Genomic DNA, 144,179 nt, shown 5'->3' on the forward strand with positions numbered 1-144,179 from the left:
ATTTCAACGGGACCGCCACCACGGGAGAGCGGAAGGAAAGTAGATATGCAAGCGCTTGGAACACCGAAAAAGAGAAGGCAGTGCGAACGTAGCCATGGCTGATGTGGGTTGCGCAGCAGCAAATATTTGAGGAACCTTTATTGGTATCTACCTGACCAAAGGACCGCCACCCCAAGGACCCGGAGGAAACTAGACACGCACAACACTCGGACGGGACTGCCACTACGGGGAGCGGAAGGAGACACAAGCACTTGGGACGCCGACAATGAGAGGGCGCTGCGAATGTAGACATGGCCAACGCAGGTCAAAGTGTACCATCTGTTCTTATCGGCTTGATATCCGATATGGGTTCTATTTGGATCGAAGATATCAAACTTATTTTTGCGAGTTGGCGGAGTGCTTGAAGCCTGCTTCACCTTTGGCGCAGGTCGGCCCACGGATTTTGCACACAGAGTATATATAACCTCTGCATTACGAGAGGGATGAGCCATTGCATTTTTTGCTTGCTTAACGCGGTACGAGCCAGTGCTGATGATGATAGCTTTTGCTTGCCCACATGAAAATTTCACGGCACCCTAGCCATAAATAGCGTCTCTGTAAAAACGCAGTGCGGGATACAATTATAAAACCTGCAGTGTTCGGCTGTTAGAGACCCGACGACCGAACACGGTAGGTCTTAAGATTGCATCATGCACCGCGTTTCTTAAACTTTATTTTTCATTGAACAGCTTGGCTAACGTTAGCTGGGACACACGGTACAGAGCCTGCACTCTTATACAAAGGTAGCTCTGCTGTTTGGCAGTATATTTTGTTAGAGGTTACAGTGGCAGGCATGAGAATCCCCGATTTATAGCTAAATTTTTCATTTTTATATTTAACACCTCTAATGTTCTATCAAAATTTTCGCCACCTATGATGCTCTGGTCTCTGGTGAATACTTTTAGAACGCTCTTAAATAACCTGCACACTCCGTCAGCGCGAGGTGCAATGCAAGTGCTGGATGCTCTCAATTCAGTACTTGCAACTCTTGGGTAAGCATCATGGCTCATGCGCATCATTATATTCGAAATGAAGCCAGAACGGCTGGGGTTTAGCTTACAAATATACTCCCACGCACTGCAACGTGCTGCTGACGGCCACCGGCTCCTTGGTGGGCGTCAGCAGCACCAAGGAGCCGACTTCAACGTGCATCACCAGCTATGAAGCACCAAGATTAGCTTCAGACAGCAGAATGACGGCAGCCTAACGTATCAACAGAGCACTGGCTTTGACTTGACTGATTTCCAGGCGCTTTGCTGCGTGCACAGAGTGTTTCCTCTATCCCGCTTTCCTCTTTCTGTTCCCCCTTTCCCTTCCCCCAGTGTAGGGTAGCAAACCGGATGCTCGTCTGGTTGACCTCCCTGCGTTTCCTCTCTTTGCTATCTCTCTCCCTCTCTTCCCTACGTAGTTATCCATTCCCCCCACTCAATTTTGCACCAGCTTTCCACGAAAAGAAGTGCGAGCATTATGTCCATAAATACAGTACTCAACAGAACTTGGATTTCTTAGTTACATAAAATCGGCATTTCTTTATTTACATGTCAGTATACATTACCACATGCACGATTCCAGCATACGTAGACAGTTCCAAGGTTCACGTCTTCCCCTCAGCAGGGTGTTCAGCTCGGACATGTGCGTTGAGAGAACCACTGTGCTTGTATTTCCTGGGGCACAGCTTGCACGGGTACGCCGGCTTTGATGAGTGCGTGCACTTGACATGCTCCGCGAGTCTCGCGGCAGTCACAAAGCACTTTTTACACTGCTCGCAGTGGTGCGAGCGATCGCCTATGTGATTTTTCACGTGAACAACAAGCGACGAGCGCCTGGTAAACCGTGCAGGGCACAAGTGGCACAGGTGGGGCGTGTCGCCGGTGTGCGTGTGCACGTGGCGCTTGAGCTGCTCCGGCAGGGCAAAGGACTTGCTGCAGTGCTCGCAAGTGTAGGGCCTCGCGGTGCTATGAGTCATAAGAAGGTGTTTCCGCTTGGTGCTGCAGTCTCTGAAGGTGGCTGGGCACAGTAGGCAAGCATATGGTTTCTCGCCTGTGTGGATGCGTCTGTGGACCTGCATTGGGGACAAAAGAATTTTTTGCATCTTCATCAGCCTTTTTACGTTCACTACAGGACGACAGCCTCTCCTAGACGTCCAACGACCCCTGCGTCCTTGCATCAACTGGCTCTGTTGCTCAGGTTGGAAAAACTCATTTTCACCACACTGCCTACCTTTCCTACCGCACTAGCCAGTATTTGTCTCCCCTTGGCACCAACTGCACTTCAAAAGGGTGATGACAACAAATTTGCAAGCCTGAATTGCGCATTGCGTGTTAATCCATACACGCCACAGCAAGCTGTGTGGAGCAAGCTAGCGAAATTTGAGTGTATTTGGTGCAGCATGTAATTAAGATTTGAATGTTCTTTACATCACACTTGAATTGTACAGCAGTTTGTCAATCCTAATGTGTGACTTTAAGAGTTGCATTGCGCATGGTCGTAGCGCGATTTTGTTCTTGCACATGCACTTAGCCTATCAGCAAAGAGCCTTAGCACAGTGATGGATGTGCACACTCTTGGCATCACATGCATTCGGCAGGATTTGCTTGCTCCCACAGCGTCTATGCAACCCAAGAATTTCTGGTTGTTAACTGCAGCCATGTCAGCCTCAATGTAGCTTCCTATTCCCGAACACCTAAACTGTACGCTATGTATGACGGATGTATGTATGACTCTTTTGTGCTGTACAATTGTGCAGGTGTGGTGTGAGGGTCATCCAAGTCAAATGCTGCATGACCAATTGAGCTTGAATTGAAGGGAATTTCATGCCATCAAATAATGCATGTATGGCTAGCCGGGGCCAGAGCGTAAGCATGAATGATTCGATTTCCGAAATTAAGGAGCAACAAGTTAACAATATTTCACTGTATCAGTGAGCTAGCTATGTTGTGCGCGTGAAAGGAGCACGTTTTCGTGGTTCCTTGAGCTGTTGCAGTGATTTGCCGACTCTCTCATGGCACACCTCTCCTCCACCCTCCAAGATAGTTCACCACATCCACTTAACCAAAAACAAGTTTCTCACTTTTGGAGAAGCCACAGGCAGGAATAACACAGGAACGCCAGATTCCAGTAACTTCATTCCCTTAACTGAAATTTTACTGCGCACAACTGTTAACCACCTCTATAAGGTCATACAATTGCCAACGTGCACTTCTACAGTTATTTCACTACTGCGTGAGACCTCCCCAACTGATCCCAATTCAGCAACAGTTAATATCATTTTGCATGTCCAGTTCACAAATCGTGTAGAGATGATATTTTAAGGCAAACTCAACATACGCTCACGGACTGCCAACAAGACCTCACAGAAACTGCTCGTTAGACAGTCCAACTAGGCTAAACATTCCCAAATGTTCATTAGATAACTCTCTCAAGCAATGATTGTAACTTCTTCACCAATCATTGCTACCATGTTTCTGGCATCTCAAAAGTGTGGTCGCAGAAGGATAAAATATTAGGTGCTTTGGGAGCCCAGGCAATATTGCCCAGCAGATAAAAAAGTGGTACTCATGACAGCTATTCTTACAGCAGGTTATGCATGTCCACAAAGTCACCTATTGCAAACAATGGTTCTAGATCAAAATGCTGTCACATTGTTGAGGCAAGCACTGGAGGAAACAGTAGTACAGCAACAAGTTTGGCAAACACTTGATAAAGGCAAAATTATGGACCAACACTGCATTAAGGAGGCTGTGAAGGCTGGAGCTCTGGCCCTGAACCCCCCTCCCCTCCCCCACCTCTCGCCCCCCAAGAGTAGTGCCATGGGGTCCATTTATCAAGACACCAGAAGAAAGCGCTCCCATGGCCACCATTAGCCTAAACTCCTCCTTTCTTAAAAGAGTACAGCTGACAAAGGTTTTTGTTGTTTTTATTTCTTTATTGGATAGCTTAGACCTTTAATTCCTTGAGAGAGCAACAAATAATTAATTACATTACTTATTGATGAAGATGATCCAAAATGCATGCCTACTGCAGTGCGACTTCTGACGCGATAAAGAGACTATTCAGATCACCAAAACCTGATGTGGCAATGTCCTAGTACCAGACACCACCAGTGCATACACACACAGTATAACCGTGCTGCCAGAAGCAGAGTTCATTCAGCACTAGATGGGACAAGAGAGGAGAACAGGTTTCCCCTGCATTTCCAAGAGAAGTGCACAATTGGACGGGTCAACTTGACAGTTTTCAGTGACGTGGTCATTGTATGGTCTTCAACTACAGCACCAGGATGACTGGCACGCGCGCATAGGTTGTTTGTGATACAGAATGACTACCACCTCTGCTTTCCGTGATATGGATAATCTAGTTTTCCATATCCGAAGCTCCACTGCACTTGGTGCATGCTATGAACAGGTCACAGGAAAGGTGCTGTAATTATCTGTGGAATCCTGAATCGAGTCTTCGTAGTTATAATTACAAAGTCAACAGCTACAAAAAAAAAACAATTATCATCAGTTCAGGACTGGCACAGTGTTCTCTCAGAACTCTAGCAGCTGAGCATGCCCAAACTGCAGCAGCAAACAAGTCAGTGCACGGCGTGCCAGAATCCATAGTCCTTACAACTTCGTAAACCAGTCATAAAGCATTTAGAGTAGACGAAAATGCATGTTAAGATTTTGTTCACTCTGTTACATAAATTTCAGAAGTGTTAGGTAGGGTTCATAATTGTATTGCACTTAGCGTTACACTGACGAACATAAGGAACAAGATTCAGACGTATGCGGCCATATGTTGACGCAGACGTGTGTGGCAGAACATACGTCCGCGTCAACGTACAACGGCATAAGTCTGACTTGTTCCTTACGTTCGTCAGTGTAACACTAAGTGCAATACAATCATGAACGTCCACCAACTAGCCCCATTCATTGCTTTGCTAGGTAGGGCAATCTGCAGTCACCATAGGTTAGCGAGGTCTAGGCTCGCTCCAAATTCCCCGAGTGCCTTTGCAAAATTCCCTGAGTGACGCAGAACTATGTTTTATGTCAAGATGGGCTGAAACAATACCACCCAATGCTGTCACTCTCTGGTAAGCATATGAAAATTTTTTTTTTAAATACGACTTAATCCAATTTGAATACTAAGTAGTAGTGCTTATGTTATTCAAAAAGAGATAGAAGGGAGGGGTTAGTAAAATGCACAGCAAATAAAATGTATTCGAAAAAAATTGCAAATCTAGTCGGACATTCTCAAATACAAAGGAGATGCGTACAGAAGAAATATTTTCGAATATGAGCTATTTCTATCAACTGACAGCAAGCTCAGTGGTATGAGGCCCAAACTTTGTCCCAATTGAGATTCTCTCTCAACAGCTCGTAAGTCAATGTCAACTGTCCTGACATACTCTCAGCTTGTGCACAAAGCCTCAGTGTAGTGCTCCACTGCTTTAAAGAGTTTATTTTGGTTTGGATGAGGGACACCTGCATCTCGGCATCAGCTAACACTTTTTGAGCTCAAGCTCCTTCAAAACGGCGGCAGCATGCTTTCTTTCCATTTCATTCCTCAATACGTAGGTTCTTTCTGTTCTTGTCCTTCTTCCGCCACTCGTTCGCTCCATGGACCATTTGAAGCAGCTTCTTGGTCAGTTGCACAGTCCAGGTCCGATTTTTCGAACTCCCTAGGGGCCGCAAAAACGTTCGAAAAATCGGCCAGTTGGAAAAAGTGTATGTCATTTAATGCTCTTAAGGGCTCAAACCGCTACATGCACATTCGAAAACGCTCTGAAGGCCTGTTGGTACATGTATTAGGCATATCGGTGCTCTTACTGTGGCTGGAAATACCAGGTGCACGCGTGTATAATTAAGGAAGACAGTGTGTCCTGTGTCATAGCCCCTTCCCACGCTTATGCTTCACTGCAGTACTTTTGCATATGCTTCACCACGTAACATTTCTGTACAGAGGCGAAGCTGACTGTCGGGAACCGGCATTATGCAACGCACGTTTTCCTTTCCAAGCTTCTAAGCCAATTGCAAAGACCACAAAGGCAGAGTTGGTGCCATTGCTGACAGCAGCAAATTCAGCAGCGAACGGCAAGAAGCTTAATAGCAAACATCGAAGCAACTAGGTCTAGCGTTGCCGCAGTGGTGGCTACGGCTGCCAACGGATCCACATGCGAGAGCACCGGTTCGAGGCAGCGAGGTAATCAGAATGGCAGCGGTGGTAGCTTTGATTAATGCTGTTTCAGACCTATGGTCACGGCAAAAAGTCTGGAAAATCGGACGGCAAAGGGTTCTTGCATCCGAAATTTCAGACGGTCTGATACATTGACTCTATGGGGCACGAGGTGGTGCCACGAAGCCATCCAAATTATTGGGCATCCGGAAAGTTGGTCGTTGACTGTACACTGGCAACTCCTCCAGCCGACGATAGGATGTCAAAGACGATTCGTTACAATTCCTGTCTGTTACTCGAGCCAGCATTACGATGACTTTCGACTCTTTCAATAAAATTACAGCTAATTTTCCCTGACAGAGGCACAAATTCCCTAAGTTTTCTCTGAGTTTTTCCAGACTACTCAAAATCCCTGAGAATTCCCACTTTCCCGGTTGGTAGACATCCTGAGGAGGGAGAGAGAACAAAATTTGTCAGAACACCTGGGGGTGAATTGCAGCAAATGACTGTGGTCCTTAACTGGGAAAGTGTAAGAGTAGTATTGAAGATTAATATGCAGAAGGCAAAGATAATGTTCAATAACCTGGAAAGGGGGCAAGAATTCATGACTGCCAGTCTGCCTCTAGAGTCTGTGCAGGAGTATGTTTATCTAGGTCAATTATACTCATGGGGTCCCTGACCATAAGAAGGAAATTTAAAGAATAAAAATGGGTTGGAGTGCATAAGCAGACATTAACAAACCGTGACTGGAAGCTTAACACTGTCGTTGAAAAATGTGTACAATGATTGCATTCTACCGGCGATAACATAAGGGGCAGAAACTTGGAGGTTAACAAAAAAGCTCGAGCACAATTTAAAGGGACACCCAAGGTTACTATGAAGTCAAGCTAAGGTGATAAAGCAATACTCTAGAACGTCTAAGGCGTCAATATAATCACGAACAGAGCTTTAGTAACCGAGAAATTGAGGTAAATGCATGACAGGATTTGAGACTCCCCAGCGACATTCCGGTACTAGCCCGATGACGAAGACACTCCTCATCACAATTTACGTCACTATTACTCAACTACTCATATTAAAAAGATAATTTCATTAGATTATAAGAAAGAAGAAAATGCTACTTGTCTACTTCTGTTCGATTCTAAGAAAAAATTACATTTTGACATTACCCTTGAGTAGTGTGGGTGATCGAAAGGTTTCGTTTTCACTCGACTCTGCGCGCTCGAATTTGCGCCGCGCGCGCTTTGGAGTTTCAGTTGTTTTGCTATCGCATCGTGCTGCGGTGGTCCTGCTGGCTCGCGAAACTTGCATTTGGAACAAGCAGCGAGAATGCCACGTCCATGTGATGTCGTGGGATGCGTGACTGGTCCGCGGAACTTGGTCAAGGGCAGTTGCAGCGGCGAATCCAACGTTACTTATCACTGTGTGCCAACGAGTGAACCTCTCCGTTCGAAGTGGTTAAGTGCTGCACCTCTGCCACAGCACACTGGCAGAGCCGGAAAATCATGTAGTGTGCTCGCTGCACTTTCGTCCAGAGGATTACGAGTTCAACGCCGACTTACTGAAGTCGTATGGAGTACCTTTCAAAGCAGGCCATCGTCGTAGTAGTACGCAACGCGAGCTTTCAGCAGCAGGTCACGTTCATCAGTGCTTAAATATCTGAAGTCGAGCCCAGCATCGCAAGCCAATGTGTCGTTATCAGGGTCGTCCATTTCAACGAGCGTCGAAGTTGCCGTCATAAAATAAAAACCAGCTTATCGTTGCACGCTTTCCCTTCCGCTAGCCACCATAGTTCTGCTTTCGCACTGCTGTTGGCTCTGTCTTGGCTCTGTTTCTGGCCGCGCGTTTGCGTTTTCTGCATAAAAGCTGTAGCGCCGCCTGCGGCCGCCGTTTTACTCACCGACCGAGCAACGTCACTATTAGACCATGACATCACCACTCCTCGATCAGAAGGCAGGCGATTTGAACTGCACTAGAGGTACGCAAACGCTTCAGAACGCATTTTCTCTTGAAATAAGGCTCTTCTTTGCACGAAACAAGTGTTTCGAGGTTTCTAAGATGGTATTTCAACAGTCCACGTTGACTTAATATTAACCTTTAGTGTCCCTTTAAGGACTGCACAAAGTGTCAGAACGAACAAATTTAGGCATAATGTTAAACGAGACAGGAAGAGAGCGGTGTGGATCAGACAGCAAACAGCGACAAACTAGAGTTTTAGTATAGCGTAAAATCCTTGCGTTAGCATTAGCGTGCGACGCAACGCTAACGAACAAAGACTGCACTGCGCGGCACAAGGTAGTGCTTTAGAATAGCGGAACGGAGAAAAGCGGTAACGTTAACGCAAACACATACAGCGCCATCTAGATGTAAAAACACAAAGTACTGGAAAGCCAAATCCACACGAAATGTCGAGCTTATCCAATGCCGAATCCGCAAGTGTGTCCCTAAGTCAAGCTTATCGAAAGCCACAGTCGCTGCGTTAATTACGCATGTAGGTGTTTGGTTTGAGCGGTGTTTTGTTGAGAGTCGCGAAACACACCGATTATTCTTGGCATGCCGCGATCGAGTGTTCTGTAGGACCCACATTACTTGTCCTTTTTAAGTTGGGATGACACAGACGCCCTCATGCTTCGGGAACGAAAGCGACCGCGCAGGTTCTACGTGTCCTCAAGATCCACTCAACATCGAAGCTATTCCGGAGAGGACGTTTCGCCGGCAATTTCGCTTCCAGAAAGCGGACTTCCCACTTCTTTCCAATTTTTGCAACGGGCGCCCACCTTGATGTCCATCCGAATGGGTTCAAGGCAAAAACCTCCTTCACGAGGTTCATATCATCGTCATTGGTAAAACGCACACGCATTGTGACCACAGCACTGACCACACTACTGTGTTTTGCCGCGGAAAACGTGACATGCATCTGCTTGACATGCGGCTATACAGCAAGCGAAGGAGCGAAATACACTTGGGGGCCATCTCGAGGCGGATACAGCAAACATGAGCAAACATTAGCAAACCCTTTCGTTAAGCCTACTGCGCCGCTAATTGAGAACGCATATCGTAAACAACGCCCATTTGTCACCTGTGCGCCACTGTCGAAGCGTCATCACATGAATCTAAAGCAATCACGAGCATTAGTGGGGAACGAATGAGCCAAACAGTGCAGGCCGACGACTCAATAGATCCGAAGCGGGCTGCTCTCACTTCGACTGGCGCCGCCATGTTGCCGTACGTAAGCCTCCCCTTCCGTGCTTTAGCGTTCACCGCTAAACCTCGAAAATAGCGTACGTACGTAAGAGCTCCAGCACTGTTTATGTACAGCGCATGCGCAGTGTGGTGCACGCAACGCTAACGCTAACTCTTTGCGTTTGCTGCTTTACGCTATACTAAAACTGTCTACCGTGTAGTTGACATTAGGAGAGGAAAAAAAGGCGCTGGGCAGGCTATGTAATGTGTAGGGCAGAAAAGCAGTCGACCATTAGGATTACAGAATGGGTTCCAGAGAAAGCAAGTGCAGTCGAAGATAGCAGAAAACTAAGTGGGGTGATAAAATTAGGAAATATGCAGGCACAAGTTCGAATCAGCTGGCGCAAGACAGAGGTAATTGGAGATCGCTTAGAGAAGCCTTCATCCTGCAGTGCACATAAAATAGGCTGATGATGATGATGACAAATTTTTCAAGAGAGATATTCAATAAGAAAGCTACGTGGTGGAAAACTGCAGAGTAAACAGCTCATCAGATGCATCTTACAGAACTGTAATATCTGCATTGTAGTAGTTAAGAGAGATATATATGAAGGTTATATATTTTTCAAGGTCTGATCGGTTACGAAATGAAAACCACAGTGAAAATCTGATGACACTGTAAGTACATGTGTTGTGCAGTGTCTCTAGTATGCCCGTCAATCACGTGGTCGCAGTTGTCAATGTGCAGTGAGCATGTAAACATGCCTCAAGCAATAGAGTCTCCTGCTAAGTGTGAAGTGCATGCGGTCGTTCGATTTCTTCATGCTGAGGGGTGCAATGCAGCCAAAATTCATCAATGCATGAGTTACCTGTATGGCACAACTTTTATGAGTGACAGCAAAGTGAGGAAATGGTGCAGGAACTTTGAAGCAAGATGCACAAGCGTTCATGGTGCAGGCATGCAGGGAAGGAAGTGAGTGTCGTCTGATGATCTGGTTCACCGAGTGGATCAGGCAATTTGAGAAAATCATCGGTTCGCAATTTCTGTGTTAAGTGATTCGTTTCCTAAAATTTCACGGTCAGTTCTCTATACCATTGTGAGTGTGAGACTCCAATACCGCAAACTCTGTGCAACGTGGATTCACAAGATGTTGACCGACCATCACAAAACACGGCGAATGGGCGCAGCCTTAATGTTCCTTCAACACTACCATGATGAAAGAGAAGATTTTTTTACTTGTCACAGAGGACGAGACATGGGTCCGTTTCCAACTGAAGAAACAAAAGAGCAATCCAAACAGTTTTCCTGAAATGATTCCCCAAAAGCAAAGAAGTTCAAGCCAACCTTCTCCAGCAGGAAGTGTATGGCTTCTGTGTTCTGGGACAGCAATGGTGTTCTTTTGGTGTAACTCATGCATTGTGGCACGACCATCGCTTCAGCCTCGTACAACACCACTCTTGAACGTCTATGTAAGGCAATTCAGAACAAGCAAAGAGGAATGTTGTCATCAGGTACGGTCCTTCTTCATGACAATGTGTGGCCGCATAGTGCAGCTGCAACAAAGAAGCTCCTGCAGCATTTTCGATGGGGAGGCACACCACCGCATCACAACTCGTCATGCAGATGCCCTTTTTTCATCTGCTGCAGGCAATCTTGATATGGGGTCCCGCCACTTCACGCTGCAACGCTGAAAGCTCAGGCTTTTTTGAGCCGCATGACGTCAACAAGATCGCTTGGCTACCAGCTGACGATGACTACATCAACAACGACCACATCGACCTGCATCCGCTGCTTCCAGCAGTGGACCAGTCTGTCAACTGGCAACCTGGCACAAGCACAGGAATCTGGCACCTATATAAGCCGCTGTACCACTGGAGTCATTTGGGGCACACCACCGCATCGCAACTCGTCATGCAGAGGCCCTTTTTTCATCTGCTGCAGGTTAGTTATCTTCCCCACGCCACGTAGTGTCGCTCTAGCAACCCATTTTTGCTAGCAGTGTCGTGTCCCAAAGACGTCATCGAGTGTTGCCAAAGGATGCTGTGTATTGCTTGCTTCCACTGGCTCAACGCCCACCTTATTTCTCTTCTCATTTTATCTGGTGATGTTGAACTAAACCCAGGCCCAAACGGAAACGATGCTCCGCCGTCTTTGGAAACAATTTACCAAGCCATATCTTGTATTGAATCCACTAAGAGCACTGTACTTGCCAAGCTTGCCTTGATCCGGTCCGCTCAAACGAACATTGAAGACTCGGTGCATTATCTTTCAGCGCGCGTCGATATACTCGAAAAAACTATCGAAACAAACCCAGAAAAAGTAGCTGCATCCAAAACAAACACTGACTTGGCCCAGCTTGTTTCAGACGTTAAAGCACTGATAAACAAGTGTGATGACGCTGAAAACCGCTTGCGACGCACAAACTTATTGTTCCTCGGACTTCAGGACAAACTCGGCGAAAGCTGGGACCAGTCTGAGGCCCACATTACTTCCTTCTGCTCCGAATACCTAGGTATTACAATTGGTAGCCAAGATATTGAACGTGCACACTGACTAGGTCGTTTCCAGTCAGGCAAAAACCATCCAATCATAGTTAAGCTTGCACACTTTAAAGACAAATCAAGAATTCTTGTTGCAGGACAGAAACATAAAGGAACCACATCCTCAGTTTGTGAGGATTACTTAGCTAAAGTTTGGCTAGCCCCAAGAAAGCTTTTTTCTTATGGCCAACAAACTAACGCATCATTTAAGATCTGCTTTGATAAGTTGGTTATCGGCAGAAAACTATTCACCTACAACGCCAAAACAGATTCCGTTGTAGAACTACATTCATAGCGGTTAACGCAAGTCCTGTGCGACACTTCCCTGCTGCAGGTCCAGCTGTCAGAATGCCTGCGCACAGCTAAAGCTAACAAAATTTCTGTCCTACTGACAAATATAAGAAGCTACCTGCCAAAAAAAGAAATAGTTGAGGCCGTCCTAGAAGACCATAGCACTGACATCACCTTATTTACTGAATCTTGGCTAACACCCAATATTCACTAATCAGAATTGCTTCACAGCAAACGGTGCTTTCATATCTATGGGCGAGATCGAATAGGTCGCCGGGGAGGCGGCATTCTTGATCTTGTGAATTCAACTTTTTCATCCGCTTTACTCAAGATAAATAGCCACAGCGAAATAATGTGTCTGAAAATTTGCCTTCCCTCTTGCACCAATATACTAGTTGTATGTTATCGAGCACCTGACACGGACCATTCTTTTATTACGGACCTTCACTCTGTAGTTCAAGTCTTGCAATCCCAATTTCCTCATGCCAATCTAATACTTTGCGGTGATTTTAACTACCCGGACATCGACTGGGAGGCTCTTACTGCGTCATCTCGCCAATCTGAAGATTTCCTTGAAATCGTTCTCACTTCAAACTTTTTCCAAGCAGTAAATAAGCCAACACGAGGGTCAAATATTCTTGACCTCATTCTTGTTTCCAGTCCTGAGCTAATTCAATCCTTTTCATGTCACAGTGGGCTGAGCGATCACAATCTCTTGTTCTTTAACTTGATGACTGAAGTCTCCCCCTGTGAACCGTCCATCAAATACATCCGTGATTACAATAAAGCTGACTTCGCAAGCGTAAACTCCGACCTCGAACACTTTTTCACCACCTTTCATCCGTCCATGGCTACGAGATCCGTGAACGAAAATAGGTGTCTTTTTAAGCACAAAATCTTATCACTCATAGACGTCTACGTCCCACTTATCTGCATCCGCGGGGATGCCACAAGGCCATGGTACTTTAACTCACTGTGTAAGCTATCACGAAAAAAGAAGCGCCTCTTTCGAAATGCCAAGAACTCCGGGTCGCCTGTAAAATGGGAAAAATACTTCGGCATGCTTCGCGAATACACTAGATCACTGCGGTCATCCAGAAGAAAATTCTGCAGTCACGATCTTCTAGAAATATTGAGTGTTAACTCTAAGAAATTTTGGAATTTGCTAATGCCCAACAGGAGCAGTTCCTATAACAAATCCTTAAAGAGACATGACGGCACAGACGTTCTGCTTTACAAGCGATCATACGCAATGAATTCCTACTTTACCTCAGTTTTCACCCACGAGCCAGCTGATAAAAGCATTACTTTACCGAGCCTAAATTTTATTCTCATGTCACCCGTAACCATCACATCTGAGGGAATTTCAAAGCTCATCGATAACCTCAAGCCGTCTACTTCACCCGGACCTGATAACATTCCTGCTAAAATACTTAAAGGCACGAAACATTTCACAAGCCAATTCCTGCAGCTCATCTTCACCCAGTCCCTCAATACCAGTCAAATTCCGGACGAGTGGAAATCAAGCAAGGTTGTGCCAATTTTCAAGAGCGGCGAACATGCTGACCCCTCTAATTATCTTCCCATTTCATTAACATGCATCTCATGCATGCTCTTCAAACATATACTCTACTCCCATATTGCAATTCACCTCGATCACAATTCTTTCTTCTTTCCCAAACAGCATGGTTTCAGGGCAGGCTTCTCTTGCAAAACCCAACTTTTTGAATTCACAACCGATCTTCACCTTAATTTAGATTCTTCATTCCAAACAGACATCATTTACTTAGATTTTTCAGAAGCATTTGACCGCGTTCCTCACCAATGTCTATTGTGTAAATTTGCATGCTTATCACTTGACCCTCTTATCTTATCCTGGATTCGCTGCTTTTTAACTAACCGCTCACAGTTCACTGTCATCGCCACTCATGCGTCCGAAACTACTGAAGTTATCTCTGGAGTTCCCCAGGGTTCTGTCCCTGCTCCGCTTCTGTTCCTAATTTTAATCAACGACCTGCCATCTGGGATTTTGTCATCCGTCCGTCTTTTTGCAGACGATTGTGTCATTTATCGCCGCATCGCCGATAATGCCGACCAGGAATCATTACAAGATGACTTAAACAAAATCTAGAAATGATGTTCTGACTGGCTTATGCAGCTTAATATTTCGAAATGTAAATGCATGCACATCTCACGTAAACATTCCACTACCCTTTTCTCGTACTCGATGAACTCCACGGCACTATCAGTAACAAACTCATACAGGTACCTGGGAGTCGAAATAACTAACAAGTTAACTTGGGTGGACTATATCACGAAACTTTGTGCTGACACTTGGTTTCATCCAAAGACCGCTGGCTATGTCCCCTCCATTTACTTAGCTTTTACTTAGCATTTACTTAGCTAGCATTTACAATACTAGCTAAATTATACTTTAACTTTCCTGCACTACGCGAGAACTTATTACATGCTCCGTTACGCTCATCTCACCATTTCTTTAACTTTCTTAGCATACAGCGTTTGCATACAGCATTTGCATGGTTCTTCCAACGCCTTCAACAAATCCTTGCTCCCCATTGCCATAGAAGAATGGAACAGTCTTCCCAAAGCTGTGGTTTCAGAGCCAAATCCTTCCAAATTTAGGCAGTTACTATCAGACCATTTGAACCCAAAATAGCCACTTTTCCTCACGTTTCCTCTCCCAGCAATCCGAGTTGCTTGTGTCATCGCCTATTTTTTCTTCTCTTCTTTTTTGTCACTTTTTGCTTAGAGTTTTTCACATTTACGTGTACAGTTTTCTTCAAATTTATTGCTACTCAGTTTGAGATATTTTCATTGGTCTGTTTATACCTGATGTTTTCTACACAGTTTATTGTTTATTTTTCTGTTACCTTTGTTTTTTTTTATTTGAGCTGATGTATGGCACTTTCCCATCGCTGTCTCCCCCCCCCCCCCTTATGTAATGTCCCTGAAGGGACCCTTAAGGGAATAATAAATGATGATGATGAAGTGTTTGACCACCCACTGTACAGCCCGGACTTGGTTCCCACTGATTACCACCTCTTTGCTCACATGAAATGCTGGCTAGGAGGGCCGGAGATTGACTCCGATGACAAGCTGCAGATCAGCATATAGAATTGGCTGGAAGTACAGTAGCTGCATTCTATGACGAGGGTATCAGAAGGCTGGTACCACACTACAACAAATGTCTCAATCGGCATGGCGACTATGTAGAGAAGTAGCTGGAAAGTGAATATAAATGTTCCGAATTAAACAGTTTTGATTTTCACTGTGATTATCATTTACAGTTTTGATTTTCACTGTGATTATCATTTTGCAACTGATCGGACCTTTAAAATAAAATAGCCCTTGTAAATGTGAGCTTGACTGTCACACTTGCATCTATATTTTCCTTGAAACACATTTCAGGGCCTGAATCGAAATTTTGTTCTTATGAGCCCCTACAATTTAACATTCTTAAAATCAACCAAACTTCATTCAAGTTGGTTCAGCAAATACAAAATCACAAATTTTTACTTTTCATGTGTATTAGCACTATGCTCAATGTTCAATATCCATCTTAAGTGATGGAAAGGGGGCACTTGCCATGAAAATGGAATGAGAGGCAAATGCCCTGTCACAGAGGTCACACTTGAATGGTCGCTCGCCACTGTGCCGGTGGCGAATGTGAAGCTCCAGAACGTGCTTCGTGGTACATGCATAGGAACAGTCACTGCACTTCCACGGTTTGATCCCCCAGTGCTTGCTCAGGTGGTACTTCAGACCATGCTTTTGAGCATACGTGGCAGGACACAGGTGACAGCAGTGACGCCTGTCACCGGCACCTTCATGGCAGCGCACGTGAATGGCCAGGGTGCTCTCTTCTGGGCACGCAATATTGCAGCGCGGACAGTGGTAGCGCACGTCCGGAGGCTCCTGGGCAGCCACATCATCGCCATCTCTCGAGAAAGGCGATTCTGGAAGATGCTGTGGCACCCTGGCACCCGATGACGTGCCACTGACAGCCCGCCGTGTGCTTCTGCGGCGGCGTCCCGGCTTCGACAGATTCGCAGTGCTTTCGGTGGGCTCGGGGCACCGAGCCTGCAGTGAAACCTCGCCGGCGGGAGAACTACAGCGGGCAAGCTTGAAGAACTGGCCTTCTACATTCGAGGCACGCTCTTCGGTGTCCACTCTGCAGTTGTCAGAATGCTGCATCCCTTCTTCCAGCTTTACTGTAGATGCTGTAGTGCCAAAGTCTTCTCGAGGTTGCTCACCTTGATCAGGAATGTCACGGTTCCATTGAGCTTCACTTTCGCATTTCAAGAGTGGCTCTAAGACTTGGACACTACACTCCTCCTGTTGGTGTAAAGGAACATCATTGATGGGCTCTTTCTTCACTTGTACATCCTGCAGCCACTGCGTTTGGATTGGCATGGCCGAGTCGCACTCATTTTTCTGCACAGCAACCGTGTGCTTCTTGTAATCTTTACCGGGGGAGGGTGAACAAGGCATGTCGTCGTCTTTCTTGACCAAGCCCGACTTGTTGTCAATCCATTTTTGACAGTCTCTTGGCATGTTTGTCAACTGGGCCCTTCTTCCTTCTTGGAAAAAATTGGTGTCCTTCTCTTCTCTATGGCCGCTATGAAGGCATGGTCAGTGCTTAAGTGGGTGGGTGAAGGCACGGTAGCTTCCCTAGGCCAGGCTATGCACTTGTGATTCCGTGCCCTTTCATCTGCTTCCTCATAACAGCTCTTTGGGGATGCACCTGCAGTGGCAGACAACCAGAAGCATAAAATGTAAGCATTAGTATCTAACCTTACTGTGAGAGACGAGAAGAAAGGGGGTTAACCGAGGGGCCCGATTTTTATTAGTCATATCATAAGAAGCCAACGAACACTGACACCAAGGACAACATAGGGGAAATTACTTGTGCTTATTAAATGAAATAAAGAAACGATAAATTTAAAGGAAATTAAAGTGGATGAAAAAACAGCTTGCCGCAGGTGGGAGCCGAACCCACAACCTTCGCATTTCGCGTGCGATGCTCTACCAATTGAGCTACCGCAGTGCCGTTTCCCCATCCACTTTCTTGGGTATTTATGTGTCCTAGTAGAACCCTGGGAGTGTTAGCCAGTGCCACCACTCACAGACCTTGGCGGCGGACGTGGAACGTCCTTCTTGCCGCAGGCGTCACGAGTACGTGATCTTTTTGGGTGAAGGCAACTGGTCAATAAACCCACATATGCTACCTGAAAGCATTAATGTTGCCGGATTCGAGACCCTCGTATGTAATAAACGAGAAGAAAGGGGGTTAACCGAGGGGCCCGATTTTTATTAGTCATATCATAAGAAGCCAACGAACACTGACACCAAGGACAACATAGGGGAAATTACTTGTGCTTAATAAATGAAATAAAGAAACGGTAAATTTAAAGGAAATTAAAGTGGATGAAAAAACAGCTTGCCACAGGTGGGAAACGAACCCACAACCTTTGCATTTCGCGTGCGATGCTCTACCAATTGAGCTACCGCGGCGCCGTTTCCCCATCCACTTTCTTGGGTATTTATGTGTCCTAGTAGAACCCTGGGAGTGTTAGCCAGCGCCACCACTCACAGACCTTGGCGGCGGACGTGGAACGTCCTTCTTGCCGCAGGCATCACGAGTACATGATCTTTTTGGGTGAAGGCATCTGGTCAATAAACCCACATATGCTACCTGAAGGCATCAATGTTGCCGGATTCGATACCCTCGTATGTAATAAACGAGAAGAAAGGGGGTTAACCGAGGGGCCTGATATTTATTAGTCATATCATAAGAAGCCAACGAACACTGGCACCAAGGACAACATAGGGGAAACTACTTGTGCTTAATGAATGAAAGAAACAATAAATTTAAAGGAAATTAAAGTACGGTAAATTAAAGGACGGTAAATTGAAAGGATATTAAAGTGGATGAAAAAACAGCTTGCCACAGGTGGGAACCGAACCCACAACCTTCGGTGGCACTGGCTAACACTCCCAGGGTTCTACTAGGACACATAAATACCCAAGAAAGTGGATGGGGAAATGGCGTCACGGTAGCTCAATTGGTAGAGCATCGCACGCGAAATGCAAATGTTGTGGGTTCGGTTCCCACCTGTGGCAAATTGTTTTTTCATCCACTTTAATATCCTTTCAATTTACCGTTTCTTTATTTCATTTATTAAGCACAAGTAATTTCCCCTATGTTGTCCTTGGTGTCAGTGTTCGTTGGCTTCTTATGATATGACTAATAAAAATCGGGCCCCTCGGTTAACCCCCTTTCTTCTCGTTTATTACATACGAGGGTCTCGAATCCGGCAACACTGATGCCTTCAGGTAGCATATGTGGGTTTATTGACCAGTTGCCTTCACCCAAAAAGAACACGTACTCGTGACGCCTGCGGCAAGAAGGACGTTCCATGTCCGCCGCCAAGGTCTGTGAGTGGTGGCGCTGGCTACACTCCCAGGGTTCTACTAGGACACATAAATACCCAAGAAAGTGGATTGTGAAACGGCGCAATTAGTAGAGCACCGCACGTGAAATGCGAAGCTTGTGGATTCGGTTCCCATCTGCGGCAAGCTGTTTTTTCATCCACTTTAATTTCCTTTAAATTTATCTTTTTTTTATTTCATCTATTAAGCACAAGTAATTTCCCCTATGTTGTCTTTGGTGTCGGTGTTTGTTGGCTTCTTATGATCTTGCTGTGAAAGGGCATCTGTCAGACTGTGGTTGTGTCGCGTATAGGGATTGATGACCAACTGAAAAGTGTCACAACATTGCGGAAAACAAAATAATGGAATCCATAATGATAGAAACCAACAGGACGTTAGCCATAGAAAGAGAATTTTTCAGTTGGCACAAAGTTGCGCAAAGCTTCATGCCAAGACGCACAACAGCAAAACTCTGGCGCCAACATTGGAGCCATCCCTGTAATCACAAATTCATGCAGTTAAGTTGGCTGTCATTAGGTGCCCAATGCTTTTTGTTTAAAAAGAGCTTTCTATGTATTTTATATCCCTTTGCGCACTTTTTAATGTGTCCTACAATTTAAAGAAGGTTCAAGTTTACAAGAGGCAGTGCCTTTGTGGCAACAAGTAGAACAGCGGCACCCAGTGGCATTCCTCACTCTGCGACGTCCTGCATAAGGGCTCTTGTTTAGGTGCGAGTTTGCAAGTCTTCCAGCGCTCTCTGTGGTGTTCAGTGTTCTGTGTGACTATGCAGAGTTGACAAGCAGCACACTAGTAAGTAGATTTTATCTCATTTGCACATCACCAAGTTAACACACTGAGGGGGAAAAATTTTTTTTCTAAGACTCTTTTAGCGAATATGAATGTGACAGACATAATATAGTTTCGTCGAATTCCACTGGGTTCTCTTCCAGCAATAAATAGTGACCTCCTGAGCTGCATTAATAAAAGCATGTGCAGTTCCCTGGACAACAGTCAGACACAGCATTTCATGGTGATCTCGATCGTAGTAACACAGCCAGCAGGACTCCTACTGAGCGAGTGAAACAACCCTTGCAGTGACGATCAAGTGACCTCAGGAACATGTATGGCTATCAGAGCAGCCGGATGACCCTTATTGGCAGAGTTCATTGAGCCTTGGAGTGCACAGAAGACTACTGTTGATATAACTGCAGATTTCTCATTGAGGGTGTAGAGATAAACACTTAAGCAAAGCGCAGATGCCTGCAAGGTAAAGCTCATGTACCCATTGTGCAACTGCTTGCTTACTCTGTTTTGATACAAGTGCGGAGAAGAGATACTGATTCAATTATGTGAGCACTTACTGCAATATACTAGCAGTATGGAGAAAATGATGCGCATAGCACCAAAGGTCACCTGAAACCCCACTATGTGTGATGTTATCATGATCAATTCAGTATGAACACAATGTTAGAAAGTGATCTATGCTGCACATTGCAAAATGGCAGTATTCACTGGCACACAAGAATTTGATGCCAAAACAGCATAATCTCGTTTTGCAACACAATCATTTTCATTGATGATGCAGCTGGCTTTTTGCACTAGGACCCCAGCTACATTTATTTATGTTATCCAGTGACCAGCCTAACAGTAGAAGCTTAGCAAGCGTTGCTGCAATGGACACAAGAGCACAGAGAAACATATTAAACATGCACCCAATGAGCAACAACATAGGTTCAAGAGAAATTGGGCAATGAACCCAACTCCAGCTGACTTATGGCCAAAATATGAATAAATTACTAGCGAAGACAGAGGTGCAAAGAAGAATGGTAGTCATGTAAACAACCGAGCACAAGAATGTTGTATTTCAAGAATGGTGAATAGTGAACCGTGCCCATTATATGCATATAATACAGTGCTCAGGAGGTGTGAAGACCTGACACACCATTTCCACCTTCTCATGCACGAGCAAAAATGCTTCAATGCACATTTACTTTGCAAGACTAAAGCCAAAATTGTAAATTTTATAAAGTGGCAAGAAAGAAAGCAGCTCCAACACAAGATCAATGCACAGTGTGCTCTATGAAAATTCACTTCATCGCATATTTAAGACTACATAAGCTGTTTCAGCGATGGCCATTTTCCTGTATGTTTTACTTGACCATACGGCTTTCCGTCAAAACCTCAACTAAATCAGACATAATAGAGAATTTTAGGTTAGGGGTCGCAAGCCACTTGCGTCCCCTCAACCTAAAATTCTCTATTAAAGGTAACAATTACCAAAGGTGCATCAAAACTAGCTTTTGTGTATACTGCACGAGCTTTCCACTCATGTTCCCTTGAACAGTGGACCAAACTGTATGCAGAAGTTTGAATGAATGAGAACATTTTCATTGAGCAAAAGAAAAGATTCATCTGATAAAATTATTGCAGTAGGGCAATGTGCGCGTCGCTTTCTTAAAGCAAACGCAACTTGTATGATAAAGAGAATGTCAGGATAGGTGAACTACCGATGCATTTTCTCGACAAGATGCAATGCAACTGTAGCATGGAAAGAACTTCTCAGCAAGAAGACCGCAATTTTGTTCACTTTTTTACTGCTAATACCTTAAGGCAAATACACCGAAAAAAAATCAACTGCCAGCATGGTTGTTTAGTGTGCCACAGCAGCAAGTACTTGATCGCAGAAACCAACAGGATACTGTTATACCTCATGTCACGGTTCACATGCAGGTCAGATAAAGTTGAGAGACTTCAAATGACATCGGCACATGGAGAGGAACGAAACAAACCGAAATATTTTGTCACGTCTAGCAAGTCTCCGTGCTGCTGACAGCCGATTGAGTAGGCATACATTTAGGCACATGCCTGATGCAACAGTCCCTGCACGGCGGCTGAATAATAATAATAAAAATATCCAGCGGCCGTGGTTCCTGCTGCACGAACACCACCACTACAAAAACCTTAACCCTTGCTTATTAATTGGCCACCTTTCCGGGCATTCACTTGACGTGGCCCCCTGGCAGAATGCAAGTCACAGTGACACCCGTAATCGATAAAGCCGTCCCAGTGGTTGTTGTGGCCTCAACACAGTTCTATCGTTCTATGACACGCTATCTTACGACCGTAGTCGCGCAGCAGGGCAATGCGCGGGCTTGTGGGGAAAGAAAAATGCGGTAATTACCTGGACTACGCGATCCATGCAAGCTTTTCACCATACCGTACCATAGAATGACCGTACGATATAAACAAACAAAATGCAGCGCGGTTGCCTTACCAAACTACAACTACAGAGTGCTAGAATAGGGGTAGTGGGCTCAGATGGCGGCTACGCATGAGGCCCTTGATGTCGCCTCCGAGAGATGGCGCTACAAACATTTCCAACATCAACGCAAAAGTAAAGGAGTAAATGCATAGGTATGCATGCATATAGAACCATTAAAGGCTAGGTGGCGCGCGCCGCCGCCACCCGATTCAAAGGGTTGAGCCACAATCATCCATCCATTCATCCATCCATCCTGAAACGTTGTGCAGTCCTGCGCCTACGAGATGCGAGTTCTGCGGGTTATTTCACCGCATAGCGTAAGTTGTTGCTATCTGTATTACCGGAAAGGCGTCAATTCGCATTTTGTGCTATATAGTAAAAAAAAAAAAAAGCTTTACGATTGTGACTGCGACGGCTCGGGAGGCGTTATCGATGACCTCGCGAGTACATAAATTTGGGTGCTGGTTCGCCATCAAAGTGGGCAGCTTGCAGTAGTTTGTAGCAGTTACTGTGGCGATAATGTTAGCGCGATGATTCATTTTATCTACATTTAGTACCACTAATCACTGCGTAATCGTACACTGCGGTCCTCTAAGGCTGGCGTCGAGCGTGCGCCGCTCTCTTGCCCAAGCTGACCGCACTTCAATTGGTCAAGTTGCGGACAGTTTTCTTGCGCCATCTTATCGCCGGAAGGAAATATACGGCACATATATTTATGAAAAATTATTTTCTCTAAAATATCAAAGAAGCTTAGTTCTAATTGTACACAATAATTCCAGCAATGATTTCAACGAGCAGGCGACATAAATTGTTCTCTGAGCGCATAAAATTATTGCTTTTATTTTCGAAAGCACTTCCAATTTCGTACATTTTACGAGGAACAGCATTGAAACAAAAACGGTGTGCAATATTGTTGCAGCAGTGAAAAATAAGCAAAATCAGCCCCACCGAAGAATACTCAAAGAACGGCACAGATACCAAAGATATAACAAATCTCACTGTTAGTGTTAGTGTGTTAGTGTGTTAGCTGAACTTAGGAACGGCTTGCCTTCCGGTAACAGCGGTAGCTTAGGACAGGCTAGGAAACATGATGACTCGGTTGAGGTACCAAGGTCTGTGGAGGTCGCAGAAGAGACCATGGCGTACGGGGAGACGCCTGCTCCGAAAAAGAGGGCCCTATCCTCGACCGTGCGGATTCAGGGCAAAGTCGGTTCCGAGCTTAAAGCAATGATGACGACATTGCAAGAAAGTGTAAATCAGATCATTAGTAGACTGGAGCGGATAGAAGAACGGGAAAACATCACGGATCAAAGATTAGGCAAATTTCATCATCATCATCATCATCATCAGCCTAGTTACGCCCACTGCAGGGCAAAGGCCTCTCCCATACTTCTCCAACTACCCCGGTCATGTACTAATTGTGGCCATGTTGTCCCTGCAAACGTCTTAATGTCATCCGCCCACCTAACTTTCTGCCGCCCCCTGCTACGCATCCCTTCCCTTGGAATCCAGTCCGTAACCCTTAGTGACCATCGGTTATCTTCCCTCCTCATTACATGTCCGGCCCATGCCCATTTCTTTTTCTTGATTTCAACTAAGATGTCGTTTACCCGCGTTTGTTGCCTCACCCAATCTGCTCTTTTCTTATCCCTTAATGTCACACCCATCATTCTTCTTTCCATAGCTCGTTGCGTCGTCCTCAATTTCAGCAGAACCCTTTTCGTAAGTCTCCAGGTTTCTGCCCCATATGTGAGTACTGGTAACACACAGCTGTTATACACTTTCCTTTTGAGGGATAGTGGCATCCTGCTGTTCATGATTTGAGAATGCCTGCCAAACGCACCCCAGCCCATTCTTATTCTTCTGGTTATTTCAGTCTCATGATCCGGATCCGTGGTCACTACCTGCCCTAAGTAGATGTAGTCCCTTACCCCTTCCAGTGCTTCGCTACCTATCGTAAACTGCTGTTCTCTTCCGAGCCTGTTAAACATTACTTTAGTTTTCTGCAGATTAATTTTCAGACCCACCCTTCTGCTTTGCCTCTCCAGGTCAGTGAGCATGCATTGCAATTGGTCTCCTGAGTTACTAAGCAAGGCAATATCATCAGCGAATCGCAAGTTGCTAAGGTATTCTCCATCAACTTTTATCCCCAATTCTTCCCACTCCAGGCCTCTGAATACCTCCTGTAAACATGCTGTGAATAGCATTGGAGATATCGTATCTCCCTGTCTGACGCCTTTCTTTATAGGGATTTTGTTGCTTTCTTTGTGGAGGACTACGGTGGCTGTGGAGCCGCTATAGATATCTTCCAGTATCTTTACATATGGCTCATCTACACCCTGATTCCGTAATGCCTCCATGACTGCTGAGGTTTCGACTGAATCAAACGCTTTCTCGTAATCAATGAAAGCTATATATAACGGTTGGTTATATTCTGCACATTTCTCTATCACTTGATTGATAGTGTGAATATGGTCTATTGTTGAGTAGCCTTTACGGAATCCTGCCTGGTCCTTTGGTTGACAGAAGTCTAAGGTGTTCCTGATTCTATTTGCGATTACCTTAGTAAATACTTTGTAGGCAACGGACAGTAAGCTGATCGGTCTATAATTTTTCAAGTCTTTGGCGTCGCCTTTCTTATGGATTAGGATTATGTTAGCGTTCTTCCAAGATTCCGGTACGCTCGAGGTTATGAGGCATTGCGTATACAGGGTGGCCAGTTTCTCTAGAACAATCTGACCACCATCCTTCAACAAATCTGCTGTTACCTGATCCTCCCCAGCTGCCTTCCCCCTTTGCATAGCTCCTAAGGCTTTCTTTACTTCTTCTGGCGTTACCTGTGGGATTTCGAATTCCTCTAGGCTATTCTCTCTTCCACTATCGTCGTGGGTGCCACTGGTACTATATAAATCTCTATAGAACTCCTCAGCCACTTGAACTATCTCATCCATATTAGTAACGATATTGCCGGCTTTGTCTCTTAACGCACACATCTGATTCTTGCCTATTCCTAGTTTCTTCTTCACTGTTTTTAGGCTTCCTCCGTTCCTGAGAGCCTGTTCAATTCTATCCATATTATAGTTCCTGATGTCCGCTGTCTTACGCTTGTTGATTAACTTAGAAAGTTCTGCCAGTTCTATTCTAGCTGTAGGGTTAGAGGCTTTCATACATTGGCGTTTCTTGATCAGATCTTTCGTCTCCTGCGATAGCTTACTGGTTTCCTGTCTAACGGAGTTACCACCGATTTCTATTGCGCACTCCTTAATGCTTCCCATGAGATAGTCGTTCATTGCTTCAACACTAAGGTCCTCTTCCTGAGTTAAAGCCGAATACCTGTACTGTAGCTTGATCCGGAATTCCTCTAGTTTCCCTCTTACCGCTAACTCATTGATTGGCTTCTTGTGTACCAGTTTCTTCCGTTCCCTCCTCAAGTCTAGGCTAATTCGAGTTCTTACCATCCTATGGTCACTGCAGCGTACCTTGCCGAGTACGTCTACATCTTGTATGATGCCAGGGTTCGCGCAGAGTATGAAGTCGATTTCATTTCTAGTCTCACCATTCGGGCTCCTCCACGTCCACTTTCGACTAACCCGCTTGCGGAAAAAGGTGTTCATTATCCGCATATTATTCTGTTCTGCAAACTCTACTAATAATTCTCCTCTGCTATTCCTAGAGCCTATGCCATATTCCCCCACTGACTTGTCTCCAGCCTGCTTCTTGCCTACCCTGGCATTGAAGTCGCCCATCAGTATAGTGTATTTTGTTTTGACCTTACCCATCGCCGATTCCACGTCTTCATAAAAGCTTTCGACTTCCTGGTCATCATGACTCCATGTAGGGGCATAGACTTGTACCACCTTCAATTTGTACCTCTTATTAAGTTTCACAACAAGACCTGCCACCCGCTCGTTAATGCTATAGAATTCCTGTATGTTCCCAGCTATTTCCTTATTAATCAGGAATCCGACTCCTAGTTCTCGTCTCTCCGCTAAGCCCCTGTAACACAGTACATGCCCGCTTTTTAGCACTGTATATGCTTCTTTTGTCCTCCTAACCTAATTTAAATATATCTAAACGAGACGGTGGTCCCTGTTATGGAGCGGGAGTGCACTCGGCCGCTAGCCCAGCAGGGTAAGTCGCCGAGTGAACTTGAGCTCAAAACTAGTTCACCAAATTTCCGTGGTCAAGATGGCTCTATTAAATAGTTCATTTAGTATTTGGCAGTGGAATTGTAGGGGGTTCAATCATAAGAAGGCGTCTCTGCAGCAGTTTGTTAGAACGCATGGTGTGAAACCTCAAGTTATCATGTTACAGGAAACACTGACGTCTAACGTGACCTTACCGGATTTCAAAGCGGAGGTTAAGGATAATGAACAGGGCAGAGGACTAGCTACTCTAATTAATAGGAGGTTGCCGTATATTAGACATGATCTTCACATGGCGGATTGCAAGATTGAATATATTATGGTGGAGGTAATTTTAGGTCGGCAAAGGTCATGTCAGAGGTGCGTTTACCTGCTTAACCTGTACAGTGGCCCCCGGGACACGAAGCAGAGTTTCAAATCTCTCTTGACCAAGGCAACCAATCTGGCTAAGGATGCACCGTTGCTTATTGGAGGGGACTTCAATGCACCATATCATGTGTGGAAGTATGTTTATAGCACTGTTAAGGGGGAGAGACTATGGCAGCAGGCACTAGACTTGAATTTAACTTTGATTACAGACCCTTCGTATCCCACCAGATGTGGCACGTCGACATGTAGAGATTCGACACCTGATCTCACTTTTGTTCGGGGGGTGGTGTATTCGTCCTGGTCCAATTCTAATATAGATTTTGGTAGCGATCATTACATACTTATGATTACTTTGGTAGTGGCTAATAAAAAGAAGCGCACATTCAGGATGGTTGACTGGGATGCATTTAGGAAACGAAGAGCGCAGAGGATCGACAATGAGGGAAATGAGTTGACCTTGGAGCAGAGGACCAGTCAGCTTCAAAGTGACGTTGAGGCGTCCACTAGAGAGGTTCAGACCGATATTGACACGGAACACATGGATAGTCGCTGGGCGCATTTGTTGGAAGCGAAGCAGTCGATGTTAGCGAGATGGAAGGCTCAGAGATTGAATAGAAGGCTCAGAAAGCGTATAGCAGTGGTTAATCAGGAAATTGAAGACCATTGTCGGGTACTGTGCAAGCAGCAATGGGATGAAGTATGCAATTCTATTGATGGTCGCATTAAGAGGGGAGGCGCATGGAGTCTGCTCAGACATTTGCTAGATGAGACAAACACTAAATCTAATCAGAGGACTGTGATAGGTAAGCTGGTCCATCAGGCGTGTCGGGACTCCACGGAGCAGGAGTTGCTGAAGGATTTGTCTGAGAGATACCTTCCGTTGGAGACCTGGCACGATACACCTGACGTGATGTTGGAATATAGTGGGGACAAAAATGCAGCTATGGATGAGGAATTTACTGAAAGTGATATCAGGATGGCGCTGCAGAATCTTAATGGTCGATCGGCATCAGGGCCGGATGGTATTACGAATAAAATGTTACGGAATTTAGACGACGGGTCAGTTGAGTTCCTTACGCGGGAGATCAATTACCGATGGAAGGAAGGCTCTTTCCCGGAAGAGTGGAAACTTGCAACTACTGTTCTGATACCCAAACCGGGGAAGGCCATAGGGTTTGATAATCTCAGACCCATTTCCCTGACATCGTGTTTGGGGAAAGTCGCTGAGCATGTCATTTTAAATAGGCTAAAGCGTTATGTTGAGGGCAATGGGTCTTTCCGCACTCGATGATAGGATTTCGGCCCGGCCTCTCGACTCAGGATGCTCTGATCAGGATTAAGCATCAGCTCCTTGACCGGCGGACTAGGGATACTAAGGCACTAATTGGACTTGACGTGGAAAAAGCTTTCGATAAAATCCGACATTCTTTCATTCTACAGGCGCTATCGGACTTGAACATAGGGCAGCGGCTTTTCCATTTTGTCAAGGCTTTCGTCATGGATAGAAGGACATGTCTCAAGTTTGGGGAGATAAAGTCGGAAGTCTTTAAATTGGGTTGCTGTGGTACTCCGCAGGGATCCGTACTCTCGCCTATGTTATTCAATCTGGCGATGTCGAAGTTGGCTAATACACTGGACACTGTCCAGGATATTGGCTATTCTATCTACGCGGATGACATTACTATATGTAGTGTCGGTGGTAGTGATGGAGAGCTTAAGGCTAGGCTGCAGAAGGTGGTAACGCTTGCGGAGGAGTATCTGGGTCTCATGGGGCTCAAGTGCTCCACTAAAAAGTCGGAGTTGTTGATCTTAAAATCTAAGAAGCTAGGTCGTAGGCCGAAGGGTTGGATACCGGAAGTTGAGCCTTGAATTAGAATTCAAACTAGGGGAGGGTCGGTGATACCCAAAGTTGAAGCAATCAGAGTCCTGGCCGGGTTTTGTACTTGAAGCGAACGGGTCGAACATTAGAACCTTTCAGCGTATTACCAAAAAGACGGAGGAGGCGATAAGACTTATGATAAGGATTTCTAATAGGCATAGGGGTTTAGGAGAAGAAGGTGCGATGCGCTTAGTTCACGCATTTATTATGTGTCATTTCTCGTATGTGGCAGCTATGCTAAATTGGAATAGGGGGGAGAAAAATAAATTGGAAGCACTAATCAGAAAAGCCGTCAAGGCTGCGCTTGGTCTGCCTATGACTACGTCAAACGATATGTTGTTACGACTCGGTTTGCATAATACTTTAGATGAAATTGCCGAGGCTCAGCGTACTGCACAGAGGGAGCGGTTGCTAGGTACACCAGCGGGTAGGTATATTTTAGAGTCAATTAAATAGGCCACAGGCGGTTACCTTAAGGCTTCTGCAGACACGTACGTACCCTAACCCGGTCATCATGAATAAAATTAATCCGGACTGCGGGGTTTCACTCTATTGTAGTAAGTGTGGGGGTTTGCTCGATTTAGAACACATGCTTTGGCGCTGCTTGGCGTTGGCCGGTGATGGTTCTCGAGGTGAACAGTGGTGGCAGCGGATGCTGCACAGTGAAGTGCTGGCGGACCAACTCAGGGCTGTCCAGAGGGCCCGTGTGACGGCAGAGGGGCTCAGCCTCTCTGTACCGACGTGGGAGCGGCCCGCATCAGTCCCAGACTGATCCCTCAGGACCTAAATAAAGTTATTCATACCATACTGTTAGTGCATGCAGGAAATATTTCTTTTCACAACAATAACAATGTTTACAAAATAAAACAAACCATTTTTTTTGTAAGAGCATGCCTAAGAATATGGAGGAAGGCGAAATGAAGAAAAATCTATATACAAAATTCCCATTAAGGTCATAGTGAACCAGACTCCTCAAGAGTTCAAATACGGTGTTGGTTCTTTCTACGACCGGCTTTATTAAAGCCGGTCGTGGTTCTTTCATGTCCTTTTTCATATGGTGCACCACCGCGACATATGGGCTTCATTCACGTTGACATATAATTTGTTTTTCTTTTATTTAGACCTGCCTGCCCCCTCTTCATTCAAAACAAACATAACAATACAATTTTTTTTAATGGAACAAATGTTTGAAACATGTACTACGCAGCTTTCTCATGCAGGTTTACTTATTTTCCGATGCTTAGCTGCTTCCCTTCTGCTTCGTTGCTCCGAGTTGATGCCTCTCCCGAAAAAAAATGGAGCCGCGTAGTTAAATAGAAGCTGATAACTTTTCTTGTAACTTCAGCTGCGCGCTCATTGCATCCAATGTTGCTCATGCACCTTGCCCTCACGAGGGTGTGTATATCCATAACACTGTAGGCATGCAGTTCTTGCTTGTCTTCACGGTGTAAGTTTCTTTCCCACTGATGCCTCCTTTCTTCGTCTTGCGGGACGCTGAAAAGAGACGCCTTCGGCGAGTCTTTCACTCGACTATAGCATGTCCGGCACCCTGGTGCAAAACAGTAATTGCGCCGGCAACTAGGCATAGTTGCTTAGCGCACCGCAGAACGAGCACAAAGGATGTCGGAGGATGTTGCAGAGACAAGTCTACGAACGTTGCACTTCACAAAAACAATCAAAATCAAGTCGATTCGCATCCTCGTGTGCAGGCTGCAGCAAGCGAATGGCAGTGACGAGCGTACGCGCTGGCACGGGTCTTCAGGTCTACAGGTGGAACTAGTGTTCCTGTATATGCTCCCGCATGGAGCAGAGTTGCGCATAGGTCCGCCGTCGTGATCCAGCTCTGCAGCGAAGCCACTCCTCGTGCGCGCAGGAGCCAAATGTCGCGCGGTGTTCCGCCTTTTTCTCTAGTAGTCGCGAGCTACAAGTGCCAATTGTTCGCAGGCGCTTAGCAAAGGGCACTTCTTAATACAGGCTACGCTCGAACGAGTCATTCGTGCAGTCGTAGGGGGTGGGCTTCCAACCAACCGAAACTTTATATGTACCTATGTAAACACGCATATACAAACACACACATGAACGTACAAATAGGGGGTAGGACCGCCTTCCATTCCCCAAAATAATATACTCCCGTGGCTCGAACAGCTCCAAAGTTCGCTCGCAAACGCGCAGTACGTTGCCACAAAACGCGGTGCAATGATTTTCAGCATGCATATGAAGTTGTCTTATCACTGTCAGAAAGCAAGAAATGTTTTAAAGAGTGTTTAAAACTTCACACACGTAAGGTGGACACTTAGCGCATTTTGGCTGCCGAAACCAGCCGATTAATGACCGTCGCCAAGAGAGCTATCGTGCCTGCAGTTATGTCAGTGACCGTTAACAGAGCGTTATTTATCACTAACCATCGTTCACAACAGCTGCACGTTTTCGATACATGCGGTGCAGACACAGATTTAAGCGCATTTCAAATGTTCACATGCGCACATTTTAAGCAAAGCTTGCTTTTACGATTCATTCATACCGCAGACTAATCAGCTATATAGTAGCAGCAAATCTGCAAGTAGAAAAAGATTCAAGATGCAAGAGCTTCTAGATCAAATTTATTTCATACAAGGGAATGCATGAACGGCTGCTGGCAGCAGGCCAAGTGTGCTGGTTCTTAGAACCTTGAGGGCAGAATTCAAAGAAACTGGAAAGGCAACAAGCTATTAAGAGTAGGTTATTTTTATTGCACTAATCACATCAAGATGGCAAACTTGCAGAGTAATTATTCACACAGTGCAGACTGTAATCTGACAACACATTTTTCTTGATCTCTTACCACTCGGAAAAAAGCCAGTAGTTGAAGACACCGTATCAAATCAATGAAATCACTGAAGCAGCTTTTGGCCAAAAAGCCAGGTTGCAAAGCTTTGTGACCTATCGCATCAGAGGCAAGGAAATTTTACGTCATTGAACAGTGCATTCACTCCACTCCCGCCCACAGGAAACAGCATTCACCAAAGCACAACGTAGATTTCTAGCGTGTTTAAATGAACGACAAGTTTTTGTTCCACTGGCCGATACATGATGCTCACAAGCTAGCACACATACAGTTGCGGCTTAGCTTCTATGGCAGCAATCAGTTAACAAAATAAATAAGCCTGTGCACTTCAAGACAATAAATTGACTAGAATCAATTTTACTGTTCTCAAAACTTCACACGGAGAAGGAATATATTACAATTATCACAGCTCGAGAGCTAAATATGCATATGCCAACTTAGCACCCGTTTTATCCTTGTTCCCTTGTGTGCTTTCTGCAACGATGTCCTAGCTCTTCAGAAATTGCGGTTGACGAGAGAGGTACATATTATTCATTTCAATTTTAAACTCTGAAGGGTGCATTCAAACTCAAGAAGCCCAGACTTGTTAGCAACAACACTCTCACTATAGTATCAGTGTGTCTCCAGCTAGTTTGCTTGGCTGAAGCATTTACTCTTATGGCTGACTTCCGTGCGGTTTGTGCAGTGTGGTGCGCCGCACCCTGACATACTGGAATACAAGTGCCAGTACGATGTGTTTCGTATCACTTCACCAAGGTCCTTGACTTCACATCGTCGAATACCGTACCCGCAACCCGCAGCTGCTCCTCTCAACGCACGATCGACGGTCCGCTGATTGCAATGGCGATGGCACTGACGGAAACGACAAATTCGCATGAGTTGGCGATGCGCCCGTAAAGTTGGCTTCGCAGCGGCGCGGATTATTTGACGTCATTTTTCGCGCTCGGCCAATAGCGGTGCGAGCGGCGCCGGAAAAGGTATGCGCAACTCTGCTCCCTGCGGGAGCATATACAGGAACACTAGGTGGAACTAGCTCCAGCGCCCCTAGCGGCCTCCGGCTCCGGCGACATGTGCGGCTTCGCGTGCGTCTATTTGTCGTACAAAAATCCCTCACGTGACCTGATCCTAGGTGCCTAGGGACTGCATCGTTTAGGGATTTTTGAGAAGGCGCGATGCTGGCGCCGAGCGACGCCGTGGCGTGTTCGTCCTCGGCGTGATCGTTCTCTGGACCCCGCGTTGTTCAACATTGCTCATGTGATTGTACGTGCGTTGCTTGTGTGTTGGTTGTAGGTTCTGCGTTACTTGGCGGAAAGCCGCGAGTAGTGGTGGTGCGGCAGTGCGGCTTTCGCCTCGGTGAGCTCTGGCAGTAGAGAATCTGCGTTGTGTGACCCGTGCTTGCTTGACAATTGAAATGTCGAAGTGGCCTAGCGCATCGGCAGCGAAGGTCTGCGAACCGCGATGTGGCGTCGCCGTGTCCGACTTTGCTTAACGGACATCGAGGGATGTGCTGCTCGCTACAAGTCATGTAAATGCGACTGCGTCGACCGCCCTTTGTTCAGTGCTGAATGTGTGTTAGGTGTGCTGTGTTTGAAACGAGTGGTTCAGCCGTGCAGCGGGGGGTGGTGGAGGAGCAGAGTGGCTTGTCTCCATTTGCACGTTCACAGATATGTACTCCCGTTTTGGTCTCATTAGCGGCTGTCGCGGGATTGTGGTGTGCTCCTTGCCTAGTATGAAGTTTACGATGCTAACACGCAGCATGTTCACGTTTTTCCGTGCTATATGTCATTTGCATGACGACCGAGTTGAAAACAAGGCATATGTATCTGTTGTTTTCGTTTGTGTGTTGTAAATTACTACCTGTTGTGGAAGTTCTGGAAGTCTTATTACGCAAGGAGTACGAACGTAAACATATAAACATATTTCTGTGTGTGTGAAATTATGAATTACCCAGAATAGCCTTTACGACTGATAAGTGGGCTACACAGCCTGTGTGAATCAGCTACCTTTTGTTGCGACGCTCTTCCATGTGGTAGACTGATGCATGGTGCGCGTTTATTTCTGTACTGTTGTAAAAAGCATTTGTTTATTTACTCAATACAAATGTACTGCATCTTCGCCGCAGTGCATTTTAGTTACGCGGTAAAGGATACTAAAAGTGGGAGGGGGCCGCTATCAACCAGCATAGTATGTCCACTCAGGCGACCTGAGAGGCGGCGGTTGCGCGAGTGTATAATCATAGGGTATAATTAAAGAACTCTTTTATGTCCAGTGACTGTGGCCCCTTTCCACTTTTAGTATGCTTCAACGCAGTACATTGCTTAGGCTTCACCGCAGAACATAGGTGTATTGCAAAAAAGTTAATCTTAAAAAGCTCAATTATGCAACGTTTCTTTCGTAGCTTGCTACACCGCAATACAGAGGTTGTTTGAATCGCACCGCTGGTACGAGTTGTTGTGGTCGCACCGCTGGTGCGATTGGTTGGGAACTCGGCGCTGACGCCCGTGGTTGCACCTGGGTCGCAAGCCCCAAGGGTAGCGTTGGCCTGGCGGCCTGGGGTACAACTGGAAGCATCCGAAGGTCCCGGCAAAGCAAGAGTCGACTGGTAACAACAAAACAACTTGTTTATTTTAACATCGCAAAGAGTTGGCGGTCAGGTGGACCGAAGTAGAGAGACGGGAGAGCACTTTACTCAACAGAAGAAATCGGAGCCCCTCTTTTGGCGTCCGGGGGCAGCTGCTTTTATACTCTCGCAGTTGAGGGCAAGAAGGAACCCCTCAATAGACGAGCACGTGATTGTACAATGAGATAAGGTGACGCATACTGTCGTAGCGCCGCCGGTCGGGCACAAAGACTGGGAGGAGAAGGTAACTCCTACTCTCGTAGCGCCTTCGGTCGGGCACAATGGCTGGGAGGAGAAGGAGACTTCTACTCTCGTAGCGCCTTCGGTCGGGCACAATGGCTGGGAGGAGAAGGTGACTTCTACTCTCGTAGCGCCTCCGGTCGGGCACAATGGCACATACACTCACACACGCACATGAAGACACGTGGCATCGGAACATGCCTGGACGCGCTTGGCGGGGAGCGTAGCGGCGACGCCGAACGGGCCAAAATGTCTGCCGCTTTGTTGCAGTCGCGCCGGCAAAACCGCGCGTCGTAGGCGAAACGTAACAGACCGCCCCGCCGGGGGAAGGAGATCCCGATGGACAGGGGACTGCATCCGCTGTCCGGAGGGATGCGTCGGGCGTCCCTCGACGTTTCTTGAGCGCAGCGCACAGAGAAGGCCTCGTTCTCTCGTTCAGGTTCGCACGGGACACTGCAAAGTGACTTCGGGAGAGTTCACATTTTTGTTCTCGTTCCCGGCAAGCGTTAGAACTACGCTGAAACTCAACCGCTCAGTCAGCAAGCACAGCACAACCCTCACTAAGCCCTGCCAGGCTCTTTCCCCTTTTTTTTACCACTGCCTAGTTCCTTACAGTAGTCTAGCATCACTCAGAACGCGTCCACAAATTGGAAAATTGCACTAAAAAGCATATCATCACTTTGAAACACTAAATAAAAGCAATATGTTAAAAAAATCCTGCCTCAGGAAGAAAAACATCAGTAACAAACAATTTTGAGGCTGATTCCTACGTTAGGGGCTTCGACTTAAGCCATCGGCGTTACCGTTGAGACTCCCCTTTTTGTAACGCACCTCAAAGGAATATTGTTGCAAAGCGAGGCTCCAGCGCAGGAGGCGGCCATTTTTGGGAGAGATGGTCTGCAGCCATTGGAGAGGGCAGTGATCCGTCTCAATGATAAACCTCGAGCCGGCTAGATAGCATGACAATTTCTGAACGGCCCACACGAGACATGCACACTCTTTCTCGGTGGCGCTATACGCCTGCTCACGACTGGTCAGCTTACGACTAGCATACAGGACGGGGTGTTCTACTTCTCCATTTTCCCGTTGGCACAGTACAACGCCCATGCCTCGCTCACTAGCATCGCACTGAACAATGAACCCTTTTGTATAGTCTGGCGATCGTAGCACAGGCTGGCTTGTTAGGGCACTCTTTAGGGCGCTAAAAGCTCTTTCCTTTGTCTCGTCCCAGACGACTGTTTGAGGCTCTGTCTTTCTTAGAGCATCCGTCAGGGGAGCCGCGATATCAGAGTACCTGGGGATGTACCTCTGATAGTAGCCGGCGACACCTAAGAACGACCGAATATCGGTCTTCGTGCGCGGTTGCGGGAAGTCTCGCACAGCGGCCACCTTTATTTCAGAGGGGCGGCGACGAGCCTGACCAATCACGTGACCGAGGTAGACAACCTCGGCCTGTGCTAACTGGCACTTAGGAGCCTTTACTGTCAAGCCCGCTTCGCGCAGGCGGGTTAGCACTGCCCGCAAGTGTGCCATATGCTCAGACCAGGATGCGGAGAATATCGCTACGTCGTCTAGATACGGTAAAGCGAATTCTTGCTGTCCCCGCAACACTTTATCCATGAGGCTTGAAAAGCAGTATGGCGCGTTCTTCAAACCAAAACTCAACACTTTAGGACGGAATGTTCCCATTGGTGAAATGAACGCCGCATACCTACTAGCCTCTTCTGTAAGTGGAACCTGCCAATAACCCCTGACAAGATCTAGGGTAGAAATAAACTGAGCGCTACTAACTTTCTCAAGGCGCTCCTCGATGTTAGGGATCGGATAACTTTGATCCTTAGTGATGGAATTAAGCCTGCGGTAGTCGACGCAAGGACGAGGTTCCTTGCCCGGTACCTCAACTAAAATCAAAGGGGAGGTATAATCACTCTCACCTGCCTCAATAACACCGAGCTGTAGCATTTTCTTTACCTCAGCCTCCATAATATCGCTCTGGCGGGGTGACACCCGATACGCCTTGGATCGTACTGGCTCTGGGGAGGTAAGTTCTATGTCATGAGTAAGTACAGAAGTCCTACCAGGCCTCTCAGAGAACAGACCTTGAAACTCTTGTAATAGCTGGTGTAGTTCGGTTTTCTGCTCAGGCGACAGCGGTGCTTTACTGATAAGGTCACTAATGACTTGACCGGTGTCTTCCCTGTTCGTCACTGAGCCTAGTCCCGGAAGCTCGACCGGAAGCTCTTCAGGAACGTTTACCATCATGCACACCACTGCTTCCCTTTGTCTATAAGGTTTGAGCAGATTACAGTGGTAAACTTGCTGTGCTTTCCGCTTTCCTGGCAGACTTACCACGTAGTTAACGTCCGACAGTTTCTGAACAATTCGTGCTGGGCCCTCCCACTGCACGTCTAGTTTGTTGTTTAGCGATGTGCGCAATATCATGACCTCATCGCCCACCTCAAAACGACGGGCCCGGGCTGTCCGATCATAATAAACCTTGGCCCTCTGCTGGGCCTTTGCCATTGCTTCACCTGACAACTCCTGTGCCCTTCTTAAGCGTTCGAGGAGCTTAAGCACGTACTCCACCACGACTGGGTCGTCGCCCCTGCCTTCCCACGATTCTCGAAGCATGCGAAGCGGAGACCGAAGCGAGCGACCGTACACCAGCTCAGCTGGCGAAAACCCCGTAGCTGCATGCGGCGCGGTCCTTAATGCAAACATCACCCCAGGCAGACACAGCTCCCAGTCAGTTTGATGTTCAAAACACAATGCTCTCAACACGCGCTTCATGACGGAGTGGAGCTTCTCAACGGAATTCGACTGTGGGTGGTACACTGAGCTGTGTAGCAGCTTTACCCCACACCTTTCGAGAAAAGTTGTCGTCAAAGCACTAGTAAACACTGTGCCCTGATCTGATTGGATTTCCGCAGGAAAACCAACTCGCGCAAATATGGACAGTAGTGCATTGACTATCTCAACTGAGCTGAGTTCTTTAAGCGGCACTGCTTCAGGGAACTTTGTCGCTGGGCAGATCACAGTCAAAATGTGTCTGTACCCCGTGGCTGTTACCGGCAGAGGTCCCACTGTATCAATAACGAGCCGTCTAAAAGGCTCCGTAATGATAGGTACCAACTTCAACGGCGCCCTCGATTTGTCCCCTGGTTTGCCCACCCGCTGACAGGTGTCACATGTCCTCACGAAATGGTCTGCGTCCCGAAAACACCCTGGCCAATAGTACTCTTGCAAGAGACGGTCCTTAGTTTTCGTAACTCCTAGGTGTCCGGACCACGAACCCCCGTGTGTCAAGCGCAACAGATCCTGACGATAGCATTGAGGCACGATCAGCTGATCGAACTCCACTCCTCTGCGGTCTAGATACTTCCGGTACAGGACTCCACCTCTTTCCACAAAACGCGCATTTTTCCTGGCGATACCTTCCTTGACATTGCAGCGTATGTTTTCTAGGCTACCATCCTTCTTTTGCTCGGCTATCAAAGCCGACCGGCTGACTTTTAGCAACCTATCAAGTCCATCTGACGTAGGCGCGATGAGCAAATCTGCAGATAGCTCTTCTAACTTTCCCCATCGGGAATTTCCTCTCCAGTATCTGGCGCCTTCAACGCTACCGGCTCAATTTTATTCAGTTCGGGCGTGCTCTGAATATCGGCTTGCTGCGCCTCTGACCCTTTTTCATTGTTTGATAACGTCGGCCCCGCAACTACCGCCTTTGCAGCGAGCTCCCGAACCTTCGACCTGGTTAAGGCCTGAACGCTAGCCTCACCAAACAAAAGCCCCTTCTCGCGCAGGAGGTGATCGGATCTGTTTGAAAATAGGTACGGGTACTGGGGGGGGCAGCATAGATGACACTGCCGCATCCGTTTCAAGTGCTCCGAAAGGTCCTTCAATAAGCACTTTTGCTACCGGCAGACACACGCTATGAGCTTCCACGGCTTGCTTGATCCATGCGCACTCGCCCGTGAACATATGGGGTTCTACGTAAGACGGGTGAACTACATCCATCGTAGCTGCGGAATCGCGAAGCACTCGGCACTCTTTCCCGTTCACGAGGAGGTCTCGCATGTAAGGCTCGAGAAGCTTCATGTTCTCGTCAGTGCTGCCTAATGAAAAAAACACAACTTTTGGTGTTGTTTCCGGACACTGCGCCGAAAAGTGACCCGGCTTCTGGCACGTATAACACACGCGCGCTCGCCTCATCTCGAACCGCTTTCTGCGTTTGGCTGCCGCCGTCTCTTTACGTTTGGTCGGACTGCTTTCACTCGCATCCTCACTACGCGTGTCCCTCTTTAATCTCATGGGCGTGAACTTCGGCCTCTCAAACTTCGAGCCAAATTCACCCTTTTGACCGTCCTTAGCTCCGCGAGCCCGACGCGTCACAAACTCCTCGGCTAGCTCAGCGGCTTTAGCCACCGTACAAACGTCTGGCCTATCCAAGACCCAGTACCGCACGTTCTCCGGTAACCGACTATAAAACTGTTCTAGCCCGAAACACTGCAGAACTTTATCGTGGTCACCAAACGCTTTCTCTTCTTTGAGCCACTCCTGCATGTTTGACATAAGCCTATACGCAAACTCTGTATATGACTCACTTTTGCCTTTCTCATTTTCCCGAAACTTCCGACGGAACGCCTCCGCAGACAGCCGGTACTTTTTTAGCAGACTCGATTTCACTTTGTCGAAATCCTCTGCCTCCTCTCTCTTCAAGCGAGCGACTACGTCGGCCGCCTCGCCGGGTAACAAAGTGAGCAAGCGCTGTGGCCACGTTTCCCGAGAGAACCCCTGCTTCTCGCACGTTCGCTCAAAGTTAACCAGGAACAAACCAATGTCCTCTCCAAGCTTAAACGGCCGCATCAGGTCAGTCATTTTGAACAATACGCGTTCTCCTGCAACGTGTGCCTGACTTCCATTACGAGTGCGTTCCATCTCTACCTCAAGACGCTTCATTTCCAAAGCGTGTTGACGGTCGCGCTCTTGTTGCTCACGCTCTTTCTGTTCTTTACGTTCACGCTCTTCTTTTTCTTTCTGTTCTTTACGTTCACGCTCTTGTCTTTTTGCAGTCTCCCTCTCCTCAATGGTCTCAAGGCATTCCGACAGCTCGTCATCCTCAGCTTCTAACTCAAGAATAGCCTTTAGCAGTTCAGGTTTTCTGAGTTTGTCTGAGACATCCAGACCCAACTCTCTTGCAAGCTCCAACAATTTCGGTTTGCGCAACGACTTCAAATCCATGGCTGCTCTGAATGCTGCTTTCTCTACTGCTTACTATTGTCTTGCCGCAAACTAACCCGGCAGCAACGACAACCACAATTACCAGCTCTGTTTCTAACACTAACAAAAGCCTGGCAAAGCTCAGAAGAAGAAAGTCCCGCACTCACCAAACCTCGCAGGCAGGAATTCAGCGCAGTCGTTCCGCTGCAGGCAACCAGTCATCACACAGGGCTCGTTGCACTGCTCCCGGATCGTCGTTGAGCTGTTCAGCATACAGTCAACTGCATCTCTTCGCTGCTGGCCTCCGTTGTCGCGATCTCACCGCTGGCAGACGGTTGTTTGAATCGCACCGCTGGTACGAGTTGTTGTGGTCGCACCGCTGGTGCGATTGGTTGGGAACTCGGCGCTGACGCCCGTGGTTGCACCTGGGTCGCAAGCCCCAAGGGTAGCGTTGGCCTGGCGGCCTGGGGTACAACTGGAAGCATCCGAAGGTCCCGGCAAAGCAAGAGTCGACTGGTAACAACAAAACAACTTGTTTATTTTAACATCGCAAAGAGTTGGCGGTCAGGTGGACCGAAGTAGAGAGACGGGAGAGCACTTTACTCAACAGAAGAAATCGGAGCCCCTCTTTTGGCGTCCGGGGGCAGCTGCTTTTATACTCTCGCAGTTGAGGGCAAGAAGGAACCCCTCAATAGACGAGCACGTGATTGTACAATGAGATAAGGTGACGCATACTGTCGTAGCGCCGCCGGTCGGGCACAAAGACTGGGAGGAGAAGGTAACTCCTACTCTCGTAGCGCCTTCGGTCGGGCACAATGGCTGGGAGGAGAAGGAGACTTCTACTCTCGTAGCGCCTTCGGTCGGGCACAATGGCTGGGAGGAGAAGGTGACTTCTACTCTCGTAGCGCCTCCGGTCGGGCACAATGGCACATACACTCACACACGCACATGAAGACACGTGGCATCGGAACATGCCTGGACGCGCTTGGCGGGGAGCGTAGCGGCGACGCCGAACGGGCCAAAATGTCTGCCGCTTTGTTGCAGTCGCGCCGGCAAAACCGCGCGTCGTAGGCGAAACGTAACAAGGTGGAAATAAGCATTGTGCAGTAAAGCATACTAATAGTGGAAAGGGCACATAGGTTTGCTCATTATTTTCAATTGTGATATAATTTGCAAGTGCATCTGTGCTCTTGGTAAGCTTAATTGACAATTCTTTGTACATTACAAATTCATATTGCAGGGAAGCTTACTAAGGCACATTCGTCATTTTGTAACGCAGTATTCACCTTCAATGCAGGAGCACAATGCGGATTCATACCTATGCTTCTGGCTGGACTGCACATGCTCTTTGAGAATTGATTCGTTTTGCATAAGTGCACTGGTACTTTACTCTAAACTGGAGGGCTGAAGTTTATACGGAAGCACAATTTTTATTAAGGGGACAAGATGTTGCCAAGATGGTTGCAGCACAGCTTTTTTTTTCTTCCAGGCACCTTTTCTATTAGAAGCTTCCATTGCAGTGTTTCGAGCCTCTTTGAGGCAGCATATAGTGTATATAAAAATCGGAAACCGATTGGGAACATCACCTATGCTCTCTGCAATAAGCTGTGCACAGGATAAGTTCATGCCTATATACAGAAAAAAATGTAGCATGACCAGACAAAATAAAAGGGGGTGGGCTGCAGCAATACTAGGTGTTAAGTGGTGCCTTATCCTTTCCCTTCAGTTTTCTGTTTTGTGCTTTCTATTATGGATCCTCCACAGTAACTACACGAGTGCTGAACTTGAGCTTGTTGGTTTCAGATCTGATGGTTGTTACTAACAGAACAGTGTGATACACGAACAAGGGCTTGGAGGCATCCGGTCACCTTGCTTGTCTCATGGTGTCGCTTTGTGAGCACCATGAGCCTCCAGACCAACTCGGAAGAAAGGTTTCTTGCAATCGCTTCTGAACTGTATTGCCACCAAACAAACAGTGCTCTCAATGACAACTTTTGGACAGTAGAATGCTTGCACCCAGCAAAGTCTAAGAAGGAAGCATTCAGGATGTGCCAAGTGGGCCTTTTGAAGCTGGCCGCATTGCTGAAGGAGCTTTGCCTATCCGCCCTCTTTATGGATGCACAAGGATGATTTCTTGTTTCAGAAGGATTGTTTCAGAGGTGTCACATGGCAACAGTGTTGGGTGTTTAGTAGCAGATAAGCTTGCCTTTGGCCACTGTCAATAATCTGTTTTTTCTCCAATGCCCCTGTGAAGTGCCTACTTTTTGGACACAACGTGCTCTCCATGCATGCATGCATTTTTAGCTTGTAAAGATGTCTATTACCCCTTGCTTCAAGCTGGTCCTTGCTGATGTCAACCAAGAAGGCAGTGGGGAGTATGGCGATGCATATTTACAAAGCACTGCTAATACCAGTGAAACCAGATTAGTGGAGCTGCCGTTTTTTTTTGTCCACTCCATCTTCATCAGTTACAATGAGCAGTTCTTTGTCCAAACAGAAGGCATATGTAGTTGGTCATGCATAGCCTGCGCACTAAGATTTGTTGGCGTGTTACAAGAGACGTGCCTGAGAACCTTAGCAGTGTCTATACGCAAAAACCTTCTGATGTGTTGATGACTTCCTTCTCTTTATCACAGTTTGCCTGATGAAGCCAGCAACTTGGTCAATTAGATGTTCAACAGGCTTCCCACTAGTTTTCCCAGCGTCTCCTTTACCAGTGTGCTGCTCATAGATATCTGTTTTCTTGACCTTGCACTGCACTTCAACCATGGCCACACCTGCTGAACCTATAGTATGCGATCAGAAAAGTGCTATACATCACGTTGCTCCAAACTCATGACAAGCTAGAAGGCCTTGAGGAACACCTTCATTAATTTCCGTCCTCATCATACTGTAGGAAGCTTCGCATGACAAGTGCAACAATTAACATCTGCTGGTTTTTCAGTGCTATTCCTGTCCAGCTTGCTGAAAGCTATCCTGAGTGTTTCAAAAGCAAAACTGCTGCCGGACAAGAAGTGCATAAAGCAAGGGTAGCTATAACCATATATGTCACACAAAATGAAGAAGGCCACCGAGTGTACAGGCGGTTTAATTCATATCCAACAAGCTTGGTTCTCTCTTTGCAAGTGAGTAAACCCAACTTGCCCCAAAAACATGGCCTGTGACAAACTATGTGCCAGATGCTGTGTCCCCTGCAAAGCTGAAGATGTGTACAAGATCCTGACACCCGCAGTGGCTTCTACACTGCGCAAACAGTTTACTATAAGAACGACTGCCTCAACTAATATGCTAATAACATGAAAACGGGCAGAAATTTGGCTATTCATTGGGCCCCACTGCAGGTGCAAGCCACTCTTCCGCCAGATGCGTGTTGTTCACAGGAACTGGAGCTATACAAATGCATATAAAAACAATGATGTTTGAAAGTAGTAGAGTTGAACTATATTCTGCACAAACAGTGCTACTTGCAGTGCTGGTAACTTATAGCTACAATTCATGGCTGCCCCACCATGCAAAGGCACTATTCTTGAATTAACTTCTATTTATGGTGGCCATATATTGCAAGCACATATCATCCACATTGTGTGCAATATGATTAAATGATGTCAACTTTGATAGCCATTCCTAATCTGAGATACAACAAAAGAACTAATATAGGCAACAAATCGTAATTCAAAAAGACAACCAGTGCACAGGATAAGTGACAGACTTCCTTTTATTGAACAAAAGTCACATGTCAACAACAGTGGGTAGCAAGCTTGGGTGACAGAGGCAAAACTTAGCGAAATGCTACACTCATACTCAAATGTAAAACAGCCTATGACACAAAAAACATTATATTTTACTGAATGAAAGGGCAAGACTCCATCCCAGAATGCACTATGGCACCACATAATTGACATGGTGTAAAAGATGTTAACATGCCCTCTCCATAAAAAAAAAAGAAACACTTAAAACATGCCTTAAAAGGCAATGTGCAGAGTCTGAAAGCAAGGAAAAACAACCCAAAAAAGGTTTCGCTAAGTCTTTCAATGATTAAAATTGTCAAACTGTCTTGTCACTTCTTAATGAATCTGCACAGCGGAAAAGGATGAAAAGAAAGCCCAATAGCAGGGCCACAGAAAATGTCACCAAATAAATAAACCTTGCTTACCAAGGATACTGGTTTAGTTGTCTGACTCTGCAAAATAATTGTCTATGAGCTTTTCTTGTTTAGAACGGTTTAGCAGATAGCGGAAAAAATGGACATGAGAGCACCAGGTGCATGCATAGTCGATGCACGAAGAGCCACTGTTTTCTTACTTTTTTTCTCTACTACTATTCACGAATATGTAAGTGCCTTAATAGCACTGCTAAAATCCTACTGCAAAACACAAGATTGGGTAAGTTGTGGCATAACGAAAATTGGAGTTCCACTCATACTGTGAAAGTGATGCAATAAATGGTGAAATATGCGCAGGAAGCTTGCTTCATTCGGTGTTTGTTGAAGTGAACACTTGCCAGCGCAAGTCAGTAATCTCCTTTAAAGAAGTAAAATAAGTGGGAGTTGTGCCTCCCAGTGTTGAAGTGGAAAGACTAGTTTTCTTCCTCCTCTTTCACATCCAGACTTGGTCTCTGGTCTCCAGAAAAACAACCCTTTAGCTTCTTACTGCTGAATTAATTTGGTTTTCTCAAAGCTATATTTGAGCTACCCATTGCTAGGTCTCGCGCTCTGCCCCATCAACCAGCCCCATCCAGCAAATCTGAGAAGCCAAGCACTAGAATATTAATAAAGCAGATGCACCCAATCACTGTCATTACATGTAAGAAGAAAAATTAACATAGTACTGCCTTCACAAGTGGGGAAAGTGATGAGTAAGAATTTGAAAGCGTGGACGCCAGCTCTATATACAGCATGCAGACATTGAACAGGTGTTAGCCAATCATGGCACCTGTTGGCTAGATCGCTCTCTCCAGGATCGGTATTCGCCACGACTGTACCTTCAGCAGAGTGGCTGAAATGTAGAATTGTGGACTGCCAATCTTTTGATCATATGTTTGAATGAATCACAATGAGAACTTTATCTGCAATATTCTAGCAATAAATTTGGGAATTAGAGCGACAACACCAGTAGACATCAGAACCAGGGGAGTTGGCCCATAGCAGCTATTGGTGTAAAAAAGAAGACTGGCATAAGAAGAATTGAGATGTGCACGCTACATGCCTTTGTTCTGGTAGTGTTCCACTACTTTGGTGCTACAGTTAATGATCTCGAATGAGTTCAAGGAGCAAGAATTTAGTCCAGAAAAAAATATTACGCATAACAGCTGTATCTAGTTGTATCATTTGCCTATGCCGCTGTATATAACCCTGTCCACACTGCTAGGAAGGGAAGCGTAGCAGAGGGCGGCAGAAAGTTGGGTGGGCGGATGAGGTTAAGAAATTTGCAGGGACAACATGGCCACAATTAGTATATGACCGGGGTAGTTGGAGAAGTATGGGAGAGGCCTTTGCGCTGCAGTGGGTGTAACCAGACTGATGATGATGATGTCCACACTTACCTAAAGCACATGAGTGGCATCCTAAACAAAATTGAGCTTTTGATATTGCTTTGGAGAAAATTAATCTGTTTCAGCCTAACAGTATGTATACATATTGCGCATACCTGCATTCGGTGTACCTTATCACCAACTGTTAAGTCACCTTGTTACCTCATCAGCAAATCGCTCCTGCAACCAAGTGTGCTGGTCCGGGTTTTACCTGCATTTCCACCTGTGCAGTTGGTAAAAGTCTTTGGCTGTTTACTATAACTTCATATTCAAACATATGGTTGCATTAGAGGCTTTCACACCACTAATGACTGGGCAGGCTTCACGAAAGGCCACCAGTACCTCCTCATTGCAGACTGTGCTCAACATCCTTCTTGGTTGGACTGTGACTAAGAACCCATACATCTTTCCTCCAAAGCGGCTGGCATTGACGATGGTTTGATGCAGAAAGAGGCTATTGTCTTTCCCAGATGCTGGTTCAGCCTCGCGAGGCACATTCCTTCAGTCAATATGCACACTGTCAATGTGAGTGAGACTGATCAAAGGTTGTCTATGGTGTCAGGTTTCTTGCCTGGTTTCGGTAGTGGCATCATGACCAAGTGTTTTCACTCTGTGGGGAATTCCAATATTCCAGATTTCATTGATTACAAGCAATAGTGCTTGCTTCCTTGTTTCGGCAAGATTCCTCAACATCTGAAAAATGACTCCATCTTTGCCATGTGCACTCTGTGGTGTCTGCTTCGTCAAGGTGGCATCCTCTTGGCCGTATGTCTTTGCATCCCCAGTGCGGGTGATGTGCATTGAGCTCACCTCGACTGAGTATTACGTGCTTGTGAAAGCGAATTTGAAGCTGTCAAAGACAAGTGAAGTCGCCTTGGCTGTGGTGCCTGGTTTTGGGACAGAGGCAGACCATTGCCAAAACGACTTTTAGCCTGCAGCACACCACTGCAACTTTCTGATGAGACATATGTTTATTCAAGCCGTTTCTTCCTTGCCCTAATTCAATAATAGCCAATTTTAGCAGCTGCAAATCAAGCTGACTTCAGAACACTGCTGATTTTTTAGCCACTTCTAGTAGATTATTGCATGGTTAATTTTCTAGTTGGGCATGACATGCTTTGTGCTTAAAAAATGAACTGTTTAAAGAATTATTGGAGTAATATTAGGACAGGCAACTCTGATTGAATCATCACTGCTTTTGTCGCAAAATGTGGCAATGAGCTAGGCAGATGCTGTCACAAAACCATAGGTTGTACAAGTACAGAAGAAACAAAATTGGAGTTCTGAAATTTAAAGCCATATTTTTACAGCCTCTCTTTATACTGCTGACATTAGAGAGCTTTAGGTTAGTGGACGCAATCAGCGTGCGTAAACAAGCACCATGTTTGGGTATTTCTGGCACCTATGTGGTTTGCATAACCAAGCAGCACACGAGTCGTTTGCGTCCTCTTATGCAGTACTATTATTTTCATTGTAAAACAACCAATATCAAAGTAAGTCTGATCAGCCTGCATCAATATGCTAGAAATTTTTAAGCACTTAAGGTCTGTTGGTTGAATGTTTAAAGCACTTCACCACACCCTTGGTCACTAGACTTGAACTTTCCAGTATTACTTGCTAATCAACTCTTGAGGTGTTTACGTTGCTTTTCTGTGCTGTAAGATTAGTTTGACAGTCCTAATAGAATTGTTAAAGTGAAGGTATGAGCTGTTGTATTGGCCATGTCATTCTATAACTGTTAGATCTGACACTGTCAAAGCACTTGGCAACATTAATCAGCTTCACCTCACTATATATATGTATTGCGGTAGGACCATTCAGCACGTGAAAATAAAAATACCGGCAAATAGAGAGTTCGAGAGCACCTGAGATTATAGTAAAGCGGGCGGGGCAGTATGTTCAAGGTAACAAATGTGTTGCGGTGAAGTTATTGCAGACGTATATACACATTCATTCGTCCCAACTTTGCACCGAACCCTGCGTCCCGTTGCTAAAACTAAGAGCGCGAAAAACGGGCACAAATGCAGCTGAAGATTACAGGGCACAGTATTAGGCTCCACCTCACTGTGCTTATCGCGCCCTTAGTACGAATAATATTAAACATCTACTCTGCATTTCGTGGAATTCTGGCAGATCATGTGACATCACTAAAGCTCCGTTATGTTCACAGCACTACGCGATAATTGTCGTAAAGCCTACGATAAAAGTAAATCACATGAAGTGACGGATAGTGCACTAGCGCTGAACACGATTGAAAACATGCGCTGCCCTATTTCAAGGACGCGTGAACAGTTGTGAGCAAACACCACCTTATGCATTATATTACTTACGTAAGTCGTGGCGAAAAACACGTGCAATACCTCCGCCTACGAGTCCCGTCAAGTAAAAGTGCATGTGCGATGTGATGACGCTGCCGAAAAGGGGCGAACACGACGACGCTGCTGCACAGCGCCGGTTCGCAAATTGCATTGCCGTGGCGCTACGCCACTTGAATATTTCAATCGTCAGCACCAATGAATTCTTCAGAAATACGGATCTCACACCACCAGAGTTCACCGAGACTTAAAGCCGACATGCCACACCACTACTACTGCGCGACTTTTAGCCAACAAGTACTGATCCCACTGCGGAGACACACGACCAGCGGTCGGCGTGGGCCGGAGATTCAACGCACGCCACGGCATCGCGGTTCGCAGAACTTCGCTGCCGAGGCGCTAGGCCACTTCGACATTTCAATTGTCAAGGAAGCACGGGTCACACAACGCAGATTCTGTACTGCCAGAGCTCACCGAGGCGAAAGCACAGATGGCGAAAGCCGCACTGTCGCATCACCACTACTCGCGGCTTTCCCGCTAAGTACGTACAACCAACACACAAGCAACGCAAGCACAATCACATAAGCAACGTTGAACAACGCGCGGTCCGCGCGAGCCGGTGAACGATCACGCCGAGAACGAACACGCCACGGCGTCGCTCGGCGCAACCATCATGCCTTCTCAAAAGTCCCTAAACGATCCTGTCCCTAGGCACCTAGGATCAGGTCACGTGAGGGATTTTTGTACGACAATTAGACGCACGCGTGCGGCTTCAGCCTGAAGCGTACGCCGCATGGGCGTCTTGCGCTGGAGTTTGAGGTATAGTAACGGCGCCTGGTGGCGGCGCGGGAAACGACATCTGGGTCGTACCAGCTTGGGTCGTATTGAGCCCTGGCTGTGGCGAAGCACGTTTCTAGGCCGAGTTTTGCGTCGATTCGCACTTTTTTCTGCCCTGTTGCGAGTGCGAAAAGGCTCGTCACTTCTCTCAGACCACACCGACCACGCTGCGAGCTCGTCGCAGCCTATAGTTTAACGAAATCGGACTCTCCGTGAGATGTAATGCTGGAAGCAGAAGGAATCGGCGACGCCGATCCGGAGAGACTTAGCTCAGCCTCGAAAAAGCGTCACCGTCGTTACTTCTGCGTCGTCGGCTGCCATGAACAGGAAGGCCTGAATCCCAACATCAGATTCTACCGTTTTCCTTCAAGGCCTCACGAAGCGGAGCGTCGGGCGCGCTGGTTAGCTGCAGTTCGTCGCGCTGGGTAAGCGAAACTTCGCGCCATGCTGGCTGCTTCGCCTGTCTTGAACCTTGCTTATCTGCGTTCTAAAATTCGGTCTTTTGCACCTACAGTCCCGACGGCAGACCGACATAGCAGCAGGCATGGCTGGTGATTCACGATTCGAGACCCGCGGACACAGCGACAATTAGCATTCGACCCGTGCGAAGTGGTGCGTGCAAATGAGCACAAATGGTCGGGCTGATTCGGTGACAATTCACTACCCCACTACGAGCAGCACAGGTATAGAGAGTTAAATGTGCTTATCCTTGACCTCAAGCCAGCACGTTGAAGCAGCGCAGCAAGGTAGTATTGATTGCAGTACATCGATGTTCGAGCACTGTCATTAAAAGCTACATCAAGCGAGCAGCGCACGAGCTCGCGCGATTCGCACGTACGTTACTGCGAGCTCATAGAATTGCATCAGTTATTTATCAATTGCTAAAGGGACAGATGGCCGCTACTACAGTGCAGCAAGCATAACTACTTGTCTAGCGGCATGCAGTCAACAAAGATTGCAGGAGGCCCGCCGTTTCGCGGCATGTCGAAGGACCGCTGCCGTCGCGGCGCGTACGATTGTGCGCTCGAGCAATTCGTACATCGCGGCATGCTGAAAGACCGCTGCCGTCGCCGAGCGTACCGTCGTGCGCTCGAGCAGTTCCGTACACATGATGCCGGCTTATCGCTGCTGTGAATTCATTTATAGCAAGCATTTCCTCGCGTTTGTGCGCCTGAATCTAGCAGCGTGCAAACCTTACCTGAAGTTAAACTTCGTACGCGACTCCCTTCACTTGCGATTGACACTGCGCTAAAACTTCGCCGCTTATTTCTTGAACGGCGTACACGTATTCGGCGTTGCATAAGTTATTGCCTTTACGCAGCGTGCCACCCCTGAAAAAAATCTTCGGCGCCCGATATTCGCTGCAAGCCGCGGTACAACAAAACCGAAAGTGGCGGGTCCATATTGTAAACGTGCTTTCCGAAGCAGACGACCGAGTTTGGTACTACCCAGTTGAGGACAGAGGGCGCTTTTTAGCACCATTTTCGCAGCGCCCCCTGGGCAATGCAAGAGCCCCATAGGGCAGAAAGCACACTACCCAACATTCTAGCACACTGTACTACAACCACTCATAGAGTTTCCTACAAAAGTATGAAACTCTATGCAACCACTGAACGTCCAAACAGCGCCGATGGCGATATGGTCCTGACGAAATAGTGTGAACATGAGGTTTCGGTTTCGAAACCACGGTTTCCCGCGTTTCTTTTTTTTTTTTTGGTGGGAGATATTAAAGGGACAATAAAGTGAAAAATAATTTCTTCTGCATCAGTAAATTACCGTTCTACAACACCAAAAACAACACTCTTACAACGATAAGACGTTTGGTAAGCCAGAAAAAGCGCAAGAACGAAATACGGGTGGCGATGCCTACTTAAGTTCCCGCAGCTGGGGGCTGTGACGTCTTGGATTTTGATGGCATCTTCTAGGGCCTACTAATTATATATAGCGGTACAGATTGACTACATTGTATTCTAAAGGAACCAAATATTAAACATGGCAAGTTTCGGGAACCTTTATTCAGCCAACGCGGCCCAAATGCGATAACATACTTTGGCATCCCTGACGTTCCGCTGACGTACCGGCGCTGGGGTTTAGGCGCGAAATTCAAATACTGATACTTGGACCTTCATTTTCTCATCTAATAATCAAACTATTTCTTTTTTGAAATGACTGCCTGCAGGGTTCTCAAACAATGCTTCATTAGTCTAAGCTTATTTATTGTTTCGGTTTAGTGTCCCTTTAAATTGGTTGCAAAGCGACCTCCGCGAGGCCGCAAATTGTTTGTACGTCAATCTTGACTTGTTGCCTAAATAACGCGGTAACCGCAAAAATATTTATTGACGCGTAATTTTGTACGCTTTCATTCGTCTATTATAGTGGAACAGTGAAAGCCTAATTATTTATTGAACTGAGAATAAGAGAGTAAAAACTTTGTTGAATATAAGTAAGATAAGGCACGATGATTGGAGCCCCTATTCCAGGGCCCCACTGGCACGAGCGGCTCGCTGGGCTTGGTCCAGAAGAGCCAACTGGCTCTCCCGACCCTCGTCCGCAAGCCATGCCTCCCACTGCCTATTCCACATTAGCGGATGTTGGTGTAATATGGGGCTGTCTATGTGCGGATGCCTCCTGGGGCACTCCCATGTGATGTGTTTTAGAGTGGGTGTGTCTGTGCACCACGGGCACTCGTCAGTGAACCTCGTGAGGTGTATTCTGTGTAGGTGGTGCAGGTTGGGGTATGTATTCGTCTGAATACGACGCCAGTCCCTCTGCTGTTGGCTGTTTAAATCGAAGTGAGGATGTCCAAAACGTCTCCGCTCTTGCCTTTGCTGTAGGGGGATGTCACGAGAATTCGGTAGAAGGCCGTCGCTAGGCCATACCGTTGCTCGGACGTTTAATCCTCGAGCAATACGGTCTGCCATCGCGTTTCCTGCAAGTCGCTCGTGTGCCGTACACCACACGATAGTGTGGTGCCCCTCTAGTTGAGTGCCTAAAATTTTGATTATTGATTTGGGTGCCGTTCCATGTAGAAACAGGCGGCAAGCCGCTTGTGAGTCGGATAATATGACAGCCGAATTGGTTTGGCACTCGGCGTCCTAATGACCTAGGCGATGGCTGCAGCCTCTGCCACGCGTGCCGAGGCGGTTTTGAAGGATGCCGTTGTTATGTTGTTGCATGTAGAGACTGAAATAAAACGTTTGCTTTACTGCAACTATTTATTCTCGAGTTTCACTTCAGTTGGCAATGATGTTTCATGAGTAAAACGTGCTCAGCGGTGAAATGAACAGTACCGCAGACTTTTGAAGAGTCAAATACTCAGACGCCATACACTTTGTCCATGTCTGTTGCACACCTCATCGCTTCCGCCGATGAAAAGACTCTTCAAGAACAGGAGACGCACGGTGGTATCAAGTACGACGCCATTTTGAAGTGGTCGCACGACGACGATTTTGTTTACTTCTGGGATTGGCTGGCGGAATAACAACCCAGCGCGGTCCGTGTGCCTTGGTTGCAAACTGCCGGGTTCTTTTTTTAAGTGGTATTTTACTATAGAAAGGGCAATCCCGTGGGTGGCACTCTCCGCCTGACTCCGGTAGGGTGGCTAGAATGGACATTCCCAATCTAGCCACCCTAGCTCCGGTGGCGTCGCCAGTAGCGGCGGCGCTACGATCGACCACTCTTGAAAGGCGGCAGACAAAACAAAGTTGGTTCTTTATTCTATGGCAAAAGGCTGGCATACACTGCGTCGTACCTGTATGCTTGACGAGCGCAGGAGGTTTTGTTCAGATTTTTGCCCGAAGAACTTCGTTTATTTGGTCTGTATTTTCTGCTTACAATCAGACAATGAAACGGGCATTATTTTTTTTGCCACAGATGCTAAAGTGGTTTCCGAAATTGCTGTAGCGCGTCTGTCCTCGCCTCTGGTTCCTAGCCACGCTGTCGAGAACACGGGAACTCGATTGCAGTTGAGTCCCGTATGGATGAACTTTTTCTACACGATAGAAAATAATCACTGCTATGTGTTCAGCAGCCAGGATTAAGTTTGTTTAGCTTACAGAGCTTGAGGGTGCGCACAACAGTCTATACGAACTCGAGCGAGCAGATTCGGATCACACATAATCGCAATCGAGTGACTGCGTGACAGAGGAATAATACGTAGCTAGTACTTGCAACACCAAAAGTGTAAATTAAGCTGTTACGTTGCACTTTCACTCTTTCCTTGGCACACCTTTCAGCAGCACACTATAAGCGTTGAGTTAAATGAAAACAAAAACTGCGCTAATGATCTAATAACGTCGAACGGCCGGACTTGTTGCTCCTGATGTGAACAGAAATGCTCGCGAATTGGAAAGCAGCAGAGAAAATGTGCATGCGCGGATTGAGGTCATATGCGACCACAGAAGCCATTTATTCCGATAAAGTCACTGAGATTCATCTGTAAAAATCATGTCGCGCCTGCACAGTAAACACGAATGAGCACAAGGACGGGACTAGCATGACAATAATGCCAGAAGCCAAGCGGCAGCTTCGCTGAAATGGAAAAGTTGCTCATTGTTGAATTTATTGCGACCATGCTTTGGCGAGCAGTTTAACGACCCAGTGAAAACACTTCGTCTATAGGACATCCAAACCATGTTACGATGTTGATGCACCATTTTGGATAAAAATAGGACATTTGCTGGACGTCGGTCTCAGATATCCTATTACGAATGTCCCAAGGATATCCCACAGACCTGTTCTATATATGCCACCACGAATGTCTGAAGGTTATCCTAGATGTACATTTTTTTTACATGCACGTGAATATTTGTCCTTCAATTGAAGCTATGTCTAATTAGTTTTCTTGGAGCAGAATTATGCTTTCTTGCATGTTCAAATTACAATCCGAAGCTATCATGTCTGCAGCTAGTGCTATGTCTTACTACGAATTTTTTGACGCAATTTACTTTGAAAACTTCAATGAGTTCAATAAGGCTATTGTGCTTGGCGCAAGGCCTAGAAGAATGAGTAAGCTGCACTTCCGCACACATGTGTTCGAGTGTAACGCTTGCGCAGAATATATCTGTTCTTGATGCGTGAGTGCACTCTGCCCGTTGCATCGATCACACAGCGTGTGTTGTGACCGTAATTCACATTATGGTGAACGCTATGCAAAAGCACTGCATATGTCCGTAATATGTACGCAGCATGTCCACATAAGGTCTCTTGCGTACATGCAAAGGATATCCACAGGACACGGAAAGTGCGGCCAAATGGTCATGTGAGGGACATTCGCGGGACGTATTCGTATACATCCCTAAAATATCGTTGTCCTGGCACTGGATGTCGATAGGATATTCATACAATGCCATTCTTGTCATTGGGGATATGGGTACAACGTTTCAAAAAAGGGGCTCAATTCAATGGTCTATGTAATGTGTAACTAAATGCTCGATATATACAGGCATCGCAGAGTATGTGGATACGCACAACAGCCTGTAGGGTGCCGAAGAGTGATACGTTGAATAGTTTTCCACACTAATGCAATAACAGCATTAATTGCTATGATAATGGGCACAAGAACAAATGACCTGCACTACAAAAGTCCCGCTGCTTGCTTTGCTTCAGCAAATCCTAGTCCCCGTAACAACGAAAGTATGTTTAAATTAAGCAGTTGCATCGTACAATTGTTCTCTCTTCCGCACACCTTTCAACAGCACATTAAGCGACGCCCTGGAAAATAAGAACTGCACAAAGGAATAATGTCGCACAAAATCAGCCACGAGCCTCGTTGCTGTTGACCCGAGCTGAAATGCTCACGAATCTAAAAAGAGCAGACATTTACAGCAAGCGGGTGGAACACCACCCAAGCGCTTTGAAGCCCCCCAACAAGCACCGCATGCAAGAGTGTACGATTGCAGCACCGCCACTCCTTTCGCCACCAGCGGCGTCAGGCGCCCCTTCTAGTTCACTGTAGCCGGGGGGCTCAGGAGCCAGCCAACGACGTCTGCCTCAGAAGCGCCCCGGAGGGTGCCGTTCCCGCAATCTGCATAAGGGTGACGTCGACTGTATGTTTTACCACGACCGCTGGATGAGAAAAAGAAAGGTGCGGCTCGCCACGTCAGGTGGGCTGCAATGGGAGCGAATGTCTCAGCCGTAGTTGCATTGTCTGTAATTCGGCTGGGCCAAAAGGCGTTAGCTCTCGGGGACGGGACGCGTTGTTTTCCACGGGCGACGGGATTCGAAGCATGTTCCTCCAGAATTTTTCTACGCTGATCCCAAACAGTCCCCGACTGGTGGCGCCGCAGCAGCAATCCAAATCCGGAAATAACTTGTTATGCATGTAACTAATACTTCGAGCAGGTCAGCTAGCCATCGCCAGGAATCTCCTCGAAGAGAATGCACGAGGTAAAGAGGGTTTTCCAACTTAACAGCTGAATTACGAGTGGCAACCACGGTGCCTGCTACGGCAGAAATGTATCTAAAACAGGCTTTTTTAGACATTACCAGAGCATATGACTACGTGAACCGCAACATTTTGTGGGATATTCTGGAAGGAGAAGCCTTAGGCAATGATTGTATATACCTTCTGGGAGAGATTTACCGTGAAATTACCATTTGCATTGACTGGGAATTGATGAGGACCGAAGAGAAAGTTGACATCACCAAGGGAATAAGGCAGGGGTGCCCTTTTATCCACGCTTTTGTTTATGATATACACGGTAAGGATGGAAAAGGTACAAGAATGAATCAATATTGTGTTTAATCTCTCACATAAACAGGCGGGCACAATAATAGAGCAGCAGCTCCCAGGTTTGTTTTGTGTGGACGACATTTGTAGCTGGCTTACACAAAAAGTGATATACAACGTCTGGCCATCTGTGGACAGGAAGGTGAGAATTTAGGATTGAAATTTTGCATTAGGAAATCAGGTCTTATGCTATTTAAAGGAAACAGAGAAAAAGAAATAGAAATACAGGAAAAAACAATAATAGCAACAGGGAAGATAAATGTGGCCATAATGAAATACAGAGTGATATGAGGATACAATAGGTACAAGGGGATGCAGGGTATGTGGGAAGGCGTAATGATTCCAGGACTTACATTTAGGAATGCGGTTGTTTGCTTGAAGACAAGCGTACAATCAGGCCTTGATGGCAGCCAAAGGTCAGGGGGACGCCTTGCATTGGGCACTCACAGGAAGACTAGAAATGAAGCTGTAAAGGGTGGTACCGGTACGACATGTTCTAAAGTGAGGGAAGCTCAAAGTAAGATTGATTTCGAAGAACGATTGAGGAATATGAAAGAAAGTAAATGAGTTGCAAGAGTGTTCATGTATTTGTACAGGAAAAATATCGACTCAGAGGGGCGGAAAAGAACTAGGAAGCATACCAGCAACTCTGCAACCAGCAACTTGGCAACAAAGAATTTAAACGGAGAGTCAGTGGGACGGAGACATATCCAGGGTGGCAGCAATGGTAAAGGAACCTGCTATAAGTAACTGCCTAAGAGGTAAAAGTGAAATTAGGAAAGAAACAATTTATGATAACTCAAAATGAAGCTCTTTACTTTTAGAAGCGAGATCAAGATGCCTTAGACCGCGTAGTTATGAAGCGAGGTGCGCCAAGGAAGAAGAAGCAAGTGCTTGCTGTGGTAAAGCAAAGGAAATGATGGAACATGTTTTATTAGAATGTGCAGATATATACCCAGATGTCTGCTTAGGCTCCACTGTTCTCCTTGAAACCCTTGGCATTCAGGGATAGCAGGAGGACAGTAAAATATGTGCGTAGTAGAGATTAGTAAAATGCAATTGGGAGGTATGGTGGCAGAAAATTAGTGAGACCACGAACAATGGAGACATAAAGAAAGATAATTTCCAATAGTGATTGAGAAAGTCTGATGCTGGTAATTTCTTGTTGGTTAAAAAACGAAAACGATAGGTAGGACATTAGGCAAACTAAGACAAAAGAGCTTGGTGGAGTGACACACCGTCCCATTTCTAAGGGGTGCTCATAGCATCGATCCATCCAGACCCTCAGACGATGTTGGGATGTATACTCTCTTTCAATAGTTCCATGCAGCAGAGCCAAGGATACGCGACCCGCAAGCACAGATTCTTGTGCAGCGTAATGTAGTGCCACAGTTAAGATCCCGATGGACGACTAAGTGGCTTCGACAAGAGGTCTTGCCAGCAGGTGTTTACTTGGAAGCTTCTCTGCAGGTCGGAACTGTTTATTGCACGATTTTGCGTAGTTCTTAAATAAAATATTTATTGAGGTTATATGATACGGAAACAGAGTTCTACACTTGTGTGAATGAAAATGTGCAAAGAAAAAAAATGAAATGCTGCTGTACAGACAATTATTTGCATTTAAAAAGTACAGACGAATTATGGCTTTTAGAGTGGATAAATTCATACGAGTAGTTGGCACAGCCTCAACATCACAGAGGACTCCCTCCTGGGCAGTGCTTCGTCCTTTGCAAAAATGGTGTCCGCAGATTTGGTTGTGTGGAATTGTTCTAATATTCCAAGCTGCTCTTTTAAGCAAAAGGAACAAGTAAGTTGGCATTGAACATGCCTCGAATAGTGCGGAAGGGGTGCGGTCAAGTGCATGAATTATAATTAAGAAAAAAGCTACACTTACGAATGTCAGAGCGCGCACCGTGTACAAGTGGATGTTACAACAGGGATCAAGAGATGGGGCCATCACCCTGTTCTACGTTCTGGTGGAGCACTTCTTGTGAACCCTCTGCCGTCTCTGCATCCTTTTTTTTTCTCTGTACGTCGACATATTTTGAAGAGGCATGCCCTTTTGATGTCAGACGTAGTAGTTCTGCGGAAACCCGCAAGGTGGAGAGAAGTAATGAATAAAGGGAAAAGCAGACATCCACTCGTTCGTAGCAATTGCTACAAAGGAAACCTATACGGTTTCCTCGAAAGAAAAGCCTCATAGTTGAAGAAAAATTCGTCCCGGACCAGGACGAATTTTTCTTCAACTATGAGGCTTTTCTTTCGAGGAACCCGTATGGGTTTCCTTTGTAGCAATTGCGACGAACGGGTGGATGTCTGATTTTCCATTTATTCTTTTTGATGTCAGTAAATAAGGAATTTTCTACCACCGCTATCACTACAGCTGATCTTGCTGCGCAGTTGCAGCCATTGTAGATGCTGCGACTGCCTGTGCTGCAGCGCTCGCCACTAACAGATGACAGGGTGCGGAAGGACACATTTAAAATGTGCTCATCCCCCTGATTGGTTGAAGAAGCCTGTAGATTCCACAGTGCTGCACGAAACTATTGTTATGTCTGTGGGAACACACATGCCTTGCCCAATGTAAAGCCCGCTGGCGCTGATAGCACCATGGAGCAGTGGGCAAGGAGGACATCGAGGCACCGCAAGAAACGTCTCCCCCTCTCCCGAATCTGCTGGCGCGCATCCATCCGCGCGGGCTACTGCCTTGGGAAACATGGGTTTCTGAATCCCTTTTCCTGTTCGTTACGGCAGCAATCGTGGAAGTGACGACACCGGCGAAGTGTCCGGTGAAGTGTAATTACCTACTCCTCCAGCGCAGGAAGTTGCAGAATAGACGTTGATAAGTAGCAAGGTCCATATGTGGCTAATGTGAAGACACAGAAGCTGTCGCAGCAGTTGACGATGACCAAGAATTCACTATTTGCAATAACGTTGCCGCACATGGGACCATTGCGGAACCATTGCGGAACCCTACACAAGCCTCTACTCTTCCAGCAGGTCTAGGTTGTGGGGTAACTATGAGGACATGGAAATATAGCAGTAATTTTTGGAAAGCCTTCCTGCTCGCACTTCCTGACTGGAAGGCGAAGGGTCTTACTGAAAGATTAAATGAATAGGTCATTTTAGCACGGGGGATAGCGATATGTAAGAAATTTCTGTATTTCATCAAGCAGTTAATATATTTTTACCGTATACCGGATACCTAAAAAAAATCGACGGACGCCATCTCACGATAAATGTAGACAATAATTCGATTAGCATTGAAGCAATGCGCCGAATCCTTCACTGCAAGGTTGACTAACTTTTTTAGAATCGCTTAGCAAAATTTGCTTTAGAGCACAATTAGGCATTTCTATTTGTTATGCTACTACTCGCCCCCTCTTCGAACAACTTATTTCAGCAATTAGAACTGTGTTGTATTGGAAGTATGCAATCTTCTTTAAAAAAGAAAACAACCTCCTATACCTTTCTGCTCGCCGGAGCTGTTCCTTCTTATTTTACTGAAAAAAAGATGTATCCTGCTACGTGAAATGTATTTTTTCTTTGATGTCAGATCACAGCCTCCAGAAAAAAGTGACGCTATCATTCTGAGATCAGCTTCTAATGAAAAAGAATGTTGGGACCGTGTTTAGCTTCATCATACATTGTATCATTGTATCATACATTGTATGATACATTGTACATTGTATCATACTCTGACGCGTCGTCCGGGCGGCTGCGTTCGACCTAGCGTCGACTCCGACCACTGCCCGCCGGCCAAGCGTCGGTGCGCCTCGCCGCCGACCCCTGGGGCTTAGCACGGCTGGATATTTTCGGCGAAAATGGAGGTTGTTGTTCAAGGGGAGGATATTTCTCCTGAAGAATTTTCCGAAAATGTCGGTTGGTTCCGATCAACACAAACCAGCAACGCGGCCGCCAAGATGGCGGCCGCGAAGGAGGAAGCCAAGGTGTCGGCTCGGATCGAGGAAGGAGACAAGGTGGCGGCCACGTGAGCACCAAATCAATCAAGATGGCGGGGAGGAAATTGGCGCTGCGTTCCGTGGCGTCACAGCAACCACGCCTACCTACTGGCCTGCATAAGGTGATAATCCGACCGAGCGGAGGATTGAAAGCTCTATCTTTGGGTGTAGACGTGAAGATATATGAGATTGTTCGAGCCCCTGCGGGCGTGAATTTAAAGGAGGCTAAGGAAGACACTATTCAACTTAACACCAAGAAAAACACCATTTTGGTGGGCACCATGAGTGAAGAAAGAATGCATCGCTACCTGAAGATAAAAATACTTCAGGTTGATGAGGCAAAATAGGAAGTAAACGCCTACCTGTCAGCCCCCGAGGGTAGTGGCAAAGGAGTTATTCATGGGATCCCGGTGGATCACACGGAAGCACAGATTCTGGACAACCTGGATTGTTCAAGGAACCCCAAAATCAGAGGGGTCAGAAGAATGGAGAAGACATCGACCTCAGTTCTGATACTCTTCATCAATGAGAATGTGCCGTCTTGGATTTATTATGGAGGCGGGCTCCAAGTGCTTCCTTTACAAAAAGAAGTTTGAAGTGTGCAACGCATGCGGACATCTTGGGCACCACTCTGATGTGTGTCCGGACCCTGACGACGTCAAGTGCCGCGGCTGCGGTACGGTGAAGCCACCGGATGGACACGTGTGCGGTCCCAAATGTGCTCTTTGTGGAAAGGGACATGAACTGGGAAACAAGAAGTGTCGCGAGATCTACCGAACTCCGTACATCGTCAGGAAACACCAGTGGGAGCGGAAGCTCCAAGAAGAGGAGGCGAAGAAAACACCCCCGTCTGGGCGGAAAAGCCGCTCAAGAAGCCGAGAGGGCTTCCGGAGCCGCTCCGACTCCTTCCCTCGCCTCGATCTCCCGGGCCATTCCAGCTCCAGGGGCTGCTCCAGCGCCAGGGATCGCTCCGGCTCCGGGGTCCACTCCGGCTCCAGGGCAAGATCGTCGTCAAGGCCGAGGAATGAAGCCAACAAGCAAAGGGAGGTGAGCTGGGTAGATAAGGTCTCCTCAAAAAATACGGAGTCCGAGGAAATAGCCAAGATGAGAATTACAGTAGAGAAACTCATTCAAAGAGTAGATGACCTCGAAAAGAAAAACGCTATGCTAAAAAAGGAGAGGAAAGTAGCTAGCGCAGTCAAAACAGCTAACACGATTAGAGCCCACCAAACCGTTGAAAGCACTGTGGCGATGCAGGTAGATGACACCCGCTCCCGACCTCTAAAAAGGAAACCAGGCGCGGACGCGCCGCAAGAGACCACAATGGCAGATCCAGGCGAGCTGGGAGGCAAAGTTCGCAGCAGTCATCCAAGCCATCCAGGCGCTATCGGAAGAAAGCCAGAAACACAGGGATGAGTTGGTGAGCATTAATAACTGGCAGAGGGAAACAGAGAAGAACGTACATGGTAGTTGTCAGACGGCTGCGACCCTAATACCACTGGGTGATAATCCACAATTCAATCATGGCCAGTCACAATAAACACACGATTTGGCAGTGGAATTGCCGCGGGTACCGTCGCAAAAGGGCGGTCCTACAACAGCTCCTTCTTGGCAAAGACAAACCGGACGTAATCGCTTTACATGAAACTGCGGGGATGGAAAAATTATCGGGCTACATATCATTTAGTACAGATGATGGAAGATCCGGGGTAACCACCCTGATCAGGAGAAACTTGGCAGTCGTTAAGCATGACACGGAGGTTATCAACGTAGACCACGTCCTTGTTGAACTCATTCCAGCAAAAAAGAAAGAAGGCAGCCTCTTTGTTTATTTATTTATTTATTTATTTGTAAAATACCTTACAAGGCCCCTTCTTGGGGATTGAGTAAGGGGGGCATACAATCAAGTACATACAATTAACAACAATAACAAATGAAAACAGCAGCCAAGTGCACAGCCTAAAAGTCATGAAACATATTAGCTACATAAAGCTGCATATGATTACAATAAAAAGGAACAATATAAGTTAGTAACAACGTATAACACTGCAAGAAAAAGGCAAAGAAATAATACAGAGCAGTGAGTGTGATATTAATGGTTAACATTGGTTAAGCGAGTTCAGTGAGCTCTTGAATTTATCACGGTCAGTTTCCAAAACTATGTTGTCGGGGAGGTTGTTCCAGAGCCGAATGGCACGTGGAATTGCAGACGAGTTAAATGCTTCTGTTTCACCATAGATACGCGAGAAGCTATGATGATTGTATAATCTGTGCGACGTGTGCGATGGCGTTTCTAGGTGTAAGGAATGTTTGTTAGTGTGATGGGCGTATTTATGAAATAATGACAAAAGGGCTATGTCGCGACGATTACTTAGTAGCTGAAGTGATAGGTGAATCTTTATTTGAGTTACGCTAAAACGGTAGTTATAATTTCGGGAAATGAAACGTGCGGCTCTATTTTGGATTGATTCCAGCATGGTAATTAGGTAATTTTGATGGGGAGACCAGATTGCAGCGGCGAACTCAAGTCGAGGGCGAACAAATGTTTGATATGCCAGTTTGCGGATAAGTGGAGGTGAGTTCCGAAGGTTACGTCGCAGGTAACCCAGTGATCGAGAAGCACTGGCACAGATGGTAGTAATGTGGGAAGTCCAGGAGAGGTTCGTTGAAAGATTAACGCCTAGATATTTAAATGATGAGGTCCGAGATAATGGGACATTTTTAATACAGTAAGAATAGTCCAAGTTATTGCGTTTGCGGGTGAAGGACATCACTTTACATTTTGATGAGTTTAGAGTCATTAGCCAGGTGTCACACCAATTAGTGATTTCGTTAAGATCATTTTGGAGGATCAGGTGGTCATCGGAGGTGTTAATAGAACGATAGATAATGCAGTCGTAATCGCTTTACATGAAACTGCGGGGATGGAAAAATTATCGGGCTACATATCATTTAGTACAGATGATGGAAGATCCGGGGTAACCACCCTCATCAGGAGAAACTTGGCAGTCGTTAAGCACGACACGGAGGTTATCAACGTAGACCACGTCCTTGTTGAACTCATTCCAGCAAAAAAGAAAGAAGGCAGCCTCTTTGTTCTCAATATCTATAGCAGCGCGAAACAAAGGAAGGCCCGATTTGGACCTCTTCTCCAAAAAACTCTGCGTATTGCCAACAGGCAAGCTTTGGTAGTGGTGGGAGACTTTAACGCCCAACACTCTGCCTGGGGGTACAGAAAAGAAGGAGTTAAGGGAAGGGAACTCTGGCTGAATGCACAGCAAGAGGGGCTCACCTTAATGACCGACCCCCAAACCCCCACTAGGACGGGGAATAGTGTCAGCGTAGACACCTCACCCGACCTCACATTCGTCAAAAACGTGGGAGATGCAACCTGGGTTAATACCCAGGAAAACCTAGGTAGCGATCACTTTATTCTTGAAACAGTGGTGAGCGCAGGCCCTGCCAGGAGAAAAGGCAGCAACCAGCTAATTGTTGAATTGGATGCCTTTCGCGAAATAAGAAGCAAGACGGCAGTGAGTGAGATAAGGGATATTGATGAAAGGGCTAAGAAACTGGGCCAGGACGTTAAGAACGCAACCAAGGAGATAACGGAGGACTCTGCACTGGAGATAGCGGACAGCCACCTCCTCCATAAGTGGGAAGCTAAGCTAAGCATGGAAAAACAGCTCAGGAGGTAAAGGTGGAACCGCAATCTCAGGAGACGAATCGCTAGGCTAAATAAAAATATAGAAGATTACGCGCTCAAACTAACCAGGCAGAACTGGGAGTCCACCTGCGATAGGGTGGACGGAAATATAGACCTAGCTAGGACATGGAATCTACTCCGCTACCTGCTGGATACACAGGGCTGCAAAACAGTGCAGCGACAGAACCTTCAAAAAGTTCTTCACTTGTGCGAAGGTACTGAGGTAGATCTAATGAAGGACATACAGGAGAGATACATCGAGGACACTAGCAAGGAACCCCTACCTAACTAAGAAGGTGTAGGCAACTCCAGGCTAGACGAACCCATCAGCGAGGCAGAGGTCCGGGCGGAGATTGCCACGCTAAAAACCAAATCAGCTTCAGGCCCGGATGGAGTTAGCAATAAAATGATTCGCAATCTAGACGATAACTCTATAACTGCATTAACTAACTTTATGCAGAAGTGCTGGGAAGAGGGTAAACTACCAAATCAGTGGAAAACCGCTAAGGTGGTGATGATCCAAAAACCAGGCAAGAAACTCCAGATAGAGAACTTAAGGCCTATCTCTCTAACCTCTTGTGCCGGCAAGCTTTTGGAGCACGCTATTGAAACGCGGCTCAGTAACTACATGGAGGATAATGACCTCTATCCGCATTCGATGGTGGGCTTTAGGCCCACGCTCTCCACCCAGGACGTGATGCTGCAACTAAAACACCAAATCATCGATGCGGAAACGGGGGACGCAAAGGCAATCCTAGGGCTTGACCTAGCGAAGGCCTTGGATAACGTCACACATAAAGCCATTCTTGAGAACCTTCAGGACTTGAGAGTAGGCGAACGAACCTACAATTACATTAGGGACTTCTTGTCAGACCGAGAAGCAAAAATCCAGATTGGAGAATGCCAATCGGATGACATTAAATTAGGCAGCAAAGGGACCCCACAGGGCTCTGTGCTCTCGCCCTTTCTTTTCAATGTGGCCATGATCAATCTCCCTGAAAGACTGGAGGCTATTGAAGGACTAAACCACAGCATGTACGCTGGTGACATCACGTTGTGGATAGCTAGGGGCAGCGATGCCCAAATAAAGGAGACCCTCCAAAGGGCTATCCAGGCAGTGGAAGGTTACGTCGGACCTAGGGGACTTAAATGTTCACCGCAAAAATCGGAACTGCTTCTATACCAGCCGAAAGGCAGGGCCAGTAAGGAAGAACCGCAAATCTACCTCACAGCTGAGGGGATCCCCATTCCAAAAGTGGACAAAATCAGAGTTCTGGGACTTTCGATTCAGGCCAACATCTTTAATGGCGAAACAATAAGGAAACTAGACGGCTGCACACTGCAGACCATGAGGCTGATCCGCACGATTGCCAACAGGTGGTCCGGGATGAGAGAAGCGAATCTAGTTAGGCTAGTCCAGGCCTTTGTTATAGGTAGAATAGCTCATGTTGCTCCCTTCCTCAGTTTTAGGTCATTCGAGAAGAAGAAGATTGAGGGCATCATACGTAAAAGTATAAAACAGGCGCTGGGGCTTCCCATCCGCACTGCAAATGAAAAACTTTTAGCTCTAGGGCTCCACAACACTCTTGAGGATATTATTGAAGCAGTGAGGATCTCGCAGTATGAGAGACTTGCGGGAAGCCCTACGGGCAGGCAAATCCTAGCTAGGCTAGGCATAAACTATGAGGGGCAGGAAGGCATCAAAGTCGACCTGCCGCGAAGCGTGCGGAAACGACTAATAATCCCACCACTACCTCAAAACATGCACCCAATCCATCACAAGGAACGCAGAGAGAAACGGGCCGAGGCTCTTGAGAAGCGTTTTGAAAACTAGAAGGACGTGCTCTACGTTGATGCTGCAGACTATGGCAACGGCCGCATGGCCTTAGCTGTAGCGAGCGCTGAAACTAGATTGATAGCCAGTGGCACAGTTCTAACGGATTGCTCTCAGATTGGAGAAGAATCTGCCATAGCACTTGCAACTGCAAGTACTTCAGCCAAAATTATAGTCAGCGACTCTAAGGTTGCGGTGATGAACTTTGCCAGAGGCAGAATTTCTCCCGAGGCGAACAGAATCCTGCAGACCTGGAGAGATAGCAGGAAAATTGAAATAATCTGGGCACCTGCGCACGCCTCCCTCGCTGGGAACGAGGCGGCCCACGAATTAGCTCGAGGACTTACATTCCGAGCTGGTGGGCTAGCCGAAGGCTTCACGGGGTGGTACCGCTTAGTGTGTTACAGAGAGATCGCACAACACTACAGACTAGGGCGGGTTAAATATCCTCCGGCTGACATATCCTTAAACAAGAGCCAGGCCTCCACTTGGCGTCGCCTGCAAACCAACTCGTTTCCAAGACCGGTGTCGCGCAGCCTCTACTACCCGGGTCAGTACTCCAGCCAGTGTAAGCTATGTAAAGCCAGGGCTAATCTTAATCACGTTCTGTGGGAATGCCCACAGGCTCCTTCTGAGGGAAGAATAAAGTCTTTAGAACAATGGGAGACCTTATTACTCAGCTCCGATCGGGAGATTCAACTGAAGACCGTCCGACTGGCCGAAACCGCCGCTAGGGTCCAAGGACTCCTGGCCGTCGTCTAGGTGGGAAGGCTTAAAGCCTTCCCTACATCTGTTGGACAAATAATGTTTTACAATCCAATCTAAAACGGAGAAAAATTGTATATTTCGGCGACCTCGATTGAACAAGGCATATTTTGTTCCACACACAACATCGACGCAACAATGTTGCGACGTAACTTGTGGCACTCACAACCTGAAGAGAAGGATGAACTTGAGCAACAAAACAAGCCATTGAATATGCAATATAGTTTGTTTAGTCACCGCTCAAGTTACTCCTAGGGCTTTTATTACCCTAATGTTGCCGAGCTATCTGATACGATTATTGCAAACACGCAGGGTTTAATGAAATTAGTGGTTTATTGATATGTTGAGTTGCGTCTAACATCCATGCCACAAATGTCACAAAGCCCCCCTGCAGGCTGTTTCCAGCTAGTTCTCATCCTCTTCTGTGTGGTCGTGTCTGCGAACCAATGTTAAAAAAAAAACATTTACTTCATTTTGCCGGGCATCACAGTACTCTGCCCGAAATATCAATAAAACCCCTTAAACATACCGGAATGCCTTAATGGCATTTGTCTCACCAAGGTTAGCTTTCAGGCACCCCTCATCACGAGCTAATAACATCTCATTGAGGACTGAGGTCAAACAAGACCCGATGCACACAGCCTGAATGAACCACGTACTGGTCCTTTCTCAAGATGAAAGTCGACTGCTACGTGTTTTCCAATTAGGTTTCGGTATCATGACCTCGTACTCTAAAGTGAAAAGCTTTCTTTACCTTCAGCTTGCGCATGCAATTTTATCGTGGCCATGATGTGTAATTTAATAGAACGTGCCCAATTCAGCGCAAAAGGTAAAAATTGTAATGAGAAGCGTCCGTCATTCCAAAACCATATAATTTTATATGAGACCACGTGGTCACTCAAGCGCTCATATCGATTAGGCCTTCTCTGTTCAACTTACAGAAAGATAGATATACAGAGAATCGTATTTGATCTGACACATTTAACATTTCACAGCCTCCTTGACTTTACCACCGCGCACATACTTCTACTCACGTATTCTTTTAAATTACCGACATTCTTTCTGAGCGGATATATTGAAGATGACTTCTTCATTAAAACCAGTCTGCTTTACGCAGTGATGCTGAGTGAAAGTTAAGCTAACTTTTTATATGAGGCTATTAGGCACGTCAGGTTCAAGGCCTAACGCTAGCAGAAATTCTTTGAAATACAAAGCGGTGATACGAGCTGCCCTTGAGAACAACGAAAAGGCCGCGAGTCAGAACATGGCACTGCCCTACGACAAATAATGCAGTATAAAAAAGTAAAAAGCGTTGTCTCCATTTTGCATATCTATTTATTACCTAAAGGGTTTGAAGAACGTCTCCTGTTCCTCTGTTACTTTCCAGGAAATTACCAGTGTGCGAAAGGGAAAGGCCGATTATAAACGGGTTTCCGAAAAAATCTCTATACCCTGTGAGACATTTCACGGCTGCGCTAGGTGTCGGGTAGTGTGCTGGGTGTGTTAGGACAAAAAAAAGTTACTGTCCACCGAATGCACACCCAGATTGCCATTTCCATGCACTGGCATAACAATGGCACAGTCATTCAAGGTAGGGGTCCATGGTTTGGTCATCCGGGTGTGATCCCCAGGGTTGTGCAGCAATTCATGTGAATGAGAAAGCAGCGCCACTCCTGGCCTCCTCGCATTCCCGGAAACCGGGCTCAAATATCAGGCAGACCAACAATGGGTCAAAGAGGTGCCAAATTCACTCCGAAGTGCGTTCTATTTTCCGAGAATGTTTAGACTCTTGTGAGAGGTGGTACCGTGTGTGGAACTTTGTTGCTCAGACAAGCAGTGCCCTTGAGAGCAAGGGAGAAAACTGTACCGTGTCTGTGGCTTTGCTTCATTAAACTTATATTGTGTCTTTCTGCGGTCGTTCCCACTGGCGTTGATGCCGCCACGTGGTTTGTTCGTGAACCATATGCACCGAACACCGGCCCTCGGGCTTATACAATTAACATAAAGTATATTTGGTGAATTAAACAAGGCATCTTGTTAATGGTTAGGGAAAACCTTATTGACGGTGCTATGCAAGCAAAACTTAGATAAGAAAGGTAAAATAAACTTAGATACGAAAACATAAGATAATAATTGAGCTTTTTTAGATCTGAAAAAAGCGTTCGATACGTTAGATCATGAAATACTCCTTGAAAATTAGCGCGAACAGGATTCCGCGGGCCTTTCATAGATGTTTTTAAACACTACTTGAAAAATTGATATCAGGGCGTTCGAATTCAAAATATAGACAGCGAGTTAATACACATAAAGCATGGAGTCTCACAAGGATGCGTACTAGGCTACAGCTTATTAATTTATATGTGATTGATTTAGCCCATCTAGCGCTGCACTCAAAGTTATACCAATTTGCCGATCATACTGCTTTAATATTACTCCGTGAAAATTTTAATGAATGCATTACTTTGTTACATGAAGATCTATACAAAATAATGGCATGGTTTGAGAACCACTACATATTTGTGAACAAAAAAAAGTTAATCTGCTTTGACAACCCGTACCAAAAAGTGCAGTCAACTCAACATATATGCTTGCATAATGAACGCTGTATTAGGTGCTCTTGCCAAAGTACCCAGTATGCCGCAAAAATAAAGTACCTTGCTGTTATCGTCGATGAATATTTCTCATTTGTCGATCACATGCCGCATGTAGCTAGAAGACTCCGAGCATTATGTGGAGTCACGTACAAAATCAGATCAGTATGTGACTGTATGTGGCTAATAGAACTCGCATTTAAGGCTCTAGGTGAAACCATATTACGGTATGGCATTACGATCGACAGACTTGCTTCGCCATATAGGCTAAACGTGTTAAATACAATCATACGAAAAATAACAGATAACATAGCATGCGGAACAAACAGCAACTCCATCAGCCGCAGTGAGCTGATGGCAGAACATGGTATATTTGATGGTACACAACTTTTTCTTTTTCGGTAATACATAAGAAGCATTATTTTGATGAATCCTTTCAAACAAAAACGTAAAACCTCGCGATCTGCGCAAGACTGAGACATTCGTTCGGGCTAAAGCATTCACGAACTATGGTAAAATAACGAGATAATTATATGTACCGTTCTACTTTAATAAAATACCAGAAGTTCCCAAAGTATCGTCATTCAGGAAAATAAAAGATTTCGTACGTCGCACGGTTCTCACAAGTGACTGGGAATAATAGAAGAAAACCATGTGACAGGAGTTTTTCTGATGAACTTTCGCTAACAATTGTATAAAACAGACTATGTGTTGTGTTCTTTCTATGTGTATTGTGTTCTTTTGAATTTCTAATATGACTGGTAACTGCTATTATTCCAAAACGTTTACAACTGTATGGGATAAAATACCGGGTTGCGCCGTACATATACTATGCTGCTGTAATATGGGCAGGAACAAATACTAGAAATTAGCCGAACGATTGGGGAAGAGGGAGAGGAAATGGTAGGGAGGAGGGAGGAGGGAGGGAAATTCTGTACATGTATTATGCCTTGTTTAAGGTAAATACACAGGGGCCCGCATAAAAGCATCGATGCTTTTGCGGACGACAGGTTACTGTTTGTGGCACAAATAGGAAATTTAATTCTGCTATTGTACTATTTATTTCTTTATTTTCGCTCTTCATATTGTTTCTTCTGATCTTAGAGCACAAGACTGTGTCATTCGGCCCATATCACTGCCCAGTCCCACTCAAAAGCATCATTGATTTGTCAGGCTTTCAGTATATTTGATTGTATGTCTTATGTTCTAATAAAGGAAGAAAGAAAGAAAAAAAAGAAAGAAAGAAAGGAACTTAAGCCACGTGGTTAGTTTGTCAAATATGTGTCTATCTGTCTAATAATTACGAGCTTCAAAGCAATTTTTCTTGTTACGTTCTTGTCACGTTATGTTTCTTGAATTTGTTTTCTTGTGACGTTAGGAAATTCCCAGGATGCGGAAATGAACGCCTGAATTGAAGTGAGCTTTCGAAGAATCAATAATTTCTTGACGATATGTCACCAGTGGGACACAGTCGTGTGGCGGCGTGCAATACGGATTGGCTTGAACAATAAATTACGATGCGCTGAATACGCGCCTGGCTTGCTCCTTCTGTTCACAGGAACAACAATGACAGGGTCATTCCTGTTGGCGTTTTCATGCACGGCTCGCCCAGAAGTTATCATGAGGGGTGAGCAGCGTTTTGTGTGAATAAGGAAGTAGCAGTGCCCTATGCGTTCTCTCATTCCGTAAAACATGGCATGCATATCGGTCAAACCAACAAGACGGCAAATAATTTGGTGAGCTCCATCCAAATTCCTTTCATTAGCGGGAAATATTTAGCGCCTCTAATTGTGGCAGCGGAGTATGTCACTTTGTAGGGCAGATAGAGAGATAACTTTGAAAACAGTGTTAATGTCAATCAGGGTTGTGGGTATGTGACCAGAAACAAAGAAAAATCGCATACTGCTTCGGTTGTCACCAAAGGCGATGACGTCGGCAGGTGGTTTCTTTTTGAACCAGCGAACCTTCTGAATTACTGGCGATTGCCGCATGTTGAGGCACTGACAACTTGGCTCTATGGATGCATTTCCAAATAAGTAAAGCCTTGAGATATTTAGTGAAAAAAGATACTTGTTTTAAGTAGCAGTAGTAGAGCAAAACGCAAAAAATAATGCCAAGAGAAAGCATGGAAGCACGTCATGCAGTGGCCGACTTAGTGACCACGGAAATGGGACAAGGCGACGGCGTAGCTGTTGGCGGCTGCCTCCAGCCAACATCAGCGGGCTGTTTTCTGAAGCATAGCGAGAAGACCTAGGCAGGCAGGCGGTAACGAATATGCCCCATAACGCGAAAAAATAAATAAAGAGCCAGCGAGAGATGCTTCCTAGTAGAAGCAGGCAAAAGCTAGACCGTCGTCGTCTCCCATTTTCGCACACACCAAGACCGTTACGAAGTGGCGCAATTTCTCCGAAGTATTTCTTCTTTTTTTTCTGAGGAATGCAAAGAAATATACTAGAGTTGTGTAAAAGTAAACTTTTTTGGATGTGAATCGAAATGCCAAAGGCATACTCATATATATTTATACCATAAATATTTATTAAGTTGTACTTATGCCAAGCCTGTGTTGATTATTGCCAAGCGACAGCGTTCGACAGAGTTCTCCTGTGATAAAACCCGTTGAATGACACCTGTACATCTATCTTTATGGCCATGTATTGGGTGTGGGGGAACAGCAAAGAGAAGCTTCCTAAATTATTGCAAAGGGGAGCTACCCTTCTAGAAAGTAATTTTATCTGCCACGTGTATTGGACACCCCTTATTTGGACATATCTTAATCGAAAGCCAGTTTCAATAGGGGGCGTCAAAGTCAACCTCAAATAGTAGAACCTCAATTTAGCACTGCTTATTTTCTTCCATACGTAACACCGACGCAAACATTCTGCCACTGAACTTGCGCTAGTCATTGCCTGAAAAAAAAAACGATGAATTTATGTAACAAAACTAGCCCTTGAAATTACAAGATCATTTTCTTTAGTAGACGGTCAGCTTATTCCTAGGGCTTGTATTACCTTGATGTTGCCGAGCTATCTGATATAATTATTGTGAACAAGCCGAATATAATTAAATGAATGGCTTATCGACATTGTGCATAACCGCGTCTTCCGCCCATGTCACAAATGTCAGAAATCAACTGCTGGAGGCTTTTTCCAGCTAGCTCTCTTCCACTTATCTGTTTGTGTTTGCGTGTGTAAACCAGAAAGAACAGACGCCGACCAAGAAAATTTTCAAGAATATTACATGTTAACGGGTTTGCCAATGCTGAGTGCTGAATACTCGGTGCAACCTACGACTGCATTTCCATCAATGAAAACAGCCATTTCGAAAGGCACCTAGAGTAACGCGTGTGTAATGTCAAAATGCGGAAAGCCATTTCCTGTACAATTGCGGAGCACAGTTTATTGCCTGGCCATGACAGCAATCCCTGGCACAAGGCTTTCGTGATCGCAAAAAAAAATTGTTGCAACGATTTATTTCCCGATATTTATATCAAGACTGCGCAAACCGCAATGATTTACAGTACGGGTTGAAAACATGCTCAGTGGTTCAAGTAACGAATAATTATTTTTAGTTTGCGGTCCCCATTCATCTTTTCTTAACTATTCTAATAAGAAAAACGGCACAGTTTTTGTGCCGAAAGCTTCAGTAATAGAGATGCGCCTTATTCAAAAATTGCTTGTAGTGTATTTCACAGCATCGCGTTTGTTTTTGTTCAATGTTGTTCAGGTGTTGTGAAACTCGCCACCATTTCCAGCAGCGAAATACGAGTGTGACGTGAATAAGAATGGGACAAAGTGGGATTTTCATTCGCGTAAGCAACATACTCAAACATTATTCTGCTCCACGTGTCAACATGGAAGAAAAGAGCGACTCTGGAGACTTATCAGATCTTTGTTGATATGCTTTATTGCGCTCTCCCTGGTCAAGAAATAGCGGAAGACTCTGGCAGGGAGGTGATCGCGCCGAAAAAGACAAGTGAAACGTTGTAATAGACAAGTTACAAATGAATATTGCTGATCTTTTCTGTTCTGAGGAATGCAGGGAAGACGAACAAACATTAGATGGAAAACAAAATACGGAGACAGACCGATTGACTGAGGCCTAAGTGTCGGATTTGATTGGAGAGGCAATTCACAGAAGTTAAGGATAGACATCATGCAAAAATTCTGCCGAAAATGCGCAATAAAGATGATTTCTAACGAAAATAATTTAGACCGCAGCCTAGCAGAACAACATTGTTCATCAAAACCGTGAGCTGAGCGAGTCGTTGTGGTTCCATCCTAACGAAAAACTGCACGAGGAAGACGTGGACGTGAGATGTTTGTCGTTTCCTCCTTGTCCACGTCTTTGTCGTGCAGTTTTTTTAAAAGAAGGTATTGTCCCCACGCAGTGGGTACGCCTTACGACCCCACGACCCTGCACACCCCACTATTTTGGTACGCGCTCACAAAGGTTATTGAATCGCAGCCGTGCATTTAGTCTTGGTGGCTACGTTCTGGGTGTGGAGGAACTACGAGATCAGGAAATAATAGCAAGAGGCAACTCGCTCTCTTCACAGGAAAGTTCTCTGCCTCATAAAGTAGACACAGGTGATTTTGGACCCTTCTTAACAACAGGCACTTTTCATGGAACTCGTAAAATACCTCGCCCCTTCCCAAAAGTGTTTCTTCCTGGTGCGAAATAAATAATTCTACAAATCTACTGAGCTGCTCGTCGCTATGGTACATGTCAATGTGTAAGTGCTCCAACGGGAAACCTTTCTACATATTGATGCAAAGCAGTGTGCCTTTCTTTTAATATTGTGTGTGAACGTATACGAGGCGTTTCTGTGAAGTGTCTAGGCCATGATGAAAGCGTGGCTGCTTACGTTCTTTGCGACCCGCCGTATTTGCTCAGTGGCTATGGTGTTGGGCTACTGAGCACGAGGTCGCGGGACCGATTTCCGGCCCCGGCGGCCGCATTTTGATGGGGGCGAAATGCGAAAACACCCGTGTAATTAGATTTAGATGCACGTTAAAGAACCCCAGTTGGTCGAAATTTCCGGAGTCCTCCACTACGGTGTGCCTCATAATCAGAAAGTGGTTTTCGCACGTAAAACGCCATAATTTTTGTTGAGAGAAAGTAGAGGCAAGTTTTCATATGAGGCTGTTATGCATATATGGTTCAAGGGCTAACGTCAGCAGAAAATCGTGGAAATACAACACGGCTATAGACGCGGCACTTTTAAAATGCGAAAAGGCCACTTATCAAAATACGGCACCGGCCTACGACAAAAAGGGCCGTGTAAAAGCTTTGTCTATATTTTGCACATCCATGTCCTTTCTCGTTCGTTACTTATCAGGAAGTTGCGGGTGTGCGAAACCAGAATTCAGACAGCCAACGTGTTTTTGAAAAGCCTATATTCTGTGGAAGATAATGCACGGCTGCGCTAGGTGTTGGGTAGTTTTAGAGGACGCGTCAGCGCAAAAAATATGCGAACTGCCGCAATCGTAGTAAGCGAAGCTTTCTGTGCAGCTTGCTTTGATTGGCCATAATTAGCGGTGATGTTGACGGCGAGTGTGTAATTTCTTGAGAGTTTAGTCCAATATGAGACTTGATGCTAAACGTTGCCTTGGACGCACCACTGCGGTTTGTCTGCATAGTGCACAGAACACAGGGCTACGCGTTCGCTTGAGGTGTGGTTGTGCGCCGTTCATTGTGCGCCATGTTGTGCGCCATTGAACACCTGAGATTCTTTAACGTGCAGACAATGCACGCCAAACGATCCACTTTGCGTCTCCCCCCCCGTTCGAAACACAGCCATCGCGGCTGAGAATCGATCCCGCGACCTCGTGCATAAAGCACCGTATAATGCCGCTTTGCATCTGCACACCCTGCGTCAGTTGTACGCTTGAAATTTTTTATGGTGTTTCTTTTTGAGAAATAAAAGAAATGTACTGCACCGTACCTTGAGCACAAATTTATACCGTTTGCCTGCAAGCGCAGTCGTGTCTATAGTAGTAGCGTTTCCTTGCCATCGCAGATTCACCTTTTCGCAACGCCTCACCCTACCACACCCCTCACAACGTTCCCTTTGTATGGAAACAGCAAGCGAAGAGTGGGAAGCCTGTTAATCGTTTCGCGACTGTGGCTGTTTTACCCATGCTGTGCCTCCTCTGCCCCACCTCTCTGCCATTTTATCAAGATTCCCTCTGGACGCGCACGTTCGTAGAAAAGTAAGTGCAACAATTTCTGCAATGCTTTTGCAGGTGTCACGGATAATTACAGCTGTCAAGAGGGTAATGCTGCAACGGCCAGGAAGCTCCAGAGGGCCTTGTCAACATTCGAGGCTTTGCAAAGGCCCAAACAAATTTCTCGCGTGACCTTTATTCTCGGCCGCACTCCTGGCATGTATACTCACACTCTGTATCCCCCCCCCCTTACACACACACAACGCTGTATGCCAAGCAGCAGCAGTAGAGTGGTAAAGTCGAAAGAAGAAGCAAAGAAAGCTTCCCTTAAAAATAAGCAATTTACTGTGCACTGCTCGCCCAGCTTGTGATATCGATTCAAGGGCACGACAATGATATAATCATCCCAGAGAGAGTGTCAATGCTTTGGTCGCCGGGGTATTCTCACGAGTTATTAGCAGCATATCGTTAAAATAAGCGGAGGCACTCATGCCCTCCTAGCATTCAGACAAACCTGGCTTGGATATTGGTGTGACCAACGATGGGCCAATGTAAAAGAAAGTTCAACTCTAAGGGCATTCTATTTTCCGTGAATGTTTAGGCACCTTTGAAGGGTGGTACCTGTGTGTGCTCCTTTGTTTCTCAGACAAATAGAGCCCCTGGGAGCAGGGAGAAAATAAAACTTCACTATGGTGTTGACACTTGCGATGAGAGATTGCATTCCTCTGCGGCCATTGCCATTGACGTTGATGTCGCCACGTGCTTTGTTCATTAACCATGCACTAGACATCAGCTTGTATCTTATACTCTTCACCAATAATATATTTGGGAATTCAATGAGGCGTCTTATTTTGGTTGCAGAAAAATGTTCTTTATAATGCTTGTACAAGATTCAAAATGCTTAGGTCACTACGGCCTTTGTAATGACTAACGGAAGTGCTCCAGAAGGTAACCAGGCCGTTTTAAGAGGGCCGTGTATTTCTCCTGCACGAAATGGAAGTCTATACCAACCACTGAGATAAAATTTATTGCCACGTCGAGTTATCCAAAGAAGCAGACGTTTTCAAACGTGTCGTTTCTTTTCAGTCATTTGGAACTCTTGAAGCATCTGGTCAAAAGAAGCAGGTTTGCTGAATATTAGGCTATGATCTTGTGCAAATTCCCAGAATAGCGATCTCTTCTTTCAAACTGCCAAACAAATTACGACTAAATTATAATATGAACTTATTTTTCATAAAAACCAACTTTTGAAATTGTAGATAAATATTTTACCGATAAATAAATACCGCCCCGATGGGAGCCACAAGTTCAACCATCACATCACTCCTGCCATGAACGAAAACGTCATCTGTAGTTAAAGTTCAACAATGACGACGGAGCGTAGTCTGTAGTTTTAAATAGGCGAATAATTTTACAATGAAAACATTGTATCGATTTGTTTGTTGTTGAAATCGGGAAGCACACAACTATCGATATATTGTTATGTCCGTAACACACCTTTAAGGTCGCGCATGATCAGTTATTCTTAAGTGAACACATCGTCTGAAATTCCGAAAATATAACATCAATTGGAATGACCTTTTGGTATATCAACAAAAAAGGAAGTATAGGAATTGTAGGGAGGGCAAGAACAACTCCCTAAAAACGCACACCCTATGATGAAACGTCCGGACAAAGTTATCCTGCTTTTTATGCCACAAAAATATACTTATGAATGTAAGACAGCGAAATGAGAGACAAGGCACCACTATTACCTTGTTTAGATGAGAACCAAGTCATTAGGAGTCTGTTACTCTGGTAGAAAGGTAGACAAAAACCCGGGGCACTACGCCCAACAAAGTAAAATTTAAAAGAAAAGAAGGCTTTTCGGCTCCCACACCAGAGCCTTGCTCTCAGGTAAAATAAACACAGTTGTTCGAGCAGCTCGTTTAAATAGTCTTGTACACGTGAGGCAGGCAGCGCGCATAAACTGACGGCAGGTTGCCATCGCTCCTGCTCAGAGTGTGTGGCGTAGTCTAAATCATGAGCTACTCTAAGCAAACGCATCGAGATAGCCCTTTTTCCCTGGCCTGTCACGTTCCTTCCTCCAGGCAACTGCGTGGCCGCTTGAAGCGGCCTGCCAAAGCACTCGATTTCACATTTTCTTTTCTCGCGTCATAATTGTGCTGTTAAAGTCGCCTTTCAAAGTCACCAGTTTTGCCAACATGCATGCCAACATGTCCCTTGTTTTTGTCTACCTCTTCACCATGTTCCATCCTGACCAGACGGCCTACCGTCAAACACTGAACTTCAGTATGTTACCCCAAATACGTGAGCATTCTCTCTTTATTCTTTTCATGTACCTTTGCTTATAAAATAAATTCCCCAATAAGGAAAAGTGGCGGAAAAGTATCGAATTTAACACCAAACACATGGTCATAGAAGGTGAAGGACATAAACACAAGGTGACGCAAGCAATTTCCTCACTCGTGGTCAGCATTATTATGTACTATAATATGTTTGCGGGAAGCTCGCTAGCTTTTCTTTGTTGCGAGCGTCTTCACAATAGGGAAAGCAAGGCTGATACGAGCTCCCCGAAGTGGCATTTTATGCTCCCAACATTCTTGTGCTATATGAACATGTGTGTGATCAGAATAGTTTCTTAACCTACATTAATCAACACGAGAAAATATAAGCATTCGTATTTATGTAGCTATTTAATTCGGAGCATATGAAAAAGCAGTCATTTTTCAATATTTTCTGAATGATATGAGCTCTAGCACGAAGCAATCAATATAAGTGAGCAGGATGTGTCACATAAGCATTCATTTCGTGCAAACAGTAAAGACGTTCCAGCATGTTTCAGTTCACCCTCTCCCCACCCGCTTTCACCGGTTGTGTGGCCCGCAATTACACACTGAACCACGTGACCAAATTTGAACCACGCACTGCACACTGTCAGAGCCAATCAGCCAACGTCTTGAAGCCCCATCCCGCTTATTCCTTCTCTCTCACTTGTGCTCTCAAGGTGCTCCGCCGAGTGTCTTGCAAGCTATAAAAGCTACTCCGACCTTCTCGAGCTGTAGTTTCACGACTCAGAGGTTTCCAAGCCAAGTTAGCTGTATTCGCTGTTCTCAATCTCTTCGCTATAACCCTGGATTCCCACCGCGTCTCCGAAGCCATCAACGTGACACCCAACAACGTCTGATCAGCCGAGACCAGCGCGTGAAGCCCTTCGCAGCCACATCCACGTTCAAGCACAAGCCTACACTCATGCAGCGTGTGGAGGGATCAAAGTCAAGGCGCATCCACGACCAGGTCGACCTCGGAAGTCAAGGCAGGCATCCAACATCTGACTTTGCGGCATGCGTCCCCTCGGCGAATCGCCCTGCGCTCTCCTCAGAGCAGAATGCGGCTGACAGAGACGGCGGCAAGCGGCATGGAACCAAATTCCAGCAGGATTTCGCGAAACGTTTATTCGCCCGCACGAAGCACGACCGGGCTACTCACGGCGATGTCATCCGAGAGTGCAACGACATGCAGATGAGTGCAGGATTGGAGATTCCAGTAACATCGGCAAACGGCTATGCAGGCTGCTCAGAAAAGAACCCTTCTGGAAGGAACGCTGACACCCGTCACGCAGGCAAGCCTTTGTGGAATTTCGATTTTCGCTACGTATGCAAGCAGAGCCCTTCCCCAATTACTTACGTGCTGAGAGCATTTGAGCGCTTCTTCCTGAACAATAGACGCATCTCGTTTGTGGAGCCTCTGCCGACAACACTCGTCTGCGCCATCTGCGGCGTGCTTCCCGTCAAGATCATCCCGTTTCGATGTGGCCACGCCGTGTCTTTGGTGTGCCAGTGGGTCGCCTACGGGAACGACGGCAAGGTACACCAGGACAACAGTGACCTGTGTATGTTCCGCAGTAGAGCGTGCCCCAAGGATGGTGTCCCGTTCACCGATCCTAACCTCACGATTGTGTCCTGCCCGAAGGCCGTCTACAGCCAATTAGTGTATTGCGTGAACGGAGTGTACGGCTGCCAGTTCAACGTCCAACTCGGACATCTGAAAACCCACTGCTTGGAGGAATGCCGCTTCAACCCGACGACCTGTCGTCGATGCGGAATCGACGAGATCCCGGCGTGCAGGATGGAGCAGCATTCTCTGGTCTGTGCAGTTGGCACTCTGCGTAATCTGACAGGTGACGGACAAAGCAGTTGTCACTACAGGAAAAATGTGTTTTCTGCGGCACTCAACGCCTCTGTAACAGTGTTCTCCAAGTACTTGCGGTAATCTGCGAATAAATGAAAAATGTTCTTTTGCATTTACTCGGCTTGAGTCATGATTGAACGCATGTTCTGGTCGCCGACGTCGGTTTGCACTCGTACATGCCGTGAGTTTGCAATGGCGCATGGTACACATTAAATCAGGTTGTTACAGGCAACATGATATTGTGAGTACGCGCATCTTATATTTTTTTATATTTATCGTAAAATGGGGAGGATGTCAAAAAGCACAGATCCATTTTCTAAGATTTGATGCAGTGACAGGTATTGCAACGATGGTGGTCTCTAATGAGATTCCCGTGTCTTTCAGTAATGGCGATGACCTACGGTGTCGCAGCAAATTAGGTTTAGCTACATCTATTACGCTATACAGTTTCCTTATTTTGTGTACGTTCTTTCTGCACAGTAAAATCTACCTTTGTACACTGCACTGCGCAATGAAATAAAACGAAAATTTTCTTGATGGTAAAGCTAGCTAATTTCACACAAGCCAAATATGTAAATTGTTCGCTGGTCTCAACTTTGCCCTTACTTTCGAAATTCGTCGAAATGTGACTGCCATGGTTGGCATCACAACATGGAGAAACACCAGAGCCGCACAGCTATACGGTGAGGTGGGCAAAAGCTTTAATTTGATGCGCGGCCACTTCCGAGGTGTCGTCTCCACTATGCGGTGCCTTAATTCGGCTTTGCGTGTACATGCCCTGCCTCAGTTGCCAGCTTAGCACATTTGCCCGGCCTTTGTCTTTCAGAAATACAAAAAAGCCCACCCGCCATTTCAATTTAATATTTTTTTTTTCAGTTTGTCCACATCTTCTGCCGTGTCTAGTAGTACCGTTTTCTTGCCTAATTAGGCCGGCTTTTTCTTTTCTCCCGCTAAGAAGGAATGAAATTATGGGGTTTAACGTGCCAAAATGACTTTCTGATTATAAGGCACGCCGTATTGGAGGATTCCGGAAATTTCGACCACCTGGGTTTCCTTACCGTGCAGCTAAACCTAATTACACGGGTGTTTGCGGCCGGGATTGGATCCCGGCTGCGGGATTACGGTGTGTTATAATGTATCATAATATTATTATAATGTGCAATATCATAATATCATGATAATGGGTCCTGATCAATTGTGATTATGGTACATGCATAAATCTGTGGCTTTCCTGGTGTAAATCTGAGTTAAAGTTCCGGGCTTTTCTTGTGTGTTTCCTTCTCCTTCCGTTGTCGTTCGCGCGGTTACATAATGCGCTCCAGTAAAATTTCGTCAGGGTCTAATAGGGGTTACGGCGCGCTGCCTTTTGTTCAGCATATACCAAGAGTACCTTAGGGGCGTAATGAAAGCAAAGTATAATTGTTGTTCTGTTAAAAAAAAAAAGGATCGCAATCCCTTGTCCTTGTCCTCAAGGAAAGTGACGTCATCACGTTCTTTGTTCGTGATAGAAGGTGGAGAACGACGACATGGCCCTTTTCACCTTTTGCCCATTTTTTGTGTTGCACGGTTGCACGCAGAAATAGAAAAATTTATACTGCGAAGCTCCCCCCGTTCATACCCCCCAAACACAGCTCTGCAAATATATATATATATATATATATATATATATATATATATATATATTATATCAAACAACGTGTTCCCTTCAGCGCTCTTCTCGATAATGCCTTCATTGGTTCCATTTATAAAAATATGGATGTAAATCTGATCCATTTGTCCTGGCATTTAATATTTCCTAGTCTCCTTGATCTTACCACGTGCACGTACTTACATTCACGTATTTTTTATATACCTACACCCTTTATAGGCGAGTAAATATAAAAAGGTTTGCTGAAAGACGTCTTCATCAGAACAACTCTGCTTTACGCAGTTAGGCTAAGAGAAAGTTGAGATAACATTTCATATTTGGCTGTCAGGCGCTGAAAGATCAAGGGCTAACGCCAACAGAAATTGTTGGAAATACAACGCGGCTATAAACGCTACACTTGTAAAATGTAAAAAGACCCCGGATCAGAATACGGCACCAGCCTACAGCTAAAAGTGCAGGGAAAAAATGTAAAAAGCTTTGCCTGTATTTTGCACATCTAGGTCCCTTCTCGTTGTTACTTATCAGGGAATTGCGCGTGTGCTAAAGCGAAATTCAGACTGGCAATGGGTTTTCGAAAAGCCAATATTCTTTGGAAGATAATGCACGGCCGCGCTGGGTGTTGGTATAGTTGTAGAGGACGCGTTAGGGCAAAAATATGCGCATCCCATGTACTGTGGGAATCGTAGTAAGCGAAGCTTTCTATGCTGTTTCCTTTGATTGACCATAATTAATGGTGATGTTGACGGCGAGTGTGTAATTTCATCAGCGTTTACTTCACTACGAGAGGGGTGAGTTGATGTTAAACGTTGCCTTGGACGCACCACTGCTGTTTGTCTGCGTAGTGCACAGAACACACTGGGCGGCGCATTTGCTTGAGGCATTCTTGTGCGCCATTGGCCGCATCGTGCAGCACATCGCAGCGTGACACAAGGGTTACTATTATATTGCAGTAAAGTTTAATTTTGCGGTACTGTAATTAAATTTGAATTGTCGTGCCAGAAGAACGACCTCATAATATGGCACGCCATAGTGGTGGATTCCGGATTATTGTGACACCCTGCTGTTTTTTACCGTGCACCTAAATCTAAGTGCACTCGCGTTCTTGTATTTCGCTCCCGTTGAAACGCGGCTGCTGCGGTCGCGATTGAACCCACGAACTCGAGCGATGCCATAGCCGTCAAGCAACCGCCGCTGCCACAGAACTGTTGATCCGACGTGCGACCGCTTCCTTAGTGTGACCTGATTGATTTATGATAGATTGTAGAGTTTTACCTTCCAAAACCACGATTTCATTATGAAGTACGCCGTAGTTGAGAACTCAGAATAATTTCGACCTTCTGGGATTCTTCAACGTGCACCCAATGCACGTCACACATTCCATTTGCAAGAGAGAGAGAGAGAGAGAGAGAGAGAGAGAGAGAGATAGCAAATGATAAATGAAAGGCAGGGAGGTTAACCAGAACTGACCCCAGTTGGCTACTCTAGACTGGGGAAAGAGAAAAGGGACAGAAGAAGAAGGGAAAGACCACTTGGGCATCGTTCGGTCACTGAGTCCGGATCACAGACGCTGTCTCCATCCGGCAGCTTTCAAATATCGCAGCTGCGCTTTCGTGGCCTCTTGTAGCTGCGATATGCGAGGCCATGGTCCCAAGATCTTGTTCAAGGTGAATGGTTTTCTATCTAACTGGTTGAGAGCTGCGCAGATGTAATGTCTTCCATTTCCAAAAGATGTGGCGTAGCACAGTAGATGTCCTATAGTGTCCTCGACACCGCAGGCATTGCACTCGGCACTGTCAGCCATTCCAATCAAAAACGTATATGCATTAGTGAATGCGACGTCCAAGCGTAAGTGCCACAGCACTGCTTCCTCATTACGCGGAAGCTGTGGTAACAATCGCAGTTGCATAGATGGATCTAGGGAACGCAATCGATGAGGATAGCAATAGGGACTTGTTGGCACGGCATATCTTATTTTGTTATAGCGCAAGCTTGACAAGGACAACAGAAGGCACATCTGACACACAGAGCGCTGTTGATCGGTGTTGGGTGAATTCAGGTGTGTGCCACTTCTCCAATGTCATACGGTGCACAAGTTGGCTTAAGTGTTGGGCTGCATCAGGCCGCCATAAATGGGCAGAAAAAAGGGTTGCTCCTTCGTATGCTTTCCTAGCAGCTTCGACAGTGAGGTCATTGCCGGAGATACCGCAATGAGCAGGCAGCCACTGAAACACTAGGTCGTGTCCTTTCGTGATCACGTGATGGTGTGTTTCTCGTATCTCATACATGAGTTGTTCACAGGACCCGCGACGAAGAGATGACAGAAGACATTGTAAGGCCCACTTCGAATCGCAGAATATTGCCCACCGATTAGCCGGTTGGTTGTTAATATAATCCACGGCACCTCGGAGGGCAACAGGCTCCGAACCAGTCGTTGTTGTCAAGTGAGAAATCTTGTATCGGATGCTTAATGATCGTGATGGTATAACCACTGCGCCGGTGGAGCTGGTCCGAGTGGAAGAGCCACCAGTATATGTGTGCGCTCGGTCAGAGTAGAAAGTATGCAAACAATGCAGAGTTGGTTGCTTCAAGGCCAAGGTAGGCAGGTCGGTCTTCTTTCTCATCCCTGGAACCGTAAGACGCGCTTGAGGTTGTTTAAGCACCACAAAGCTGAGCTTCACCGTGTTGAGGGTGTGAAGCCCGATGGATGTTGACTTCACGCAACCGAGGACGAATATAGAACCGGCGGAGGCTGCAATATGGCCAATGTTCTGGTTAACAAGTGCAATATGCGGGCAAGGTTTCAAACGGAAGTGATGTACGATCGTTGTTTTTCTACTATGTGATTTAAGCACATACAACTGTGATCGATGCTATGCGAAGCAGTGTACCTACCAAGTTAACGAAACGACCATGAGAGCAACAGGACGTAGGCGGCTGTTTCATGACACGCATGTCATGACCTATGATTTATTTCGTCATACACTTTTGCGTTTCATGACCCACATGACACGCAGTTATACGCACCAAGACGTAGGCAGCTAACGTTTGTGACGGGGGCATATGTTCGCCAAGCAATGCTTCGCACATAGAAATGACACCAACCCACTTGCAAACTACGACGTCGAAGTTTTTCAAATCCGACAGATCGTCACCCTCGACCACTCTGACTCTCGATTTGTTATGAAGCCCCGTAGGGCCTTCCAAAAATTGCCATGGCAGACGGTGTTTCACGTCGTCCCGGCGGGGTATTGGGAAAAGTTTTCAACTAGCAATAGTCCCTCAGTTACAACTTCATTGGGTACGACACCGCCTCTGCGCAAAGCTGACAGGTCCACTGTTTCGATATGACCCTATTACAAAAGGCCCCATTTAAATTTCAAGTTTTGTTCTCGTAAATGTTGTGTTTTTCTCAATAATTCCTCAAACAATTTAAGCAACTTTATATTTTTCCAGTAAGGCGAACGAATTAAACCATTTCTTTTATTAAGGTTAACGATTGCTTTTACACATTATTCGAAATTTGTTATAGTGCTTGCATAAAAGCAGTCTGCAGTTCTGTATAAAAATATTTTCAACATGTCTTCATAGGTGGCGCCATGGGGCTCCTAACGCCGCCGGTTGCTTCTGACGGCTGGATAATACCCCTGCCACACGGGCACAGAAAATGACATTAACTTCCTAATGCCTTAATATTTAATGTCATTTGCGTGGTGCCACACGAGCAAATCAAATGTCATTCGCCTTAATGCCATTTGTTATTTAATGCGTTCGCCAGAACTCATTCGACTGAAAAATGCGTACTCTCCACGCCATAGCTTCGCAAGCCACGGCGTCGAGAGTACGCATTTCTTAGTGTAAGTAACGTATTTGAAACGTTCAAACCTGTAAGAAAACATTTATACATAGCTTTCAAGTACAATCAGCACTTTTACGAGAAGAAACCTTTTGATTTATTGTAAGCAATCTTTGAGAACACAAGGATCGTTGCAGTTAGCGAAGCTGCATAAAGGGTTGGCAACCTGTGAAGCAAACGAAAGTCACGTGAGGATGGGTTGTTTTTGTTGTGGCACGGTGGCCTTTCGTCGTTCGCACGCCGTTCACGTGCAGTCATGTGTGCACTCTGTGTTCACGGACTCCACGTGATAAAATAAAATGGAACGTCCCGTTTCCCGCGCCGCTTGGACTGACGAGGAGACAGATGTACTAATAAGGCTGTGGGAGGAGAACCTGGGCGGTCTTCGCGGCCAAAAGAGAAATGGAAAAATATATCAAGCAATTACAACCGCGTTGGCGAGCTGCGGAATTGTGAAGACGCGAGCGCAAGTCCATTCTAAAATGGAAAACCTGCGGAACAAATACAGGTATGTGTCTTGTTCTTCCACGCTTATGTAGCAATGAGAGTTGCGTAGTGCACGAGGCACAGGTGCGTGTGCGTCTATGCGAGGAGGATGTAGCCTGTTCCGGGGATGTTCGCTGAAATGTGGTGCAGTCAGGGAAACACAGTAAATATTTCGGAAAGCCCGTACACGCCTACACGGCGGATATGAAATACTACCAAATATGTTCTTAGAGCAACAACGAATTCGGACTTGTGTTCGGAGTGTTCTGAAGCAGCGAAATGAAAACAGTGCTCGTCTATTATGTGGGCAACAGTAGTGCAGTTATGTTCCCGTCAGCGCAATGGGTATCGGTAACGCGCATGTAATGCAAGCGACCTAGTCACGAAACTTTTGTAGTGTGCCGTCCGCTGTTTTCAATAAATAGTTCGAAAGCGTCAGCGCCCATATAATGCCCTATGACAGCTAAAATTTTGCAATGTCAGTGTGCACATGCATGTTTTATGGCTTCTGTCATTTTTTATGAATGTCTTTTTCATTTTTTTACATACTAGATGGCACACGAAAAACCGAACGACAGGTTCCGGAGCCGTTCCATGGAAGTTTTACTGGAAAATTCACAAGTTCTTAGGAACATTGCGTGCTAATGATGCCAGTCTTGCAGTGGAAAGCAGCTGTGGAGAGCTCACAGTCTCCGAAGTAAGCATGCACGGATCTTTCAACACCCTAGGTTGAATTGTATCGAACTGTTCAAAGTGTCAGCTGGGTTCTTACGACCATAAAGTATACATTCAGTATCTGTGATTGGATCTCTTCATGTCAGCAATGCTTTTGCAACCTTTTACAGATTGTTCGAAGCATGGAAACGGGGGAGCCATGTGAGGAGCCATGCGAGTTATGGACATACAACACTCCATCAGACAGCCTGGAACCGCCAGGGAATGACGAAAACAGCCCACCATCATGCATTCTCTATGAGGCAGTGCCAACAGCGATGGATGATAGGGTTGCCCAGCATTCCACAGACCAGACATGCTCCAACCAGCCCACCCCCAGCCGCTGTACCCCTCCCAGATCTGCTGCAGGCCAAAAAAAAAAGATGCAGGGACGGCGTGCTGGGGGAAGTTGTCCCGGAACAAAAGAAGTTTCGGACAAGCTGGTACGACTTGAAAATGCAGGAGCTTGAACTCTATAAAAAGCAGCTCAAGTTGCAAGAAGAAGCAGCAAAGCGGGACACGCAACTTATTGATGTGTTGAAGGATTTTTTTTCCCGTTAAAATATTCTCTGTGTGTGTGCTTTGTTTTTTATTCCAATACCTCCACGGCCCGAAGGTGTTGCAGAAAATGTTCATTATTAGAAGGTCAATAAAGTTCATAGTTAAAGCCACTGAATTTTGTTTATTTCACTTGTCAGTCATGGCCTCTCACAATGAAGCAGTACATTCAATAGTCGCATGACCCAGAATGAAAGACAATGCAAATGTTACATGCACTGAAATTGACATGTTCAAAAATAAAACATCAGTACAGGAGTTCACACCTTCCTATAAGAATATGTGGTTTCATAATTGCCTACAACAAGCCCTTGTGCATACAAGTTCTGCAATTGCGAGGTATGCACAGTGGTGGCTGAAATCTAATTACAGCCAAAAAGGAATGGAAGTTTGCCCGACAGCCTTGCCAAAGTATTCTGCACAAAACGGGAAATGCTTTATTTGCTTTTACAACAAAGGAGGCCACAACAAGATACTGTGTCCATGTACAACGTAGCGGAAGCAATGGTATGACCTGACCACTTCGTTAAAATAGAACCAGTCGAGTACAGACTTTTAAATCTGTTAAAAGACATGTTTTTGCAGCAATTGAACACGCATAAAAGCAAGACGGATAAAGACAACACGGGTGGCACTTCCAACAGTGGTCAAACAATCTAGTTTCTGATTTATAGAGCACAATAGATGCATCGCTAATGCAATTTGTACCTTTCTTTTTTATATAGTAAGCTTCCATCAGCTCACATGCTGTTTGAACTCTACTTCTGCCAGGAATCATAATCTCAGGAAACAGTGGTTTGCACATGCAGGCCTTGCAGTGCGCAGGCAAATGTACAAACCACTGTTTTCTGAGATTAGGATTCTTGGCAGAAGTAGATTTCAAACAGCATGTGAGCTGATGGCAAATGTGCCACGCCATCTTTCATTAGATTTAGTTTGTGTGCCGTGGCTCGTTCATTTGTGCAGCGTCCAGTCTGTCCTATATAGGACTAGCCGCACTCAAGGGGAATTTCATACACTACGCCTGTAGCGCATCTCTCGTAGGACGTGCTATGCTTCTTGCCACAGCCTTGCTTCTTGCCACAGCCTTGCAAACAGGTCTCCTCGTGTGTGATTTTCGAACAGAGCCGACCCAGTTTGACGGGGGCAGAAAAGGCAATGGGTACGCCATACCTGCCTGCCACCTTCTTGAGGTTATAACCTCAACGTAACATCACTAAGGAATCTAAGGAACATAACATAACTAAGGAACATAAGGAATCACTGCAGGTCTTGCGGCTCTGGCTCTTTCTTTCTCCCTTGTGGCGCTGGTACCTTTAACCTTCCGTAAAAGGCTTTCGGTGACTGAGGTCACCAACGAGTCAGGGAACCGTGCCTCTTTCAGTCGCTTAATCTGATTATTGAACGAGGCCTGCATCGTGTGTGTACACGATTTTTCGACACGTTAAAGAACCCCAGGTGGTCAAAATTTCCGGAGTCCTCCACTACGGCGTGCCTCATAATCAGAAAGTGGTTTTGGCACGTAAAACCCCAAATATTATTATTATATTATACGATTTTTAGCGGGCAGACTCCAGGCAGAGCATAGCAATTCCACGCTTGACAATTTTGGAATGGCATGAATTATACAGCAGCAACCCTTTCTTGGCACGTGGGAAATATTGCCAACAAGCTTGTCCGTCATGAAAGGTTAATCTTAAATCTAAATATTGCAGGGTGTTACACTGTGGCACTTCATGCGTAAACGAAAGCCTTTTACCACTGTCCATAAAACTGTTTAAAATATCATCGCAGCGCTTCAATGAGCCTTGTCTGTTAAAAAGGATTAAAAAGTCGTCCATGTATCTAAAAACTTTTAAGATGTTTAAAGTGCTGTCCCGTCTCAAAGCCTCTTCGAGCAGGCGGTCAACACTAGATAAGAATATGTTGCACCGCAGCGGCGCAATACACGAACCAATGCGTGTGTGTTCAATTGCGGCAAAAAACGTCTTAGCAAGCACCAACTAGGTCAACAAGCAGTTCTGTTTCAAATCTGTGTTTGTACATCTAAGTAAATTTAAGAAAAAGCAATAAAAATGTGCTATAAATGGCTGCCTATGTAGATACAAGTCAAGTGTCCTAAAAGCCGGTCTAGCCTAGATGGGCGGGCTGCTGGCTTTTTGAAAAAAAGTGCTTTGCCAGTGCCACCCTTACAGCTTGGCCATTACTGGCACATGATTCCGAGCTGTGAGAAGGCTGTTCATGGGTGGCATCCCACATAGCTACTTCTTGCTCCCACTGCTGTTCTACTCTTTCTTTAAAATTCTCACATACATTGTGCAAAACACAACACGCCCTTATAACCAATCTGGCAGTATCGAGACTGCACTCCATGCGCTTCATTACAAAGCGAAATCTGGCTTTCATTCGGCCAAAAGCATTTTCTACAATTCTTCTTGATTTTGACAAGTTGTAATTAAATGCATATTCAGGTGTGTTGGGCAATGCATTTGCGTATGGCTTCTGAAGGTTAGACGTCAGGGAAAACGCTTGATCACATAAAATAATAGGAGGTACATGAACATCTTTGATGGCAGCTGTCGGATGTTGAAACGAATCACTTTCAACTAGCTTCCGAAGCGCCGACCTGCCATAAACAAATGCATCATGGCAACGCCCAGGAGAGCCGACATTGGTATAGCAAAATCGGTAACGGTGGTCGACCACTGCCAGCAGGATCATACTGTACCTGCAGGAAGAACAAAATGAATGTTCAAACAGCGATCAAATGCAAAAAAATTCCAAGCATTCGAAAATATGTTCGCACTTCAAAGAAACCAAATTCTACATAGTCAAGAAACTATGCAATAGTAAACAACCGCTGAGAGAAGTTATTGCTTTAAAAGTGTGAGGGCATAGTCTAAAAAATCTCAACTCACCACCCCTTGTAGTTGTGGTAATCTGAAGCATGTTCTTTCGGTGGTGACACCGGGAAATGACACCCGTCAAGCGCACCAACGCCTTGTGGGAACTCAGTCATAGCAAAAAACTCCCTCATGTGGTCTTAAATATCTGCGGGTGCAGGCATCTTGATCCAGGTTTCCTCGAGGTTTCGCAGAACAGCTGCGCAAAACTCCTTATATATTTTGTTCACTGTAGAACGGCCAAGAGAAAACAACTCTGAAATCGTTCTGTCTTCCGCAGTTGAACACAAGCGGTAGAGCGCGACGGCGACTCTCTTTTCCACAGAAATGGCCTCGGTCATTTCAGTATCTACACGTTGCAGGTCACTGCGACAAGACTCCACGATGTACCTGAACGTGGCTGGAGAAACGCGAAAAGACTTCTTGAAGTGCGCTTCTCCCAAATTAGGCAAGGTGTCCTCAAACGACCGCTGGCTGCGAGGAAAGCGCCATCGAGCTCTGGCTGTTCCGCTCAAAATGGTAGCGACGGCAACCACGTTGAAGGTGTTCGAAAACATCTGAAGCTCTACGTCGCGGATCTGACGTCTTAGAGCTTCTCTTTGCTCTTGGAGCCTGCGATGTTCTGCGCGATCTTTCGCGCGGAGACATATCAACGCAGCTGTCAGAAGTTGTGCTCGACGAACTTCCTCAGGTCGGCGTTGCAACGGTCTCACTGCGGCAGGCGCCATTTTGTCTCTGGGCTTCGGATTTGACATACATTGGCCACAGTTGCTATGGCCGATTCTAAAAGACAGCAAGAAACTCAAACTAACTGTGCCATAGTATGCTTAGTTTTATATTTCACTGTTTATTACGGCAGTTTAACCTTGTAAATGCATATCTATTTTTTAAATTTATACCCTAATATTGCGCACTTCAGAAGACGCTGTCATCGACATCATTGGGTCAAATGTCATTAAATTTGGTCGTGTGGCAGCTCTGCCGAAAAAAATGTCATTCGGGAACTTAAGGCCTTAACTCCTGAATGCCATTTTATGTGCCCGTGTGGCACGGGTATAAGTCTGCGTGTGGTAATGTTCGACCACTGCAGTAAATTTAGTTGAATATTTAGGAAATGCACTGGTTCTCTCACATGTTGAATCATTAGCTCCTGTTTAGCCACATTCGCCGGCCAAGAACCCGGAGGATGTTAACTTGACTGTCTCGGACCAGTGAACAAGGGGCAAGTTTTCGTTCTCATGTGCGTGCTTGCGGTGTTGGGCAAACACGCAAATTAGCGAATGAATCGTCCACTGCGTCCGGAAGGGCCTCAGCAAGGCCGTCCGTAACTGTGTGTTGTCAGTTCGCTGTGGCTTTGCCGTTTGCAGTCGATTACTTTTCGAAGCCCCGTGCAACTCAGTTCGGGGGGCGGATTGTTTGGGTTGGTCGTCATCTTTGAATAACCTGCCTTCTCTGCTTCATTTCACAATAAAACGCCATGGTCTTGTCATGAACGAGGCTGCAAATTCACATAAGTTATGTTGAGAACAATAACGTGTTGGCATTGGTACGCTCACGCGGTGCGGCAGGATGTTTCATGCCTGTGGAAAGGCGCCCGGATATAACACGTGCTACGTTTGATACGAAGTAAAGGCTGCAGTGCGCCTTGTATCGGCATTTGGCTGGCCATATTGGAACTTCAGGCGAATGTGACATCAAAATTGAGAATCATTGCACCGAGACAAACGGCAACTGCAGCTCCAAAGCTAACCATTACTTCGCTTCACGCGTAAAATATCGCGCGGCATATCCGCCCAGTCGAGCCTTGGGTTTGGACGCAGGAAGGAATTCTGAAAAGTTCCTTGGCGCAGATCGTGCTGCCACACAGTTTGTGATGTGTTTGAAGACATTTTTCCAGCGAACCTTACAGCTAGCAATTAACGCTTGAAGAAACCCGTCTCTATGACATGTCGTATGAACTGCTGTGTTCATTCAAACGCCGTCTTTGAAACTGTGCAGTTGACTTGGCGCCATGGACGTCCTAGCCGAGAACAACGCCTGCGGCCAGGCGCTCCTGCACTTCGTCTCCAGGGGCAACGCCATCATGGCCGAGGTGCTGCGGCTCTCGGACCTAGTCCCATCCATTTTCAAGCTTGACAACCGCAAAGACGTGGCCGAGTACGGCGTCCTCCTCGACTGCAGCTACTTCAAGGTCATCGACCATTTCGAGATCAAGATAAAAGCAAACGGTGTAGGGATACGGCGCTTCACTGCCGTGATGCAACTCCCCTTGTGGTGTGATTTTTGAAATCTAGAAGTAATAATATTTGGGGTTTTACGTGCCAAAACCACTTTCTGATTATGAGGCACGCCGTAGTGGAGGACTCCGGAAATTTTGACCACCTGGGGTTCTTTAACGTGCGCCTAAATCTAAGCACACGGGTGTTTTCGCATTTCGCCTCCATCAAAATGCGGCCGCCGTGAAAAATCTAGAAGCACAAAGTAAGCTTGTGTAGAGGCAGAGTCCAGAGACTTGAAGTGGCTTGCTTTCTAGTGGCGTGCAGTTTGTAGAAGCTGCATGCATTGGCCAACCTCACCTTGCTCTGCCTTTAGAATAGACATTTCTTTCTGGTTGAAGCATCTTAACAAGCCAAAAAAAGCACTAGAAATCTAGCATGTGGCATCCCATACATATTGAATCAATGAAAGTTGCACGTATAGACCATACCTGCCAGCTTGCCTGAATTTAGCTTTCTTTTTTTTTAAGTTTACAAATTTTAGCTCATCCTCCATTTTGCTAATGTTGTGTCAAGCTTCGCGAGAAATAAGGTGTTAAAAGATGAGGTGGGGTAATATCAAAAGAGATGCGTGCAGAAAGATGTTTGGTTGCTACCTGTCCCATCGTCATTGTGGCAGCACAAGAAGCCACATGTCAGAGATTTACTTTACAAACTACTACAAACAAGTCTATTGCGACAAATTCCTCAAGCAGGCCAAATCGGCAACAGCAAAGTTGCTGAAGAAGTCACAATGTTCTAAAAACAATGTGTTTATTGTCAGACTGTGCTGTTTAAATTTCCAAGTTCCAATTTCCAAGGGTTGTCTCTGGCTGGATCCAATGCTTTGACAGGGAGATTTGTTTTCATCAAGGCAAAAATTATGTGACTTGTCCAGGCCTTGATGAAGACATCGAAACATTGGCTCCAGTCTAGGGAATTCTCCGTTTTGCCACTAATGATCATCTGCAATTTGTCTATTGCTGCTTCTGATACTGGTCATTTGGAAGTTGTGGCATGGAATGTAGTGCCTGTGCATATCGCAGTGCCTACTCAAGATTTGGTTTGATTCTGGTGGCATTCTGCGCTTGTCTGTAGACATTAATATTTATCTTGAAATGTCGGTGCTTGACTTTCTGTGTAGTGGCACTTTAGGGCGCCACATGTCAAGGTGGATCCCATTTTGCCCCTTCATTTGGGCAGGACCTTGTTAGTGTGGAAAATACACTAAATGTAACCAATGTGTGCAACGCGTTGCACAATTGGTTACATTGTTACGTGCACAATTGGTGCAGGTACGCTGGTACCAGTTGCCTAGTTGTAGTTGCCTAGTCACGGTGGCATACATGGCAATGATCTAGCAGACGCAGCTGCCTGATCTGCCCATGACGGCGTCAACTGCGGTGCCATTCCTCTTTCGAGAGCCGACGCAGCGAAAAAACTTTCCGCACTTGCGCGTGACCTGACATTAGCCCAATGGAATTCATCCAATTTCACAAGTGCACGCCTTCATACCCTAGCTGGACCCTAATTTACAGCTCCGTATCCCACCCGAGCTTCCACGACGTGACTGCACCCTTCTAGTCCGTCTATTGCTTGAAGTAGCATTTTCCTTTCCTACTCTTTCCTTATAGGAATGGCCAGCAGCCCACTTTGTGACTTCTGCGGGTGCAATGAAACAATCGAGCATGCTCTTTGTCAGTGCTCTCGTATTAACCCACAAAGAGCGGTCCTTTCAGCCACCCTAGACAAACTGGACAAGCGCCCAATGTCAGAAAACAAGATCCTTGGAAAGTTGCCTACGCGAACATCAGCGCGATCTTCTATGAAGGCGCTGCTGCGATACTTGAAAAACACGGGACTTTCTGACGAATTGTGACTGTACACTGTGGGACGTAGGACTGTATGGTGACACTGCGTAAGTCTAGGAACGTCTTTGCGGGCAGCGTGACAGTGCGCACAGAAACAGTTCGTGTGTACGTGCGTGTGTGTGTTTAGGTTTTTCTTTTCTTTTTTTATCCTTCTCTCTCTCACCTACTGCATCCCCTTGCCCCACCCCCAGTACAGGGTAGCCAACCGGAGATAATCTCGGGTTAACCTCCCTGTCTTTCCTTTGCCTTTCTCTCTCTCTCTCTGGTACCAGCAAACCACACAGGTTTAAACTGAGGCATCTATAAACTGCTTATAAACAGTGTTTATCATAAATAGCTAACTCATTATATAAGGTGTGAATGACTAGCATAAACGGGCACTTGTGGTTTTCAAAGCACCTCAACATTACTGGGAACCAGCAAGCATGAGACGCAGCTCGGTCACTATACAAGCTTTGTTAGCAGTAAAAGGCACTGGTGCTGGCACCATTTTGCAATCGCTGCTTACAGGTTTATCTCGAAGCACTAGGGAGCTACTGGAGGCTAGTATGCAAGTGAAATATCTTAGCTATTAAATAAAATGTGCTAGTGCAAGGTAGAATGTGCTTCGAACATGGAATAGTTCATTTTTCAGAAGATTAGGACTTCCCAGCTTTAGTGGTTAGGTTGTTGTTCATTATGGACCCAGAGATGGCACATTTGTGGACTTGTTATAAACGGTGTTCCATGCTGTATACAAGACGATATGCTTGTTGTAATCACTAGGAATAAATTTTTGTTACAATTTCCCGGTTTCGCGAATACTTGGACGAAGGCATCTACGTTGAGCAGTCTTTAGAATCGGTGGTTGTCAATGATGATGGCAAGCATCCTATGGTGAGTGAATGCCGAACTTCAGCAGATTTCCAGAAATGCAGCACTTGACCACATGTGGTGTAGAAAGCATGGCAGTATTCACCTAGCATGTCCTCAGCTGTGTAATTGCTGCCTGTGTAAACAGCCTGCAAGAGCAACGACTTTGAGATACGTTTCTGTTGCTCTGAAGAAGAAGTCTCTGGGTACTTTATTGGGACACCACTTATTAATTTCCCAACAGATAATTGCGAACAGATGAACAAACGCCAACAGAGATTTTGGACCCGGGGGCGCACACGATTTTCAAACCTGCTGCTCAGGTACCCACTGTGATGTATAAATGTCAGGCTACGTGTATTAACTGTTATAGAATAGTCGTTTGCAAAAGAAAATGTTGAAATATAGTTGCTTTTCATTAATTAGATGGTTCTTGCCATTATATGGAATTGGGATTAAAGATCATCTGCAATGAAATTTCATACAGCCTGCATGCAAAATTTGACACTTGAATGAGTGGAGGCATCATGAAAAACTAGAATAAATAGCTGTTTCTGATGCCCATACTTAAGGAAATTAGGCAGATTCCACTTTCTGTGGCAGTCAAAGTTATGCAAAGCATCTTGCAGGCAGCTGGCTACGGCATAGACCCTGCATAGGCATGGCTTGACCAGCTCTTTGACTTTCTCGACAGCTTCAAGCAGGCGCTCATTGTGGAGCTCAGACATGCTGAGGGTCAGAAAGAACGAGGTTTTACCTAGCTGCTCAATCATTGCAAACAGATTCCCCTTCCACTGCGCCAAATAGTACCACATTAGTACACCATCTTCAAGCTGCTCAAGTAAACATCTAAGGAATGCAGTGCCTGGGTTGATGCATTTCTTGATGAAGCTGCGTTCTCCCAAGAGCTTCTTTGTGAGTGTCAGGAGCAGGCCGGCATGGACGGGGTGGAAAGCTCGCTATTGAATCGCTGTTCACGCAGAGAAAACCACCGTCCGGTATTTCAGAGATGACATACCATATGCGAGATATGCGCGCGAGCTGGCTCGGTGCAGGTAGTATGCAAGAATCGGAGGTGAGAGTCGGATGACGGAGCTAGAATCACGATGATGCCACAACCACGCCGGTGACGGTGACATGAGCTTATACCCACCAGCCCAAGTTGGTAGGCACCGCCAGCCGCGCCAACGTAGGAGGCTTGACAGATAGATAGACGCATTACAAATGCCTGAAATTCGCAAAGAATGCTTCATATTAAAGAAATGAAAGAACGCCGCCTTTACCACTCGCTGGAATTGGTGCATGAGCTAGAAAACATTACTCCGCGGCATGACCTTCGAGATGCATGTTGTGTCGCTTACTATCCTTTTTTTCCGACCACGTTGCGGCACGCCGACCATAATAACCCCTGTCTTGCGCTATGTGATTCCAATACATGCCTGCAAATTTCACAGCCTTTTCAGACTACCTATTTTGAAAGTGAAAACATTTCGGGTTTGAAAAAAAAAGTAAGCTAAATTGATGAAGGAAACATTCATTGACGTCAGCAATGTAACACATCCAACTACGCTTTGTTGGGATCACAATTACGTGGACGCTGTCGGTGTTACCATGAGACTCCGTGCATTATTTTCTTTATTGCCGGTTTTGACATTATACACAAACAATACTAAAAAAAAACCATAGAGAAAGCGTGTCTGTAAGAATATTTAGATTTATGTGCTACGTGTGCGAGTTACATAGCCATACTGTTCTTCTCACTAAAGTTGCTCATACCAGGTCTTACATTCTTGACTAAATTGTTACTCAGAATTTAAAGAATGGCAGCGCAAAAATATATGTACGAAACATAACACTGACAGCGGATTCCCTTTATCTTAAATCTTCTGAAACTAATAAATAATAGAAGTGTAAAAGAGCATCAGAACTGAACGCTGAAAGTGGTATAATTATAATGGCACGGCTCTTTTAGGCCAAACGATCTCCGGGATAGGCCCACGGAAGGGGTTTGAAAAATACCCGATAGTAAAAATAGGCATAAGTCGATCAGACATGTTGCCTTCACTAAATAAACATAAAGGAAGTTGTCCATGGCAGGATTCCAACAGAGCACACCTATAAGTACAGCAGCTCAACCACTTAACCGTTAGGTCACTGGTGCATGCCTGGTGGCCTACCATGAGGCATTGACCGCCTGAAAGCCAGCGCTTTGAAACGCTTGGCGCGTTTCATGAACACTCCATGCAGTATTTCGCCGTAATCGATAATTGCACGCAATAATACTTAATTCCTTAGTTTTATATATGTTTCCTCAACAACATTGCTCGCTTTAACTGCGCGATTTTCTTTTGCGTCCGAATTTGAACGACAGGCGGCGAAAGATGTCTAGGCGCGTTCGTGTTACAGTCGCACAGACTGGTGCACAGCAGCAGCCGTATTCTAAGACCTCAAGTAAGACAATTTTTTTTGCCGGAAAGAATTGCGAAACAGTCTACGCAAGCTATGCAGAGAATGCATATCCTGTCGGCTTATGCCATCGTTTCCCCACACGCAGTAGCCAAGGTATGCGGCGGCTAGAATAGTACCCTGCAGGTGCGTGGTTTCCGCAGCAAAGTACTGCGTCCCTCAAATCGCACAAACATGCTCCCGCGCGTTGTCAGAACGCCGGCCTAGAAGCTCAGGCAAAAACGCTAATCGCAACGAAGCAAGGCGGGCCCGCATACGCGCAAGAACCACTCCGACAGTTCGTTTCTTACATCGTGGCCCAGATGCTGAAACAACGGGCTGCTGCGTGTGTGGAGCACGCTGCAGCTCGACGACCGAAGCGCCCGTAGGAGGCGGCGTGGGCAACGGGAGGCCGATGCTAAGCATGAACGGCGACAAAGCCCGACAGTACGAAAGCGCAAAGCTAAAACACATATTGTGTACGCCGTAGGCGTGCCGCACTACGCGAACCTGACGTCAACGCAAGGCGACAACGCCTACAAGATCTCGTAGTTCTAACCGATGATTCTCGCGGTCATCGAGTCCTCTCTGTTATTGTTTCTACACACGCCACACCACGCGCGTTTACTTAGTAAGCATACCTTTACTGTCATTCATACTGCCATTACAACTACGAGCCTTTCCACTTCGTGTGATATTCGAATATGCTGCTATGGCAGTCATTGTTGCTTCGCCGTTATAGCGAAACTGAGATGCTTTTTATACACGCAGGCGCACTGGTGAACTCCGGAATACGAGTCAGTTATGACAGCCTTTACTGACTAGCCAGGAGTGACGTAACACAGATCTACATGTCCAACGCATGACGACGTTTAAGATTTGGAAGGCGGGATCAATGGCTACTACGCTAATGGCCTTAAAATTTCCCCGTAGAAAAGACATTTCGAATTACACGCATTTCATCGCGATAGCACTTATACAGACGCTAGGCGCTTGCGCAGCTCGAGCGCGGAGGGTTACAGGGTCTCCTGGGAGGCGGAGTGCAATTTCGCTACCAAAACGACGAACCAAGGTTGATGCACCGTCAACGCTATGCTCAGTCGCATCGCCTAAAAGCAGCCTTCTGCCATCCGTTGCCGACGTGAACGTTGCCCCGTGAGAGGGAATAAGACTTTATTTAGTATCGAAAAATGTGTCACCTTCTGGGTATTTTGTAAATGCAACTGCGGATCGCCATCTTGTCAGCACCCACTACAAGGCTAGTCCCTTTGCTGAGGACTGCCAGCTGTCTGCTTATGAGTTTGGTCGAGTCTGTCACCTCTCATCCTCTATTTTCTCCTGTCCACTTTCACTTCCCTACTGCCCATCATATAATCACGCTGCACCCCCCTTTCTTAAGGGTTAGGAGAATTGATTAACGAGTATTAATTAGATACTGGAGAGCTTTAGTGTAGCGTGAAGGCAGCAAACTAAAGAATTTAGTGTTAGCATTGCGTGATCCAGCCTGCGCATGCTCAGTACGCTGCCGACGCTGCTGCTGTTGTTTAGTGTCCAGAAGAGTATTGTTCTACGGCACATGTTTCTCAAGGAAGTGGAGACAGCATCGCATACATGAAAATGTACGCGATGCTTAGGCGCACGTCGAAGAGAAGCCGCTGCTGACACAAGAATTACAAAAATAAATTTTCTTGTTTAAATATCAATGGCTTTTTTAAATTTCTCATATGTGTAACAGACATGTAAGGCTATCCGTGTATCACATATACTTTTAGGCAGGACACCAGAGCTACTTTTTCTTTACTTTGAACAGGTAGCCCTTGCAAGGAATTTAGAAATTCAGAGCTTTTCCTCCGGGTGATTTATTGGGCCATGCTATGTAAACCGAGCGGCCATTCTGTTTAATTTGTGTGCTCAAAATTTTTTTGCGTTCCGATAAAAAATTGAAGCTACACATTTTTACTCGCTGTTACCCATGCTAAAACGCCCGAAGTATTCAAATATTTGAGAAATTGGCTATTTTTGCCATTACACCACTTCACTGTCTCACCAAGGACACCACTTGAACAGCTGGATTATAGAATGTGCCTTTGAAAAGAAATGTTGATTGTTGTCTTCCAGCTCAGCTGGGCAAAAAGGAAAACTGTGGGTAAAATGATAGAAAATTCCATGGAAGAAAAATAAGCCTGTAGAATGAGTCTCTAACTTCAGCAAACATGTCGGATTTCTTTTAGCTATTTCTGTAATGTTCGAAAACAGGCTGGTAGATTTGGCGTGGAATGACCCAATACAAAACAAAAGAGCCACGGTGTTCGGAATGGTCCGAAATGTTCACGTGATCCTGTTAGCGCTACTGGATGCGCTTGAATAAGCTGTATGTGTATGTGTATGCGTGTGTGTGCTTTTAATGAATCGGTAGCCGTCGCACCGGTCTAGCTCAACGTCCCTGACTTATTGCCGGTTATAGTATTTAGCGATAGTTGTGCTTCCTCTGCACGCGAGCCGATGGTATGCAGCTCTCGCCGATAAACTCCATTGTCAGCCGCGTATTAGAATACTGACTGGCATGACGTCAGATTTCAATATCTATAAAAACTAATCATCCTGATCTTGAACTATGCGTGGTGGGGTCAACAACACAGGTCTGCGGATTCTAGCCCACTTGGGCCCATAATCTCCGTCGCGTGTATTTGACTGTGCCCCAAGCCAACGCTCACTAAGACCATCACACAGAGACAGAGAGCGAAGCTCGAAGAAAGCACCAAGCACACTGAAAGCGTTTTATTGTCGAAGACGTCGGTGTGATCGAACTGTTATAACCCATCCACCTGATGCGCGTGAGCCGAAGCTCCAGCGAGCCAAAGAGAGGTATTTATTATGATAGAAAAGCTGAGAGGTCGGCCCGAATCAACGTAGTGGCCTGCTACGTGGCGTTGGGGAAAGAAGAAAGGGTGTAGGCAGATAGAATAGAGAAAAGGTTGATTATGGGGATGAAGATGGTGGTGAAAATATTGCACGCTCCAAGACTCTTCAGAGTCTCTTGTCCAGTCCCCTCTCATACAAAAAAATCGTTCAGAGCCATCAGATTGTCAGGCTGATGACGAGAACCCAGCGAGCCAAGGGTGCACAACATGGAAATGGCGCCGCTATATAGCTGGACGACTCCTAGCGGCAGCGAAACCATGACAATGTAGTGACCCTTGATTTAGCTCGATAGCCATCTGGGAGGCACTCGGCCCAGTGTACGATCACACGCACGAGTTCAGCCGCGCGTTGTAGTGTAGCCTGCCAAACAGGTACAACGAAAGGTCGCACGCACCCAGCATGGATCTGGGCCATTGGTTAAGGCCAGCAAGAGAAAGGGGAAAGCAAGAGCCAGAGGTCCCTACGCAATGTTTCGCTAACTGCCCGATAGTTTAAACCCGCGCCCACCTTCCCGCTAACGGCTCGAACGGCAAGCTTGGAGGAGGCGCGAACCGCCAGCCAGACAAATAGATGGAGTGAGCCCCTGGTCAACTCGGTGGTGCACGACATTTCGTGTTTTGCGACCCCGCTGCTAACCCGCGCCTCTCGGACGTCAGATAAATGAAAGGCGACGAGTCCGCACGAGCGAAGTGGGCACCGGTGAAGCCGCGTTCCAGACAGCATTGCCTCGGTCGAGCTCTGTTTAGTCCAAATGAATTTCCTCCCTTTCCCGAAAATATTCCGTACCGTACACCTGTTCAAGACGCGTTACCAACAAGCTCACATTGCTACCTTCGCTTACGGCGGCTTTGCCTCAGCATGCCTATACCTACGGTGGTGCATCCTTTACAGGAGTGTAGTGCATTGGTAACATTGGTAATACGCCCGTACCGTTGATTTAACCTAATCTGCTACTGGTTCACGCTCTTCGCTTTGTTGAGCCCTACAATACATTACCATTATTTACTCGCTACAGTGCTCGTGGGGCGCAAGGAAAACCTTTCTTCTCTTCTTTATTTTTGGTAGTGAATACACGAAACCCACGTACACCAAACGCGTGTGTAGTGAGCTAAGAAGACTTTCCCCCATAGTCTCAAACAATCCTCGACCCGAAGCTCTTCCTCCACTCTACTAAACTGAGTACAGCGCCACAACTTGACTGAAGAAGACGCCGCGCTTCTCAAGAATGGTGTCAACGCAGCGCAGTGACCACTTCGGTCGGCTGGCGGCGCTACCATCAACTTTGTTGATCAACTTCGTTGAGTGGAATGACGTTCTAGAATAACGGGCGCTTGTTTTCAAACAACCACCCGTGAGACGCCGAGAAATTAGGCAAGTGTGGATGGGCAATGAAAAGTCTGAAGCGGATGTGCTGGAGGTGATACAGTGCGTTTACGCTGTCGGGTCAAGACACACATGCAACGCGCATTGGGTGGCCACTCTGTAAAGGCCAGACCAGAAGAAACGGTTCTTGATAAATTTATACGTCTCGTAGAGGACAAATCGAATAGGACTTGCTTCTTCATGAAAGGCAGCTATAACGCAGACAAGGGCGGAAACGAGATGCGACAGGAACTCACTCGCAGTCGGTTTTGTGATAAACGCAACAGTAGACTTCATCCTCGTGAAACCTGGAGTAATTCAATGGCCATCACAACCTATTTTCGTGTGCGTAGTGCAGAACTGCTCATGCGGCGAATGAACCGACGGTAGTATGTGTCCTCATATTTGCACGATCTCGCGCCAGACGTCAGGTCTGCAGATCTGGCGCCCGGCCGGTTGAAGTGCACTCTGGCACGACAGGTAGGCTGCCCGCTCCTGCCGCCGCCTTTCTAACACCAAGCGTGGTGATCGGTGTCTGTAGTGAAGTAACAGCCTTAAAAGCTTGGCGTAGATTTCTGCGTGGTGTGTACATTACAGGACGCTCACGCTGTCTTAGAAGGTATATTTTATTTTTTTATTAGTATACGTGAAGGAAAGTAGGTAAACGTTACATAATTGAGCCGAATGCAAGCTCCAGCGAGTGGGCTATAAAGAAGTAATTCGATATCGCCTTTATCGTGCAGTACAGAAAAACAGGATAATAATGATTATGATGATGATGATGATAATAGCTTGTGAATGATGTCGTGCATGGATATAAAAATTGCATAACATGAAAATTATGAACTCTGCAGATGGTAAACAAAAACATTCCATGATGGTAAATGTTGCGTAGGACTAAAATTAACATGGTTGTAGGCATCGCTGTTGCCTAGCTTTTAATTACGCCCTTCACGCCACATAGAATGATACATTCGCGTTTGATCTGCTTATATTATTTATGCACAACAAAATCCTTTAGAGGAAGTTTTTTTTCGTACAAGGCATGTCTAACAAACCTCCAAAAGTTGTCGTTAGTTACGTGGCAGGAAAGCTACTGGGCTACCACCTAGCTCTCTCATTTTCAAGGTATTAACTCATAATATGTTCGCACATTTTCAGAAGTCTTGAAATGCAAAGGTTCTTGAATTCCGTTATGTCTGGATTAAATTCAATGGCGTTTCGATTATTTCGGCTGGCGTTTGGATTAACCTGAGTGGTGCTTGGATTAAATTGAGTGGCGCTCGGATTAATATCACTGGCACTTGGATCAAATTGACTGGCGCTTAGATTGAATTGAGCGGGAAAACCTGTAGTTGCAATGTGCATATATTAAGTAGTTGAAGGTGGACGTGGTAAATACAGTGATTCCGGTAGAGGGTGGCACTTCCTAAGATGTGCAATTTGTGCTGTTATCGCCTGGCTGTGTGCGGCATGTGACGTCACGATAGATAGGTGGGCGGCAACTGCGAGCGCCAAGCTACTTGTAACACGTGACCCCCCCCCCCCCCGGAGTATGTTATCGGCCAGCACAATAAACAGGGGTCTCTTTCCTTTCGTCACCTGAAGTGCGGCTCGTCGACTCTTCCTTCCGAAACGTATACGCGTCGCGCTCGTATGCAGTGTCACCACAGTTACACCGTTATTCAATGGTAGTAGAGACGAATGCCGAAAGCGATGAAAGCGGGCCATATGCACAACGTGGTTTGTCCATGGTGTTACGCCAACATCATTCAGTTCTTGCAAAGTGAGCATTGTCATTACGGGCAATTGGCTCGTCAGCACTTCGGAGCTACTGGGCAGGTATTGGGGAAAACACGGGAGGATCTCACTCGCAAGATTCCCTGTAGGCAGCTCACTCCTGCAATTCTTCCTGGATCTTGCTGCGCCCGTGCCTGGCGTCACCAGGATTATTTTGACATAACATGAATTTGGTTTCTTTCATGCAATACCCTTTACGTGACACTCCGCTAGGATTCCTAAAAGGTTATGAATGAGAACACTGATGTTGTTGGACTCATCACCGGTTTGTGCTTCATTCGCTATAGCAAATAAGTTGCATGTTTTGGTCGGGAAAGGGGCGCGAAGGGCATACTTAGCAATACAGATAGGAAAAGGAATGAAAACCTTGGTTGACGACATCACGACAAGAAACTCCCCTTAAGAGGCACCAAAGAGAAACTACAGGTGAGTTGTATTATTTCAAAGCCTTCTTTCGATACTTTCTTTGAGTTCTTCTTTTTCGAGAAAAGGACAATTAATTATGAGTAAAAGGAAATCCCATACTTTATGTTCTTGAAATTCTAGTTGAACTCTGAGCGAATATACGTTATCGTGACCTCAAAAATGCCAAAGCTTTCTTTCTTCCTCTTGGGGTTGTGTTTACCTAATAAAGTATATTTAAACATATCTAATTAGTATTGGGCTCCTTCCGCACCGCACCATGTTTCTTTTTTTATATATGCGAAAGCGTCAAATGGCCCATTGAGCGAAAAAGCCCGCAACTGTAGTAGAAGCGAAACGGCACCTAACGTCCCTCTGGCTGCGACGCCGTGCTCTGAGCACGCCTGGACAAATTCCCATTGGCTGTGATCCCTTGTCACGAATGCGACTCCACGGAGCAGATTGGACGAAAGGGAATACCTTCTGCCGCCATAGCGCGCCAGGTGCTGCGACAGAAGAGAGGGCATCGCTGCGACGCCACGTCACCCTCGCGCTCCCTCTCTCTCGGCAACTGGAGTGCTGTCCGTATCTCTCTCTCGCTCACTCCACTAGGCTTAGCTGATGCGCGCGTCTGCCGGCCTTTGCGGCCGGTATTGCTTCCCCGCTCTCTGTACGCGTAGGATGTTGGTGGCACGTGGCATTGGCACCGCAGGCTGCTGCTGGCACTTGCTGACTCGGATAGCACATACCGCTATGATATATTACACGCAGTGCAAAACTCGAAGGACTGCTAAGCCGCGTTCAAACTAACAAATTGCTTTTGCATTCACAACTCATAAGAAGTGCTCAAATTCGCTCAGATTTTTTTTTCTGAATTAGTCGTGCGAAAATTATGAATGCGTTTCAATTGCTTTTCAACACAAAGTCTATTGAAGCCTACAAAGTGCCAAAAGAACGATAACATAACTAGTAAGGTTAACTTTTGTAAGGATAGGCTATAGGCACTTGTGAAATACTGTGAAAATTAATTCGTTTTGGAAGTGCTGGGAAACGTCGCCACTCACTTCTTTTTAGCGTCTTCCCTGCCTTGCGAAGTTTTCTGTCAGGATAAGGCGGTGGCTATTTTGCTGTTGTGCTATAGCGTAACCTAATTGCAGGCATTCCTGTTATTGCTGCTTTGTATCCCCTTCAGAACTCACATTCAGAAATATTTGCAAACGAAATACGCACACAGAAACACGGAGACCGTGAATTGTTTCTTAAGGACACCTTTACTAGCCGACTATATCAATTTTCCTGCTTTTTTTGCTCTTCGTCGTCGGTTCGGACATGACTCACTCGCCACTGCGCTGCCGCTATCTCTGCTATCTGCAGCACGGCGCGTCGCGTGATAGAAGCAATGGAACTTGAAATCGAACATCACGATATACGGGCCTTGCATTGCCTGCGCGAAGTAAAATCGAAGAGTGTGGTGCTGACGGTGCGCGCTGTGCCGTGAAGTTAATAATAATAATATTTGGGGTTTTACGTGCCAAAACAACTTTCTGATTATGAGGCACGCCGTAGTGGAGGACTCCGGAAATTTTGACCACCTGGGGTTCTTTAACGTGCACCTAAATCTAAGCACACGGGTGTTTTCGCATTTCGCCCCCATCGAAATGCGGCCGCCGTGGCCGGGATTCGATCCCGCGACCTCGTGCTCAGCAGCCCAACACCATAGCCACTGAGCAACTACGGCGGGTGTGCCGTGAAGTTGAGGAACAAAGTGTGGCACTCCCGGGGGGGGGGGGGACTAGAAAAAGAAAGGGCAGTCAAATAAGAGATCTCCACAATATCTTCCCATCCTGACTGTACAGTTTTATCAGCCGAACGAACGAAGCGCTGAACCAGCCTAGATGGAACCCTTCTGATTGCTGAACGGCCATCTGCGAGCTACTCACGCTGGCGATAGCACTGGGAAGTCGATCTCACCGTGCAAATATCTCATTTGCATTGGCTTTAAAGCGGAGGTCACGTGAAAGCTGACCCAGCCCTTCTACCGACCAGCACAGTAATTGTGAGAGCAACTTTCTGGACAGTGTCGGCAGCAAACATCTAGGCGATTCCGATGTATGCTTCGCTTCCGACCGACCTTTGGGACCTCCAGGCCGGTGGCGATGAACCGCAGTGCGTAATTGCTTCCTCTGCGTAAAGTGACCACTGGTACGCTTGCACCCGTGTCTCCTCAATTTGATAGCGTAGCCTGCAAAAGGTCTACTTAGAAATACGGCAAGGGCAGTGCAACTCATTATCAGTCACTTCTTCGAACGCGTATCGCACTTCCAGCTGTGGTCTACGCCGAAAGAGCAACGCCAAGCAGATGACGAAGGCAAGCAATAGCCTCCGAAGAACCAACGCACGCGCGCGCGACGCCCGCGTGTCTCCGGGATCGCGCGACCGGCGCGCGCGGCCAGGGTCGCAAGCCAACAGCCAAGCCACAGCAACGGAACCCGATCCCGATCGCCGGTTCCTACGACTGGTGCACTTTGAAGATGATTGACAGATGCATGACGTATTCATAAATTGCGATACCCCCGCTGCCTCTGATGACTTGTGACGTAACCAAAATTTTGGCCAATCATGTGAGGCCAAACGAACGGTTCCCCAATCGAACCGTTATAAGATTCGGCCCCAGGCTGTGCTCGGAAATGCGAGCGCAAGCACGTAGCGAGCCGCACCAATCCAACTCAGAACAGACGACCAGGGGTAGCGCGGCGCCGCCGATTCGTGGCACTAAGCTCAGTGTTACCAAGTTTTATATGAGGAGCTAAACTCCCTTACGATGGTAGCTGCGCAACAGGGCAATGCGCGGGCTGGTGTTAAAAGTAAAATGCAATAGTTACTTGTTTGAATGTTACACAAGAAGTGCATGACTGTACGCTTCTTGTCACCATGCTGTACGATATCTGAGTGACGGAAATCGGCGCCCAACAAAACCAGGAAATCTAGCCAGCAGACGGACTGCTCGCAATATGTCGCATTTGCACACGAGAGAGATTCATTTGTGATAAAACAAGAATGAAGTGCGGTTAGTTTACCCAAGCACAGTGAACAGCCTGCCACACGAGGAGATATCTATAACCGCAGTTCACAGGGTTAACCGCGGTTAAAGGGTTCGAATGTAACGCATAACGGCATTTCTGAAGTCTCGAAGGTGAGGGGCGGACGCAAATGAGGACTCTTATTCCGAAGGATTGTGCTGCTGGAGAGGCATGGCTGTTGCGCAGAGGCGAGCTAGTTGCTTAGAGAACGCACGGGTGCTAATCGGTTCTGCTGAACAAGTTCCTATAGCTGTCATTAAATATAAACGGCCCGTTTTGTGCAGTGTATAAATATGTTGACTTGATTCAAGTTTTTTGACAGTCTCACCATGTCTGCAACGCAATAAAACTGGGTGCCCATTGTGGTACCATACTTGTCTTCTTCAACAAACACAGCAGATCTACAAATATCTCTACCTGTATGTAAGGCATGCCGTTCCTTTAATTGCTTCCTTATTGTCCTTATGATAGTGCACCGGATAACAGAACTAAAGCAGCCGCTTTTAATACAGAAGCTGCTTAGTTGCGCGGACGTACAGTTTGGCACGGCATTACATTTAGGTATGAAATATTAGATAAGCGTAACATGTTCTTCTCAGAAATCAGACTCGAGAATAATTTCTTTCGTTTACACCCCTAGAAAAAAGCCGAAAGGCGCTGCTGTCTTCTTTTTTTTAAAATTAAACAACATTCTCGCATTTTACGTCTGGCGATATGATTATGAGGCGTCCTGTACACTCCTCACCGCGTGGGGTGAGAAGTGTACAGGGTATCTAAACAGAAGTGCACGAGTGTTTTTCGATTTATTTCCCATAAAATTTGGCTGGCCTTATAAAGCATGTTTATTTTAATAAAAGCCGCTAAAAGCTGCCAATTCGACCTCACGGCCCAATTTGCGAAGTTCATTATGAACGTCTTTCAACACAACTTCGGCATTCGTAATGCAATGAGACATCGCGGTTACGTCCTTTTGTTTAGTTTTGCTGCGGAGCGCACGCGTCCGAGCAGCCCGTTTGCGCGCAGCGAGGCGTGGTTTCCCTAGAAATGTAAACAAGAGATGAGAATCGGCCCGACGTGATGGCGGAGCAACGCCAACTTCCGGCTTCACCTAGCTTCACAAATAGTGACATCAGTTCGATTCGCCTGCACCACTGTGAACTAGTTCACGGCAGTTCACGAGAAGTTCATAAATTGTGCAGCCAAATTTCTGATGTACAGGCCCAGCGAGACACTCGAAACGAATGCAAAGGTGCGGACGCGGTGCAGTCGTTATGTTATGTCAGACTAATGTGCACGGAGTGTGTAAGTTTAAGAGCTCCCTGAACTGCAGGTATCATCGGCTTCTGGGGCGTAAATGCACACCACCATCCCCACACCCACTTGCGTATACACATCAGACGTCCGTAAGCGGGGTTTTAACGGCGCTCGAGCCCGTGTAGTGCATCGTCTGCTGCGCTGCTGCTTCGCACCTGTACGCCTGCGCCAAGTAGGCACAAGCTGTGGAGTGGGTGCATCAAAATCATGGAACAGCCCTGCACCTTTCCTGTGCCTTTTGAAACGAACGGCGTGGTTCAGCGGACGCCATTGCTACACCGCTGAAACGAATGGCATGGTGCAGCACCTCGTGAACTGGTTCAGGTGGTGCAGGGGAATCGAACGTACCCCAGGGCAGTTTCCTTTCCTCCATGGGCTCAAGTGTCCACTCTTGTCGTTTATTATGTTCTATATCTAACTATGGCGCCTAGAAAATTGGCTAGCCTGCCATCCGCCGACGGGAGCGAGGACCATTTAGGAAGGACGGTGGTGGTGGCGCATAACTTTTCCTGCGGCGCTTGCACCGCTATTCGCCGAGCGCTATCACGTGGTGCGAAATGACGTCCAATGTTGAACTGCGCCGCTGCGAAGCCAACTTTACTGGCCGGCGCCGAGTCGTTTTCGTCAGTGCCATCGAAATTGCAATCAGCGGACTTTCGGGTGTGCGTTGCACGAATCGGCTCCGGGTTGCAGCTACCGTTTTCGACGATATTAAGTTAATGACTTTCGTGAAGACAATGAGCAAAACGAGAACAAGGCGAAAGCGAGAGCCAATGGTTCGACAAGTGGACTTGCCGTTCTTTTAAAAGGACAAGTCCACTTGTCGAAACCATAAAGTTTACAACTCCGTATCTCAGCAATGAACAAATGATATAACAATTCTGCGAATTGCATCTGATAGCACATCTAGAGCGGACAAAATTAATATGGTACACATTTATTACACAAAGGGCACGGCAGCTGGGCTTGCGCACAGATGAATAATCCGCTTGTCGTTTTCGTGCAGTTCATCGCCAGCCTGCTGGTGATACCTGTGGTAAACCAGCAACCATGTCAGCACTTCCCAGCCACCCATGTGCTACTGCTGCAGAATGACAGTTCTTCGGCGCCTCTGATACTGCAATCTTCGGATGGGTTCTGTGACGTACCATCGTCAACTCCTAGCGGCAGCAACAGTGCAGTGTTCCAGTCGTGCGTAGCGGCGCTGCGGGCGTCCTGAGCTATAAAAGCTCTCGCAGAGACATCACAACCCATAGGGCACGGCAGCTGGGCTTGCGCACAGATGGATAATCCGCTTGTCTTCCTCGTGCAGGTAAGAAAGCATTTTGGAAAATGCTTTCGTTCTAGCGAGCATTGTCTTCTCGTGCTGCCGTGCCCTGCGGAATTTCTCGATGCAGTGTTTGACGTAGTGCACATAACAAAGTTGCTATTGCATGCCGGCGATGTTGAAACTAAGCCCGGACCCGATATGGCGGAACTTTCACGACAGCTAAAACAGATTGGAGAGGACATAGAAGCAATAAAAGAAGAAGGTTAACATCAATCGGCAACAAATTAGAGCGCTTAACTTTCCTTGCAGACAAGCTTTCCTCGTGTACGGAAAAGGTCACTAATATACAGCAGGTGGTGTCATACTTGCAACTAAGGCTAGATAACCTCGAGAATCGCTCAAGAAGGTCGAATCTCATAGTCTACGGTATGTCAGAAGATGATGAAAATAACGAGTCGCTGGAGCGCTCTGTGAATAAAAAGGTTGTCAAACGTTCCTTGAAATTGGACGAAGTCGCGATCGAACGCATCTACAGATTAGGTAGACCGGAAGAAAACAAGACAAGGCCAATAATACTGAAGCTTCTAGATTTCAGGGACAATGCGAAAATTTTGCGAAATTGCCACGAACTAAAGGGGACTGCTTCACCATCAGTGAAGATTTTTCACCCCGCGTTCGCGACATCAGAAAAAAAAAAGACTTATGGAAATACGGCAAAACAAAAAAAGATTCCCGAGATAAAGTGTCTCTGTTTTATGACAAACTAAACATAAACGGGAAGCTATATTTTATCATTTCGGACGATGTAAAAAAAAAGACGTGTGCCCTGTTACACGTGTTCCAAACCAAACAAAGAACCTGGACACGGAACCACGAATCCTACGCCCTCGCCGCCCGCAACGTCCCAATTAACTTTCATGAACATAAATGCGCGTAGCATTGTCAACAAGCTCGGTCACCTTGAGTCATTACTAGTGGGTTTCGAGCCGGACTTCCTAGCCATTACGCAAACTTGGCTAACAAAAGACATTAACAATTTTGAAATAATTCTCCCGAACTACGCTATAGTTCGTAAGGACCGGCCAATATGTGGTGGATGCGTGGCTTGTTAATGAAAGATGAAGTCCCTTTCGTTACAATGCCTGAAGTTGACGGTGTGGAAGCGATTTTTTTGCAAAATCTGTTTTTCTAGTGGCGTTATCATTTTTGGATGCCTTTATTTCAGTCCTTCTTCTGATTGCCAATGCGTATACTTACATGCAACGTCATATTAAGGGCGCCAGGCTAATACTGCTAGGGGACTTCAATCTCCCTAACATCGACTGGAGTACACTGCAACGTCATTCACCTTGGGCGGAAGTTTTCGATATAATGCTTTCTTTCAACCTCACGCAGATCGTAACAGAACCTACCCGCGTAAAGGAACTAGCTCTAACGTTTTAGATTTAGGATTCCTGAGCAATCATTTCCCTTATTATGACGCGAACGTAGAAATACTAGACGGCCTGTCTGACCACAAACTAATGATGTGTTCTGTCCCGTTTCATTACACTACACCCTCTTCGCTATCAACAATAACATATCCTGACTATAGCCGAGCTGATGACACTAGCATACTTGACACATTATCTGAAGAGCTATCATTGTTTCGTCAACTCTCAGATGACACTAATACCGATATGGAAAACCTATGGCGTAGGTTTAAAAATATTCCATCGTATTGCATTACTAATTTTGTTCCTACCAAGACTAAAATAACCCGAAAGAAAATTCCATGGATATCTCGGACTGTAATTCATGCCAAGCGGAAGGTCCGATGACATAAAAAAACACACACACACACACAACGACGCCACCCATCAAAAAGGAACAGCCGAAAAATCAAAATTAGCCATTAACGGTTTAAAATCTAACATCAAAATAGCTAAAACGTTCTATTTTTCAAATACGCTAACAAATTTTCTAAAGGACTCTCCCCAAAAGTTCTGGCGTTACTTAAATCCTAAAATACATAATGAAGGTCATCCGTCCTGGGAAAGAAAACCGAAATACCGCAACCAGACTGAATAACTACTTTTGTTCCATTTTTACTACATACCATGGAAATGCACCTCGCAATAGCCTCTGCACCGGCAAGAAACTAGGGCCCCTTGCTGTGACCAAAGCTGGAGTTTTAAACCTTCTACTAAATTTAGACACTAAAAAAAGGACCGGGCCTGATAACATTTCTAACACATTTCTGCGTAGATATGCCGAGTGGATTGCGAAGTTTTTAGTAATACTTTTTAACAAATCCCTGTCATCCTTCCTAAAGAATGGAAAACAGGTAAAATAACACTAATACATAAATCAGGCAGCAAATCAGATCCCTCAAACTTCAGACCAATCTCACTAACCAGAAACAATATGCAAGCTACTTGAGAGCATTGTCTTAAAGCACATAATAATCTATCTAGATGATCACCAAATTCTAACACCTTTCCAGCGTTGGCTTTCGTAAGGGACTTTCTACCGTTACTCAACTAATCGAACTCGTGCATGACGTAACCACCTCTACTGATCACCAAAAGCAAGTTGACCTCATTTTCTTAGACTTTTTGAAAGTCTTCGACCATGTGTCACACCCAAAACTTATTAGGAAGCTTGAAATAACCTTATGACCTGGCCCAATTTTATAGTGGATTATTGATTACCTCACTAACCGTACTCAGTTTGTCGAAATTAACAACGAGAAATCCCTAACAGCTGATGTCACATCAGGTGTACCACAAGGAACGCGAGAATCGGTGCCCGAACGCTCGATGTCGCCGAGAGAGCAATCCCGGCCTGCGACTGCTCAAGAACTTCCAGATTTAAGCCCGCCGAGACAACAACTTAGAAAAACATAGCATAACCTCGCAAAACCCACAAACAGCTTAGGCAAGCCACGTAAAAGCTAGGCGATCACAAGCTCCGCTGTTGACTGTAGCCTTGCACCACTAGTGCAAGCTGTTTGCATCAGACATATAAGCGGAAAGCCTGCATATATTTCTGACAACTAAATGAAGAACCAAAGAGAAGCTGGAAATGATACTTGAAACACACTTAGGCCCCTGAGGTTACACGACTTCGCAGCTGTGAGTAGCGACGAGGTATCAAGGAAAATACAAGTGTTTGGAAAAATACACGACGAACCTACCTCACAACACAAGTATAACAAAAAAGGCGCGAAGTTGTACAGTTTTACGTTATTTCACATATTACAAAGCTGCACACATCTAAAAACTACGTATTAGCAGAGAGACGATAACAATTGTTTCGAGAAAGCAAGAAACATTTTGTTGAATTTACAGAAAGTAGTAATGCAAAGTTATTTGTACTAATTCATTCCAACTTCCACAGTAACTAGGCATGACATTAATCCGTAATTTTGTGTTATCACCTCATGTTGTGCCGGTTCCAAATTATTGGTCATCTAGGTGTTTGTACCGCTGCGGTGACTGTGATCAGCAGCTCAGTCTGACTCGGGCGTCATATTATGAATCAGGCATCTTGGATTATGAATCGACCCTAAAAAATGCAGTAAATAGGATCCTAGTGCTTAGGTAAGGTATGAGAGCTCGCTTATGCAGCTTCGCTGTCTCTGATGTCCTGGTTGGTCATTTTGCATTGCATTTACGATGGGTATGTTAAAGCACACACGTCGTCTGCCGTGCGCACGTAATGCTCGGGCTGCCCACCTCCTGCAAGCGAATGTACGGAAATTCGTGCTTACAGCCGTGCCTTCTTGAAGGGACCCTCACCAGGTCTGGCCATATTGAGCTGACAAGCGCAGAGCATACATTGCGCGATAACAATCGTGTCTGCAAAGTATTACATCGCTAAGCGCTGCGGAAACATCTGAAATTTCTATCCGAACGCCGTTTCCCTCTTCACTCGCGGCCGCCGCGCTCCAAGCCGGATGGTGACGTAATCGTGCCCCTGCGCCTACGTAATCGTGTCCGCAGTGTGACGTCGCTCGTGGTGACACGTGGCTTCGATAATTATTCAAGACAACATCGGTTATCTGTGCGACTTGTTGCTTGAATTGACGAATTGAAGTTTAGAAAAATAATAAAACACGCAAACGGAATATCTGCGTGTTTTTTCTTTTACTTCGCACCGAAGCAAGAGAGCTTGTTCGCACGGTCGTGCGGTCACGTGCGCAGATACCGAAACTACGTCATTCTGCCGTGTTCTAGTGCGTGATCACGCTCTGCGATCCGCTTGTTCTGCATCAGTATTCGTGTAGCACTGAATTATACCGCTAGTCATGTTTCCTTGTGCCCAGCGCGAACGAGACAACTGCTCGCCCGCGACGCCGTCGGCGGAAGTGCGTAGCAACGAAAAAAAAGCGAGGAGCAAAAAAAAAAAATGCAGGCGGGGCCTGTGACGTATGCGTCACGCGATCCTCGAGATCCCGTATTGGAGAACGCAAGGAAAGCATTTCGCTTGCGTAGGCTAGACGGGGCTAGTGAAGAGCGTCTTGTTTGGCAGTGGAGCCCACGTGATGAAATCATGAGTTCGCGGCACTGAAATACTTCTATCTCGGCTATTAATGGAGCCGATTTGAAAAATTCTTGAGGCAGAACGCTATCTCGAGGACACATAACAATTTCCAGCGTATAACCAAGATTTGATATGGGGCCTGGTGAGGGGCCCTTTAAAGCACGTGTCTGGCGACTCGCACCAACGTTGGCACAGGGCCTAACAGCGGGCTATCTCAGAGGCCATACTCCAATGAAGGTTGTTTCCACGTTTTTGTTCGTATCCATTCCGTGTAAATCTCTAAGGTAATGTCGCTGCCAGTGGCTGTTTTTGCTTGCGTACGCGAGATGGCGCCACAACAGACGTAACTGTGAACCCTGACGTCACGGACACCCACGCGCCCTCTGTCGGGTATGGATTATTTCTGCATATTTTCGCACTCGCTAGTTCATGCCTTACCAGGTCGTTGTGTACGGTGGTGTTGCGCGACTAATGCTGCATCAGAGTGAAAGCGATGTGAACCGTGAATGACGCCATGCAGCTTGCCCTCGCCGGTCCTGAACGTTTCCGACGTGTAATTGTGCTGTTCCAGAGGCGACAATTTGAGAGACATTTTTCGTCTATTACGTGCTCCCGTTTTCACAGGGTCTGGTAAGTGTCTTCTTACTTTGTGGTCGCCTGCTGTGCAGTACACCCATGATTATTTTGTTTTTTTTTTATACGCTGCATGCACAATGAATGCACTTCTGCGATACATCCGCGAGATGGCGGTATTATCGCCAGCGAAACGAAGCCATATGTTCTATTCTCAACAGGCATGGCGGCTGCACGGCCGCCACTATCCGCCATGTTGACTCTCTGATTGGCTGTCGAGAGCACGCGTGGTTTGAAATTTGTGCCCGGAAAAGGAATTTTTGCAAAATGCAATTTTGCATTTTCATCAAGATGTCGAAATGTTACGAGGCCGGGGCTGCAAATTTTATCGACTAATACACTTTTTGGTTTTGTGCAGCTATATTGCGACGTTAGCGCTTCAAAAAGAAACTGAGCGGTAGCGTACAGAAGCCATTGCAGTGCATCTGAGATTTCGCGAATATGTGGTGGCGACCCAAAATATGCGCCATGTCAGCTTGCTGATTGGCTGAAGGAATATTGTGGGGAGCGTCACCGGAAGGGCCGTTTCGTAAACGTCAGTTTGACGCTGCGTGACGTTGCGCTGGGCCGCCATTGCAGAGATTTTCCACCTTAATTTGTGGTGCGACGAGCTGCGCAAATTATGCTCATGAGCAGCCATGTGCAATGGCGGCCGAGAGGAATGTGTATCACAACATTTGGCCCGTTTCTTGGCGCCATGAAAATCTTTTATTCATAACGCGCGCTTAGTATTTGCATCGCTCTCGGGTAGTGTTGGCATTTGTGTTTTGCGCTATCATTTTTTAAAAGAACGCGTTTATGTGAAATAATATTGGTTGAACGTAACAACTTTTCTGCAGCGTTGTCCACTTTTCACTGCTGCGTTTGTATTTTAATAAAGATTAATTCCTTTTCGCACAATCACAAATTATGACAACGGCGCCTTTTTAATTTATGAAAAGGAATGTACTACGTCAGCCGGCGCACGCCTTGAAGTTTCTTCACGCGATACGAGTAACCAGCGAACTGAACAGGTGATGGCAGCGCCGGCGCTTGCGTCGCGCAAGCGGACACCTCAGCCGCGCGCGCAACGCTATCGGTGATATTCGGCCGTTTCTCAGCCGGCCGAGTCGGGCTGAGTCACTTGCGTTTCGCGAGATAGCGATAACGTGGCCTAGAACGTGCGCTCATCACCCCTGTTAGGTCGAGTACGTTGCCTCAAGGTAGAAAACAAGCGCGTTGGCGCCAACGTACGATGGCTCATTCCGTTTCCTGGCTACACGCATCCTAGCTCATCAAGCAGACGACGGAAGCGAGAAGCGCTTTCGACGGAGTAATCATAGGTTTTGAGCTAGCTGCTTTATTTTTCACTCGGGAGGAAAACTGTTTTGCTTTATGAAGAACGTTAGGTTAGATGCCTTGATTTCACTTTCTTAGGCAAAACGTTAAGTTCTCGTCACGTTACAAAAACAAAATACGGCCATCAGCGCCATATTGTATGCGTTGCGTCTACCTCACGCCTCGAAGAAAATGGCGGAATGTCCAGAATAGAACCCCGTATTGCTGGCCGGGTCATTTTCCCTGTGACGGAGACATACACTCTAAGAAAAGTTTACAACCTTTGGAGTGTATATTTGCCATACAACGATAATCGTCATCTGCCTTGCCCGCATTTCCTTTCTTTAACGCGGCGAACCCGGTACTTTCCATTAATGAATGGCATGCGCATTACCAGAATGACATAGCATTCCCGACAGGAAAGTAACCAGCGCAGCCTTCTCACGAAAATAAATGCGGGCAAGACAGATGACGATTATCGTTGTGTGCCAAATATACACCCCAAAGGGTGTAAACTTTTTTCAGAGCGTACACTGTAAAAAAAAAGTACCCGCTTTGGGTGGTATCTTGGCACACAACATTAAACGTCATATCCCTTGCCCGCATTTCCTTTCTTTAACGCTGTGAGCCCGCTACTTCCCCGTAACGAACGACATGCGCATTATCAGCATGACATAGCATTCCAGAAAGGAAAGTAGCGGGCGCGGCGTTTTCAAGAAAGGAAACGCAAGCAAGGCAGATGACGATTATTGTTGTGTGGCAGATTAAGGAGTGTGCAATAGAAGTCAGTGGTAACTTCGTTAGACAGGATACCAGTAAGCTATCGCAGGAGACGAAAAATCTGGTTAAGAAACGACAATGTATGAAAGCCTGTAACCCTACAGCTAGAATAGAACTGGCAGAAGTTTCCAAATTAATCAACAAGCGTAAGGTAGCTGACATAAGGACGTATGATATGGATAGAATTAAACATGCTCTCAGAAACCGAGGAAGTCTAAAAGCAGTGAAGAGAAAACTAGGAATATGCAAGAATCAGATCTATGCGTTAAGAGAAGAAGCCGGCAATATCGTTATTAATATGGATGAGATAGTTCAAGTGGCTGAGGATTTCTATAGAGATTTATACAGTGCCAGTGGCACCCACGACGATAATGGAAGAGATAATAGTCTAGAGGAATTTGACATCCCGCAAGTAAAGCCGGAAGAAGTAAAAAAAGCCTTGGGAGCTATGCAAAGGGGGAAGGCAGCTGGGGAGGATGAGGTAACAGCAGATTTGTTAAAGAATGGTGGGCAGATTGTTCTAGAAGAACTGGCCACCCTGTATACGCAATGCCTCATGACCTCGGGCGTACCCGAATCTTGGAAGAACGCCAACATAATCCTAATCCATAAGTAAGGGGATGCCAAAGACTTGAAAAATTATAGCCCGATCAGCTTACTGTTCGTTGCCTACAAAGTATTTACTAAGGTAATCGCAAATAGAATCGAGAACACCTTAGACTTCTGTCAGCCAAAGGACCGGGCAAGATTTCGTAAAGACTCCTCAACAATAGACCGTATTCACACTATCAATCAGGTGATAGAGAAATGTGCGGAATATAACCAACCCTTATATACAGCTTTCATTGATTACGAGAAAATGTTTGATTCAGTCGAAACCTCAGCAGTCATGGAGGCATTGCGGAATCATGGTGTAGACGGGCCGTAAGTAAAAATACTGAAAGATATCTATAGCGGCTCCACAGCCACCGTAGTCCTCCATAAAGAAAGCAACAAAATCCCAATAAAGAAAGGCGTCAGACAGGGAGATACGATCTCTCCAATGCTATTAACAGCGTGCTTACAGGAGGTATTCAGAGACCCGGATTGGGAAGAATTGGGGATAGAAGTTAATGGAGAATACCTTACTAACTTGCGATTCGTTGATGATATTGCCTTGCTTAGTAACTCAGGCGACAAAATAGCAATGCATGCTCACTGACCTGGAGAGGCAAAGCAGAAGGGTGGGTCTAAAAATTAATCTGCAGAAAAGTAAAGTAATGTTTAACAGTCTCGGAAGAGAACAGCAGTTTACGATAGGTAGCGAGGCACTGGAAGTGGTAAGCGAATACATCTACTTAGGCCAGGTGGTGAACGCGGATCCGGATCATGAGACTGAAATAATCAGAGGAATAAGAATGGGCTGGGGTGTGTTTGATAGGCATTCTCAGATCATGAAGAGCAGGTTGCCATTATCCCTCAAGAGAAAAGTGTATAACAGCTGTGTCTTACCAGTACTCACGTACGGGGCAGAAACCTGGAGTCTTATGAAAAGGGTTCTACTTAAATTGAGGACGACACAACGATCAATGGAAAGAATGATGGGTGTAACGTTAAGGGATAAGAAAAGAGCAGATTGGGTGAGGGAACAATTGCGAGGTAATGACACCTTAGTTTAAATCAAGAAGAAATGGGCCTGGGCAGGACCTGTAATGAGGGAAGATAACCGATGGTCATTAAGGTATTACGGACTGGATTCCAAGGGAAGGGAAGCGTAGCAGGGAGCGGCAGAAAATTAGGTGGGCACATGAGATTAAGAAGTTTGCAGGGACAACATGGCCACAATTAGCACATGACAGGAGTAGTTGCAGAAGTATGGGAGAGGCGTTTACCCTGCAGTGGGCGTAACCATGCTGATGATAATGATGACAGCGAATATTTTAGGCCAATATAGAGCCACTTGATTTCCACCATGTTCAACTATTCTTATTGCCATTCATCACCAATTGCCATGGCGCTCTTTGGCCATTTCTGGCCCTTGCGGCAAAAAACAACCTCCATCAACCAATCATTTGGACGACTTCCTGGTTGGCTTGCGCCGCTATTTCGTGCACCTACAAAGAGTGGACCAGAGAGAATCAATTCGTCGCACCTTGCATGCGGGCTGCTCGTCAGGAGGCCTTCCCATATCACTGTCGCAACACAAATCATTTGCTAGGTGGGTTGTTCTTTTACGTACGAGAGTGTGGCTACGTCACTCATTTCTTCGTGTGCTACAGTCAAGGCACCGTTTCAGCGGCTGCTTGCGCAACAGTAATGTTTACCGGGAAATGAATGCGGGGAGCGCTTTGTGCTTCGCGTTAGATGTAGGCGCTCTGGCGCCTTATCATTAATGATGATGTGGCAAACTTTTCTTCTTCTGGCGCGTCGCTGGTTTTAGACGTACATGAGCGAGTAGGGGGTGTGGCTTAAGAGATGAGAAAGAGGAGTTAGAAACGATTGAGTAGATCAAGTGAAGCGACGTACAAATAAAACCCTCTGCTCTTAACTGTGCTTGGTGGTTCCCCAACGTGGTTCGCATGCTTGTTTTGAGCCTGTATTGAAACGTATGTAGTTCTTCAGGTTGTATGCGCGATTATAAAGTGTATGCCGTGTTCGCTTCACTTTTCCCAGTGTCCCTGACTTACGGGGGTATGAGCCATTGCATGTGGCGATATGAACCATAGATGATAGTTTTCTGTCGACGTTACATCACGTAAAATTCCCGGGATTCTAGCCATAAGCAGCTTCACCCTAAAAAGCTGGCACCTTTGGGGACGTGTGTTGTCCTACAATGATAATCGTCATCTGCCTTGTAAGCATTTAGTTTCTTTAAAGCTGCGCGTCCACTACTTTCAGGTCAGGAACGGCATGCACCATATCAGCGTGACACAGCATTCTCAATAGTAAAGTACCAAGCTCAGAATTTTCGAGAAAGTAAAGACATGCAAGGCAGATTATGACTATTGTTGTGGTACAAGATAAGCCCAAAAGGGTGGAAACCTTTTTAAGAGCGTGCAGACGGATCGCTGACGGCCTTGTCAGCCGGACATCGGCCGGACTGGACTCTTCGGCAAAGGAGGATGAGGAGGAGGAATAAACTTTTATTGTAGAACCAGCACTTTATGATGGCCGGGCCTAAGCCTCCCACGAAGGGACGTCGAGGGCTTGCCTCGCCGCCGCCTCGCGGGCGTGCTGGGTGGCCCAGGTTTGGTCGTCGAGAGCGGAGCTCCGCAGAGCCTCATGCAACCTCGACGAGAGTCGTGGTGTTAGTCTGGGTGTACTGTGCTGGGCACTCCCATAGCATATGCGGAAGCGTAGCCGGGTGAATTCCACAGCACCGGCAGTTGCCATTATCCCTCAAGAGAAAAGTATATAATATGTGTGTCTTACCAGTACTAACCTACGGGGCAGAAACCTGGAGGCTTACGAAAAGGGTTCTACTCAAATTGAGGACGACGCAACGAGCTATGGAAAGAAGAATGATAGGTGTAACGTTAAGGGATAAGAAAAGAGCAGATTGGGTGAGGGAACAAACGCGAGTTAATGACATCTTAGTTGAAATCAAGAAAAAGAAATGGGCATGGGCAGGACATGTAATGAGGAGGGAAGATAACCGATGGTCATTAAGGGTTACGGACTGGATCCCAAGGGAAGGGAAGCGTAGCAGGGGGCGGCAGAAAGTTAGGTGGGCGGATGAGATTAAGAAGTTTGCAGGGACGGCATGGCCACAATTAGTACATGACCGGGGTTGTTGGAGAAGCATGGGAGAGGCCTTTGCCCTGCAGTGGGCGCAACCAGGCTGATGATGATGATGATGATGATGATGATGATGATGAGACGTCCGGAAATATAAGGTGGAGGCGGGCGGGTGAAGGGTACGTGTTTGTTTGTAGTAGACGCAGGGTGGTAGCCTGCGCCCGGCTGAACTTTGGGTGACGCGGGGGGAAGATTCGGCGACTGAGGTGAAAGGCCTTAACGAGATCGTTATAAGTTGTCAGACTGTCCCTGGTGTCCAACTCATCTCCAGTGACTCCGGCGCGGTTGACTAGACCTCGCGCAATGGAGTGGGCGACCTCGTTGAGATTGGGGAGGTGTGGGTGGATAGGGCCCGCATGGGCCGGGATACATGTTAGGGAGATTATGCTGTCTTTAGAGTGTGGTGCCTGGCAGAGGATGCGAAGGGCTTGGGGAGAAATACGGCCTTTGCTGAAGTTAGTAACGGCTGAGCGAGAGTCACACACTATGGTGTGACAGGTGGGATCTAAAGTGGCCAGGGCGATGGCCACTTCTTCAGCCGTCTCGGAAGTGGGGGTAGTGACGCTGCAGGCGTGGTGTAGGGCTCCATCGCGTGTGGCGACGGCCACAAATCGTGTGCCATGGGAGTATTGGGCTGCATCAACAAATGTGACGCCAGATACGTGGGCAAGGGCTTTTATGATAGCTCCGGCCCGAGCTTGGCGCCGGGACCTGTTATATTCAGGGTGCATATTTCTAGGGATAGGGTCTATGTAGATCCAGCTACGGATGTCGGTCGGGATCGGTTGTTTGGGGCCCTTTTGCTGATGGTAGGTGAAGCCAAGCGTGGACAGAATAAAGCGCCCCGTTTCAGTAAGGGTGAGCCGTTCAAGCTGAGAGCGTCGTTGGGCTTCAATGAGTTCGGAAAGGTAGCTGGGCGATTTTTTTTCGCACTGCAATGATACCGCCACACACGACTGAAAATGGCGGGGCCTACGAGCGGAAATCTGGCAGGAAACGTTCATCTGTGGGATCGCCAGCCGTTTGTGCGCAGGCGCGAGTAAGAGCTGAAGTGAGAGAAAATCTGTGGGCTTTTGCTCCTTGAATATGACTCTGCTTGGCGCTACGGATGAGGTTTCTCGTGTTGTATGCGTTTGTACCCTAGACATGCCGGCATTGCTGAATGCGGTCGAGTTCGTTTACGCTCTGCCGCTGGCTGCCCACGCGGTGAGGCAGTGGGCACGGACGCGCCATTTGGTGATCGCTGTCTCTGAAGGGTCAAGGTTCTGACTGGTGTTGTATAAGTCGCGGGTCGTCTTTTTCGTCGCGACAATAGATTGCCTTTTTTAGAAGCACTGCTCCAGGAGGGCACATGTAACCGACAAACGGATGCCTCAGGGGAGTACCTAGCTGAGGTTATAATAAAGCAGGCGGCGCAGGATCTCCAGGGTACCCAAGAGGTAGCGGGGGATCAAAGCTGGAAGCAGGGTGGCCTGTCTGTTGGGGCGTTGGCGAGCCCTAACCCTCAGACCAGTCCGGGTTCTACGTTTTGGTGTCTCCGTTGCCGCTGTGATATCGTGAAGGCGCCGCCAATAATGCGAAATAATGACACGTTGTTACAATTAGTAAAAAGAAAACACGATTGAATAAATATACTTACATCCAGCCGCCAACTTGTGACGTTAAGCTCAGCACTACCGCGCCCCGCGACATCTTACAATACGTGCGGCCCGGGCTACTACGGTACGTCGCTACTAGTTGCTCCCACAGGAACATCTGTGATGTTATTTACGAAGTATATACATCGCCGTAAAGCGCGAGAAAGCTATGACCCGCCATGACTGACTTAGCACGAGCGCCGCGCAGGTGCCACACAATCTGTCCGGCACAGCGGTCGCCAAATCGGGCGTCATGTGCCCGATGCTTCACCTATTTTAGCGCACCGGAAGCCAGCATTCGAGTGCAAAAATCTCGACCCCATGGACTCCGCAATAGCGGCACGTCTAGGGACAAACACCTCCAACACGCGCTAAGAAACCTCCTCCGTAGTACACAGGCAGATTACCTCACTCGCGCCCGCTCTTACACGCGCCTGCGCACAAACGGCTAGCGGTCCCTCATATGAACGACTCATAAAGGCGGCCGCTTGGGATCTATGGAATCGTCGTCCTGCACTTATTCACACTATTGCTCCACTACTATTGCACCTGTATTTTCTTTCGATTTGAGCAATGAAGCTTCGCCAGCAAGGTCTTACACCTTGACGCTGTTTCCGAGATCCAGTCTCGGTTGCTTGGTCAGTTAGGCCTAAAAAAGGCAGCCATATAAGCTACACATATAGCTTCTCCGATTATACGCGCTGGGAGATCTCGGAGATGACACATTATGAACGCTTGCTCGTTTTTGCTCGATAGGGCCCACTGCTTCACCTATTTTACCGCGCCGGCAGCCAGCGTCCGAGCGTAAAGAAACTCGGTGTTTCTCGATCACCTTCTCGTATTTCGTGTCGCCATCGCTCTTTGTAGGCGCGCTGCGCCTCGAGAGTGCGCACTATATAGCCCCGAGACCGAACTAGAGGGGCGCTGCGAACGCTGCTGGCGTGACGCCAAGGCACGGACTCGCGCCTGTGGTCTACTGCAGTTCTGGCGGTGTCCGGGCACTTTTTGCAGTGCTTTGGTTTGTTCGCCCTCGTTTCCTCTGCTTGTGTACTGATGGAGGTAGTCTCAAATATATTTTTAAGACGTCTTCGTTCGCGAAAATTTATGCAACGAGCTTATTTCTTCGACAATACAGTTCTCAAAGGCAACGCTACAGTGCCAGCCGAAGGAGCGCAGACCAGCTCATTGTGGGTTTTTCTTGACCGGATTGACAAACGCAAAAGCATAACATATAATCCAGTTATGATACCATACCAGCCACGGTGCGACAAGTATGTCACAAACGCTGGCTGTATATGGCTTCTACAAAAGTTACCTTGATTTTAATCCGCTAAAACAGGTTTGCTGACGACGATTAGTTCATACAATATCGAATTGTTGCATTTCTTCAAAGAAACGCTCGGTAGTAACACGATCACTTAACACTGCAGTTTAGGTTCTACCAGCACCACTTGCTTCTTTAACTGCTTCTCAAAATTAGGCGGTTCTTAACGTGCTTATTTTAAGTGGCGGTAATTCGAAGTAAAGCTAATTGAGCCTTACAGCTGTTTGCAGAATACGAAAGGGAATTTACCAATATATATTCCCTTTTCCATGCTACACTTTCTACTCACTTGAGCAATTTAGTGGTGTTTGTTGCTTGAGGAATATACATTAAAATTATGGGGCTTTACGTGCCAAAACCGCTGCCTGATTATGAGGCACGCCGTATTGAGGGACTCCGAAAATTTAGACCACCTGGGGTTCTTAACGTGCACCTAAATCTAAGTATACAGGCGTTTTCGCATTTCGCCCCCATCCAAATGCGGCCGCCATGGCCGGGATTCGATCCCGCGACCTCGTGCTCAGCAGGCCAACGTCATAGCCACTGAGCAACCACGGCGGGTTTGAAGAATATACATGACGAATCTGTTTGGCGAACTGACACAAGATGCTCGGCCCAAATGTTTAATGAAATATGCCTTATGCGCCGTATGGCTGCAGCAAGAAACAAGCCGAAGCATCATTCATTAGTAGTATGGGACATATTTTCAATATCTTTAATTCAATCATGTTTGAAATATCGTAAACAAATGGTCTCCCTTAGTCACGCTATATCAGACTCACAACCTACCCTCTCTGGTGTACCCCAAGGCAGCATTCTGGGGCCGCTATTATTTAATATCTACATTAGTGAAATATTTTCTTCTCCGCTTCCTGTACACATTATAGCGTATGCAGACGACATCACAATGTTTGCCTCAAGTAATACACAAACTGGCCTACTAGCACTCGGCAATCAGTTCTTAGAATTACTGCGTCAATGGTCCTTTAAGAATGTCCTAAAAGTAAACATTACCAAGACGAAAACAATATTATTCCGAGCTAAAAGCAGAACGGTGCATGCAAATCTCTACCTTTGGTTAGCAAACAAAAAAAATTGAGGTCGTGCCAGTTGTGAAATGTCTTGGTGTTGCTTTGACCGAGTCTCCTAAGTGGTATAAACATATTGAGAACAGCTGCGCTAAAATAAACAGGATTAATGACATCCTATTTCGCCAGAGGCACACACTTCCCCCTAAAGTGAAAATATTAATTTAGAATGCATTTATATTGCCACACATAACTGTCTCATGGTCTGGGGGACAACAACCAAGCAGAATCAAATGAAAATTCTAATTGCTCAAAACGAGCAATTAAATTATTAGCTAATGTACCGTGGTGTACTCATACGGGTCCCTACTTTGCAAGGTTTAATATCATGACAATGTCAGAGTTATTCCCATTCAGGTTGATCTCTATGTATAAGACCGCTGTTTCCACTAAGAATGAGTTCCTTTTATCAAGTCTCAACCTAACTCGTTCGATTCTATCCTACAATACAAGGAACAAAATGTCATAGTGTGTACCTTTCTGCCGCACAACATACGGTAAGCAGTCACTGACACATAATTTATCACATTATCTCAATATTCTGCAAAAGAACAACATCATACTTGAAGAGCCTTCACGGCATAAATTAGCCAAACTTATTCCCATGTATGAATGTATATAGTTCGTGATTAGAACATATATATATATATATATACCTTCGTGTACCTTCATTTTACTTGCATTGTATCTCGGCTGATTGTAAATGAGTTTCTTGTGCATAGAATATGTGAAGTAGTTTTTGTCAAATAACGTCCAGTGATAGTAGAGGCATAACTTCACGCAAATTTCAGGCGTAGATATTTTTGTGGCTGTATTTCTTTTGTGTTTGTGAGTGCGCTCCTCCACTGCTGTTGTGATCAGCTGCTGGGCTATGCACCCAGGCTGAGGGCGCAGGGTGGCTCTCAAGCTGAAACAACGCAGCTTTTTGCCTGTGCGTCCTCTCTCCTTTGTTGCTGATGTAACCTTGAGAGTGCTAATAAAATATATTGTATTGTATATTGAAGATATCATTATTCGTTGCTATAGGGTCAAAAATCAAGTGAAATATATAAAGCTTAATTGTGCTGTCTTCCTAATGATGGTTCGCGAGGTTCTTATTTATGTACTGATGAAGCGAATAGTTGTCCGTTTATAATTAAACAACGCTTTATCTAGACATGGTGAGAAAGAAGATGCTTGAATTTTCCTTTTCTTGGCACCCTAAGCTGCGCTGTAGTACCTCGAGTATACTTTAAACACTGCAATTGGCGCTGTGAAAGAAAAGAAAAACTGCTTCATGGTTTCAATTCGTAATTATAGTGAACTGATTGGTTTCGTGAACAATGCGTGCCTCGCCATAGCGACAGTCGGTTGCTACCGTGCGTATAGGGTGAGCCATATTTTCAAGCCTACTGAAGGCCACCATGAAACATTTCATCGCTTGCAATCGAGTGGCTCTCGATCTTAACCACGAAACTTTTTTGCCAGGTGATTGCTACTATGGTATTTGTGAATTAACTATATATGCAAATACTCTATATATGATGCGCCGTCGTGTTGGTAGCCACGAGCAAATCGTTCTGTAGGGGCCTGTTTCAGAAAGCGGTTAAAGTAGCAGCAAACGTTTTCATAGGAAATGCGCGCGTAACCATTTTTTTACGCATCAATAAAGTGGCCATATTTGACTAGAACAACTCACTAGAGTAATAAGAATCGTGATGAGAGCTTCGCTGGGCAGTGTCTTTTTAACACGGATAATATGTTGACACCAAATACAAAAAATTTTCTTCGGCGTAAAATGCGGTGCCTATAAAAGCTAAGTACTAAGGTAATGTTAACTGTTTAGCGAAACATCATACACAACTTCTTGTGTTGAATTTGCAGACATTCCTTTTCTGCACAATTCATCAACAGACGTGGCGCATATATGCATTGCAAAACCATGGACCCCTTCAACGCTCATAGCTTGCGCTATCCAAGCCGGAAATTTTCTCGACTCACGCGGTTTTGAAGAAGGAACTACGGTTCACGCATGACAGCATTAAGAAACCGACATATCCTTCAACGAGTGTGCATCGAGCCACCTATACGCCAAGCATAGACGAAGCGGACGAGAGCTCGCAGCAGCCGAGCGAGCCGGAGTGAGCGCCGTCCTGGCGTGACGTCACTCGCGAGAGGGCGCCACTCCAAATTCTCGCCGCTAATACGCGGCCTCGTCATCACGACGAGAGAAGAAAAGCGAAGTTCACGATGGAGAAGCGACAGCTTGTCCTCGTGGCTTTATTTATTGAGCCTTTGCAGTTTGTTCTAGAGAAACGAGATGGTGCTTTGGCGGCGCACTGTGAAGTCAGAGAGGCTGAAATAATCTCGTAGGTGGCAGCAGTGGAAACGGAACCTGCTGTGAGGAATTAAGAGGGAAAAACGAAATCAGGAAAGAAACAATTTGATATCTCAAAATAAAGCTCATTACTTTTCGAAGCGAGGTCATGATGGCTTAGAACACGCACCTATAAAGCGAGATTTAAGAAGGAAGAAGCAGCTTGTGTTTGATGCGGTAAAGCTAGGGAAACGATGGAGGATGTTTTAATAGAACATGAACATATCTGCGCAGTGGTCGGTTTAAGGACCTTTGGCCTCCTTGAAGCGCTTGCGTTCAGCGAGAGCAGGGGGCAATAAACATGTCCGCAATACAGATTGAAAAGAGGCGACTGGAGGTTTGGTGGCAGAAAAGTAGCGATATCACAAACAACGGGGGCGCATAAAAACTAAGTTCCCAGTAGTGATTGAGAAAGTTTGATGCTGGAAGTGCTTTGTTTGTGTGTTTTCTTTTTAAAAGATAGATATGACATTAGGCAAAATAAGAACAAGAGCTTGGGGGCGCAACCATCCTCTCTGTTTGAAAGGGGACGCCAGCAGCATCCTTTCATTCATCCGCTTATATGTGCCGTGGTTCGTAGTTTGCTTCAAATACACTAGAAACTCACATTCTTGTGGAAACCATGCATGGCGAACCCGCAATACTGAGTAAATGCCGCAAAACATGCTGATCTGAGCTTGCAATCAGCGTCGTGTCACACAGAGACGAGCTGATATGAGTGGCCGGGTTTTGAAAACGGCTCTCAGCGCTAATTTTTGTATGAGGTTCTCGTCGCTTGCCGTGCTGGGTCGTTCGCTTCCCCCTCCTTGTCTACGGATTGTACGAAGTCAAGAGTGGTCCATTTCAAGTCGCTCTGGACAGAAACGAACTACACTGAACTCGAGAAACCAAGATCAACGTCGCATCGCCCCAGCTTGACCGGGCCGTTAGTTCAGGCCCGTCGGTATGGGCATACGTGCACGAACCTGCCGGCTGCAGGTTGGTTCTGCGCTGAACAGAATTGGCACCGCGTCTAGCTCGACAAAGAGTGCTGGCAAGGTCTGACGTTCATGCATTTAAACTTCTGAAGTATATTTCCATTAATTTTGAGCCCGGTTAAGTACATATAAAAGAGCAGTTGCTGCAGCAATCTCGTTGGCGCTGCGATATTTTTGCTCTGCGGCCAACTTCACAAACACTGGCTCAACGACAGTCTGGTAACTGGTTTTGTCGGTGTCGGCGTCACGAGATGCTAGCACGCTGCGACGACTTGCCGTCGTCGCTCGCGTCGGCGGTGCTGTCGGCCTAATGTGACAGAATTCCTCTCAGTGACCCAGTCTCCCGTCTAGTCGGCCGTTCACCGGCGTCGCTGTCTTGTCGTTCTCTTGTCGGTGTCAAGTCTGCCCAGTGTGAATGAGCCTTTAGAGTTGCAGAATGGGTGGGAAAGGAAGTGAAGGGAAGCGAGGCGAAGTAGAGGACGGCAGAAGCTTAGGTGAGGTGATACAGATACGAAGAAGTTTAATTAAAGGGTCCTGCGAAGCGCCGCCCCATAGGGCGTACCGTGGGCCGCTCCCACGTGGGGACAGTTAGGCCTATACTAGCCACCGGATCGCAGGCTCTCTGGAAAGCCCAAATTGGCGATCCTGATGAAATTAGGAAAATTGCAGCCGAAGCTGAATCATTTAATTCTGCAGTGGACATAAAATTAGACTGATGGTGATGAGAGAGTCCCAGGCACTCAAACTTCTAAAACGACTCCTGCGCTGCCATGTGCCTCATAGCCAGGTTGGGGGCTTTCCATCTAAAGCCACATATATTAAAGATTTAGAATTCGGCCACGATGAGTCGCGCCATGTAAGATAATTACAGTGATAACCTCTTTGCTGGCTGTGAACACTAGTGTACGACGCTTCAAGCAGACACGTATTTCTCCGTTAAATGCATGTTGTAGAAAACACAACTGGTGTACGTAGGCAACGTTCAACATAACTTCACCCCTCTTCTATTCCACTAAACGCTGATGAACCTAAAAATACACCCTAAACATCACCGGCAATTATCTTCATTGAACTCAAACAGTACGGAAAGCTTCGGCTGCATTGTTTCCCAGAGTGCGTGGGATCCGCATGATTTCTTTTGTTCCTCCCCCTATATAAGCTTTCGCTTCCGTACTAAATTGAGGGTATTTGTACAGTTTAGAAATGTCATTAGCTCTGCAGGTTCCTTTCTTAACAATCTGCTTACTTTGGCTGTACAATAAGTAGAAAGAAACACCGGTATGCGTGCTCCTTTCTTTCTGCATCTGTTGTTCTACACAACCACACGTTCTCACTGGGGGAGCCCCTGTTTTTTTTTTTGACGCGCAGAGGATTCCTTGAAGCCAGTGGCAGCAGCGGCACCAAACCGGCGTCTTTCGACATGTTCCCGCGTTTTCCGAGCTCAGGCTTGCCACAGGCCATGCCGGGACCTGCTCCTTGGACGAACCAGTACAATCCCCCGTTCCAGCAGCCCGCTTTCTTGATGGCCGCCGTCATTGACAGAAACAACTCGGGAGCTGCCCCTTCGTCGATAACTGGGTTGCCTCCCTGGCATCCGCACCCGCAGTACGTGTCCATGCCTGCCGCCGACCCGCATCGGTCGCTCAATGCCGCGAGCTACGACTTGGACTCTGCCTCAACGAACGTGACCGCGTGGGGGTTTTCACACAGTGCCTCGGCTGCGCAAAGCGGGCTCCACTTGCCGCAGTATTTCCAGCAGTCTGCGACGAGCAGCCACCATATGACGAGCACTCTGCACGCATCGGCAGCGACCCCGTCGAACACTCCGAGCTACCGCCAGAGCGAGCTGGCAACCCAGCAACCACTCACGCTATCGATCGCCATTCAACTCCAGCACGTTGAGCAGTCGCACATGTACCATCCCTCACTGGCCACGTTGTTTCATCGCGAGTACATACCCCTTCTCACTACCACAACCGCGCACAACCTTCCATCGAGTCATCAAGAACCTGCCAGTATTTCCAGCCAGCATCAGCGATCGCGGACACCGATGATAGCCCAGCAGCAGGATGGAATGGGTGTCCGGACCAGTCAATCCCTTCAGCAGCATCAGCAACAGAACCAGGCTCAAAGGACGAGGGTTCCGAGAGTGCAGCAGGTGCCGCAGATGCAGCAGATGCAGGAGGGCTCTTACGGCAGTATGGCACAGCAGCCCATGCAGTCCACCCAGGGGCAGTGCATGAACCACCAGAACATGATGCCCTCGATGTATTCAAGCTACCAGATGGTGCCACAGTTGCACCTGCGGAGCAGCACAGATCCCGGCGGACTCGACGCCCAAATCCCGCCCATCTTTGAGCGTTACGGCCACGAGGTGCTCGCTGCGGTGCCGAACTCACAGCTCCGCCATCAGCAGCCGAGATGCGACATGCCCACTAACTGTGTGAACCAGCAAAACCTTGCGCAGCTGCAGCATCAGATGGCGTGGACACGTCTCGAGGGGAGCACGGCTTTGTCCAATGCCCAGTCAGCCATGCACGAGGCCGGTACCGGGGCAGGAGCCGAGATCGCAAACGCAGGGAACGCGTTCCAGCGGAACAACGCTCGGTGAGTCAAACATCCGCCCACACTTGGGTGAGAGTAAAGACTTCTGACTGTAGGTCGGCAGGTTCGATTTTCGGCCGTCTAAAACGACGCCGACCTAGAAGGTGATTGCATACTAGCAGAACGTCAGGATATATTGGCTTTCATCCCGGTCGTCTCCCATGATCGTTGTGTGAGGCCCAGTGTAGGAGTATAGCAGACGGCCACGCGAGCAGGCATCAGTGTCAAAACGTCGCATTACCCTGGCTCCACGTGATCACATTCTCTGTCATGAAATCACGACACCGTAACCTCCTGGAAAGGAGGCCGAAATTGAATGTATAACAGGTCATAATCATCATCATCATCGTCATTATCAGCCTGGTTACGCCCACTGCAGGGCAAAGGCCTCTCCCATACTTCTCCAAAAACCCAGGTCATGTACTAATTGTGACCATGTCGTCCCTGCAAACTTCTTAATCTCATCCGCCCGCCTAACTTTCTGCCGCCCCCTGCTACGCTTCCCTTCGCTTGGAATCCAGTCCGTAACCCTTAATGACCATCGGTTATCTTCCCTCCTCATTACATGTCGTGCCCATTTCTTTTTCTTGATTTCAACTAAAATGTCATTAACTCGCGTTTGTTCCCTCACCCAATCTGCTCTTTTCTTATTCCTTAACGTTACACCCATCATTCTTCTTTCCATAGCTCGTTGCGTCGTCCTCAATTTAAGTAGAACCCTTTTCGTAAGCCTCCAGATTTCTGCCCCGTAGGTGAGTACTGGTAAGACGCAACTATTATACACTTTTCTCTTGAGGGATACTGGCAACCTGCTGTTCATGATCTGAAAATGCCTGCCAAATGCACCCCAGCCCATTCTTATTCTTGTGATTATTTCCGTCTCATGATCCGGATCCGCCGTCATTACCTGCCCTAAGTAGATGTATTCCCTTACCACTTCCAGTGCCTCGCTACCTATTATAAATCGCTGTTCGCTTCCGAGACTGTTAAACATTACTTTAGTTTTCTGCAGATTAATTTTTAGACCCGCTCTTCTGCTTTGCCTCTGCAGGTCAGTGAGGATGCATTGCAATTGGTCCCCTGAGTTACTAAGCAAGGCAATATTATCAGCGAATCGCAAGTTAGTAAGGTATTCTCCATTAACTCTTATACCCAATTCTTCCCAATCCAGGTCTCTGAATACCTCCTGTAAACACGCTGTGAATAGCATTGGAGAGATCGCATCTCCCTGCCTGACGCCTTTCTTTATTGGGATTTTGTTGCTTTCTTTATGAAGGACTACGTTGGCTTTGGAGCCGCTATAGATATCTTTCAGTATATTTACAAACGGCTCGTCTACACCCTGATTCCGTAAGGCCTCCATGACCGCTGAGGTTTCGACAGAATCAAACGCTTTCTCGTAATCAATGAAAGCTATATATAAGGGTTGCTTATATTCCGCACATTTCTATATCATCTGATTGATAGTGTGAATATGGTCTATTGTTGAGTAGCCTTTACGGAATCCTGCCTGGTCCTTTGCTTGACAGAAGTCTGAGGTGTTCCTGATTCTATTTGCGATTACCTCAGTAAATTGTTTGTAGGCAACTGACAGTAAGCTGATCAGTCTATAATTTTTCAAGTCTTTGGCGTCCCCTTTTTTATGAATTAGGATTATGTTAGCGTTTTTCCAAAATTCCGGTACGCTCAAGGTCATGAGGCATTGCGTATAAAGGGTGGCCAGTTTCTCTAGAACTATCTACCCACCATCCTTCAACAAATCTGCTGTTACCTGGTCCTCCCCAGCTGCCTTCCCCCTTTGCATAGCTCCCAAGGCTTTCTTTACTTCTTCCGGCGTTACCTGTGGGATTTCGAACTCCTCTAGGCTATTCTCTCTTCCGTTATCGTTGCGAGTGCCACTGGTACTGTATAAGTCTCTATAGAACTCCTCAGCCACTTGAACTATCTCATCCATATTAGGAATGATATTGCCGGCTTTGTCTCATAACGCACACATCTGATTCTTGCCAATTCCTAGTTTCTTCTTCACTGCTTTTAGGCTTCCTCCGTTCCTGAGAGCATGTTCAATTCTATCCATATTACTTCCTTATGTCAGCTGTCTTACGCTTGTTGATTAACTTCGAAAGTTCTGCCAGTTCTATTCTAGCTGAAGGGTTAGAGGCTTTCATATATTGGCGTTTCTTGATCAGATCTTTCGTCTCCTGCGATAGTTTACTGGTATTCTGCCTAACCGAGTTACCACCGACTTCCATTGCACACTCCTTAATGATGCCCACAAGATTGTCGTTCATTGCTTCAACACTAAAGTCCTCTTCCTGAGTTAAAGCCGTATACCTGTTCTGTAGCTTGATCCGGAATTCCTCTATTTTCCCTCTTACCGCTAACTCATTGATCGGCTTCTTATGTTCCAGTTTTTTCCGTTCCCTCCTCAGGTCTAGGCTAATTCGAGTTCTTACCATCCTATGGTCACTGCAGCGCACCTTGCCGAGCACGTCCACATCTTGTATGATGCCAGGGTTAGCACAGAATATGAAGTCTATTTCATTTCTAGTCTCGCCGTTCGGGCTCCTCCACGTCCACTTTCAGCTATCCCGCTTGCGAAAGATGGTATTCATTATCGGCATATTATTCTGTTCCTCAAACTCTACTAATAACTCTCCCCTGCTATTCTTAGTGCCTATGCCATATTCCCCCACTGCCTTGTCTCCAGCCTGCTTCTTGCCTACCTTGGCATTGAAGTCACCCATCAGTATAGTGTATTTTGTTTTCATTCTACCCATCGCCGATTTCACGTCTTCATAGAAGCTTTCGACTTCCTGGTCATCATGACTGGATGTAGGAGCGTAGAACTGTACAGCCTTCATTTTGTACCTCTTATTAAGTTTTACAACAAGACCTGCCACCCTCTCGTTAATGCTACAGAATTCCTGTATGTTACCAGCTATGTTCTTATTAATAAGGAATCCGACTCCTAGTTCTCTTCTCTGCGCTAAGCCCCGGTAGCACAGGACGTGCCCGCTTTTTAGCATTGTACATGCTTCTTTTGGCCTCCTAACTTCACTGAGCCCTATTATATCCCATTTATTGCCCTCTAATTCCTCCAATAGCACTGCTGGACTCGCCTCACTAGATAACGTTCTAGCGTTAAACGTGGCCAGGTTCATATTCCAATGGCGGCCTGTCCGGATAACAGGTGTAGCAGGTATAGCAGGTATAACAGGTAACATTTATTAAATTATTCTGGGCCCTCTGTCGTCTGCCGGTACTTCTTTAATTGTTTCGAGGTCTAGGACCTTCACTTAACGTAAAATGGAAACTTAATTATGGAAAATATATCGTTACGCTATTAACACTAGTGCAAGACTTGTGCGACTAGATTGTATGAGAGTGTTCAGAAGTCATATATTATGATATAGATGTTGCGCGCCTCAAGACAACGAAACTCATCGGTCTTGCGAGTGCCGGGCTGCTATTGTCGCACTGATATGGCTGCCCACCTTTGTGACAGCCATATAGGCGAGACATAATTGACGAAACAGCGCGTTGCATGGCTTTCGTTTTCTTTCTTTACTGAATTAGAAGTTCGAGAACAAGTTAAAAACCGCGCAACGAGCGACGGAACTGAAATTGCTAGGCGTAAAGTGTGGAGACAGAAAGAGAGACGTGCGGATCAGAAAGCAAACGGGTATGGAGGATATTTTAGTCGACATCAAGAGAAAAAAATTCGCGTTTCGCGGGAAAGGCCAAGCGTCGATTGCGATATCAAATTAGTGGAGAGCTATAACAAGTAAGGATAGTATCTCTATCGACCGTATAAGGTTGTAAACATTCGCTTACTAACAAAATTGACCAGCTTGTTATCACGCGTGCGCCAGCATACGTGAACACATCTCCCTAGATGACCGCGCGCGCTCGCTGTCAAATAGCCGGAGTGAGAAAGCGCGGCAGCAGCAGTGAGCGAATTGACCTTTGTGCTGCCTCTCGCTTCAACGCGAACGAAGTGGCGAAAACACAGCGCACACGAAGCTATCACCACTCGGCGCACTCTGTCCCCAGCGCAGATCGCTTTCAAGATAGGGCCCGCATGGCCTCCCAATACACAGCCGCCGCGGAAGTAGAACGGACCCCTCGTCCCACCCACCCATGTCTTAAGCGCTTCTGAAGGTGGCGCGCTTCCCCGTCGCTTTCCGCTTTTGGGGGATTGAGCCGCTATCGTCATCACACCCTCGAAGGTTTTGACACGCGCATAGGTCATACGGCGTACGGCGACGATGTTGTTGCCCCTGGGACATTATACAGAATGTTGCAGTGACGGCGATGGCAGAAATGCGCAATTTGCAGATACAGTTTGGAATCAGCTTGCGCTAGAGAGTGGTAATAGGAGATCGCAAGGGGAGACCTTCGTACTGCAGGGGATATAAAGATAGGCTGATGATGATTATGATGACGACGATGATGATGGTATTAGCACCGGTAGCGTGCAGTGATTGTACAATTATCCTTTCAACGACAGTCGTAAGCTTCCAGTCAGGATTTGGTAATGCCTGCCCTACGCACTCTAGCCCCTTTTTAATGTTCTGTAAATTTTCTTATGATCAGGGTACCCTGTGAATAATTGTTCTAGATAAGCGTGCTTTTGTACAGACTATAGTTTCTCAGATAACGAATTTATTGAAATGCACGAAATATACAGAGAAGCAGGACGAGAACGCAATTGCTGCTGACCGCACAGAGCCTTGCCCTGTAGCGGTCCACCTCAGTGTGCCGACACCTGAACTGCGATAAGCAGTGGGCAATTGGATTAGATAAAACAAAGGACGGAGAGAGAAGGGATATCCGAGAAGACAGACAAAACGGAAATTACCTTGTATACAACGAAACAACTTGGTAAATATTTATACATATTTGGTTTCCAAGAGCCTTCATCGCGACACTCACCCAACCCAGCATAACTGCTGATGATCGTGAGCTTACGTAGCGTCTAATCGTCTTAAGTAAATAGTATATTTTTAGTCTCATCTATAAATAACCCTCCTGCACAAAGAAAAAAGGCATTTTTATTGCAAACAGAGGGTTGCTAAGTCAAAGAAGAGGCAACCGCGTAAGGCACTCGGCGACGCCACCATAAATTTCTCACACAAGCTCTACAGGAAGTCATAGATTTTGAAGAAATTTACTCAAGCCTTATTCTGACAGCAGCGAACACTGAACTTATCAAGTTTCAATAGACTTTACTAAACGCACCGACCCGAACGTCAGAAAAAATAGAGAAGAAAGTTTGAAATCGGTGAAGTAAAAGTTTCGCTCTGACATACCGATGTAAAGGTTTGTGTGGATAACCTCAATTTGCTCGGTTGAAAAATGCATTATAGCGCCTAATTACCTGAAATAGCGTTTTAAAACATATATATTGTTGCGAAGAGAAACTAATTTCGTGCTTCTTTTTGTTGTCTCGTGAAAGGTGGCATAATATTTTCGATTTCGTGTTGCGATAGCTACTATGTGAACATTCTAAGCGAATTTCCTCCGTCGGCGTCGCCGTGATGTTCCATATAAAGTCGAAGTGCGATAACATCGTGGCCACGCGCCGTGTGGTGCAGACCTGAACGAAAGCTTGCCAGAGAGAGCCGACAAAGATGCTGGCTTGATGCAGCGGTCTTTTCTCGCGCTCGCAAGGGAGGAACGCGAGAGCGGCGCGTGCCGTCTCACGCGCGCTAGGAGGGAAGGAGGGAGGGAGGGGAACGGGCAGGCTAGTGCGCATCTCCTCTCCGAAGGCTAGCCGATCAAAGATAGCTGATGGCTTCGTGTGCGTTGTGTTCTCGCGCGTCTAGCTCATGTTTAAGCATAGAGTCAGCACGATGAGGAATTGGCTCGCCACTGCTGTCTCCTTTGTGACTCGAGCATTTGTGTACGAGCGTTCGCGGTAGTCGAGTGAGATGCATTCGTGTTTGTCTGTGCGCGAGTGAAAACGTGCTGATTAATTCAGATAGTAAGCGAATATTAACAGGAGTTTATGCAACTGATAAAATGACTAACTTTGCTTCGTATAGCTGTTTAATAATTTGCTGTCGCAATCAATGCTTCGCCTTTCAGGCAAACTCTCACGCAAATACGACGACACATGCACAATGTGCGCTATCAATCGTCCAAGCGATGAGCCAACGTTAACGGTGAGGACATCACGAAACGAGTAGGTGCGAACGATATTAATGTGCATGCCGTGATCACCCTCGAAAAGTGCCCTCTATGCCCTTTCTGACCAATATTCTTCAATCTGCCCGGCTCACTCGTTGTGCCGTAATTGTCGCATTCCAACTTCGACGAATGGCGATCATTTCCCGCCTTATTTAAACAGTCGCACCTAGACAATGGCGCAAGTTTCACTGCATAAATCTACGACTGTTTGTATTTCAGACCGGCTGACGAGACGGAGTCTCCGTCCAGTCGCCTCTGCGACTTAGAACGCGCAATCCCGTTCTTGGATTCCGCCCGGCTTTTGACAAGGTTCCAGGAGCTGCTGAACAAACTTAAGGCCAGAGGCACGGACCTGCACAAACCCTGCGGCAACATCGTCGGCACCACGAAATGTTGGATGACGGGGCAACTGCCCGCTCTAAACGAAGTCCTTTGGGCTGTTTATGTGCAGGTCATCGAACACGCTCCCAGCGTGTTCACGTTGAAATGCGTAGAAGACGTCGGCAAGACATTAACTATGTCCTCAATTGTGGAGCCTTCCTGCTTGGTATACTGGCTTCTCAGGTACCACGTCTGCATCGAGCGACTGGTCCTAGACTGCAAGGCTGCCATCTTGCGCTACTTCCCTGCTACGCTGAGCGAAGCGCTGCCGGCCAACAACGGTCTCGTCACAATTCAAGCTCTTTCAGACAGAAGATATTCGTACGAAACGAATGGCGGTGCAGTTTTGGCCCGTGTCATCTGCGAGATGTCTCCTCGACTAGAGTGCTTGAATGTGACGCCCTTGGTACTCGACGGTGCCGCAGTCGAGAGCCTCGTTCAAGGAATGAGAAGCCCCAGCAAACTGCGCCACCTCGTCCTCGGCAACATGTCGGAGAGGTTGGCGCGAAAAGTACTTGGCGCTCTGGGTGCCTCTTCAAGCTTAAGCTCGCTGGAAGTGTGGGACGCCATGTTCTTGACGCAGGCAGATTCTGCTCTTCTCGCCAGTGCGTTGAGGGTCAATACAACCTTGCGGGAGTTAGCCGTGAGACACCTGGCCAAGGACACTGCCGGTATCATACTGCAATCCTTGGATAGCAACCGTACGTTAAAGGAATTGTCGCTTGAAGATTGGCGCGACTGCTCGCAAGTCAGTCTTGCGGATGGCATACGGGCGCTTCGCGCTAACGAGTCTCTCACGTGTCTGAAGCTTACCAATGTCGGCTTTACCAACGAATGTGCGTTCGCTCTCGCCGACGTTCTTCGAGGGAACGACGCCCTTCAAGATATCTCTCTTCGCTACAACTCGATAAGAGACGGCGGAGCTGTAGCTCTAGCTAAGGTCCTGGAGCAGAACATTTCTGTAAAGCATCTTGACCTGACGGAGGGCAAATTCTACTGTAGCGCGGTGTCTCAGTTTGTGCATTCCCTTTCTCGAAATAGCACAGTGGAGTGTGTGCGTCTCGGCAACGTTGCCATCAAAAAATGGTGGAAACCTTCGTTACCCCTCACTGCAGACCTGTTCGCTCGATTGCAAGTGACATGGAGCATCCCCGTACTCAAGGAATGGACATCGTGTCTCCAACGAGAATACCAGTACGTGCCTTCCGCTTGCGTTCGCTGGTGCAGTGAAGACCACAACCAACCCATCAGGAAATGGCTCTCCGCGGTAGATATGGGCAGGTCATCGCTCAGTGAACTTGTCGTCTACTTTTCTTTCAGGTTGCGCTACACTCAGGCTGTCAAAGTATTCACGTCCTTCCTACAAGACACAAACTCTCTGAAGAAGCTTATCGTACGTTCGCTTGCTTATGATTTTGGCGGCATTCCGAGCGAAATCATTGCCAGTATTGCCCACAACAGAAGCCTTCGCGAAGCTGAGTTCGACGTGGCAATCGGCCAATACCGAGAGGTGAAAGCAGTTGAAGCCGTGCTGCAAGCCAACCGCACCTTGCACCGACTTAAGTTCCGTGTTAACGAGCTGCCACAGGAAGCTCTGTGCATGCTGGCGCGCTCTTTGGAGGAAAACTTTGTGTTTCTGACACTCGAGTTCGACGAGTGCTATACCCAGGCCGATATGTACCCACTTCTGAGTGCCCTGAGCAGGAATCGGACCCTCCTTAACAGCGCCGTGCGGAGCGTGTTGGATAGTACTGTAGACGACTGTTCAAAGCAGGCCCTTCGGCTTCTATCGACCAGTGACACGCTTCTAGACGCAGTGGTTAGTGCTACGGGCAAGACTCTCAACCAGTGCAAATACCTCGTACTTCAGGCAGTTAACCACGCTTAGTGTTTAACTATAATGTGACGCCATGGGTCCTTTAGCGAGTTGGAGCCAACATTTCTTGACTAGCTTGTCAAATTGGAACTTTGACGCGGCAGTGGGAACGAGAAGTTTGTCGTGGACTCCGAGAAAGGGAGCGTGTACGCGGCCTGCTCAACTTCTGTCTAGTGTGTGCCACGTGACGGCGCGCGCTGCGCATTGTACCAGACAGGTGCAGCAGGCAACGGGAAGTCTTGCGCGATGCGGCGCACATAACTTCCTGGAGCGCCGCCTCCACCCCCGCGCAACGCATGCGCTTAGGAGTAATCGTGAAACCTGGACGCCGGGCGTGTAGTTCACTTCGGTGCTCTTTCCCTCCACTTCACTTCCTGGCGTTTGCCCACACATTCTCCCCTCTTTCGTTGCCCGGACAACTATTCTTCTTACGCAGCGCCGTCTGCTGACACGCGTGGAAGCTATTCCACAGGCTGCTTCCATATGCGCATGCGTGTAGTGGCGGAGAACGGCGGAAGCGCAGCACCTGGCGGGACGGCGGGCGTAGAGTTTGTCGTCTGTTAGAAACTCGGATCCTCGGCCGTCCCCATTCGACAGCGATCAAAGAGGTAATGTTACGAGCGCAAAAAATAAAGAACGCCCCTGTTCTTTCTGCACGTATGCAAAACATTTGTACATATCCACATAGAAACTAGACGAAAAATAAAGTTGTAGAAAAAGGCAGAGCAGAAGTACAGATTTTAAATTCCCATGCCTGCCCATCCACGAAGCCTGTTCGTCGGTTGTGTAAAAAGATCGGTTTCAAGATAGAGCCCGCAGCAGCGAACGAATTGACCTTCGTGCTGCCTCTCGCCTCAACGCGAAGTGGCGAGAACACAGCGCACACGAAGACACCAGCTCTCGATGCACTCTACCTCGATCGGAGTTCGTTTTCATGGTAGCTATGGTGTTGCGCTGCCGAGCATGAGATCGCGGGATTGGATCACGGCCGTGGCGGCCACATTTCGTTGGGATTGAAATGCAAAAACGCCTGTGTCCCGGGCGTTGGGGGCACGTGTAAGATCCCCTGGTGGTCAAAATTAATCCCCACTACGTCTCCCTCACTACGGTGTGCTTCATAATCAAATCGTGGTTTTGGCGTGTAAAACAGCGGAATCCAATTCAATTCAAAGCTTTCAAGATAGGAAGCGCAGCGTCGAGGGAATTGACCGTCGTGCTGCCTCACTTGAACGCGAACTAAGTGGCGAAAATACAGCGCACACGAAGCTATCAACCCTCAACGCGCTCTGGCCCCAGCACAGACTGCTTACAACATATGGCCCCCGCGGCCGTTCTATACGCAGCCACCGCCGGAGTACGGTTGATAACGATTCCCATCTAGAGGAAGCAGTGCCATCTACCACGTCTACATACGACGTCTGCCAAATGGGACTGCTCAATTATGTCACGTACTACAGGACAGATTGGCCAATGCTCATCTTTCACGAGGTAGGCTCTTCATCCAAAGGCACCCTCACCCAATTTAAAGATAAGGAAGAAACGGAACAAGAAGAATCAAGCAGGAGACAGTGTACATAATAAATGTATATGCTGCATTTACAAAATCTGGTGTCATGTCATACCGCGTCCACAGCCTCTTAGAGTTATCTATGCTTGCTTGCTTGTTACTCACTTGGGGCGCTTACCCACTACGGGGGATTGTCCAAGAAGCCAGCGGTTAAAGGTTAAAGTCATAGGGAAGCGGAGAGAGAAAAAGTTAACGGAAAATTAAATCGGGATGAAGTATAATGTTCATGTAATTTAAAAGATAATTTTGCGTCGCAGGCATAGAAATAATTTTGTTAATTATATATAAACAGCAGCAAATTTTGTATTTTTCTTTCGGTGGTATTAGAATAATTTCGAAGACACAGTAAGGGATTTAATTATCTATCCAGTTAGTGATTTCGAGAACTAACATGGTAGCCTTTTTGTGTCACAGAGATAGTCGCAAATGGCCGCGCAGATGCTCCTGTGGCTAAGGCCCTATGGAGAAGCCCCGAAGGAGCGGATATTTTCAGTAGTTATCGAAGTACCTTACTTTCGGAATGTAAATTGTAATTTCTTGCTCTGATTTCTAAATCGACGGCATGCTATTAAAAATTGATGCATATTTTCTGGTTCCTGGCGGATCGGACACAGAGGGACTGTAATAGCTGAACATTCAGTGGCGGGACGCGGCATCGTAATTTCGTTATGGAGATTTCTAATTTACGTTTGGGAGACCCTTTATTGTCCCATGAAAAGGACAAATGGCTAAATTCTGAGATTTGGATTTTCAATATTGTAGAATTTTGGAAAAGAGAATTTTCTAAACCTAGCCGCAGTGACATAAGCCGAAATAGGCATGACGAACACATGACGCGCGCTCGCGCTCTTGTTTGTCAAGAGTCTTGTCGCCTCTGTCTCTATATGTGACTCAGAGCCATGGGACGCGCTCAAGGTGCAGTTGCGTCTGCATTGTTCAGTTGAACGACGTGCACTCAGACGACGTATGTGAGGAGAACTGGCGGATACTGCCACGAAGCTCCGTATTGATTCTGCAGCCCCAAGAGCACTTCCTGTTACGTCACCTCCCACGCGTGATTATTCGCTCTTTGTAACGCATTTTGAAAACATGCGCGTACGACTATGCAATTAGATCATGGCTCTCGAGGATTTCGTACAATGCTTAGCGGGCTGCCTAAGGTTCCACCTGAGGTAACTGACCGTCTTTGTGCACGACCATCAGCTGATGAGATGAAGACAGCATTATCTTCCATGAAGCGTGGCTCGGCCCCAGGGCCGGACGGGTTACCCGTTGAGTTTTTTTCTAATGTTCTGGGAAGATATTGGTGCCACTTTCGTATCTGTTATCAGCCGCTGCTTTGAGAACATTGAATTCCTATCTAGTTTTCGCTAGGGTCGTATTGTAGCGAAGTGACGCAGCCGTGAGATATCTGACGCATCAGCTCACCAGGGAGACGGAGATGAATGGGGATGAGCTCTGGCAGGGGCAAGTCCAAATCCACAGGTACGACGACGAGAAGTAGCATTTCAACAACTAGGTTTATTTACTTGGTATTTTACCTTAAGTTAACACTGTACAAAAATATTTACAAGCAGAACGATGTCATACCCGTCGTCGTTGGCCTGCCTGACCGGCCTGGTCTCCCGTGGTGAAGATACACCGTCTGCTGCTGTCTACTTGCTCACTCCTCAAAAACTACTCGCTGGGGAAACTTATTTAAGGGATACTGAAATAAGTTTCCCCAGCATCTAAGAGACACTTTTCTCCACCAATGGGTTACTTCGTTACTCCGACCAATCAGGCAAGCCGACATCATCCAATGAGCGTCAGAGTTCAAGGGGTCAAGAAATGGCCGCGTCAACACTCCGTACACAAAAGCACTCTGGCCATAACTAATCAGCTTTTAACAGCCGAGCGTGGGACGAGGACGCGTCAGGTGCACGTGTGACATCAGGCGCAGCGGCCGGGCGGAAGTACATGCCCGCGGCGCCGCCGCGGTTGTGTACAAAGGTTTCCCCCGCGTCGAGGAGCCCACAAAATTCACCGAAAGCAAGCAAAGAGGCCCGCGCTATACCCTTTTCGCGTCAGTATTGTGCTGATACCTAAGCACAAACCATCATGAGTTCTTCCACAGGAATGCAGAAATGGAAGCCAATCACGCTTCTCAACGTTGACTACAAAACCTTTGCAGCTGTAGTCACCCATCGCTTGGGAAGCCTGATGCCTTCCTTAATAGGGCACTATCAGGCATGCTCAGTCCCTGGCAGAGGAATATACAGTATTTCGTTCGTTACGCGTGACATAATGGCATACACGCTGACCAGGTCAGCATGCGGTCTCTTAGTTTCGATAGATCAAGAAAAGGCATTCGATCGCCTATAACATAGCTACATATTTAATCTACTGACCGCGTTCAGCTTTTCGTGAAATTTTGATGAACTTATTAAGAATGCCTATTCAAATATCCGAACTACATTGTTCCTTGATGGTCGTGAAAGTGCACCATTTCCTGTTACTCGTGGTGTTCGTCAAGGTTGCCCTCTATCTCCAGTACCCTTTGTGCTCAGCCTTGAGCCATTTCAGCGCTCAGTAGTGAGACCATTACGTATATGCGGTCTCCCACTACCTGGAAGCGTTGTTGTGAAGGTGACAGCCTTCGCCGATGACATCACAATGTATCTCAGGAATAAAGATAGCATATCCCTTAGCTCTCGAATTTTTACTGAGTACGGAGATATTTCAGGTGCTGCACAAAATTTTTCAAAATGTTACTATTTCTTCATTGATTCACTACAGACAATCCTAATTCCCGTTTTCCGTCTTCAAAAGCGTGATTCTTTTCATATTTTAGGCCTTGATTACACCCATGAAGGTATATCAGACTCTGTGTGGCTCTCAATTCTTGAAGATGTAACGCGGAATGGTCAGGATATTCAAGGATATGATCTACTCCTATGAGAAAGACGGTACGTAGCACAATCAGTATTTTGCGGTTGAGTGTGGTACGTTTGTCACTTTGCACAGCCACCATTGCGGGTTTGTAGGTCCTTGCAGTCCCTTCTTGGTTCCTTCTTCTGGTCGGGCAGTAGAGAACTGGTCGGTCGAGCGGCGCTTGGGCAACCACGCTCTCGCGGTGGGTTCGTGTTCTCATCCGTGTCTGTCCGTGGCCGACTGCTTGCTCTGCGATTTCTGCTCCACCTGTTACAGCGTGATCAGTGTTCCACGCGTGAACTCTCCTGCTATTCCCTTGGCACAAAAAATCGTTACATGTTACCAGGCGTGCAGTTGAATCGCGGACCGCACGTGTTAAACGCACCTGCATTTTAAAGTACGCCCGTGGTATTTTATTGCCACATACAAAAGATATGTCCTGATCTAGACGTTCTCGAGAACCGTGCTCTAGATACAATGTCATCCTTACTGTTTCCTCTAGTTTGTCCAAGGTGCCACGCACGTTTCAATAATGTGTCGTCAGGTTGGATAATGGTGTCATTTCTGCCTGACCACCTAGTCTAGTGCGGCAAGTGCTCCTTTCGCGTGACAGGCTAGAACGGGGGTTGTAGTCCCATCATTACTGTGTCCCAATGTATCCAATAAGACTCCACTAAACATCTGCTGCCGCAATGCGTCGTTGCCAGGGTATATTGGATGGCCGTGTTTGCTGGTTGGCGTGCCGTTGTAGTTAACCGCTTTATTACATCTGGTTGCTGCTCGTGTGGCCACGTTGCGCGACATTTCATTGCTGTGGGGCCCTTTTGTTTCTGGCGTAGCCGGTGTGAAGCTGTTGCCTTGGGATATCGTCGCCGTGCTCTCTTTCGAGAGGCTCTATTTTGAGCTACTGTCGTTTCTGTCAGAGGAGTCGTTCTTCTTTCAGGAAGAAGAGTTCCTTCGACAGTGGCCGGGCCGTTTCATGTCGGTGGCTGATGGACGTGTATGACTTGATTTTCGACCAGCCTGGTTCTTGTAGCCAGACTATCAGATGAAGTCATTGAATGTGCATAGAATGTAGGTGCCCGTGATTTCTGTGTGTGCGTGCTCTCGTATACATGATCATGTTGGTATATAGACATCTCATAGCATCACTACAAAATAGGTAAAGTGTCTCTGTCACGTCATCATTGTATACAACCATTGTGCACATTGTACATATTGTCACGTGGTAGTGACGGTGAAGAAAGCAGCCAAACTGGGAAAGACGTAACAAGCGTTTTATTGGGCGAACTTGTGCCCTCTGAAACAAGCTACACTCAAAGAACGGTGACAGCGGCGAACACAGTCGGCGACAGCCGAAAATCTGATCAGCGGGTCAAGCGCGTCGGCTTTTATACATCAGTCGTCGAATGTTCCAGAGTAATCGCTGGGACCCACGTGCCTTCCACAAAGTTCTACCTTATTCGCGTCGCACACACATGCAATCAGATTACACAAGGTTCGGTCGCAGACAGCCAGCGGGTGGAAGCATCGATAACATTCCAGAAACTTCCGATACATGCAGGCGCGTCCTGCGCTGAGCGACAACATTTGTTAGGCGGTGATACGTGTCGCCCGATAAAAACAAAGAAGTGCACGTGTCAATAATGAACATAATATTATACACGTGACAATTAGATTACGTGTAACTGCGTATTTCCGTGGGTCTATGTGGTTATATGTTAGTGAGTGAGGACTAGGACACTACTTTGAAAACGTGCCACGTATAAAATGCTTGGTAGTTTGTATATGTTACCGTCCTGGTGAATTTGTAACGTGATTGTTACTCTGTGTTCGTATCGTCTCTTGTTGAGATAAACTTTTTCTAAACAGGTCCGTGTCGTGGTTCCGTGGATCAAGTTTTTTCTTAACGTGGTTAAACCCATGCCATCAGGCTGGCGACTTCCTACGTCGTGGTTGTACAGATCTCCTATCTCGACTTGTAGTGTTCGTACATTCATTTCTTGAAATTAGCGTTCCAAGAACGCTAATAGTGTTCCAAAGACCCCAACCGAAAATTTAATGCCCTTCCGCTCTTTGAAAAAGGATAACCAGGCAAGCTCTATTGGAGTGACTGTATTCACAACTCTATTGTTTTATATGGTTTTTGCTATATTGATTGAATGAAGACGCATACACGTACCTTCTTGGTTGTTACTGCCTTTATTGTGTCTCATTCGTTAGCCTAATGACATACCTTTGTGGTCGCTGTGGTACACCGTGATAGGTTCTACTGCTACGCTAGCGTGTTAACAAAAGTTGCTGCTGTAGTAGTTGGTTCATGCTTAACCAATATTCAGTTGTGAGTTGTGAACAGGAACTACACTGCTAAGCTAAACACGTTTTTGCCAAAGGATAAAGCTATACACAGGCGGTGACGCGTGGTCGGCACATTGACGTCCGTGCAGCACTGAATTCCAAACCGTTCCAACAAGAAGGATACAATCCACTTGCCGTCGTCGCGTGAAGGGCTGGGAAAGGGCGCTTGCCTAACTGCATGCGCCCGTTCCCATTACTTGCCGCGACCAACAAGCCAGCTTGATCACCGTCGACAGTTAGTTCCCTGCCCCTCCTTCTTCTCCTTCCCTTTCCACTTGC

The 144,179-nt window shown here is 46.5% G+C and overlaps 3 protein-coding genes, 1 non-coding gene and 1 pseudogene across 7 annotated transcripts; 2 read left to right on the forward strand and 3 right to left on the reverse strand.

Moving 5' to 3' along the window:
- The first annotated feature begins 290 nt into the window (after positions 1–290).
- On the forward strand, positions 291–442 carry LOC142558632 (U2 spliceosomal RNA; annotated as a pseudogene).
- Positions 443–1,540: 1,098 nt separating this feature from the next.
- LOC142592767 (uncharacterized) lies at positions 1,541–21,984 on the reverse strand. Of its 4 annotated transcripts, none has more exons than XM_075704430.1 (3): positions 21,848–21,984; positions 15,820–16,978; positions 1,541–2,101 (listed from the first exon to the last, which is right to left on the reverse strand). In XM_075704430.1, the coding sequence occupies exons 2-3, from the start codon at positions 16,786–16,788 to the stop codon at positions 1,634–1,636; spliced, it is 1,437 nt and encodes a 478-aa protein (XP_075560545.1). In that variant the 5' UTR covers positions 16,789–16,978; positions 21,848–21,984; the 3' UTR covers positions 1,541–1,633. The 4 variants fall into 4 exon arrangements, with proteins under 4 accessions (XP_075560545.1, XP_075560546.1, XP_075560548.1 ...); XM_075704431.1 differs by lacking the exon at positions 21,848–21,984 and adding an exon at positions 21,654–21,726; XM_075704433.1 differs by lacking the exon at positions 21,848–21,984 and adding an exon at positions 21,456–21,608.
- Positions 21,985–22,186: 202 nt separating this feature from the next.
- On the forward strand, positions 22,187–107,539 carry LOC142558388 (uncharacterized). The gene is made up of 3 exons (XM_075670530.1): positions 22,187–22,245; positions 90,016–90,271; positions 107,327–107,539. Exons 2-3 carry the CDS (start codon positions 90,029–90,031, stop codon positions 107,537–107,539), a joined length of 456 nt encoding a protein of 151 aa, XP_075526645.1. The 5' UTR covers positions 22,187–22,245; positions 90,016–90,028.
- LOC142558653 (U4 spliceosomal RNA) lies at positions 82,689–82,827 on the reverse strand. Its single transcript, XR_012823067.1, has one exon. It is a non-coding gene; the product is annotated as a U4 spliceosomal RNA (small nuclear RNA).
- On the reverse strand, positions 87,201–87,892 carry LOC142558038 (uncharacterized). Its single transcript, XM_075670204.1, has one exon. It carries the CDS (start codon positions 87,833–87,835, stop codon positions 87,245–87,247), a length of 591 nt encoding a protein of 196 aa, XP_075526319.1. The 5' UTR covers positions 87,836–87,892; the 3' UTR covers positions 87,201–87,244.
- Positions 107,540–144,179: the final 36,640 nt, after the last annotated feature.

The sequence above is a fragment of the Dermacentor variabilis genome, chromosome 9 (genome assembly GCF_050947875.1).
Source record: "Dermacentor variabilis isolate Ectoservices chromosome 9, ASM5094787v1, whole genome shotgun sequence".
In the NCBI taxonomy this organism is placed as follows: Eukaryota; Metazoa; Arthropoda; class Arachnida; order Ixodida; family Ixodidae; genus Dermacentor; species Dermacentor variabilis.

Coding starts and splice junctions, on each gene's coding strand:
- LOC142592767 (XM_075704430.1), bottom strand. CDS start 16,788: ATGCCAAGAGACTGTCAAAAATGGATTGACAACAAGTCGGGCTTGGTC. Junction 2,102..15,819: donor CCTCTCATTCCATTTTCATG/GCAAGTGCCCCC, acceptor TCCCCAATGCAG/GTCCACAGACGCATCCACAC.
- LOC142558038 (XM_075670204.1), bottom strand. CDS start 87,835: ATGATCCTGCTGGCAGTGGTCGACCACCGTTACCGATTTTGCTATACC.
- LOC142558388 (XM_075670530.1), top strand. CDS start 90,029: ATGGACGTCCTAGCCGAGAACAACGCCTGCGGCCAGGCGCTCCTGCAC. Junction 90,272..107,326: donor GGATACGGCGCTTCACTGCC/GTGATGCAACTC, acceptor GTTTTCGTGCAG/TTCATCGCCAGCCTGCTGGT.